The 106,902-nt window shown below is 42.5% G+C and overlaps 2 protein-coding genes, 1 long non-coding RNA gene, 1 other non-coding gene and 2 pseudogenes across 7 annotated transcripts; 4 read left to right on the top strand and 2 right to left on the bottom strand.

Moving 5' to 3' along the window:
• Positions 1–1,563: 1,563 nt before the first annotated feature.
• LOC135517542 (septin-2B) lies at positions 1,564–21,226 on the bottom strand. 3 transcript variants are annotated; one of them, XM_064941943.1, is made up of 13 exons: positions 20,996–21,226; positions 20,060–20,099; positions 19,013–19,127; positions 9,856–9,942; positions 9,529–9,652; positions 9,117–9,251; positions 8,922–9,039; positions 8,555–8,656; positions 7,666–7,811; positions 7,187–7,303; positions 5,954–6,014; positions 5,599–5,696; positions 1,564–2,988 (listed from the first exon to the last, which is right to left on the bottom strand). In XM_064941943.1, the coding sequence occupies exons 2-12, from the start codon at positions 20,081–20,083 to the stop codon at positions 5,610–5,612; spliced, it is 1,116 nt and encodes a 371-aa protein (XP_064798015.1). In that variant the 5' UTR covers positions 20,084–20,099; positions 20,996–21,226; the 3' UTR covers positions 1,564–2,988; positions 5,599–5,609. The 3 variants fall into 3 exon arrangements, with proteins under 3 accessions (XP_064798015.1, XP_064798023.1, XP_064798030.1); XM_064941951.1 differs by having other exon boundaries at positions 7,220–7,303; positions 20,996–21,219; XM_064941958.1 differs by lacking the exons at positions 19,013–19,127; positions 20,060–20,099; positions 20,996–21,226 and adding an exon at positions 10,637–10,705.
• Positions 19,686–30,090, top strand: LOC135517553 (uncharacterized). The gene is made up of 3 exons (XR_010452049.1): positions 19,686–19,813; positions 28,504–28,785; positions 28,922–30,090. It is a non-coding gene; the product is annotated as an uncharacterized LOC135517553 (long non-coding RNA).
• A 1,489-nt stretch (positions 30,091–31,579) lies between these two features.
• Positions 31,580–31,651, top strand: trnap-ugg (transfer RNA proline (anticodon UGG)). Its single transcript has one exon. It is a non-coding gene; the product is annotated as a tRNA-Pro (tRNA).
• An 11,189-nt stretch (positions 31,652–42,840) lies between these two features.
• Positions 42,841–44,540, top strand: LOC135507407 (claudin-18-like; annotated as a pseudogene).
• A 689-nt stretch (positions 44,541–45,229) lies between these two features.
• On the bottom strand, positions 45,230–74,997 carry LOC135517560 (selenoprotein F-like; annotated as a pseudogene).
• Positions 74,998–75,376: 379 nt separating this feature from the next.
• On the top strand, positions 75,377–104,469 carry LOC135517569 (heparan sulfate 2-O-sulfotransferase 1-like). 2 transcript variants are annotated; one of them, XM_064941996.1, is made up of 8 exons: positions 75,377–75,508; positions 75,716–75,867; positions 99,885–100,129; positions 100,672–100,757; positions 101,207–101,345; positions 101,577–101,674; positions 102,313–102,470; positions 102,819–104,469. In XM_064941996.1, the coding sequence occupies exons 2-8, from the start codon at positions 75,744–75,746 to the stop codon at positions 103,040–103,042; spliced, it is 1,074 nt and encodes a 357-aa protein (XP_064798068.1). In that variant the 5' UTR covers positions 75,377–75,508; positions 75,716–75,743; the 3' UTR covers positions 103,043–104,469. The 2 variants fall into 2 exon arrangements, with proteins under 2 accessions (XP_064798068.1, XP_064798058.1); XM_064941986.1 differs by having other exon boundaries at positions 75,377–75,867.
• Positions 104,470–106,902: the final 2,433 nt, after the last annotated feature.

Here is a 106,902-nt window from a genome sequence, read left to right on the forward strand (position 1 = left end):
AAAAACTAGCAGTCAAACAGGAAAATGGTTCCAATCGATTTTCCACCCTTCATGTTCCCCACAGGGGATTTTAAAAACACTTAAAATAAGAGCTGTGTTTCTTGTCGGCTTACCCTGGCATGGTAAACTGCACTGCTCAGAAAAATAAAGGGAACACTAAAATAACACATCCTAGATCTGAATGAATGAAATATTCCTATTAAATACTTTCTTTACATAGTTGAATGTGCTGACAACATTTGAACTCACACTCCGAATTAAAATGGAAAACCACACTACAGGCTGATCCAACTTTGATGTAATGTCCTTAAAACAAGTCAAAATGAGGCTCAGTAGTGTGTGTGTGGCCTCCACGTGCCTGTATGACCTCCCTACAACGCCTGGGCATGCTCCTGATGAGGCGGGCCAGTCCATAGCATCAATGCCTTCCTCTTGCAGGAACTGCTGACACACTCCAGCCACATGAGGTCTAGCATTGTCTTGCATTAGGAGGAACCCAGGGCCAACCGAACCAGCATATGGTCTCACAAGGGGTCTGAGGATCTCATCTCGGTACCTAATGGCAGTCAGGCTACCTCTGGCAGGCACATGTAGGGCTGTGCGGCCCCCCAAAGAAATGCCACCCCACGACTGACCCACCGCCAAACCGATCATGCTGGAGGATGTTGCAGGCAGCAGAACGTTCTCCACGGCGTCTCCAGACTCTGTCACATGTGCTCAGTGTGAACCTGCTTTCATCTGTGAAGAGCACAGGGCGCCAGTGGCGAATTTGCCAATCTTGGTGTTCTCTGGCAAATGCCAAACATCCTGCACGGTGTTGGGCTGTAAGCACAACCCCCACCTGTGGACATCGGGCCCTCATACCACCCTCATGGTGTCTGTTTCTGACCGTTTGAGCAGACACATGCACATTTGTGGCCTGCTGGAGGTCATTTTGCAAGGCTCTGGCAGTGCTCCTCCTGCTCCTCCTTGCACATAGGCAGACGTAGCGGTCCTGCTGCTGGGTTGTTGCCCTCCTACCTGCCTCCTCCACGTCTCCTGATGTACTGGCCTGTCTCCTGGTAGCGCCTCCATGCTCTGGACACTACGCTGACCGACACAGCAAACCTTCTTGCCACAGCTCGCATTGACGTTCCATCCTGGATGATGCACTACCTGAGCCACTTGTGTGGGTTGTAGACCACGTCTCATGCTACCACTAGAGTGAAAGCACCACCAGCATTCAAAAGTGACCAAAACATCAGCCAGGAAGCATAGGAACTGAGAAGTGGTCTGTGGTCACCACCTGCAGAACCACTCCTTTATTAGGGGTGTCTTGCTAATTGCCTATAATTTCCACCTGTTGTCTTTTCCATTTGCACAACAGCATGTGACATTTTTTGTCAATCAGTGTTGCTTCCTAAGTGGACAGTTTGATTTCACAGAAGTGTGATGGACTTGGAGTTACATTGTGTTGTTTAAGTGTTCCCTTAATTTTTTGGAGCAGTGTATATTACGATACATATAGGAACATTGGATCGGGATTTTGTTTTTGTAAAATGACAAATGAAGCAAACTAGAATCTAGCTTAAATATAAACTTTATTACAAGATAGCATACGTCAAAGGTTTTATTTGATAGTCATGGGATAAAACAGCAGAAACAGGAATGTTAATAACTCTGACTTGGCTTTGTAGGATAGTGACACAATCGAACTCGGTCATCACAATGACCAGGCAAGCGGACATAGCAACTAACTGGGCCTGTCCAAAATCCAAACGTCAGTCACTTTTCTGTCTTAACCCATTGACACTCAGCCATAAAGAATAGAAGGATATGGATATCATATTACACCAAGTACAGCACGAACTCCACAACCCTCTGGATGCACTTAATTCAACAATCAATATTACTGGGGGCCATGAGGAAATTTGATGTATAGGCCTGGTCCGAACATCACAGTAATTCAACTTACTTTTAGTTCGCTAGGACTTTTGCCTAAAAAATCAACTCACTTTGCAATATGTTAAAACCTGGGGGCTGTCATAAAGCATCTCCGAGTACGAGTGCTGATTTAGGATTGGGTCCCCCCAGTCTATATAACCATATTCATTATGATCTAAAAGGCTAAACTGATCCTAGATTGCCACTCCTACTCTGAGACACTTTACAGGCCGAGTATTCAGAGGCACATGCAGTAAAAAAACACCAAGGTATGTCTCCTTCATTGGTTCAGGGGTACAGGATGACTGGGAAGGTCACAGTGTCATGTATTTCAGTCATAACCAGTCGTTTCAACACAACGACACTTCAGACTGGGTTAAGAGCTGCATGCGAGAGAGTAGGAGAAAGAACACGGTCAACGAATCCTAGCACTAAGGAAACATCTTTATGCTGCTTTTCAAAGACTATTGTTTAAAGATATTTTAACATTGGCATGACAACCACTAGAGGGAAAAAAATATTACAATTTTAGCTGTATGGCTCCACGAAAGAGAAGAGCGTTGCTAACTTTCACAGTAAGCTGGCCTTTGCCACTCGTAATGCGGAGCCACAGTAAGTAACACGATCGACCATTCCTGAGTGGTTTTAGCGGAGGCCGAGTGTAAAGATTTGGCTATGACAGTACTGAGGAGCAGCAGCAACTTCTGGCTTTCTCAACAGCAAAAAAAAAATGTAATAAAGAACAATGGTTCTATAATGAAAGCATTTCCCTGGTTAAAAGTTATTCTCCATTTGATGACTAACTGGCATGGTCCATTCCAATAGAATGGAACAAATTAATAATGAGCCATTTGGAATATTAGAAAGAAAGTGTAAATATAAAAATGTAATACTGCTTCGATACAAAAACAAAAAATTAAGAATTCAAAATGATCCCAAGTAGGACTGAAATAAACTAAATATAGTAGCAAGCAGAATGAGACAAGGACCAGTTATCTTGCTCTCGCTCCCTTCTCTTCTGCAATCCCTCCATCTCTGGTCAAGCTCAAATAACAGCTTGAAAACCTGCAGGGAAAGACAAAAGTGATACATAAGGACTTGTGCTTCCTAATTGTTCCATTTATATGAATTCAGACTAAAAAGGGACCAATAATTCTGATGGAGTACATCTGATGCCACCTTTTTCCACATTTTGTTTAGGTTACAGCCTTATTCAAAAATGTATTAAAAAGTTTAGGGACAGTTCCTTCGACCTCATGGCTCGGTTTTTGCTCCGACATGCACTGTCAACTGTGGGACCATTGACAGACAGCCGTGGGCCTTTCCAAATCATGTCCAATCAATTGAATTTACCAATTCCAACCAAGTTGTAGAAAGATCTTAAGGATGATCAATGGAAACAGGATGCACCGGAGCTCAATTTAGAGTCTCATAGCAAACGGTTTAAATACGTAAGGTATATTTTTTATTTTTAGTACATTTGCAAACATTTCAAAAAAAAACTTTAAATCCATTTTAGAATAAGGCTGTAACGTAACAAAATGTGGAAAAAGGTGTCAATACTTTCCTTAGGCAATGAACAAAAATACAAAATGCAAACGTAGCGTCGGTCCCAAGTTGCAAGACATTTTCCATATGTACAAAAATCTCAAATTGTGCAAACTTGTTTACATCCTTGTTCGTGAGCATTTCTCCTTTGTCAAGATTATCCAGCCACCTGACAGGTGTGGCATATCAAGAAGATGATTAAACAACATTACATAGGTATATCCAACCGGCCTCACAACCGCAGACCACGTGTATAGTATTGTGTAGGTGGGCGGTTTGCTGAAGAGAGTGTCCCATGGTGGCGGTGGGGTTATGGTATGGGCAGGCATAAGCTACAGAGAACGAACACAATTGCCTTTATCGATGGCAATTTGAATGCATAGGGATACTGTGATGAGATCCTGAGGCCCATTGTCGTGCTGTTCATCCGCCGCCATCACCTCATGTTTCAGCATGACAATGCACGGCCCCATGTCGCAAGGATCTGTACACAATTCCTGGAAGCTGAAAATGTCCCAGTTCTTCCATGGCCTGCATACTCAGACATGTCACCCATTGAGCATGTTTGGGATGCTCTGGATCGACATGTATGACAGCATGTTCCAGTTCCCGACAATATCTAACAGCTTTGCACAGTCATTGAAGAGGAGTGGGTCAACATTCCACAATCAACAGCATGATCAACTCTATGCAAAGGAGATGTGTCGCACTGCATGAGGCAAATTGTGGTCACACCAGATACTGTGGTTCTGATCCACGCAGCTACTTTTATTTTTAAAGTATGTGACCAACAGTTACATATCTGTATTCTCAGTCATGTGAAATCCATAGATTAGAGCCTAATTAAACCGATTTAAATTATTTCCTTCTAACTCAGTAAAATCTGAATGTTTTACATAATGCATTTATATTTTTGTTCAGTATAGTAATCAAAAAAATATATACCACCTAGCAGACACTTTAAAACTTCTTGAGTGTAGGGGGCAGGATTTTCATTTTTTGGCAACAAAAAACGTACCCATTTGAAACTGCCTATTTCTCAGGCCCAGAAACTAGAATATGCATATAATTGGCAGATTAGGATAGAAAACACTCTAAAGTTTCCAAAACTGTCAGAATATTGTCTGTGAGTATAACAGAACTGATATTGCAGGCGAAAACCTGAGGCAAATCCAAGGAGGAAGTGCTGTTTTTCCTGAAAGCTCTATGTTCCATTGGATGCCTTGCCTTCATTTAAAGGGATATCAACCAGATTCATTTTCCTATGGTTTCCTCAAGGTGTCAGTCTTTAGACTGAGTTTCAGGCTTTGTGAAAAAGCGAGAAAGATCACATCGCGTCAGTGGATAGCTGGGCGTTCGCAGAGTTTTACTTGCGCAACAGAGTGGGGCAGCATTGTTTCAGATAGATATTAAAAAAACAACCTGAGGATTGATTATAAAAAACATTTGACATGTTTGTGGACATTACGGATACTATTAAGAATTTGCCTGCGATGTCGTGACCGCTCGAGTGTGGATTTCTGAACACAAACAAATGGAGGTATTTTGGATATACAAAATAATCTTTATGGAACAAAAGGAACATTTATTGTGTAACTAGGAGTCTCATGAGTGCAAACATCAACGGTAAGCAATTTAATTTATTTTTCTGACCAATCTACTGGGCTGCTAGTGTTTGTAATATGTTTTTTTTCTACTGAGAGAGATGTTCTTACATAAACGCTTGTTATGCTTTCGCCGAAAAGCTGTATTGAAATCTGACACGCCAGGTGGATTAACAACAAGCTAAACTGTGTTTTGCTATATTGCACTTGTGATTTCATGAAAATTAAACATTTTTAGTAATTTAATTTGAATTTGGCACACTGCAATTCAGCGGGTGTTGATGAAAATGATCCCGCTAACGTGATGGGTGCGTCAAGAAGTTAATCCAAAGAGACTTACTGTAGAGCGAATTCAAATCATCTTTGTGTGTATTTTGATTACAACAGGTGTTGAACCCACAACCATGGCATTGCACATGCTTGCCAACTGAGCCATACAGGTCCACAATATACCATAGTGTACATTTGAGTTTTCATAACACGGGTTTGCTGTGTTGTGTCAAAATGGACGTGTTGTTCTTACCGTGGTGAGTGTCACACATGCTGGCCGTCTCCCGCTCCATCAGGCTTAATCTGCATCTGGGCCTGCATCTTGGTAATCATCTCCTGCATTCTCCTCAGCTGCACAGAACAAAATAAACATAACATTAATACCAAAACATAGAACACTGAGTACCTGGCTAAATCCCCCCCCCCCCTCCACAAAACAACCACCTGTATCACATGAAATAAACTTATTGCAGTCCAACTAAGAGTGAGGATATAAGAGGTCATGTGGGTGGGCTATTCAAAAGTGATATTTGAATGAAAGTATACAGTATAAGAGTAGTGCGAGTGGTAGGTGGTGAGAGAGGGATATGAATGCTTAGCTATCCCACCTCAGCCTCCTTCTCCTGCAGGATCATGTCCTTGTCCATTTCCTCCGGCTCCGGTCCCTTCCTGTAACACGGACAGAGATTTGTTGAGTTCGGCTCAAGGCACAATCATTGGGGAGACCTGCCATAATTAAACACTGGAAATCTCATACATTTCAAGTTATTACATAGTTTGTGCATTCAGAAGAAAATGCAGTATTCAAAAGCATATCATTGTCATTCATAGAGTCAGCAGAAAGGTGGAGGAGTGAAAACTCATGTGCATAGGGGGTCTCCGGAAGACCGTTTGGTAAATCCCCACGTCTGGTGGTTGTGTGTGGTGCAGTTTCCAGCTTTCTAGTATTTAAGCAGACGTGACGAAAGCAACACTTAGAAAGTAGAAAGAGCCAGAGGTAAATTAGTGATATAGAGAAAGAACAGATTTTGGGGGGGGGGGGGTAGAAAAGTAGAGAACTTGGTGTTAAAGTGAAAGAGGGCAAGCTGCAGAAGCAAGAAGAGAGCAGCAAGGTTGTGAGACAGGGAGGATAGTGGTACCTCCCATTGAAAACAGTACCTCCAACAGTCCACTCAGAGGATTGGACAGACCAGACCATCATTGGGCTGATGGTGAGCCAATAGGAAGGCAGTAAAATCTCTCCCTTCTCCTGGATTGGCTATAGAGGAAGGTCTCAAAGCATCCAAAGGGTCCACACTCCTAGAGTTAAATGATACCCATACTACTACTACACATACAACCTATATACACTGGTTAAAAACCCATAGCCCACTAAAAAATAAAATCATAAAGATAAAAAAAAAATTGGCCAGACTATACATGCCTAACTCAAACCCACTACCAAGGTCAAATTGCTGTAGAATGTACATCCAAAATTATAGTTTAACTTAAAATGTTTTGTTTTTTTCAACCATGTAATATTAATGAACACATGGAGATTTACTTTCAATGCTGACTATCGCCTAATCACTTCTTGATAGACATTAACACAAGATAAGTGGAACTGGCTGACTCTTTGAGAAACTGTATTAGTTACCCAACAATTGTCTTAGCCAGATAAGTCATTCAAATCCAAGAAAGTCAAGCCACACATGAGTCTTGTGTTACAAACGTCTCAACACTATCAACCTGCTCTGTTATATTAAGCCTTTGTGTCTTTGGTTGTATATTATATTACTGCGTATGGGAAGTTTGGGGGGCAGGCAGGGTACAGGAAGGCAAGCAGACAGAACGGTACGTACGCAGGAGACAGAACGTAACCATGAGAGGACAACCTGCCGCCTCGTTTGAGGCGCTCCGAACGGAAATTCTCGTAGTGTAGGTCCTGGGTCACCTCCTGCAGGTCCTGCATGTGGGTGCTGTAGATGGATAGGTGTCAGTCGATCAATCAAGCACTAAACCAACTACTCAACTCAAGCTCATCATAAGCGAAACATCAAGCAGTATGTGAGACGGGACAGCCACTGCTCATGACTGACAACATATTATACAGCTGACACAGCTTTGTAGTATAAGCCAAATCAACCATAAAAACTCAATTTAAAAATAACGTTTTTTTTAAATGTATTTTAATCACCATAAGCCACTATTTCAAGTTGGGATTCTCAAGCCACTATTCAATGCTGCTTCAAGCTGCTATTCAAGTTTAATATATGAAGAAACCAGAGCGAGCCGCTCCGGGGATGACCCAGCACAGGCCCTCGCTCTCCCACCCACTCACATGAGCATGGTGCGTAGCTTGAGGAAGTCGTTGTGCTCGGGGTTCTCCACCTCCACCACACCCCAGGGATACAGGCGACCCCGCACCTTCTTCCCCTTGGCCTCGATCTGCTGGTTGGAGCCAACCACCGCAAATGGAATACTGGCCTGGAGGGAGGAGAGAGAGAGCAGGTGCTGACAGTCAAAACAGATAGCATGTTTGCGACGGTGGCGATTGCATACCATTCTGAGCTTATTTGTAAAGTTGTATGTTTTATTTTAATTTTAAATTTGCTAGTAACTTTCAGGAACAGTAGTAAAAGTCTCAAAGAAACCATGCTCAATTTCAACTCCGGTCATCAAAATGATTGACACCCTAGATAAAAGATGACAGGGGGAGTTAAGCATGTCTTGGGGGTATAATTGTTGACCCTCTAACTTTCTCATTTATAATTATTCACCATTCATTCAAGATTATTTGTAATCATAGTTTATCATTCATTTCTAGTCGGTGCAAAATAACTGAAACATGAAACGAGAAGAACTGCAAAGAGTCACAAGCTTGATATAGTCAAGTGCTTGGAATACTGGACCAAATAAACTTTTGACTACTTTCTTTATAAGAATCTTTAGGGGTGTCTATTGACACCTACCTTTTTGAGAGAAAATATTACTTATTAAAAACAAAACCTCTTTCTCTGAACAATTGTACTAGTATAAAACATAATTGAGATTTTTTTTATGTGCACACAATAAAGATCAGTATTAAAATTATTTATTTGACAGTTATTATTGCTCATCTTTATCAAGGATTCCAATACTTTCAGACCCCACCATATGCTGAAATGACAAGTGGGGTTCAGAATCCTTATGGAGGCAGGACCGAGTCTAGAAAAGGAGGTGGGGATTACTTTGAGAATCCTTGTCTGCTCCTTGAAGTCTTCGTCCTCGTCAGACTCCGCGTCGGGGAGGTGGTATATCTTGATGCCGTGCTCATCAATCTCATCCAGAATCTACAGCCACACAGGAATATGGAGGATATAGACAGAATTTGGGCTATTTACTTTAGCTGCGCTTTAACTATGAAATTGAATATATAGTACTTTATTAATCCACAGAGGGATTATTCAAATACAGTCAGTACATGGGTGCAGTTGTATCATATGAAAGGAAGATCACTACATCTGCATCCCTTGTGCGAGACGACTTAAATACATTTAAAAAACTTTCTCCCATTGTATACTTTTTCGTGTCAGGTTGAGCTATAACGTCTCCTACCCTGCGCTTGAGCCTCTCCCTCTCTCTCAGGGTAAGTGTGTCGGCCTTGGCGATGACAGGGACCACGTTGACTTTGTTGTGGATGGCCTTCATGAACTGTACATCCAGAGGTTTCAGCCTGAGAGAGAGAGAAAGGGAGAGCGCGTCAGAACTGGGGGGGGGGTTAAAAAGTACATGTTGAAAATGTGTGTATACCCGTGGCCTAATGGGGAGATGAAGTAGAAGCAGCAGTGAACACGGTTGTCCACGATGTGCCGTCGGTTCAGACCGCTCTCGTCGTGGAGATAGCGCTCAAACTGGTCGTCGATGTAGGCGATGATGGTGCTGAAACTGGGGAGAAACGAGAAGCAGCTGCTATTAGAAAAGCCAACCCATATAACACCGCATGACATGAGTAGAGCAACGGGGAATGACATTTTAGATAGGGGTGTCGTCTGCAACGTCCAGAAACTCATGTAAAACTAAGCATAAACTTTTAAAAAGTGAACTATCCCTTCAAATTTTAGAAAAATATATTTTTAAAACAATTAAAATGGTTGTTCAACTATATTCCAACAAAAACAACAATTTCCATGTTGGACAAAAGAAGTCGTGGGCAGTGGCATACCAGTCCTGGCTGTTGATGGCGTCGCCGTATCCGGGTGTGTCCACCACGGTGAGGCGGAGCTTCACCCCTCTCTCCTCGATCTCAACCGTAGATGCCTCGATCTGAACCGTGCGCTCAATCTTCTCTGTGGGACAAAATGAAAAAGAGACCAGGAGGAGAGGAAAAGTTTATTTCATTTTTCTACTTTTGAGATATTCTTGAGGCCACTGACTAAATGAGGGGTGATTTGGTGTAATCTGTTTAAAATGACTCCCATTAGGTTATGCAGGAAGAAATTAGGTTTTGATAGTAAGCAGAAAGTTTGGCCTTGGTGTATATAAGCATTACCTGCTGCTCCGGGGATCACTCTCTCTGGGTAGAGATCCGTAAGGAACAGACTGTTGATGAGGGTGGACTTCCCCAGACCAGACTCACCTAAACAGAACGCACAGAATCAATATATTTAAAAATATAAAAAAATCCCATCATAAAAAAGAGAAAATCAAATAGAACAGACTATTGTGCCTGTAAGGCAATATACCCAATATATTAGTTCATAACCAATTACCTTTGAGTCTACAAACCACAAATACTACAAAAATCGACAATTAGATGTGTGCAGGGTGAAGCTTTTTCCACAAAATACCCAATATAGCCTGGGTAATGGGCACACTACATTTGCAGCCAAGCAGCTTCCTACACATTAGGCCTTTCATTGCGTGGGAAAAGCATTAACCTCACAGTAAAACAAGACAAACATTTTCCTTAGTCCAAAATGCAACAAGCTCAAGTGAAGGGCCGCTGCTTCCCCAATCAAAAGCCCCGGATTAACACAGAGGTACGTGCTAAACTAAAGGACAGAGCTACCGCACACAAAAGGTCTATTTAGGAACAAGGTTAAAAACCTATTACACTGACGCTCAATGCATATAGCAGGGGCTACAGACTAGTTGTGATTTATTCAACGATGCCTCTACCAGACAAACTCAATGAATTTTATGCACTGTGACAAAAAACAAAGGGCCCCCGCCGTCCTAGAGGACTTAGTCATGTTGCCCTTGGAGAGCGAGATCACCAAGGTTTAACACTCCCAAAGCTATGGGGCCAGACGATATTCCAGGGCACGTACTCAGAGCATTCGCTGTCCAGCTGGCAGGCATCTTCAAACTCTCCTACCACCCCAACAGATCTACAAACGATAGGATCTCAATTGCACTCCACACTGCGCTCTCCCACCTAGAGAAGAGGAATACCTATGTGAGAATGCTGTTCATCGACTACAGTGCGATCTAGAAGAAAAAGAAAAGCACACCTATTAAGGCGAGGTGCTGGCTAGCGGAGTAGAAAACTTGAAAATAAAAGAGAGCCGCACACTAGGAGCTCAGACGCAATAATTTAATTACCAACATTGACAGCCAAGCTGTCTTCATCAGGGTATAATCACAAACACTGCGGGATGACTCGTTTATATAGTGTCAAAGGACACAGGTGTCTGTAATCATGGCCAGGAGTGGCCTAATATCATTGGTTAATTATCAAATATTAAAATGTCATACAAAGAACAGCATACAAACAAATGGATAAAATACAATCATAGATTAATTTGACTACACAAGCTTACAAACAATTACAATGGCATAGTCACAATAATCACAAGAATGGCTTCAGATCAGTCTACGTTGAGACCGAAGGGCGCAAGGGTCTTTAAATTAAAGATCCAGGCAGCCTCTCGTTTTAAACAATAAATTATCAAGGTCACCCCCTCTCCTAGGGAGGGTGACATGTACAATGCCAATATAATGCAGAGATGAAATCGAGTGGCCTGCCTCCAAGAAGTGGGCCGCAACTGGATAAGTAAAGTTTACACCTAATGGTGCTACGATGCTCTGAGATACGTACTTTTAATTCGCGCTTGGTTTTACCTACATATAACTTGTCCTTGTGGCAAAAATTAAGGTAAATAACTGCCTTAGTGGAGCACGTAATAACGCCTTTGATTGGGATCGATTTCCCTGTTTGTGGGTGTTTGAAGGATCTACATTTATAAGTGCCATTGCATTGAGCACAGCCATTACATTTGTAATTTCCATCCAATAGACGTTGTTCAGGAATATCTTGGGGGTAAATCAGAGTGTACCAACTGGTCTCAGATTTCTGCCCCACGAGAATACGACCAAGGGAAGGTCCGAAAACACATTACCGAGACTATCGGATGTTAGGATGGGCCAATGTTTGAACAATTCCCTTAATTTGTTCAGAGCACTTTGAATAGCGGGTAGTTGGAACACAAGAACGCATCTTTTTGCGAGACTGACCTTGAAAAAGGTCATGTTTTGTTTTGAATTTTCTCAATGGCAATATTAATCTGATCATTCTTGTCGCCCCTCTCCTTGAACTTTCTTTGTGTCTCAGCCATATTTCTGTCGAAATCTGTTGTTTTGCATATTCTTTTGATTCGACAGAATTGGCTGTAAGGCAAACTATTTTTCAAGGGAAGTGGGTGACAACTATCAGCCCTCAACAAACTTACGAGCAGTAGGCTTCCTGTAAAGATCAGTGTATAGAACATTATCTTCACACAAGATCAAGAATGCATAGTAAATCTCAGATGCTCAGAACAGGAGTTAAGAAAAGCATAGAATGCCTGGAGCTGTTTGGCATCACCCCCCCATAGAACAAAAATATCATCAATATACCGTTTCCACATAATGATGTGAGGCAAGAAAACATTTGAGAGGATTGAAAATAGACTTTCTCCATGTAACCCACATACAAATTAGCATAATTAGGAGCCATGGGGGAAGAAAATGTTATATAGCTTCAATACCGCCCTGATGCAGTAACGGCCCCTCTAACAACTTTTTGTTGACTTTGTTATTAGACCACTCACAGAACAGCTCCCCTCCTTTGTAAAGGACACCAGCAGTATGATCTCTATCATTGAATCTCTTGATCCTCTCCCTGAGAATACCTTGTTAGTTACTTTTGATGTTGAGTCGTTATACACAAATATTCCACACGAGGGCGGTATTGAAGCTATAGAACATTTTCTTCTGCAACGTGACCCTAATGAACTACCTTCAGTGCATGCATTGTAACATTGGCTGAAATAGTACTCACGCATAACTATTTCATGTTTCTAAATGATTTCTTTATTCAGACGAAAGGTACTGCTATGGGATCCCCCATGGCTCCTAACTATGCGAATGTGTATGTGGGTTACATGGAGAAAGTCTATTTTCAATCCTGTCAAATGTTCTCTTGTGAAAAATGTGACAAATGTGACAAACACTCAAAGTGCTCTGAAAAAATTAAGGGAATTGTTCAAATATTGGCACATCCTAACATCCGATAGTCTCGGTAATGTGTTTTCAGACCTTCCCTTGGTCGTATTCTCGTGGGGCAGAAATCTCAGAGACCAATTGGTTCACTGATTTACCACCAAGATATTCCTGAATAACGTCTATTGGATGGAAATTACAAATGTAATGGCTGTGCTCAATGCAATGGCACTTATAAATGTAGATCCTTCAAACACCCACAAACAGGGAAATCGATCCCAATCAAAGATGTTATTACGTGCTCCACTAAGGCAGTTATTTACCTTAATTTTTGCCACAAGGACAAGTTATATGTAGGTAAAACCAAGCGCGAATTAAAAGTACGTATCTCAGAGCATCGTAGCACCATTAGGTGTAAACTTTACTTATCCAGTTGTGGCCCACTTCTTGGAGGCAGGCCACTCGATTTCATCTCTGCGTTATATTGGCATTGAACATGTCAACCTCCCTAGGAGAGGGGGTGACCTTGATAATTTATTGTTCAAAAAGAGAGGCTGCCTGGATCTTTAATTTAAAGACCCTTGCTCCCTTCGGTCTCAACGTAGACTTTGATCTGAAGCCATTCTTGTGACTTTGCCATTGTAATTGTTTGTAAGCTTGTGTAGTCAAATTAATCTATGATTGTATTTTATCCATTTGTTTGTATGCTGTTCTTTGTATGACATTTTAATATTTGATTATTAACCAATGATATTAGGCCACTCTTGGCCATGATTAGACACCTGTGTCTTTTGACACTATATAAACATGTCATCCCGCAGTGTTTGTGATTATACCCTGATGAAGACTGCTTGGCTGTCGAAACGTTGGTAATTAAATTATTGCATCTGAGCTCCTAGAGTACGCAGCTCTCTTATTTTCATCGACTACAGTGCAACACTATAGTGCCCTCCAAGCTCGGGACCCTGAGACTGAACACCGCCATCTGCAACTGGATCCTGGACTTCCTGACAGGCTGTCCCCTGGTGGTGCGAGTAGGCTGACCCTCAACACGGGGGCCCCCCCAGGGGTGTTTAACCACAACTGTGGACGCGCACAACTCCAAATCTATCATCAAGTTTGCTGATGACATGATGGTGGTAGGCCTGATCAACAACGCTAAGACAGCCTTCAGGGAGGAGGTGAGAAAACTGGCAATGTGGTGCCAGGGCAACAGGATGATGGACCACAAAAACAGGGGGGTGCACACACACCCCCCCCCCCCATCTACATGCCGCAGTGGAGGGTCAAGAGCCTTTAAGTTCCTGTGTCCATATCACTTAGGACTTAACATGGTCCCCTCACACGAGAGCAGTCGTGAAGGCACGGCAACGCATCTTCTCCCTCAGGAGGCTGAAACGATTTGGCATGGCCGCTCAGATGGCACGGCAACTGCACAGTCTGCAACAGAAAGACCCTATAGAGGGCGGTGCAGACAGCCCAGCGCATCACCGGGGGTGAGCTCCCAGCCATTCAACTGCACAGTCTGCAACAGAAAGACCCTATAGAGGGCGGTGCAGACAGCCCAGCGCATCACCGGGGTGAGCTCCCAGCCATTCAACTGCACAGTCTGCAACAGAAAGACCCTATAGAGGGCGGTGCAGACAGCCCAGCGCATCACCGGGGGTGAGCTCCCAGCCATTCAACTGCACAGTCTGCAACAGAAAGACCCTATAGAGGGCGGTGCAGACAGCCCAGCGCATCACCGGGGGTGAGCTCCCAGCCATTCAACTGCACAGTCTGCAACAGAAAGACCCTATAGAGGGCGGTGCAGACAGCCCAGCGCATCACCGGGGGTGAGCTCCCAGCCATTCAACTGCACAGTCTGCAACAGAAAGACCCTATAGAGGGCGGTGCAGACAGCCCAGCGCATCACCGGGGGTGAGCTCCCAGCCATTCAACTGCACAGTCTGCAACAGAAAGACCCTATAGAGGGCGGTGCAGACAGCCCAGCGCATCCCCGGGGGTGAGCTCCCAGCCATTCAGGACCTACATACCAGGGGATAGAAGCTGTTCAGAAGACTGTTAAAGTGCTAACAACTACTGATCTCCCGCTCCCACAGACTATCAACAGGTCTCAACCCACTCAGACAACCTACACTGCTACGAAAATGATCATTGATTAGATGCATTACTGTCCACAGATTGATTACCTTTAGTATTTATCCTGCTACTGGTCACTATTACTCCCATTTACATGTAGGGCTGGGCGATATATTATTCAAATCAATTCAATATATGTTTTAGCGCAATGTTCCAAACCCATGTATTAGAAGAATCTAGGTTTGAATTCATGAGGGTCTTTTCGGTCTTGTATCATTTGCTCCTTCCGTGCACCTTTACCACTCGCACACAGACACCAAGCCCCTCCCCCTGCAGCTCACAACAACGACGAAAGAGCATCGTCATCTCTGACAAGCCGTTTCAACTTGCTATTGCATTTGAGGTTTGGTCAAATATTTATTTAATTTTTTTTTTTTAAATAACAAATAAATCGTCATATGGACACCTAAACACAGAGACATTTTACTGTAATAGAGAACAACCTTTATAACAATACCCTTTTTATGTCTCAATTACCAAAATATAAAACACTGCAGAGCCTAATGAGATGGGAGTATCAATGAACATGATTGTGGACAATGCTCAGTTTGTCATGCGCAGCATTGCAGTACCGCTAGCAGCATTTTAGCCAGACTAATGTGCTAGCTGTCTAGTGTGTGTTTTATAAATGTGCAATGAGCATAAAGACACATTTATATAAGGAACTCTCATTCTGAGAAATAAGCATCTTCTTATCCAGACAGTGGACTACCTATGCTAGTTGGCCACCTGTGTTTCAATGTTGAAACAAAGTGAACAGGCTCTGGAAGCCACTACATCTAAATGTGAATCGATTCTCAATTGCTGTACGGTTCTAGAAACATAAATCCCTTCACTTTCATATCAAATTAATTTCACAAATGCAAAATACACACTTATAGTTCACGGTTAACACAGTTGTAGCAGACAGTATTTTTCAGTGACAACACAGTATTTCTGGAGTCTTCCGTTTACACAGGTGTTCGGAAACACAGATAGCCAACTAGTCCACTCGCACATGTAGCCCACTGTCTTCCATCTGTTTTACGGAAACAAGCACTGTAATATCGAAATATGACCACGTGGGAACCCTAACCCTATAAAAAGCTGTGTATCAATTTAACATTTTGGTAACTGAAAATGATTTCTCGCAGATATGAAAGATATGATCCTTATGCAAAACCGTATAGCAAGCGTTGTGTTTTAATGTAAAAAAAAAAAACTCTACACAACACGCCTTCGTCCAATGACTAATGGAATGGAACTGAGAGTCACGACGAAAGGCTAGAGACCTGTGTTTATGAGACCTGTGTTTATGAGACCTGTGTTTATATTCTATAGTGCCTGCTACCAGAAGTTGGTCATTAGTGGTTGTGCATGGTTCAGTCAAAACAAAATGTAACTTTCATTAGACAAGCAAAAAAGCAGGTTAAACTATTTTGATGTAATTTCACTATTTTTAGTGGGTCTTAAGGTTGATGGCTTAGATTTTACAAGCCCTTAATTCTGTAGATTATTCCAGCTGTTTGAAATACAGTGTATTGATCTTTAATTGTGTAACAAAGCTTTGGCCTATTTAGTGAAAACATTCAAAAAACAGATCTACGAAATTGCCAATAAGTTTTAAAAAAATGTAAAACGTTTAAAACCAAGCCACGAGGTCAAAGGAATTGTCCCTAGAGCTCTGAGACAGGACTGTGTCGAGGCACAGATCTGGGTAAGGGTACCAAAAAATGTCTGGAGCATTGAAGGTCCCCAAGAACACAGTGGCCTCAATCATTCTTAAAATGGAAGATGTTTGGACCCTTCAAGACTCTGGCCAGGCGGCCAGCTCTAGGCAAACTGAGCAATCAGGGCAGAAAGGCCTTGATCAGGGAGGTGACCAGGAACGCGATGAACTCTAGAGTTTCTCTGTGGAGATGGGAGAACCTTCCAGAAGGACAACCATCTCTGCAGCACTACACCAATCAGGCATTTATGGTAGAATGGCCAGACGGAAGCCAATCCTCATTAAAAAGGAACATGGCAGCCCGCTTGGAGTTTGCCAAAAGGCACCTAAAGACTCTCAGACCATGAAAAACAAGATTCTCTGATCTGATGAAAGAAACCAAGATTGAGCTCTTTGGAGTGAATGCCAAGCGTTACATCTGGAGGAAACCTGGCACCATCCCTACGGTGAAGCATGGTGGAGGCAACATCATGCTGTGGGGATGTTTTTCAGGGACTGGGAGACAAGTCAGGATCAAGGGAAATATGAATGGAGCAAAGTACAGAGAGATCCTTGATGAAAACCTGCTCCAGAGTGCTCAGGACCTCAGACTGGGGCAAAGGTTCACCTTCCAACAGGACAACAACCCTAAGCACACAGCCAAGACAACACAGGAGTGGCTTCAGGACAAGTCTCTGAATCTCCTTGAGTGGCCCAGCCAGAGCCAGGACTTGAACCCGATCAAACATCTCTGGAGAGACCTGAAAATAGCTGTGAAGCAACGCTCCCCATCCAACCTGACAGAGCTTGAGAGGATTGGCAGAGAAGAATTGGAGAAACTCCCCAAATACAGGTGTGCCAAGCTTGTAGCGTCATACACAAGAAGACTCGAGGCTGTAATCGCTGCCAAAAGGTGCTTCAATAAAGTACTGAGTAAAGGGTCTGAACACTTATGTAAATGTGATTTCAATTTATTTTCAATAAATTAGCAAACACTTCTAAACCTGTTTTTGCTTTGTCATTATGGGATATTGTGTGTAGATTGAGAAAAATAATAATTTAAAAACACATTTTTTAATAAGACTGTAAAGTAAAAAAGTGAAGGGGTCTGAATACTTTCCGAATGCACTGTATATACTTGCATTCTCATGTATTTTACCGCCATCGTAGTTCTTGTGTGGTTTTTATTCATAATTTTATTTGTTATTCTGTTCTCTATTCAGCAGAGCCCTGTCCGGTGCTGCCCCTCAGGCACACATTCCACTCCGGTTTATTTTAAGGCAGAGGGATGAGTGTACAATAGGGCCCCCCTCCTCCCCCACACAGACATGGAGGGAGAAGAGAAAGGACAACCATTTCACACAGTTAAATCAGAGGACCCAGAGACGCCCAGCCTCCATCCGTGGACTCACAACAGTGACCTAAACAGGGGCCTCTGACATGATCCTACACATATCCCACTCAGACAAACACTCTGGCACACACATATGCTGGGCATGCATAAACTCACGTTAAAAACTCTAAAAGGAAGTAAGGCGATTTGGAACAGTGCTTAATGACACATTTTTTAGGGGGGGGGGTAATGTTATTTGTGAGGAGAGGCTATGGGAAAAGGAAATGTCTGCATTCGTCAACTAGCTAACTGTCCGGGGACATGGTCAAATAAGTCACATTCCATTCTGTCGACAGCATGAAGTGATAGCTTAAATGCTTAGAACAAACAAGGCCTAATATCAGTTGTTTCTGTTAAAAAGATATATAGAATGTTTGGCAAAGAAAAAAAAGCTATCCTTCCAACTCAAAATGACTCAAGGAAATGCATAGTGGGTTGTCACGAGACCAGTATTGCGATATTCTGAAGTATCGTGGCATAGAAACAAAACGTGAAGGCGATTTAAATTCTTGAGGAAAACAGTCCTGATATTAGAAACAAGCACCATTATTTTGTCACGTGTTTATTTTGCAAGCTATAGCACTCACAATTTCCCATAAAGTAGGTTTTTAATAGGACCATAGAGTTTAGTCTAATTCCGGTTTAAAAAATCTGGTATCATAGTATTGTGATATTGGTATCGTGACAACCCTATTAATGTGCATTGCTTGCTGTTATATTCCTAAGATGGTTATGATCTGACAAAGCTGTGTGAACATTATCATTTTGGCACACATTCCCCCTTGAAGGCCAAAACTCATCTCTACTGAAGTGAGAAAAAAACTGCAACAAGAAAATGGCTGACACTCACCGACAAGCAAAGACGCAAAGTGGTTTTGTGCAAAGCTCAAAACAACTGGTGTAGACGTTCTGTCTAAGGCTCGATACTACATACGAACAATAGAATACTCTCAAAACAAAAACACCAAACACAACTTAAGTTCCAAATATCATGACACTCACCAACTACCATGAGGGTGAACTCAAAGCCCTTTTTGACCGACTTCCGGTGCACCTGGTTGGGCAGGTTGGCAAAGCCCACATACCCCGGGGTCTCTGGGTTGGTGAACTGACCCTGCTGTAATACATGAGACAACAATATGAGCATCTGAGTCATTCAACTCAGGAATACCATAATTTAAATTTTGTCATGGGCTGTGTAAATCACAGCAGCAAAGATTAAAACCAGCAATTAGGCCACTACTCAAAAGAAACAGCTGTCCACGAATGACCTTTGGGTGAGGTGACTGTCTTGTCTCTGCCATCTCTTTGCAAAAACATTACTTCCTGCATTCTAACAGGCCTGTACATAACCAGGGAGAATATGCGGTCTAACTAAACTGTTTCAAAGTTACGCCTAAACCTATCTATTCAGCTTATAAACAGATGTAAGGAAGGAGCATATATTACATTACATCTAGAGCGGCAGATAGCCTAGTGGCCAGTAACCGAAAGGTTGCTGGTTCGAATACCCGAGCAGACAGTGAAAAATATATCGATGGGCCCTTGAGCAAGGCACTTAACCCTAATTTACTCCAGGGGTGCCATACTACTATAGCTGCCCCTGCAAAACAACATTTTACTGCACGTGGTGTATGTGACAAAAAAAATGTTCTCCCTCTATAAAATTGCTAGGCAAAGCGCATACATTGGAGTGTTCTCATTTCAACCCAGGTCAAGGCACAACAGTGAGTCATGAAGAAAGCAGCTGCCTGGAACCATCTGCTAGTGTGACCATGCATTCTGTAATTAAGTCTGTCTCTGGTAAGATGATTATACACAATATTTGCATCCTCTATGCTCAATTGCTGTTGTTTTTTTAAACTCAATGTCTGCAATGGTTTAATTCTAATAAATCCTGATTTTCCCAAAGCAGATTCACATCCGGTTTATATAGGCCTAATCAAAATAAGCTCCCTCTGAAATCATTATTGGACAGCCTGACAGTATTACTTAGATTAAATAAACGGAGAGGAAGCAGCATCCTCTTATGCTGGGTCGGGAACGTACCTTCATTTTTTCAGCCTGAGACATTTTGCACTCTTTCAACCTGCCAGAGAACAGAGAACATTACATGTCAACTGTAACGTACTCCTGTTTTTTTGTTAGCAGAGCACGCAAATACTATATCAATTAGGCCTAGCTATAACTTGAAGAGAATGACGAGTGTACACTAACAAAATGGAGGATAGCCTACCTACATGGACCGTGAGACAGTGGACCGTGAGACAGGAAGTCTGCTTTCTGCTCAATAATGACTTTCCGAAAGAATATCTAACCTCAAATAACTGACAGCCTTACCTCCCAAAGATGTTGTTACGCGCTTTCACTTCACAGATGCATGTACACAAGTTGCTTTTAACTTGAATTCAACTTTCCATTCTGTCCTTTTATTTAGTGAATTAGTGCCTTTTCTATTACAGTATACAACAACAAAAAAGCTTGATCGATAACAAAACTTCCTAGTTAGTTAGCGCATTAACTGCTCTCTGAACCTTTAGTTGTTCAACACCGAGCAGTGGAAGTCTGAAATAAATAAAAAACTAGCGTTAGGTGTTGAAAGCGCTGTCCCAAAGAATTAAATACAACTAAACATTGCAGTTACCTTAAATATGCCTAGTTAATTTAATGCTAATAATATCACAAAACATGATCTTATCAGCACCTTCAAGCTAGCTGGCAAACAAGTATTTCAAACCGGGCCGTATAGACAAACTGTAAATTGATTACTGTATCACAGGGTTTCAAATGGTAGCTAGCCAACACTGACTATTAAACCGGCGAGGTGTCTAAACGCAAGCATTGAAAACTAGCCAACTAATTAGCAAGTAGCTAGCTACTTTGCTAACAAGCTATTTGGGAAGCGGTAGAAAGTTAAAGCAACGTATCTTATTCAACGAGACAGTTTAAAATGTCATGAATATTGCTAATAAATACAATATTTACCGTTTTGATTGTCACTGAAAGAAAACCGTGTGGGTTGGGTGCATATATCCAGTCATTGGTTTGGAGGCCGGACTGGCGAACGACACCTCAAATTTCGGATCTTCTTCAGCACAGGGACCAGAATGCATTGGGCGTTGACTGTCCTCTTATAATGCATTGATTTTTCTTATCAATAAAATTGAACACGTCATTCTACTACCAACGATTGTATTTACCATTTGTAATGCAACCGCTATTCATCACCACCATCGTCATCGCCAACCATTATCATCATAGAGTTTAAAAAATCTAAACTCATCATGAGTGGCTCAACTGTTTGCATACCGACATCCATCCCCACCACATTGCGAGCAAAACATTTTATTGACAGCAGAGATAAACACATTTTTATATTTGAGAGTTAATTTTACCATGCGGTGTAGAGAAGATGTTGCCATTTTAAAGCATGTTTGCAGAAATTATATACATTTTGTCATGGGGTGGAAAGAAGATTTTGCAAATGTATAACTAATTTCACATAATTATACTAATTTTGCCATGCAACCTGGACTCATACACTAGATGTTACATAGTAAAGTAAATCCAGTTCTCATACACTAGACATGACATGTAAATCCAGAACATACAAAAATATGACATGTTCATTTTGATATGGTTTCTTAAGACAGGTTACTGAAGGCAAAACAAAAGGAAGATGGGAGGATGAGTGTGTAACACGGACAACGTTTGCATTTTAGCTAATTAGCAACTTTGCAACTACTTGCTACTTTTCAACTACTTAGCATGTTAGCTAAACCTTCCCCTAACCTCATTTTAGCTAACCTTAACACTTTAACCTAACTCCTAACCTTAATAACCCTAACACCTTGCCTAGCTAACTTTAGCAACAAATTTGAATTGTAACATCATACGGTGTGCAAATTCTTGACTTATTGTTTGCTTTTCTAATTCGCAACCTATTGTACGAAATTGCAATTCATTACATATTGTATGAATTGCAACTTGTAACATATCTTACGGAATGGATGACGGACATCCACAAATTAATACAAACCATACGAAACATAACAAAGCGTAATAAAATGACTATTCTGGTTTTACTTACAGGATAATACAAAATACTCTGAGAACAGGTTGTGCTATGGGACAGAGAGGAAAATAAGCTTTGTTACAGATAATGTCCTGTAATTCTACACATTTGCCATTGGGTGGTGAAAAATGTTTGCAATTTTTAATATGATATCCGAGTGAGACTGACTACAAAATCAATGGGGGCCCTCCAGACGGTCTAACCATGATAACCACATTTATACATTTGACCTTGTGTATTCTACCATTCTAACTCGCAACAGTAAGTTGGAACCACGACTGAGTTCCAGTTTTTTTAAATAAAATTTGTTCTGGAGGTGGGGTGCAAAATGGGTTGCGGACCACCAGTAGCCCATCTGAGGTAGATGGGTCAAATCAAATTTTATTGGTCACATACACGTGTTTAGCAGATGTTATTGCGAGTGTAGCGAAATGCTTGTGTTTCTAGTGTCAACAGTGCAGTAGTATCTAACAAGAAATATCTAACAATTTCACAACAATATACACAAATATAAAGTAAAGGAATGGGATTGAGAATATATATTGAGAATATATATATATATATATATATATATATATTTCACCTTTATTTTATTTAACCAGGTAGGCCAGTTGAGAACAAGTTCTCATTTACAACTGCGACCTAGCCAAGATAAAGCAAAGCAGTGCGACAAAAACAACAACACAGAGGTACACATGAACAAACATACAGTCAATAACAAAATATAAAAAATATATATATATATATTTGGACGAGCAATGTCAGAGCGGCATAGACTGAGATACAGTAGAATAGAATAAAATACAGTACATGCATACATATGAGATGAGTAATGCAAAATATGTAAACATTATTAAAATGACTAGTGTTCCATTATTAAAGTGGCCAGTGATTTCAAGTCTATGTATAAAGTGCAGCAGCCTCTAATGTGCTAGGGATGGCTATTTAATAGTCTGATGGGCTTGAGATAGGAGCTGTTTTTGAGTTTCTCGGTCCCAGCTTTGATGCACCTGTACTGACCTCGCCTTCTAGCAGGGTGAACAGGCAGTGGCTCAGGTGGTTGTTGTCCATGATTATCTTTTGGCCTTCCTGTGGCATCGGGTGCTGTCGGTGTCCTGGAGGGCTGGTAGTTTGCCCCCGGTGATGCGTTGGGCAGACCGCACCACCCTCTGGAGAGCCCTGTGGTTGAAGGCGGTGCAGTTGCCGTACCAGTCGGTGATACAGCCCAACATGATGCTCTCAGTTGTGCATCTGTAAAAGTTTGAGTGTTTTAGGTGCCAAGCTAAATTTCTTCAGCCTCCTGATTTTGAAGAGGACCCTAAAGTTAGAATAAAACCTTACAGTTTTTCTACGATGATATCTAATAGGATTGATTATGGCCCTACTAATAATAATACTAGCCTATTATTTAAAAATACAGTGGAGCAAAAAAGTATTTAGTCCGCTACCAATTGTGCAAGTTCTCCCATTTAAAAAGATGAGAGAGGCCTGTAATTTTCATCATAGGTACACTTCAACTATGACAGACAAAATGAGAAGAAAAAAAATCCTGAAAATCACATTGTAGGATTTTTAAAGAATTTATTTGCAAATTATGGTGGAAAATAAGTATTTGGTCAATAACAAAAGTTTATCTCAATACTTTGTTATATACCCTTTGTTGGCAATGACAGAGGTCAAACGTTTTCCTGTAAGTCTTCACAAGGATTTCACACACTGTTGCTGGTATTTTGGCCCATTCCTCCATACAGATCTCCTCTAGAGCAGTGATGTTTTGGGGCTGTTGCTGGGCAACACGGACTTTCAACTCCCTCCAAAGATTTTCTATGGGGTTGAGATCTGGAGACTGGCTAGGCCACTCCAGGACCTTGAAATGCTTCTTACAAAGCCACTCCTTCGTTGCTCGGGCGGTGTGTTTGGGATCATTGTCATGCTGAAAGACCCAGCCACGTTTCATCTTCAATGCCCTTGCTGATGGAAGGAGGTTTTCACTCAAAATATCACGATACATGGCCCCATTCATTCTTTCCTTTACACGGATCTGTCGTCCTGGTCCCTTTGCAGAAAAACATCCCCAAAGCATGATGTTTCCACCCCCATGCTTCACAGTAGGTATGGTGTTCTTCGGGTGCAACACTGCATTCTTTGTCCCCCAAACACGGCAAGTTGAGATTTTACCAAAAAGTTCTATTTTGGTTTCATCTGACCATATGACATTCTCCCAATCTTCTTCTGGATCATCCAAATGCGCTCTAGCAAACTTCAGACGGGCCTGGACATGTACTGGCTTAAGCAGGGGGACACGTCTGGCACTGCAGGATTTGAGTCCCTGGCGGCGTAGTGTGTTACTGATGGTAGGCTTTGTTACTTTGGTCCCAGCTCTCTGCAGGTCATTCACTAGGTCCCCCCGTGTGGTTCTGGGATTTTTTCTCACCGTTCTTGTGATCATTTTGACCCCACGGGGTGAGATCTTGCGTGGAGCCCCAGATCGAGGGAGATTATCAGTGGTCTTGTATGTCTTCCATTTCCTAATAATTGCTCTCACAGTTGATTTATTCAAACCAAGCTGCTTACCTATTGCAGATTCAGTCTTCCCAGCCTGGTGCAGGTCTACAATTTTGTTTCTGGTGTCCTTTGACAGCTCTTTGGTCTTGGCCATAGTGGAGTTTGGAGTGTGACTGTTTGAAGTTGTGGACAGGTGTCTTTTATACGGATAACAAGTTCAAACAGGTGTCATTAAAAAAGGTAACGTGTGGAGGACAGAGGAGCCTCTTAACGAAGAAGTTACAGGTCTGTGAGAGCCAGAAATCTTGCTTGTTTGTAGGTGACCAAATACTTATTTTCCACCATAATTTGACAATAAATACATTAAAATCCTACAATGTGATTTTCGGGATTTTTTTTCTTCATTTTGTCTGTCATAGTTGAAGTGTACCTATGATGAAATTTACAGGCCTCTCTCATCTTTTTAAGTGGCAGAACTTGCACAATTGGTGGATGACTAAATACTTTTTTGCACCACTGTATGTCTTCTTAGGGGCTCGGAAGGTGCCCCGGACTTCTCCGCCATGACGAAACGGTTCAACATGTTGCAGAGAACATCATTTACCAGAACCTGGAACACAGCAGGGGCGTTGGTGAGGCCAAAAGGCATGACCAGATACTTGTAGTGGCTGCTGGTTGTGTTGAAGGTGTCTTCCACTCGTCCTCCTCTCGTATCCACACCAGTTCGTAGGTGTTCCGTAGATCCAGCTTGGAAAACACAGTGGTCCCCTGGAGCAGCTCGAAGGCCGAGGAAATGAGTGGTAGTGGGTAACGGTTCTTAACAGTAATGTCATTGAGTCCCCGGTAGTCAATGCATGGGCGCAGGGTCTTGTCCTTTTTCTCCACAAAGAAAAACCCTGCGCCGGCGGGAGAAGAGGAGGGACAGATAAATACTGCAACTAGGGAGTCCCCAATGTAGGTCTTCATAGCCTTGGTCTCCTGTCCCGATAGAGAGTACAGACGTCCCCGGGGTGGCGTGGAGCTAGGGAGAAGATCAATCCGCAGTCATAGGGTCGGTGCGGCGGAAGCGAAGTGGCCCGGGCCTTGCTGAACACCTCCCGGAGGTCCTGGTACTCCGCGGGGATGGTGGAGAGGTCCGGGGCACCTTCCGAGTCCCCAGGAAGACATCCTGGGACAGGTTGCACTGACTTCAGACAATGGGCATGGCAGAACAGACTCCAGCCCATGATGGCACCCGTAGACCAGTAGATGAGGGGATTGTATCGCTGGAGCCAGAAGAATCCCAAAACCACGGGAATCTGACCAGCGCTCTAACGTCCATGGGAATAGAGAGGGGCTGAGTGGGGATGTTCAGCTCAGAAGCCAGGGTAGCGTCCAAAAAGCTAAAATCGGCCCCAGAGTCAATGTGGACCCGGAGAGATGTAGACTGGTTTCCCCACAGCAGAATGACATGAAAAGGGGTGAGAGCAAGGGAAGCAGAAAAGTTCTCCATATGGCCCACCAGAATACTCGCCCCTACCGGTGAGCCTGGTCTTTTTAAAGCACAAGAGGACACAAAAATCACCAAGAGTCCCGCAATACAGACAACTCTTTGTGTTGATCCTGTATTGCCGTTCCGCTGGCGACAGCCCAGCTCTGCCTAGTTGCATAGGCTCGGGAAGAGGTGACACGGCCGTCTTCGTCGACTCCAGGGGGAGGTCAGGAAGCCTCGGGGTCTCTCGGCAATGAGACCGCCGTGGACTTCCGGGATGACTCGGAGGCAAGGTGGAATCCCTGGACATACGAGGAAAATAACATTTCCTCTCCCTCCGTCGTTCCTGTAATCGACCATCAATGCGGATGGTCAACGCAGTGGGAGAATCGAGAACCGTAGGTAACTTTCGAGCAGCAATTGGCTCATTAATCCCCCTCCTCTCCCCTGTAACTATTCCCCAGGTTGTTGCTGCAAATGAGAACGTGTTCTCAGTCAACTTACTTGGTAAAATAACGGATAAATAAAAAAAGGAATATATTGAACAGTGCTTCCTGGTTCCAAGCCCTCTCCACTGCCAGCGTGCGGAAATCCACTGCATAGCCTGCCACACTGTGGGAGTCCTGCCGAAGCTGAATTAGGGCAACTTCTCTCCAGGAGAATGGGACATCAAAAAATCCTTCTTCACCTCTCCCACAAACCCTCCAGACTAACGCATATGGCTGGCTGTTGTTCCCATACTGCAGTAGCCTAGGCGAGAGCCCTCCCGGACATCAGCGTGATGAAGTAGGCTATCTTGGAGCGATCCGAGGGGAAGGAGGAGGGCTGAAGCTTGAAGACGAGGGCACACTGGGCTAGAAACCCTTGACATGTGCTTGTCTCTCCATTGAAGTGTTCCGGGGGAGGTAAGCAGGACTTCCGAGAAGTTGAAGTGACAGATGAGACTGCACTGCTAACCGCTGAGTTACTGAGGGGCTGTGAGGTTACCACTGGCTGCCTCCCAGACAACCCGCAGAATTACTCCAGCAAAATGTCCAAAGCCTGGTCATGGTGTTACGCCAACGTTTGGACCCCCTCCATAAGGCCACGAAGCAATTCCTCATGCCTACTGATGGTGGCTTCCTGGGAGGAGATGGCTTGGCGCAGATGGCCAGGGTCTGCTGGGTCAGTCATGGCCAGTTCGTACTATCACGTTTCAAGGGAAGACCCAGATGCAGACCCGATAAATTAACAACAGTTTATTAATCCAAAAGGGGCAGGCAAAAGACAGGTCAAGGGCAGGCAGGGGTCAGTAATCCGGATAGGTGGGGCAAAGGTACAGGACGGCAGGCAGGCTCAGGGCAGGCCGAAAGGGTAAAGCCCTACTTTGTTGTCATGGAGGACTGATTGGGCTCATTGATTCGAGTTGAAAAATATATGCTGCGCTCATGGAATGGCATGCTTTGAGCACTACTGAAAAGTGCTATTTACATGTGAAATATGAATGCCATATGCTGCATTTGCTATAGACCTATCGTTTACCTTTTTGTTAGTGTCACTTTGATATGAAGCTGTTTAAAGGGCAAATTCACAGATGAAACAATAACAAAACGGTTGGGCAACCAACCACCTCTGTTTTGGTAAAAAGATGAGTGATGGGCCTCGACAAATGTAACCACTCTCAGAATACAGTGGGCTAAACTGTGGATCATTTTTCATTGCTTTGGCACCAAATGCATTCAATGACTACATCTTTCAAATTTCATGAATTCTTTTCTCACTCAGACACAACAACCACCAAAACTCTATGTACCTACAGGCCAATTTGCACATGTTTTCATACTCTTTTGAAAACTGTTAAACTTAAGTTCAAAACCTAACAGACCCCAAATCGAATAAGACAGTAATTTGCTACATTTCTACAGTAATACCGTATTGAAATATATTCCAAATCTAAAAAACGAAATACTATCAAAACAATTAGACCAACCACAGCTGATTCCCATTGTAGCTGAACACCTACACAGGTGTTAGTCTTTCAATTTCATTACCATCTATACAAAAGGAGACATTTTACTGTAATGTAAACATGGACCCAGCCAGAGATAGAGAAGTGGCTGACAGAGGAAGAAGAGTGGCTGGGAGAGGGAGAGGAAGAGGAGTACGTATGTGTGGTGGAAGAAGATTGAGAGGAAGATCAAGAGCTGTAGTCTAGGATGAGATTAGGGCTACTATAATTGATCATGTAATAAATCATAGTATATCAATGAGAGAGGCTGGTCTGAGAGTGGAGCGAAATCTGCAACGCTCAACAGTGGCATCTATTGTGAGAAATTTCTGGCAAAACAACAGGTAAGATGTGCATTCTACCAAGGGCATCTGACTGAACTGCACATTACAGAAGTAAATTGAGCAAAGCCTCCAAACCCACTTGTGTGTAATTGTTTTTGTATTTCTGCTTAGGACCCAACGGTTACCTTCCACAGGCGGGAGAGGTAGGATTTTCACTGCTGTGCAGGAAACTGCAATCGTTGATATGGTCATCAGAAACAATGGCATAAAACTCACAGAGATTCGGGACGAGTGTTGGCAGACAACATTACATTTGGAAATATTCAAAATGTAAGCATAACAACTATTTCTAGAGTCCTGAAACAACATCAAGTCAGGATGAAGCAGTTGTACACTGTCCCCTTTGAGAGGAACTCGGAACGAGTCAAGCAACTCAGGAACCAATATGTCCAGGTAAGATGACTATAAAATACAGAACTGGTTTTGAACAAAACCCAACAGGGCAGGGGCACACAATGGCATGTTTTTAGGTATAATGTAAACTAGTGTAATAGCCTAACTCTTATGATGCCTTGTGGATTTATTTTAGAGAGTCATGGAGATTGAAGCCAGGCAAACACTCCACATATTCATCTTTGTGGATGAGGCTGGTTTCAACTTGGCCAAAACACGGCGGCAGAGGTAGGAATGTGATTGGGAAAAGAGCCACAGTGGATGTCCCAGGCCAGAGGGGTGTCACAATCACAATGTGTGCAGCAATATCCTCTGATGGATTTCTGTTACACAAACCGCTAATTGGACCACCGAGCGTCTCATTTCATTCCTGGATGACCTCTATGGAAGGGTTGTGCCAGGTGAGGAAAGGGTTGCAGTGAGGTGAAGTCGACAAACGTTTGTAATTGTATGGGACAATGTGGCATTTCACCAGTCCTGTGCAGTCAGACTGGTTTGCAGTCCATCCCAGGATGGTGTCACTTTTCCTCCCACCTCACTCTTCATTCCTCAATCCCATAGAGGAATTATTTTCCTCGTGGAGGTGGAAGGTTTATGACATAATCAAATGTCCTTCCTGGACGCAATTAATTCTGGATGCCTGGACATATCTGCAGAAGATTTCCAGGGATGGACCAGGCATGCCGAAATATTATTTCTTAGGTGTATTACCCAAGATGACATGTGATGTGGATGAGAACCTGTGGCCAAATGCATGAGAAAGGGTTGACTAGCATTGGTGTATATACAAATTATTGTATATACACTCAATGCCAAAAAAAAAAAAAAACATATCAAAGCATATTGCATCCTGTCTGATTCATTCCTATAACATATACTGCAGTGAATTCTAAGCAGTAGAGAGGTGTCATTCTTGTTTTGTAAAGACATTTTTACAAAAGAAAACATTGTGTAATACTGCCTGTTGTTAGTGTTTTTTAGGTAATTGTTTTATGAGTGACAAAGTGTGCTTGTTGGGTGACAACCTTTGCTAGTGTTATGGAAGAATGAGCTGATTTGAGACATGTATGAAGTGTTTTGGTAGTTTTAGTGCATTTTGGATGTGAAAGTAACTGCTGTGCCAAGCTGAAAGTTGGTTAGGGGAACTATGTGAAGAGTTTTGAAAAAGTGACCTAAGTATTAGGAAATGGGTCCTAGCGATTGTAAAAATAAAAAACTGTAATTGATAGAGCTATGGCTGCAAGGACTGACCATCCATGATATCAACATTATAATTATTATGTTATGAGGCTATACAGTGTTTGTTTACATTTACAATGTTTACAAAAATTGGAGAAAAACAAGCTTATATTGTGGGTTCTCATGGAGTGTGACAGTTGAACTAAGCTCGTGAGGCATTTATAAACTATATTCTTCAAGAATCAATGGATATATATATACCTAATTTATATGTAAAAAATAATTTACAAGTCCAAAAATGGATGTAGCAACTACAGATTGCCACTTTAAGTCTATCAAAAGTGTGCAAGTTTGAACATGTCCATTAGGCCTATGGATTATTTTTTTTATCAGCACGAATTAGATCGAGCAATAAAAACTCCACTTTTATTCCATAGGCTGGGATCCGCACTATGCAGCTGTTCGCATTTTTCAGTCTGTTCACTGGTTTCAAAAACAATTGTTGTTAGACAGCTTAAACTTCTTGAATTCAACCATATTTGGGTTCAAATGTACATTTAGATTTGTGAACAGCCATCCATAACCACAATCCGTAAGCGAAAATAGCTAAATGACAGAGCAGCAGTGTGATTCACATAATTGCGCTCTGGCGATATCAATAATAAATGATACCTGTATCGCCGTCGACTACACTACTACTGTCATACTTACCTTCAAGCGTTTATTAAAATTGGATAATCTTTGGATGCCGACAGCAGTCGCACCATTGGAAGACATAGCTTGCACTGTAGCCTACAAAAACCCATTCCTGCTCTTTTCCCGCGATCCATCAAACACATTTGGTGTGTCATCATAGTGGTCTCTGACTTGTGTTCAGACTTGCTGAGGTGGAACAAACTTAAATGTGCTCCTTTTTTCAATGGTGATTTGAATGTCATTGCGAAAACACAGAAGTGTCACAGATTTTTTTGTGCAAAAACATTCTTTCTGAATTTAAAAGTAATCCTTGATGCAATCATCTAGTTTTTTTTTCAAAAGTATCGGTAATCTGATTACAATGTTTTTGCTGGTAATGTAACGGATTACAGTTTCCGTTTTTGAAATCCGATACAGCATAAACTTCCGGTAGACAGGCGAAGCGCTAGTGTGGTCAACTGAAACGATACCGTTCGTTTACAGTATACTAAAATGAACTAATATTATGTACTCATTAAGTGTGTAGAATACCGTATGTAGTATACCGTATGGGTATTCGAACACGGCTCATGTGTACTTACGTATCTCATCTTCTGTAGCCAGCGTAACAATGTAGCAAGCTTTCTCGCGGTAATGAGGAAATTAATCAACAACATCAGTGCTCGTGAAACTTCGGAGGTAGAATTTGTGTACAAAACATTTTTTACAAGATATTAAGGCACGTTGGGTGAAATTGAGGTACGTAAAGCCAGGGTTTTCTTCATAATTAAAGAAAGGAAAGTCAGTGTTTTCCAAGCTATTAATTTACCGGCAACATCCGGATAAATGTATAGACAACAACGATGAAGATAAATTCATCCCAGAAAAACAGTGTCATGCGCTTGGTAGTAATATATCAACATCGGCAGTTCTCGTCAGTGGCTCGTTGGTCTAGGGGTATGATTCTCGCTTTGGGTGCGAGAGGTCCCGGGTTCAAATCCCGGACGAGCCCGTCTTTTGCCACCGTAGTCCTCACATTTTATTCAACATTTTCGCTATGTTGTAGCAAGGCCGTCTGGACGTCTTGACGTTTGGTATGTAGTGATATATCGAAATCTGCACAAAATTTAAGCGGATCCTTGGTCTAGGGGTATAATCGATATTTTGGGTGCGAGAGGTCCCAGGTTCAAATCTTTTGCCACGGTAGTCCTCACATTTTATTCAACATTTTCGGTATGTTGTAGCAAGGCCAATTATCATAAACTGTTCTTCCCTGTTCGCATCGTCTGTCCATGAATGCATCTTGATCTGGAATGTGTTTTTATAGGTGGCTTAACTAATTATGTTGCCAGCCGTGACTTCTAAGACAGAAAGTAGGCCTAATCACACTTGAAAATGTCTTGTCTCAGAAATAACAGGGATGGATCTAACCTCACGTTTACCTATTTGCAAATGTTGATTTAAGAAAATGTACAGGTTACTTGCTGTATTATAGCCCAATGAATGACTGTATATTGATCTCTTCTGGCCTTCTTCAGTACTGCAATCGTGTGCAGTGAAACAAATGACCTGTTGGCCGAATCTGCCCTACCAAGCAAAAAGGCAGTAACTGCTCATTTGATCGAAAATGAGTTCATGTCATTTTTGCAACCTTAAATACATGCTTCATCATGTGGACAGATATCCTGCCTCTATTTTATTGTGTTTTTGAGAAAATGGGGGTCATGTTAGCAATAACTGCATAAAGTTACTGTGAAACCAAACATTTTTCTCAGTTCCACGCTATGAGCAGTTACTCCCTTTTTGCTTGGTAAAAGCCTGCTGCTGGTCCTTTACACCTTACATCAATCAATCTATCAATCAATCAATCAAACCCCAAACAATGCAAATGTAGAAGCACATGTCATGTTATTGTCAGCACTAACCTCAGTGTGTGCATTGATTTTTCTTGGTATGCTTCTCCAACTTGCACTAAATCTAGATGCTTCTCCAATCGTGCCATTGGGGTTTGTTTTCAGATTGGCTTTCTGTCCTGTCTTTGTGTTTTTTTTATCATGTCTCATGTCTTGGTCATCATTGCTCAGTGTTTACTATGGAATCAGGGGGAAATGCAAGAAATATGCTTCAGAGAAACACAACAACGAGGCACATTCATAAGGAACATTTTGATTAAGAGGAGGATTACCAAGATGTTCCAGTCCCTTATCTTTTGCCTGTGTTGTCTATTGCTGAGCTCTATCCAGCCCACCTCAGAAACGGGCACAATGGCTCTGTCAACAGGGAAATAAACAACGAAATTAACAGTAAACATTACACTCACAGAAGTTACAAAATAATAAAGACATTACAAATGTCATATTATGTATATATACAGTGTTGTAACTATGTACAAATGGTTAAAGTACAAAATGGAAAATAAATAAGCATTTCTATGGGTTGTATTTACAATGGTGTTTGTTCTTCACTGGTTGACCTTTCCTTGTGGCAACACGTCACAAATCTTGCTGCTGTGATGGCACACTGTGTGTGGTATTTCACCCAGTAGATATGGGAGTTTATCAAAATTGGGATTGTTTTCAAATTCTTTGTGGATCTGAGTAATCTGAGGGAAATATGTGTCTCTAATATGGTCATACAGTGGGCAGGAGGTTAGGAAGTGCAGCTCAGTTTCCACCAGTTTCCTTAAGTTTGGGTCAGTCACAATGGTCAGGTATTCTGCCATTGTGTACTCTCTGTTTAGGGCCAAATAGCATTCTAGTTTGCTCTGTTTTTTGGATAATTCTTTCCAATGTGTCAAGTAATTATCTTTTTGTTTTCTCATGATTTGGTTGGGTCTAATTGTGTTGCTGTCCAGGGGCTCTGTGGGGTGTGTTTGTGAACAGAGCCCCAGGACCAGCTTGCTTAGGGGACTCTTCTCCAAGTAAAAATTCTCTGTAGGTGATGGCTTTGTTATGGAAGGTTTGGGAATCGCTTTCTTGTAGGTGGTTGTAGAATTTAACGTCTCTTTTCTGCATTTTGATAATTAGCAGGTATCGACCTAATTCTGCTCTTCATGCATTATTTGGTGTTCTACGTTGTACACAGAGGATATTTTGCAGAATTCTGCATGCAGAGTCTCAATTTAGTGTCTGTCCCATTTTGTGAATTCTTGATGAGACCTCACAACCATAAAGGGCAATGGGTTCTATAACTGATTCAAGTATTTTTAGCCAGATCCTAATTGGTATGTCAAATGTTATGTTCCTTTCGATGGCATAGAATGCCCTTCTTGCCTTGTCTCTCAGATCACTCTGTATGTAAAACGTGTCTCTTTTCCTTATCCCTTGGTAGGTCCCTGTTTCAAGTGCCGTAGTTCATAAATGATGGAGTTGGTGAAAGATGACCTATCACAAAACTGATAGCGTTCATGAGAAAGATCAATATAATCTTCACAACTTACTCTGTTTTTTTTTTTTTAAATATGAGGTGTTCAATTAATTTGTGGTGGATATAAAATCAACTATGGGTTAGTATAACGTTGATATCAGTTGTGCTAGTTTGAAAGTCATGAATCATGGTCAAGAGTTGTGACGCTTTTGTTCGCTCCGATGTCAAGTGCCCCAACCGAGCGCTCACCAAGGAGGATAAGAAATGAACTGGAGTGAATTTGAAGCTAATCCAACTGGAGAGCACTCACACGCACTTAACCACTCTGCCATTTAAAAAGGAAAGCATCGCCCCGCTTAGCCGACACCTTTCATTTTCAAGCAGCACTAAATTTACTGCAAGACATTTTAAATCTATCCCGCATTATTAATTGTGCCCTGGATCTATAAGAGCTCTTTGTCACTTCCCACGAGTCGGGTTGTGACAAAAAACTCACACTCATTCTTATGTTTAATAAATGTATCGTATAGTGTGCGTGCGTGTGTAGCAGGCTTACAATGATGTCAAAAATCAACATTTGAGAGTGCGCTGACCCTGTTGCGCAGCTGGAGGTTGAATGTTAAAAAAATAGTTTTTTTTTTTGATAGTCACCACTATCCAGGGAACAGTAGGTTATTATCTGCCTTGCTCAAGGGCAGAACGACAGAGTATAACTTCGTCCGCTCTAGGCCACGAACCAGCAACCTTTCAGTTACTGACGCTAGGCTCGAACCACTAGGCTACCTGCCGCCCCGAAACAACAAGTCGTATATACTCCTTAAGTATTAAACAGTATGTTAGTATGGGTATTTGAACACTGCTCAGGTGTCATCTTATATAGCCAGCGTTACAAGCTGGCTAATGAGGAAATGAAGCAATAACTTCTGTGCTCGTGAAACTTTCCGCGGTCGAATTTGTGCACCAAACATTGTTTTGACAAGATATTAAGGCAAGTTGGGTTGGGTGAAATTTAGATATGTAAAGCCAGGGTTTTCTCCATAATAAAAAAGGAACGTCTGTATTTTCCAAGTCATTTCGTTGTCGCCAACATCCGGATAAATGTTTTGACAAAATCGATGGCTACAAATTCATTCCATACAAAAAGTTTCAAGTTTTGGACGTCTTGACGTTTGGTATGTAGTGATATATCGAAATCTGCATAAAATCTAAGCGGATCCTTGGTCTAGGGGTATGATCGACATTTTGGGTGCGAGAGGTCCCAGGTTCAAATCTTTTGCCACCGTCGTCCTCATATTTTTTTCAACATTTTCGCTATGTTTGTAGCAAGGACAATTATCATAAACATTTATTCCCTCTAACATTTACATCGTCTGTCCATGAATTCATCTTGATCTGGAATGTATTTTTAGAGGTTGCTTTACTGATTATGTTGCCAGCCCTGACCTCTAAGACTGAAAGTAGGCCTGATGACACTTGAAAATAAATGTCTAGTCTCAGAAATAACACATGGATGGATCTAACCTCACGTTAACCTTTTTGCAAATGTTGATAAAAAAAATGTACAGCTTACTTGCTGTATTATAGCCCAATGAATGACTGTTGTTATAATTGATCTCTTCTGGCCTTCTTCAGTACTGCAATCGTGTGCAGTGAAACAAATGACCTGTAGGCCTAATCTGCCCTACCAAGCAGAAATAAGCTTATGGTCCTGGGCAGATTGCTGGGACAGGATGGCCCCCACTCCAACATCAGAAGCATCAACCTCAACCACAAATTGACGAGATGGGCCCGCATGGATGAGGATGGGTGCTGTTGTGAACCGATGCTTCAGGTCCACAAAGGCTTTGTCGGCAGCTGAAGACCATGTGAACGGTACTTTGGCAGAGGCGAGTGCCGAGAGGGGGGCCGCCAGGGTGTTGTAACCCTGAATTAAATGGTGGTAGAAGTTTTCAAAACTTAGGAAACATTGCAACTGCACCCTGGACGTAGGTTGAGGCCAATCCACCACTGCTTTCACCTTTCCAGGGTCCATCTGAACATTGCCCTCAGCAATGACATATCCCAGAAAGGTGATAGAAGAGCGGTGGATCTTACACTTCTTGGCTTTCACAAACAATTGGTTCTCCAGGAGGCGCTGAAGGACCTGCCTGATATGAAGAACGTGTTCTTGGGCAGACCGAGAGAAAAAAAACAGGATGTCGTCAAGGTAGATGAACACATAACGGTTTAGCATGTCCCGGAGAACACCGTTTAACCAAAGCCTGGAAGACAGCTGGGGCGTTGGTGAGCCCAAACGGCATGACCTGGTACTCATAATGTCCGCTGGCTGTGTTGAAGGCTGTCTTCCACTCATCCCCTTTGCGTATCCGAACCAGGTGGTAGGCATTCCAAATGTCCAGCTTGGAAACAAATGGTGGCCCCACGGAGAGGTTCAAAAGTCGAGGAGAAGAGTGGTAGGGGGGGGTAACAATTTTTAACAGTAATGTCATTCAGTCCCCGGTAGTCAATGCACAGATGCAGGGTCTTGTCCTTCTTCTCCACAAAGAAAAACCCTGCGCCAGCAGGAGATGCAGACGGACAGACAGCCCCAGTAGCCAGAGACTCCTCTATGTACTCCTCCATGGCCTAGAGAATATAGCTGACCCCGAGGTGGTGTGGTGCCTGGGAGAAGATCAATGGCACAATCATAAGGACGGTGAGGGGGAAGTAGCACGTGCCTTACTGAAAACTCCAAGGAGGTCATGGTATTCAGTGGGAATGGTAGAAACATCCCAAGCCTTGCTAACGTCCTGTGGAAGACATCTTGCGGAAAGCTGTGCTGCTTGAAGACAGTGGGAATGGCAAAATGGGCTCCAACCCAGGATGGAGCTCGTGGTCCAGTCAATAACAAGGTTGTGTTTTTGGAGCCAGGAAAATACCAAAAGAACAGGAACATGGGGAGATGCAATGAGGAGGAACTGTATGGTCTCACTGTGGTTACCTGAAACCCGTATATGAACGGGCACAGTCCTATGGATGACTCCACCTATTGAGCGGCCGTCCAGTGTCCTAGCATCCATGTGAACCGAGGGAGGTAGAGTGGGAATCTCAAGCCCAGAAGCAATAGTAGCATCCATAAAACTTTCATCAGCCCCAGAGTCAATGAGCACGAGGAGAGACTTAGATTGGTCAACCCACAGCAAAAGCACAAAAAAAGGTTTGCGGGTGATGGGAATTAGGGAACTCCCAGTCTGGCTCACCAGAGTACTTGTACCCACCAGAGACCAGGGATTCCTTACAGGGCAGGTAGCTATATAATGTCCTTCCTCTCCACAGCACAGACAACAGTTAGAACTCAGCCTACGTGAGCATTCCCCAACCGATAACCGAGCTCTTCCCAATTGCATAGGCTCAGGAGTATCCAACTCACCCGTCGTTGATGATCGACGAGAGAACTCGGGTGGCTTCGGATCCTCTCTGAAAAACTGCCTTCGGGAACTTCCGGATTCCTTTGAAGGTGAGTGAGCCATAGCAGATGAACGAGTGTGCCCAAGGACAGACCTCCTCTCACAACAATTCTAATGGTTAGGGCGATGAGGGAGTCGAGGTCCACTGGAAATTCCCGAGCAGCTAGCTGATCTTTTTTACCACCTCAGATAATCCACAAAGAAAGGTATCGAAAAGAAACTCCAGATTCCAGGCACTCTCGGCGGCCAACGTGTTAAAATTAGCCACGTAGTCTGCCACACTACAGGAGTTTTGACGTAATTCAAGAAGTTTACTGACCGCCTCTCTCCCGGAAACAGGAGACTCAAATACCTTCCTCACCTTTGCCATGAAATCCTCCAGATGACAACAAATGGCGGATTGTTGCTCCTAAATTGCCGTAGCCCAGGACAGCGCCCTTCCCGGGCATTAGAGTGATAATATACCCTATCTTAGATCGGTCTGAAGGAAACGAAGATGGCTGAAGCTCAAAAATAAGAGAGCACTGAAAAGGAAAACCCTGGCAGGTACCAGGATCCCCAGAATATCGCTCCAGAGGAGGTAAGTGGGGTTCTCTGGGAGCCCGGGGTAGTCTGTACAAACTCACCACAAATAGGGAAAAGGTTACTGGTTGGTTTCTCAGAAGTGACAGGCTGCCTCTGAGCTAACTCCCTGATTTGCTCCATTATAGCCTTAAACCCTTGGTTGTGGCATTCCGTCAAGGAACGGAGCCCTTCCAGAAAGTCCTGTAACAGCTCCTCATGTCTCCCAATGCAGGGAGACAGCGTGGCGGAGCTGGTCCAGGTCTGCTGGGTCTGTCATGGCCAGTTTGTACTATAAAGGCACAAGGCAAGACCCAGATGCAAACACAGGAGGCAGATGGTTGGAGTCTTTGAAGTTTAATAAATCCAAAAATGGCAAAAGAATGGTCGTGTACAGGCAAAATAATGGTTGTGTACAGGCAAAAGGTCAAAACCAGTTCAGACTCCAGGAGGTACCGAAGGGCAGACAGGCTCGAGGTCAGGGCGGGCAGAATGGTCAGGCAGGCGGGAATGGAGTCCAGAAAACAGGCAAGAGTCAAAACCGGGAGGACTAGCAAAAAGAGAATAGAAAATGAGCACAGAAAAACACACTGGTTGACTTAAAAACATACAAGACTAACTGGCACAGAGAGACAGGAAACACAGGGATAAATACACTGGGGAAAATAAGCTACACCTGGAGGGTGTGGAGACAATCACAAGGACTGGTGAAACAGATCAGGGTGTGACAGGTGTATCATATAATGCATCCATATGGCAAACAGACACATTCATAACTATGATACAGTATGTCACATTTGGTATGGTTACATAAGACAGGTGGTTACTTAATGCAAAAAGTAGGGTGGTATGTTGGGTGGGCATATAACGCGAATGTCTAGCAACCTAAAGGTTACAAGTTCAAATCTCTTCATGGACAACTTTTGCATTTTAGCTAATTAGCACCTTTTCAACTACTTACTACTTTTTAGCTACTTTGCAACTACGTAGCATGTTAGATAACCCTTCCCCTAAACTTAAGCTAAGCTTTAACCTAATTCCTAAACTTAACCCTAACCTTAAGCCTAACCCTTAGCATAGCTAACCTTAGCCACCTAGTTAGAATTCTGAACATATTATATGTTTTGGAAATTCATAATATATTGTACATTTTCCAATTTTATAAAATTTTGTACATTTCGCAAATTCGTAACATATCATACGAAATGGGTGATGGGCATCCACAAATTACTACGTACCATACAAAATGTCTCGGGTATACGTTCAGAATAATACGAAATGCTCTGTGACTAGATTGCATCTCGGCCCTCACAGCTAACTTCCATTTGGAGAGCGTAAGCTGGGGAAATCACTCAGTTAGTTTCCTCTTGATTGCTAGCAATAGCATACATTCTTTGTTTAACAGTGTTATCTGACAAAGGTATTGATGTGAGTTTCCGTGCCTCAGCTTCCCCATACAATGTTTTCACCATATCAATTGCGGACGGTAATATCAAAGTCTCTGCAATAGTGTGTGTGGTTTCTTTCATAGCGTAACAGGCCTAGCCATTCACCGTGGGAATGATTCAAGTGCAATGGTCAAGTGCGGCCTTTTCCCATGATCTAAGGGCACTCTCTGATTGAATTTTATCTTTTAGATTTGAATCATTTTCATTTAGATTTTTAAGGTTAACCGCCTTACAAGGATGATGTGATACAAAGACAATATACATTTTCATATCAGGTGACCCCAAATGGAGTCGCGAGCCCAAGTTTGGGAACCTCTGGGCTATACAATGCTCTCACGAGAGTCCCCATTCTGTCATGCGCCTGTGTACTGTTTTTAAGGATACCCCCAACAACTTTGCAATACATGGGACGGGCAAGGACAAGCAAAGGAGTCGGAATACGTAGTCTCCTCAAATTCAACAACAGTGTGTTCTTCTGCAGCTTGATTGAAATTGGTGACCAAACGATGTAACTCACTAAGGGCACTTCCAGGGGAATCTCAATTTGGCTTGATGGAACTTAACACTTCATACCCTTGGGATCATATGAACTCCAAGAAGTCAAGGTCGAGCTCACTCTAGCAAATTCGTCATGTGATATTTTTGCCTCAACACAATTTGGAGCAGCAATTATTTAAAAAAAATAAGACTTTTTTAGATATGTTTTCTTAGAGTTAGGGGGAATGTTTGGAGTCGTGCAAACGGACTCCCCTGATTCATGGCTGGGACCAAATTCATCTCTGAGCATCGGTACTAAATAAGCTAGACAGGCAGTGGCGACAGCCCCCCAAGGTGCAGCCAACTTTGAACTTTCAATTTCGTTATCTGGGCCTATAGCGTAGGAACAAAAGGTGTTTCCAGAACAAAGTTTTTCAATTTGGTGGTGTAAATTTAGGATGGGACTGTGCTCCTCCATATTTCTGTATAGTCTTATGATTATCACCCACTGTGTTATTTGTTTAGCTAACCATAACTAGCCAGACAATAAATGTTTGAATCTGGGTCTTTGATAATGTGAACCAGAGTGCGGTGCCGAGGCTGCGCTTAGCAGTTGATTCACCGTTGTGCAATTATAGGGGTTACAAATAGCAATACAATATCACCTATATCAACAGCTCTTTGGTCGCCCAATGGTGCAGGCGTTTAGGTGAATTGCTAACACAGCAGCATGAGTCCAAATGAGCCCCCTGGCCAACTGAAAGATGTCCTGCCAGTAACAGGGATGCGCTGAGAATTGCTTTTAATTTCTACAATTCAAACCAATATTATGAAAGGTCCATACCAGTCCCATGCAAAATATGAAACGTGCAAAATTATTGTACATTAGTCTCGTGCAGTTCATACTCCTCTGCACGTTCACGCCAAGACGAAATTGCAGCCTGCGGCAATCCTACTAGCTAGTAAAAAAAAAGCTATTCATGGGTTGCACGATTCGTTACAATAATGCATTGCCAGATGGTGCTGATGGACATTTAATCAAATTGCATTACAGTGTCTTGGAAATACAATACATTTCTAAAGGACGCAAATTATTAGTAGGAAAACCTTTTTGTCATCATTTTGTGTTGTCAGATTGACCATAGATTCAGATTAGCGTTAGCTAGCTATCTTAGATTGAGGGGAGGACACCGGATTTTGGCTAGCCAACTTTAGCATTGCTAGCTACTTGCACGGGGATGCAACCTATGAATACCTTACACTAACGTTAATATTGCTTCTATTCACAATCGGTTGTGTTGCTTCACACATGCATAGTCATATTCCGACGAGTCCGTACGCTTCACCATCTGGCAGTCTGACGGACGAATCTGGGTTTGGCGGTTGCCAGGAGAACGCTACCTGCCCCAATGCATAGTGCCAACTGTAAAGTTTGGTGGAAGAGGAATAATGGTCTGGGGCTGTTTTCATGGTTCCGGCGAGGCCTCTTAGTTCCAGTGAAGGGAAATCTTAACGCCACAGCATACAATGTTATTCTAGACGATTCTGTTGTGGGAACGCCCTCTCCTGTTTAACCATGACAATGCCCCTGTGCACAAATCGAGGTCCATACAGAAATGGTTTGTCGAGATCGGCGTGGAAGAAATTGACTGGCCTGCACAGAGCCCTGACCTCAACCCTATCGAACACCTTTGAGATTAATTGGAACGCTGACTGCGAGCCAGGCCTAATTGCCCAACATCAGTGCCCAACCTCACTAACGCTCGTGTCCACCTGTGGTAAATTCAATTGATTGGACATGATTTGGAAAGGTACACACCTGTCTATATAAGGTCCCACAGTTGACAGTGCATGTTGGAGCAAAAAACAAGTCATGAGGTCGAAGGAACTGTCCCTAGACCTCCGAGACAGGATTTTGTCGAGGCACAGATCTGAGTAAGGGTACCAAAAGATTTCTGCAGCATTGATGGTCCCCATAAACACAGTGGCCTCCATCATTATTTAATGGAAGAAGTTTGGAACCACCAAGATTCTTCCTAAAGCTGGCCACCCGGCCAAACTGAGGAATCAGGGGAGCCTTGGTCAGGGAGGTGACCACGAACCCGATGGTCACTCTGACAGAACTCCAGATTTCCTCTGTGGAGATGGGAGAATCTTCCAGAAGGATAACCATCTCTGCAGCACTCCACCAATCAGGCCTTTATGGTAGAGTGGCCAGACGGAAGCCACTCCTCTGTAAAAGGCACATGACAGCCTGCTTGGAGTTTCCCAAAAGGCACCTAAAGACTCTCAGGCCATGAGAAACAAGATGCTCTGGTCTGATGATACCAAGACTGAACTCTTTGGCCTGAACTCCAACACTATCATTAAGTTTGCCGATGACACAACAGTGGTAGGCCTGATCACCGACAACGACGAGACAGCCTATAGGGAAGAGGTTAGAGACCTGGCCATGTGGTGCCAGGACAACAACTTCTCCCTTAACACGATCAAGACAAAGGAGATGATTGTGGACTACAGGAAAAAGAGGACCAAGCACGCCCCCATTCTCATCGACGGGGCTGTAGTGGAGGAGCGGGTTGAGAGCTTGAAGTTCCTTGTTGCCCACATCAGCAACAAATGAACATGGTTCAAGCACACCAAGATAGTAGTGAAGAGGGCACAACAAAACCTATTCGCCCTCAGGAGACTGAAAAGATTTGGCATGGGTCCTCAGATCCTCAAAAGGTTCTACAGCCTCACCATCGAGCGCATCCTGATTGGTTGCATCACTGCCTGGTATGGCAGCTGCTCGGCCTCCGACCGCAAGGCACTACAGAGGGTAGTGCGCATGGCCCAGTACATCACTGGGGCCAAGCTTCCTGTCATCCAGGATATCTAGACCTCTATAGCAGGCGGAGAGTATGGCCACAGCACTCCAGACTGATGGATTTGTCCTGGCCTGATAGGCGCTACCGCCATCATCGCTGCCACGGGGATGAACAACTGGAGCGTCAAGGACCGCCAGGGGCATGTGGTGACTTCGGTCTACACTTACAAGGGACTGTGGCAGAATTGTGAGACGGGCACCTCAGGCTTCACCGAGTGCCAGCCCCTCTACAGAATCCCGTTTACACAGGCAGCCCAATTCTCATGTTTCCCCACAAATTGGTCTTTTGACCAATGAGAAGATCAGCTCTTTTGCCAGTAATTGGGCAATAGATCCAAATTGGGCTCCGTGTGTAGACAGCATTTAAAGCCTTTTCCAACTGATTTACATTGTGAGGCTGGGGGAATTCACTCACCATCAATGTGTAGTAGAACCCCCCTGGGTGATGCATGCCAACATGTCTACATTTAGGTTGGTGTGGTGGCTTTACCGAGACAGTCTTTCAGGGTTCTAATTACACATTGACTTGTAAGAGGGCCTCTGGTCCAATTGGGGTGGCCATGATTCAGTGTATGGAGAGCAATTCAGTTCCTCAAAGTTGAGTCATTCTGCTTTTTAGTTTGTCCTCTCCCGCGCTTTGCCCTGGCCTGCTCCTATCAGTATGAAATTGTGTGTCATGGTTCTTTGCCAGGCTCATGTTCAGTCAACACCACTATCACAGGCAAAACACATAACAGAGAATCAGATTCAAATCCCAACAGAATACATTTCAGCGTGTTATTCATATTGGAACCTTGATCCCCAGCAATTTGACTGGTAAACTCCTACATTTATGTGGCTCACATTCAGTAATATACATTGTTGACCATATTCACTGACTAAATTATGTTTCTGTTCTGAAGAAGATATCGCAGCTTGTTATTGATGTTGATCTGGTGTGATTTGTGTGGTCTTCCAGGTACATTTCAGGCAGTGAGGGCACTGACGGTAGTGGGTATAGTCCTGGGTGTTATTGGGGCGATGATAGCCCTGTTCTCGCTCAAGTGCTATAAAATTGGAAGCATGCAGGATTCCTCCAAAGCCAAGAGGACCCTTACTGCAGGGGTCACATTTATCATTGTAGGTAGGGGGACAAGAAAGGTTTATTTATCAATGCATGTTGCTTTGAGAACAGCAATTCAATGAGTTATTTCTATCTCTCTCTCTGAATTTCTTTGGCGATTATGTTTAACCACCCAAGTCCTCACTACATCAATTGTTTAAATAAATGTACAATTCCAATTTTAGCAGCGTGCCTTTGTTAAACACTCCTATTGCCACTGATCGGATTAATTCTCCTCTCTTCCCCTCTCAGGTATTTGTGCCATTGCTGGAGCGTCTATCTATGCCAACCCGATAGTGGCCAGTTTCATGATGACCGCCTACAACCCCAACTACGGAGGAGGGATTGGACAGGGGATGGGAGGAGGGAATATGATGCAGAGGTAAGAGTGGATGTCGTGTATCTGTATTTCCATATTTGGTCAGGGTTTTGGTATAGACAGGTGAGTCAGGGTATCGCTATAGACAGGCAGGTTAATTCCAGACTGTGCTTCTTCTCTGTGCCACGTTTGGCCCCGCCCTATTTGTTGCCTGGACTGGTGCAGCTTTCTGTTATTGGGTGGTATTCCGAAGTGTGTGGCCTTCAGGGGACTGCAACCAGACAAGTCAACATTAGCTCTAAATCTTTCCTAATTTTCTAGGTTTTCAGTATGTAAAAATATACATTTTGTGAAGACTTTTTTCCCACAGTAAAACAGGAGTCACTTACAAAGCCCCCCCCAAGCCCGCAAAAGGCCAGTCAATAATCACCACCATGAAGAGGTTGGGAAGAGAGACAACCAGAAATGTATGATTCTTGTTATTCTGCATTAAGGATAGGGGTAGGTCTTTAAATGTTGCTCGAATATAGTGCTAGATTCAATGGAGTTTTCATACATTTTACTGCATGTTATTTAAAAATGTGTTCTGTTGTGGTTGAAAGTGGGCTCCATTTTTATACTGGCAATAACCATTCGTTTCAAGCTTGGTTTATTGATGAAGCTTTCATTTGTACAATGTAATGAACCAAATAAATCTTTAAACCCCTTCTATGTATCAAAAGCATATTTTCTGCATTTCAAAATGGCCTACAATAACATTTGAGTTAAACTGAGTAGTAGATTGTGATCTTACTGTACCTGGAAATGATCAACATGTGATAATATTTTCTTCCACTAGATGGCATGAATGTTACACCTTTTGGCAAATCAAAGCTACCCTCCATGTCAGACATATGCCTTTCTTTCCTTTTCGTGAGTGTCAGACTACCAGAAATATGCAACGCAGCACAATTAATTAAATGCAGCGTGTGCTTGAACAGATGACACAACCCATAAAAAAAATAACATGGAGACATTTTATTAATGGCAGTGTTTTTCCTCCCCAATTCTAAATCACACACTGGGGAATCCAGTCTCTCTCCACTGCAAGATGCCCAGAGTGACACACAGGGACATCGGGTCTCACATCCCAAAATGTGGTTTACTGTGAGGCCTTCACTAATGTGTTCCTCCCCGAAACATCTGCATAAAACGAACGACTTGGACCCCACCCACCCAAAGATCCCACAAGTAATATTTTTTTTTAAACCACAGAGAAAACTGACAGATGGGAGAACAAAAAAGGTAACAAGCAGTGAACATCTTTAGTCTTTCTTTGGCTACTTCATTCCAATAATTTTGATGTTAATGCCAGGTATTTTGCAGGTAAGTTCAGGTACTTTACAAATCTATAAAACAGCCATTTAACATCCTGGCACAATGTCAGTTCACAAAGTCTACGGACGAAGTTCATGATTTTCAGGTACTACAAAAAAAAAGTACAATAGTGCAGTACCTTTAAACAATAAAATCCAAAAACAGTGCACAAAAAAAATGGTGATGAGTACTACAAATCGGTATTATATACTTCCAACTTCTCGCTCAGGAATTCTTCCACACTATCCGTGTTCCACTTGAGGATGCTGAGTTCTTCAGCAATGTTCCCGTTATCGTCCAGCAGCTTTAGTATCGGGTCTGCGCCTCTCACATACTGAAAAACCCCCACAAAAACACAGGACGATCAGGACTACAGCCAAACAAAGTAGCCATTGTAATGCCTATAAGATAACTCCCTATACGGTGTAATATTGAAACATCATGGTGTGGCATAGGGTTCATTCCATAATGACAGGAGATTATGTTCAAGACAATGTGGTTATTTTCATTCCGAAGTTGTATAAAAAAAAGCCGCCGGAGAAACAACCACTTCTTTATTGTATTTAACTCAACTAATGAATTGTACGCAACAGGCAAGAGTATCTACAATTCTTGTTGTACCTTAATTTGAAGACCCTTGAACATCTTCGGCTTGTCAGACCTGACAAAAGCTGTGGACACAAAAGGTCAACAATATCAAAGGTCTCATGAATGAATCAATTGATGGACAGTTGTATTTTTTTATTTTTTTTTGCACAAAGCTTGTAAACAGAAACCGTTGGGAATACATTATTCGGGTAATCAAGTTAAAAGGGACCACAGTTGTGAACGCGAGCATACAGCTGTCCGAGGCACAAACGGTGCCGTAAGGCAGAGAGCTCCGAGGCTCTACCCCACACAAAGGCAGGCTTCACAGCAAACGGACACCAATAAGAGTTACAAGATGGGTGGTCCCGCGACAACATGTTGAAACAACTCACCTTGGACTTGAGGGAACCTCCCCAATTTTCATCCACACACTTCCAGGATGGCCCCAGGGTAGAGCTGTGGAGGGGAAAGCACTGTGTTAAGTCCTGTAGTGTGCGGCTCAGGATGTCCATGTTGTTCTACTGGAGGAAGACTAAGACCTGGGAGCTCAGCTCACATCAATAAAAAAAAGAAGAAACTTGACTAATATATCAGCTCATCACTAAAACCAGCATAATGACCCCAGACGTCAAGGGCCACAAGCTAGTTCTCCTCCTTGCCTTTTTAAACATACTTGATTACGCCGTGGTAACTAGCAATCAGTGGTCAGTCAACGATATTAATTCATTCACTAATTGCCAGGGAGAAACGAAGAACAAAGAAAAAAACAGCAGGACTACGGCCCTCGAGAATTGGAGCACCTTTGTCCTAAACCAATGCTGAGATTTATCTTCGCAATCCTTTGGCCAATAAACAATCCAACTACCTTCCTGACTTTTCATTTTTATATACACTGATGCCCACCCACAGTGAAGCTCCTGGCGGTGAGTCGGGACAATGTGATTCTGGGCAGTCTGATTCATAAACGTGGTAGACAGGCTCTTCATCAGGGTCATTAAACTGTGAGCGTCTGCATATGGAAGGGTTCTGACGGATGGCAGCTTTGTGGCCCGCTGGTAATCAAAGCTCCACACCAAAACACAATAACTTAGCGGAAATTGAAGTGTCACAGCAGTATTTCACAGGCACGCTGTTACTGGGAACACAAATTAAATTACACCAGCAAGCTTCCTTTTCCTTAAGCCAGGACAGCAAAATGTATTCTCACAACACACTGCATGGGAGGAAGTCACCGTTTTGTTGATTATGGGTGCATATCGACAAAGGCTTGGACACAGACAGGGCTCTAAATGAACATTTTCCATTGGTAGAACTGGTGCTCACAACTTTAAAAAGTTAGGAGCACAAGACAATGTTTAGGAGCACCAGAAAATAGGATTTCTAAATACATTTTTAGCTACGTTTGAAATCACATGTGCCCTGTAAACTAATATTTAACCCTGTAAAGACATTGGTTTGTTACAAAAAGCAAAAATGATTAAAAAAAAAACATTTGTCATTAGGTTTCTACATACTACCTATTGAGATGCATTACATTGAACATTTTACACTTTAAGAGCGTCAAGTTTATAAGTGACGACATACAAGAGATCAGTCCTTCAAGACAAGTCGGAATTCAGACAAACATTTCAGAATTGGAAACTTGTTGTAGAAAGACGAGGGCCGAGATTCCCACTTGGAAACTATTAGTAAATCATTCCATTTCATTGCTCAAATTTGACACTAAAGACTGATTATTCTATTTAAAAAGCACGGCATTGAGTTACAGGCGTACTATGCTTTGATTGTAAGGGGTGAAAACAAAATGATCTACATCAGATTTTTTTTATAGCATTTTCACCATAAAACACAAACATCCCTAACATACAGCTATTAAAAAAGGTGCAATATGCAGAAATCCCTCTGCCATTTCCTGGCAGCGAAATTTTGAATAATTTCAAATAGCAATGTATAGTGTAGATACATTGTACCACCTAAACTACTGTTAAATATATTTTCAGTAACCAAGAATTGTATTTTCAGCTGTTTGAAGCTTGTGAACAAAACCGTAAGTAAAAACTAAACTGAAGAACAGGAAGCACAGATCTACCGCTTCTTAGACTTGCTTTCAATGAGAATGACAGATCTGTAACACATTTCTATGTGAATTGGGTCGGGTCGCCCAAGAAGTTACATATTGCAGCTTTAAAATGTCCCCCATTGTTTAAGTAGGCCTAGTCCCTATCAATGTTTTTAAAGGTGTGTGCACGCGTTTACACGTCATCAGTACTTAAAGCTTCAGGCATTCTAAATGTGACTATAGGGAAAATAAACAAATAAAAATAAACATAACTTGTCCAACAATGTTATGAACACACTAACCATATGTAATGTTCAAATAACTTTACAAACATAGGCCTACACACTACCTCCCACACCCTTGCTCTCTCTTATACAAGCTTACGGCGCCGACAGAGATGGCCGCTTCGCTTTGCGTTCCTAGGAAACTATGCAGTTTGTTTTTTTACATGTTATTTCTTACATTAGTACCCCAGGTCGTCTTAGGTTTCATTACATACAGTCGAGAAGAAATACTGAATATAAGAGCAGCGTCAAATCATCAGTACGACCAAGAATATGACTTTCGCGAAGCGGATCCTGTGTTCTGCCTTTCAACCAGGACAACGGAATGGATCCCAGCCGGCGACCCAAAAAAACGACTTCGTAAAAGAGGGAAACGAGGCGGTCTTCTGGTCAGACTCCGGAGACGGGCACATCGTGCACCACTCCCAAGCATTCTTCTCGCCAATGTCCAGTCTCTTGACAACAAGGTTGATGAAATCCGAGCAAGGGTAGCATTCCAGAGGGACATCAGACTAACGTTCTTTGCTTCACGGAAACATGGCTCACTGGAGAGACGCTATCGGAGTCGGTGCAGCCAGCTGGTTTCTCCACGCATCGCGCCGTCAGAAACAAACATCTTTCTGGTAAGAAGAGGGGCGGGGGCGTATGCCTTATAGCTAATGAGACGTGGTGTGATCACAAAACATACAGGAACTCAAATCCTTCTATTCACCTGATTTAGAGTTCCTCACAATCAAATGTCGACCGCATTATCTACCAAGAGAATTCTCTTCGATTATAATCACAGCCGTATATTCCCCCCCAAGCATTTGACTCTTTGCAAACTGGAATCGATACATCCTGAGGCTGCATTCATTGTAGCTGGGGATTTTAACAAGGCTAATCTGAAAACAAGACTCCCTAAATTGTATCAGCATATCGATTGCGCAACCAGGGCTGGTAAAACCTTGGATCATTGCTATTCTAACTTCCGCGACGCATATAAGGCCCTGCCCCGCACTCCTTTTGGAAAAGCTGACCACGACTACATTTTGTTGATCCCTGCCTACAGACAGAAACTAAAACAAGAAGCTCCCACGCTGAGGTCTGTCCAACGCTGGTCCGACCAATCTGATTCCACACTCCAAGACTGCTTCCATCATGTGGACTGGGATATGTTTCGTATTGCGTCAGACAACAACATTGACGAAAACGCTGATTCGGTGTGCGAGTTCATTAGAACGTTCGTTGAAGATGTCGTTCCCATAGCAACGATTAAAACATTCCCAAACCAGAAACCGTGGATTGATGGCAGCATTCGCGTGAAACTGAAAGCACGAACCAGTGCTTTTAAATCAGGGCAAGGTGACCTGAAACATGACCGAATACAAACAGTGCAGCTATTCCCTCCGCAAGGCTATCAAACAAGCTAAGCGTCAGTATAGAGACAAAGTAGAATCTCAATTCAACGGCTCAGACACAAGAGGTATGTGGCAGGGTCTACAGTCAATCACGGATTACAAAAAGAAAACCAGCCCCGTCACGGACCAGGATGTCTCCCAGGCAGACTAAATAACGTTTTTGCCCGCTTTGAGGACAATAAAGTGCCACTGACACGGCCTGCAACGAAAACATGCGGACTCTCCTTCACTGCAGCAGAGGTGAGTAAAACATTTAAACGTGTTAACCCCGCAAGGCTGCAGGCCCAGACGGCATCCCCAGCCGCGCCCTCAGAGCATGCGCAGACCAGCTGGCTGGTGTGTTTACGGACATATTCAATCAATCCCTATCCCAGTCTGCTGTTCCCACATGCTTCAAGAGGGCCACCATTGTTCCTGTTCCCAAGAAAGCTAAGGTAACTGAGCTAAACGACTACCGCCCCGTAGCACTCACTTCCGTCATCATGAAGTGCTTTGAGAGAATAGTCAAGGACCATATCACCTCCACCCTACCTGACACCCTAGACCCACTCCAATTTGCTTACCGCCCAAATAGGTCCACAGACAACGCAATCTCAACCACACTGCCCTAACCCATCTGGACAAGAGGAATACCTATGTGAGAATGCTGTTCATCGACTACAGCTCGGCATTTAACACCATAGTATCCTCCAAGCTCGTCATCAAGCTCGAGACCCTGGGTCTCGACCCCGCCCTGTGCAACTGGGTACTGGACTTCCTGACGGGCCGCCCCCAGGTGGTGAGGGTAGGCAACAACATCTCCACCCCGCTGATCCTCAACACTGGGGCCCCACAAGGGTGCGTTTTGAGCCCTCTCCTGTACTCCCTGTTCACCCACGACTGCGTGGCCATGCACGCCTCCAACTCAATCATCAAGTTTGCGGACGACACAACAGTGGTAGGCTTGATTACCAACAACGACGAGACGGCCTACAGGGAGGAGGTGAGGGCCCTCGGAGTGTGGTGTCAGGAAAATAACCGCACACTCAACGTCAACAAAACTAAGGAGATGATTGTGGACTTCAGGAAACAGCAGAGGGAACACCCCCCTATCCACATTGATGGAACAGTAGTGGAGAGGGTAGTAGGTTTTAAGTTCCTCGGCATACACATCACAGACAAACTGAATTGGTCCACCCACACAGACAGCATCGTGAAGAAGGCGCAGCAGCGCCTCTTCAACCTCAGGAGGCTGAAGAAATTCGGCTTGTCACCAAAAGCACACAAACTTCTACAGATGCACAATCGAGAGCATCCTGGCAGGCTGTATCACCGCCTGGTACGGCAACTGCTCCACCCACAACCGTAAGGCTCTCCAGAGGGTAGTGAGGTCTGCACAACGCATCACCGGGGGCAAACTACCTGCCCTCCAAGACACCTACACCACCCGATGTTACAGGAAGGCCATAAAGATCATCAAGGACAACAACCACCCGAGCCACTGCCTGTTCACCCCGCTATCATCCAGAAGGCGAGGTCAGTACAGGTGCATCAAAGCTGGGACCGAGAGACTGAAAAACAGCTTCTATCTCAAGGCCATCAGTCTGTTAAACAGCCATCACTAACATTGAGTGGCTGCTGCCAACACACTGACTCAACTCCAGCAAGTTTAATAATGGGAATTGATGGGAAATGTAAAATATATCACTAGCCACTTTAAACAATGCTACCTAATATGTTTACATTCCCTACATTATTCATCTCATATGTATACGTATATACTGTACTCTATATCATCTACTGCATCTTTATGTAATACATGTATCACCAGCCACTTTAACTATGCCACATTGTTTACATACTCATCTCACATGTATATACTGTACTCGATACCATCTACTGTATCTTGCCTATGCTGCTCTGTACCATCACTCATTCATATATCTTTATGTACATATTCATTATCCCCTTACACTTGTGTGTATAAGACAGTAGTTTTGGAATTGTTAGTTAGATTACTTGTTGGTTATTACTGCATTGTCGGAACTAGAAGCACAAGCATTTCGCTACACTCGCATTAACAATCTGCTAACCATGTGTATGTGACAAATACAATTTGATTTACTCACACACAGCCTACCTTTGAGTAGCCTATTCCTTTTCAGTTCCTGTCCCATCCAAAATTTGTACCTAGTTAACTACCACTGACTAGGCTGGGTAACATGACTAGCTAAAAATGTAATTTGTTATCAAACTAAAAAATAGCAGCTTAGCTGCCCGTGCCCCTTAAAGTTGATGTGGTTGTTACTGACAAGAAGAACATGGCTGAGCTCTTTAATCACCACTTCATTAAGGTCAGGATTCCTATGTGACTCAGCCATGCCTCCTTGCCCGCCCAACATTTCCTCATCTCCCACCCCTTCTAAAGCAACTATCCCTGATGCTCCTCCCTTTTCTTCCCATTCCCCGATACAACGTTTCCCCCTGCAGGCGGTCACTGAGTCCAAGGTGGTGCTAAAGGAGCTCCTTAAACTTGACCTCAAAAAAACATTTGGGTCAGATGGTTTTTCTGCCCATATCGTCAACAAGCTTCTCTGACCTTTTTAACCGGTCTTTCCTCTCTGGGGAGGTTCCCATTGCTTGGAAGGCAGCCACGGTTCGTCCTTTATTTAAAAGGGGGAGATCAAGCTGATCCTAACTGTTATAGGCCTATTTCTATTTTGTCCTGTTTATTGACAAGTTTTTCCAACACTTTTGATAATTAACTGACTGGCTTTCTTGATGTCTACAGTATTAACTCTGGTAAGTGCAACTAATTTCCTACCTTAGTGTGACTTTTGGCATTGGGTGGAGGCAAGTGGTTTTTCATAGTCAGGGCTGTAGCAGCTTGTTGTAGGTCTCCTGCAGGCCACAACAAGGTGGTCATCAGTCATAGTAGATCTGGACTTTGACTTTATCTTCATATGAGAAAATGCAGACTCACAGAGGTAGGTTGAGAGCACATCTTCTGATGTTGGGATACTTCTCCTCCAGCAGTAGCTCCCAGAACTCTTCCTTCATCTCAGTGGTTTCCCTGGAGTTCAGCTGAATGTCATTTTGAAGGGGGAGAATTTCAGTTTCTGCTATAGCTGTGTCCAACTGAACATGTGATCCCATGAGGCAATGACTTCCACACTTATGTCTGTGCCAAACGGCAAGCACATTTAAGGGGCAATAAACTCAAGTGATGCAAAGTCAGTGAAACGACTGTCAAACTCAGATGAGATGCTCTGGGACTTCCAGTTAACGTGCACTGTCAAGCTGTATCCTTGCCCTGACGCTCAAGTTCTGAATGCATGTGTTGAAAGTGCAGGTCCTTATGTTGCAGCTTTCTTGTGAGCAGTTGTAGTTTGCATTTAAAAGTGTTTCACAGAGCTGGTCATGTTGATGACACGTTTGCCTTTTCCTTGCAGCTCTACATTCAATTCATTAAAGCAAGTTAGGTCAGTGAGAAAAGCTCAATCCAGAAGCCACCGTGTGTCCTCCAGCTGTGCATATTCTGCATTGGAGAACTTGAGAAACTCATCGATTTCAGGCAACAACTCACTGAATCCCCCTAAAAATGTACCTCGGCTCAGCCACCGCACACATCCATGTGCAGCAGCAGGCCTGTGTGCTCCGCTTCAGTCTCTTCTAAGTGAGCGCGGAATTAGCCTCCGCTGGAGGCTTTTTGCTCGAATAAAACACAATCTTCATCACTACATCCATCACCTCGTTCATTTTAACATCTTCCCGCACAAAGCTTGCTGATGGAAAACTAAGAAAGTCCGGGAATGAATCATCTCGTTTGCACAATGCAACGAACCAACCTACCATAGCGGGTGCCCCATCGGTAGTAATGGAGACAAGCTGACAAAAGGGCAGTTGGAATTTGTTAACAAACTCCAGAAAAGCTTGAAAAATATCTTTGCCCCTTGTATGTCCTTTCAGTGGCAAAATGGCGAGTAGTTCCTCCTTTGTACTCATGTTGTCAAATAACATTCTGATAAAAATGCATAACTGTGCCACATCTACCATATCCGTGGACTCATCAAACTGGAGGGAATAACACTCGCAGTTGTCAATATCCTTCTTCAGTTGATCATTGAGGTGCTTCGCTATTTCCTCATCTTCTCGTCACCGTATTTCTTGACAGCCATCATTGCAGTCTTATTATTAAAATCCCCAAACAGTGAGTCTGCAGCCTCAATAACTGCTTCCTTGATCATCTCCCCATTTTTGAACAACTTTTTATGCTAAGCAAGAATCCGACAAGATGCTATGGTTGCCTCCTTCCCTTTGGTCACAGGCCTTGTGAAAACTGACTTCTGCGCTGCCAGTTGATTATTTTGTTCTTGTACCTTTCTTATTCGTAATTCAGTCTTTGCTGGAAAATCACTTTCCTGGGCTTTTGTGTGTGGTTTTAAAATGTCGTTCTGTTACCTTTCTTTGGGATAGCGATGTGTGTGGTTTTAAAATGACGTTCTGTTACCTTTCTTTGGGATAGCGATGTGTGTGGTTTTAAAATGACGTTCTGTTACCTTTCTTTGGGATAGCGATGTGTGTGGTTTTAAAATGACGTTCTGTTACCTTTCTTTGGGATAGCGATGTGTGTGGTTTTAAAATGACGTTCTGTTACCTTTCTTTGGGATAGCGATGTGTGTGGTTTTAAAATGACGTTCTGTTACCTTTCTTTGGGATAGCGATGCTATTATGGCAGATGAGGCACAGACATTTTGAGTTTGACATGACGAAAACAATTATCCTCCTCCCATTCCTTGTGGAAATAAGTTGTTTTCTTTTGTATCCTTCCCTTCACTCATTATTGCTGCTTTTGACCACACAACTTAAGAACACATCTGGATACAAAGTTAGCTAGCTACCTGCCTGGCACCGTGACCTCGACTTGGAGTTGTGTGTCAAGTGCCCCCTCCCTCGGCATACGTCAATAAGTGGGCAGAGAATGGTCATATTTTATGTAAATCACCTGACTTTTCAGACATTGCTGTGAATGGAGGACTGTTGAACATTAAAACAGAAAGACTATAGGCATTGATGTGTGGCTGAATTTGAGTAAATGTGTAATCATCTCGTGATCGACTTGTTGGGCACCCCTGCGGTAGACCATTCAATTCTTGTGGGCCGGCTAAGGAGTATTGGTGTCTCTCTGAGGAGACTTTGGTCTGATTTGCTAACTACCTCTCTCAAAGAGTGCAGCGTATAAAGACAGAACATCTGCTGTCTCAGCCACTGCCTGTCACCAAGGGAGTACCACAAGGCTTGATCCTAGGCCCCACACCTCTCAATTTACATCAACAACATAGCTCAGGCAGTAGGAGGCTCTCTCATCCATTTATATGCAGATACAGTCTTCTACTCAGCTGGCCCCTCCCCAGATTTTGGGTTAAATGCTCTACAACAGAACTTTCTTAGTGTCCAAAAAATGTCTCTCTGCCCTTAACCTTGTTCTGAACACCTCCAAAACAAAAGGTAATGTGGTCTGGTAAGAAGAATGTCCCTCTCCACAGTTGTGACCTCTACCTCTGAGGGTTTAGAGCTTGAGGTAGTCACCTCCTACAAGTACTTGGCAGTAAGGCTAGATAGTACACTGTCATCTCAGCACATATCAAAGCTGCAGTCTAAATATAAATCTTGACTTGGTTTCCTCTATCGTAATCATGCTTTTTCACCCCAGCTGCCAAACTAACCCTGATTCAGATGACCATCCTACCCATGCCAAATTACGGAGACGTAATTTATAGATCGGCAGGTAAGGGTGCTCTCGAGCGGCTAGATGTTCTTTACCATTCAGCCGTCAAATTTGCCACCAACACTCCTTATAAAGACACATCACTGCACTTTATACTCCTCTGTAAACTCGCAACGGTTATACAGAGATGACAAGACCCACTGTTTGAAGCTTATTTATAAAACCCTCTTAGGCCTCACTGCCCCTTATCTGAGATACGTACTGCAGCTCTCATCCTCCACACGCTCTGCCAGGCACATTCTGTTAAAGGTCCCCAAAGCACACACATCCCTGGGTGGCTCGTCTTTTCAGTTCGCTGCAGCTAGCAACTGGAATGAGCTGCAACATACATACAAACTGGACAGTTCTCAATCTCTTCATTCAAAGACTCAATCATGGACACTCTTACTGACAATTGTCACTGCTTTGCGTGATGTGTTGTTGTCTATCTTCTTGCCCTTTGTGCTGTTGTCTGTGCCCAATAATGTTTGTACCATGTTTTGTGCTGCTACCATGTTGTGTTGCTACCATGTCATCATGTAGTGTTGCTACCATACTGTGTTGTCATGTGTTCCTGCCATGCTATGCTTTGTCATCTTAGGTTTCTATGTAGTGTTGTGTTGGCTCTTATCGTGATGTGCGTTTTGTCCTATATTTTGTATTCTTTTTTTTTATCCCAGCACCCGTCCCCACAGAGGCCTTTTGGTAGGCCATAATTGTAAATAAGAATTTGTTCTTAACTCCACTAGGGTAGGGGGCAGCATTCGGGAATTTTGGATGAAAAGCATGCCCAAATTAAACTGTCTGCTACTCAGTCCCAGAATATAGGATATGCATATAATTAGTAGATTTGGATAGAAAACACTAAAGTTTCCAAAACTGTTAAAATAATGTCTGTGAGTATAACAGAAATGATATGGCAGGCGAAAACCTGAGGAAAATCCATCCAGGAAGTGGGATATTTTTGATGTGGGTACTTTTCTATTGAATGCCTATACAGTATAGGCATTCAATAGAAAAAAAATATATAGGACCCAGTTCACGATCTCTGTGCCTTCCTCTACATGCGGCCAGTCTCTAGGCATTGTTTCAGGCTTTTACTCTGAAAAATGAGGGCGATACAGCACTTTCAATCAGTGACCAGTGGAAATTTCCATTCATCAGCCATGCGCCCTGGTCGTGAACACGCCTTTCCTGTTTCTCCTTTCCTATTGATGAAGCTTTTGTCCGGTTGAAATATTGATTATTTATGACTAAAACAACCGGAGGATTGATTTTAAACATCGTTTGGCATGTTTCTACTAACTTTTATTGTACTTTAAAAAAACTTTTCATCCTGGAATTAGTGCACGCGCCTTCTGCATTCGGATTACGGACAAAGCGTGCGCACAAAAAAGGAGGTTTTTGCTCATAAAGAGGGACATTATCGAACATTTGTCGTCTAACATGGAGACCTGGGAGTGCCACCAGATGAAGATCATCAAAGGTATGCGATTAATTTTAATGCTATTTCTGACTTTTGTGACACTCCTTGGCTGGAAAATGTCTGTATGCGTTTCTGTGGCTACCTAACATAATCGCAAAGTGTGCTTTCGCCGTAAAGCGTTTTTGAAATCTGACACAGCGGTTGCATTAAGGAGAAGTTTATCTAGATTTCCATGAAAACACTTGTATAGTTTATCAATGTTTATGATGAGTATTTCTGTCATTTTATGTGGCTCTCTGCACTTTCACAGGATGTTTGTTTGAGACGATGTATTTCTGACCACAACGCGCCAATGTAAACTCAGATTTTTGGATATAAATATGAACTTTACCGAAGAAAACATACATGTATTGTGTAACATGAAGTCCTATGGGTGTCATCTGGTGAAGATCATCAAAGGTTAGTGATTAATTTTATCTACATTTCTGCTTTTTGTGAATCCTCTCTTTGGCTGGAAAAAAATGTCTGCGTTATTCTGTGAATAGGCACTCACCGAACAATCGTTTGGTTTGCTTTCGTCGTAAAGCCTTCTTGAAATCGGACACTGTGGCTGGATTTACAACAAGTGTATCTTTAAAATGGTGTAAAATACATGTATGTTTAAGGAATTTTAAATTATGGAATTTCTGTTTTGAAATTTGGCGCCCTGCAGTTTCACTGGCTGTTGACGAGGTGGGACGCTACCGTCCCACAGAGAAGTTAACTGACTTGTCTAGTTTAAGAAAAAAATAAAAAGTTACAAAAATGGTCCACGACATGCGCACGAATCCACGGCAGAAAGAAAAAACAGTTCCGTAATATTGGGCATAACCTTTAAATTATTTTATCTAGAGATACACGGTCTTGAGCGATGTAAAGGCGCGAGGATTGAATGTAGCTGTGTTCCGTTCTGTGCTTACAAGGGTCCGTGAGGAAATAGTTTCTGGTGCTTCCCTCAACACAATTTTCAGTTGGCTTTCATTCAACTGACTCACTTACTAGGCAGGTTAGTGTGAGAGCGCGTGATGCAACGACTAGAGGGAGCGGCTCCCTCTGTGGGCCAAAACAAGCACAACACACCTTGACTATAAATACTGTAAATTACAAACTGCCCCAATATTTGGTCTCTCCCTCCACAGGAAACCCAAACATGAGCAAAAACAGTACTATTAATACAGAAATTACTACCCCTTTTTCACAGCAACCATTGCCCTTTTCCTTTGATGTTACAGACAAACTAGGACCAACAATAGTAGCCTGCCTCTGACTTCATCAGAAATGTGCCCATACTATTATATAAATGAATCAATACAATACCAACCCTTTTGACCTGGGGGGGGGGGGTATTTATTTAATGCATTATACTGCCATTGTGCTTTGGTAACGCACAATTAATAAAAGATGGTACCATATTATAATTATTGGTACCATTTTCCATAATTGTGCATTACCATGGCATAATGTATAATGCAGGTTAAAACCATGGAATTTCCATGATCCACAACTACCATGGTATAAATTAAGCAATAACATTATTATTATTGTGCATGGCAGTACCACCATACTTCAAGGCTAAAACCATGGTACATTTTCATGAGTCGGTACTTATACCATGGTATAGTCTATAGTAGTAGTACCATATTGAAATAACCATGCCCATCCCTAATGTCATGCCCATTTTTTGGGGCATTTTCTAAAACGCTTTGAGTAAAAACTCATTAGAATGGGCCAAAACCCAAAAGGCCATTGCTGGCTTGCTCCACGAATGGAACTGGAGCGACAGTAATATTAGCCGGCAGAGAGGCAGCAGGGCCGTAGGTGCAACTGAAGGATAATTTCTGGGCAAACAGAGAGATTTGATTGACAAAATGTCCTCTATGCTCGTCGAGGCTCATTAAAACAATACAAAGTCAGTTCGCAAATATTAATAATGCAGCAGAATGTAGTAGTGCCATCTCCCAGGTCTCCTAAGGATTAAGAAGAGGGGCAGAAATGTAATGTTTTTAGCTCAACATGGAAAATGGCAACCACAGCCTTACAGTACATGTTGTCCTTTGTGGCACAATTGACAAGAGGGTGGCGCTCTTGAAGGTTCCCATACAGGGTATAAACGTATGCACTTACTGTAAGTCACTTTAGGAAAAGTGTTTGCCAAGTGGCATATAATTATACATCACAGGACTGAGGTAATAATCAAGAAGTGAGGTGTGCTGCTGCTCACACTGCTCTCTGTAGGCTTGCTCTCCTAAGTAGTGTTGCTAGGATACCACAGCACGTGGGCTTAGTTTAATCAAGCAGAAATGACAGTTGTTTTGTACTCCACCACCTGAATCAGCTTTTAGTCCATTTGAGTAGTCGAAGGCTTGTTAAGAATAGAGTGGCACTGTTGGTTGTGTGGTGCTCCTGCTTTAACTGCAACATTTTACCAAGTTTCAAACACTGGGGCACGTAAGCTGCAGTGGCGGTCGTTGCCGTTTAAGATGAGGGAGTAGGGCTCTTCAAAAGTGACCATATTACTGCCACACTGGCGGTCACGAGTCATGATTGCAGTCAAATTCAACATGTCCATTTAGTCACGGTAATTAGGCTTCTGCAAGCTCTGATGCGGATGGTCATTAGTAGCCTACCAAACCTGCTACTCATCACTATTGTCTCTCTTATCACTGACAAAGCAAATGTCATGTAAAAGAGAGCCCACGAGGTCATGTCACACAACAATTCTATAGGCTATGCAATTGCATGAGAAAACAGAGTTAAAATGGCCTCTATTCAAAAGAGGATCCCATCAGCTTTCTATAAGCTATGCCTGCTATATTTATTTCTGAACTATCCTAATATTAAGCACATTGCTTATCTTTACAACATGAGTATAGCCTACCTGGCTGACACGAAAATGAACCACACACACCCACAGTACCAGTCAGTCAAAAGTTTGCCCACACCTACTCATTCAAGGTTTCTTTATTTTTACTATTTTAAACATTGTCGAAAAACAGTGAATACATCAAAACTATGAAATAATACATATAAAATCATGTAGTAACCAAAAAAAAGTGTTAACCAAAACTAAATATATTTTATATTTGAGATTCTTCAACCTTTGCCTTGATGACAGCTTTGCACACTCTTCGCATTCTTTCAACCTACTTCACCTGGAATGCTTTTCCAACAGTCTTGAAGGAGTTCCCACATATGCCTAGCACTTGTTGGCTGCTTTTCCTTCACTCTGCGGTACAACTCATGCCAAACCATCTCAATTGGGTGGAGGTCAGGTGATTGTGGAGGCCAGGTCATCTGATTCAGCACTCCATACTTTGGTCAAATAGCCCTTACACAGCAAAGAGGTGTGTTGGGTCATTGTCCCTTTGAAAAACAAATGATAGCCATACTAAGCTCAAACCAGATGGGAGTATCGATGCAGAATGCTGTGGTAGCCATGCTGGTTAAGTGAGTCTTGAATTCTGAATAAATCACTGACAATGGCAACAGCAAAGCACCCCCACACCATCACACCTCCTCCGTGCTTCATGGTGGGAACCACACATGCGGAGATCATCCGTTCACCTACTCTGCATCTCACAAAGACATGGATGTTGGAACAAAAAATGTCAAATTTGGACTCATCAGCCCATAAGAACCAATTTCCACCAGTCTAATGCCCATTGCTCGTGTTTCTTGGCCAAAGCAAGTCTCTTCCTCTTATTGGTGTCTTTTAGTAGGGGTTTCTTTGAAGCAATTAGACCATGAAGGCCTGATTCACGCAGTCTCCACTAAACACTTGATGTTGAGATGTGTCTGTTAATTGAACATTTAATTGGTCTGCAATTTCTGGAGGCTGGTAACTCTAATGAACTTACCCTCTGCAGCAGAGTTACCTCTGGGTCTTCCTTTCCTGTGGCGGTCCTCATGAGAGCCAGTTTCATCATAGCGCCTGATGGTTTTTGCCACTGCACTTGAAGAAACTTTCAATGTTCTGGTCTTTCAAATCTTCATGTCTTAAAGTAATGATGGACTGTCGTTTCTCTTTGCTTATTTGAGCTGATCTTGCCATAATATGGACTTGGTCTTTTACCAAATAGGGCTCTCTTCTGTATACCACCCCTACCTTGTCACAACACAACCGTGTTGACGGTTCCCATTGATGATGATAGTCGGCGAATATGGTGATTTGAGACTCGTAGTATGATGGGATAGTTTGAAGCGTAGGGGATGGTTTCGTCAGCATGACAAGCACTCTGACTTTGTCGGGGCGTTGCTACTTACTTATGTACAGTTTATAGGAGATAGGAATGTAATTTTAGGAGGTATAATTGAATCTATAATTTTCATATCATATGCACAACATATTGGATGGAAACTTGACAGATAAAGGGGATATACTTTCCAAGATAAAGTATTTTGTTCATACAGTTAATGACATCACAAAATGAAAACCAATATTACATTTGTTTTCCATACAACAGTTTTCCAATGATTGTTCCATTATTCACAGTTTACCATGTTAGAGTTTCGGCGGGAAAAGTCTTCAAGAACATTCCATGGGTTAAATACTGAAGCGGGAAAGAAAGTCTTCTTCTACTTAAATTTACAACAGGGCGTGAGGTGTCAAAACTCCCAACAGCTCCATCCTCCCCTCTTCTGTGGGTGAGAAGGTCCGGTTATTGTCAACCATTGCCAAGCTGATCTGACCCATTGTGATCCTCACAGGACAGTCATGACAACATAGGTCGAGAGAATTTTGAGTAATCAAAGTGACAGTGACACATTTAATACGCCTTGCACTCTTGCCCGCATCTAGTTGATCTAGGGTGTAATCATTCGTCCAACAGTTGCAAATGAGAGTTTCTATTCGAAAAATGTTTATCCCTGTTTCGTTTGCTTTCGTTCATGCAAAGTTTGTGAACAAAAATCAGCAGAATGAATTCACCCGATCACACGCAAACCACAGTTCACTTTCATAGCAGCCACATAAAAACACCAAGATCACTTTGCTCGTTGTATATAATGCCTTCTCACAACTATCTACGCATCCTCCTCTTCACCTTTTTTCTGTCACTTGTGGACTTCAGTGCACAGCACATCAGCTTTCTGTGACCAGACAAAAAACAACTTTCCAAGCAAAACCTTTATATCATAACCGCTAACTGCTACACACAGCCTACATCGTTGTCATGTCATAGTCAACATACTAGAAGACGTTAGTAAACTCGCTACAGCATGTCAAACCGGCGGGCAATGGTGGCAATATATTTATAAAACCAAAAGCTTTCCTTGACTAGCATCCCTCTGTCTGATTCTGGTTTTTGAGTAGGCAAAACTAGCTAGCTGCATTCACTAGCAAAAAATACACAACATAACACAACATAAAACATAACATAAAACATAACATACATACATAGCTCAAAAAAAAATAAAGGGAACACTAAAGTAACACATCCTAGATCTGAATGATTGAAATATTCTTATTAACATAGTTGAATGTGCTGACAACAAAATCACACAGACATTACCAATGGAAATCAAATTTATCAACCCATGGAGGTCTGGATTTGGAGTCACACTCAAAATTAAAGTGGAAAACCACACTACAGGCTGATCCAACTTTGATGTAATGTCCTTAAAACAAGTCTAAATGAGTCTTAGTAGTGTGTGTGGCCTCCATGTGCCTGTATGACCTCCCTACAACAGCTGGGCATGCTCCTGATGAGGTGGCGGATGGTCTCCTAAGGGATCTCCTCCCAGACCTGGACTAAAGCATCCTCCAACTCCTGGACAGTCTGTGGTGCAACATGGCGTTGGTGGATGGAGCGAGACATCATGTTCCAGATGTGCTCAATTAGATTCAGGTCTGGGGAATGGGCGGGCCAGTCCATAGCATCAATGCCTTCCTATTGCAGGAACTGCTGACACTCTCCAGCCACATGAGGTCTAGCATTGTCTTGCATTAGGAGGAACCCAGGGCCAACCGCACCAGCATATGGTCTCACAATGGGTCTGAGGAACTCATCTCGGTACCTAATGGCAGTCAGGCTACCTCTGGCGAGCACATGGAGGGCTGTGCGGCCCCCCAAAGAAATGCCACCCCACACCATGACTGACCTACTGCCAAACCGGTCATGCTGGAGGATGTTGCAGGCAGCAGAACGTTCTCCACCGTGTCTCCAGACTCTGTCACGTGCTCAGTGTGAACCTGCTTTTCATCTGTGAAGAGCACAGGGCGCCAGTGGAGAATTTGCCAATCTTGGTGTTTTCTGGCAAATGCCAAACGTCCTGCACGGTGTTGGGCTGTAAGCACAACCCCCACCTGTGGACGTTGGGCCCTCATACCACCCTCATGGTGTCTGTTTCTGACCGTTTGAGCAGACGCATGCACATTTGTGGCCTGCTGGATGTCATTTTGCAGGGCTCTGGCAGTGCTCCTCCTTGCACAAATGTTGAGGTAGCAGTCCTGCTGCTGGGTTGTTGCCCTCCTACGGCCTCCTCCACATCTCCTGATGTACTGGCCTGTCTCCTGGTAGTGCCTCCATGCTCTGGACACTATGCTGACAGACACAGCAAACCTTCCTGCCACAGCTCGCAGTGATGTCCCATCCTGGATGAGCTGCACTACCTGAGCCACTTGTGTGGGTTGTAGACTCCGTCTCATGCTACCACTAGAGTGAAAGAACCACCAGCATTCAAAAGTGACCAAAACATCAGCCAGGAAGCATAGGAACTGAGAAGTGGTCTGTGGTCCCCACCTGTAGAACCACTCCTTTATTGGGGGTGTCTTGCTAATTGCCTATAATTTCCACCTGTTTCCTATTCCATTTGCACAACATGTGAAATTTATTGTCAATCAGTGTTGCTTCCTAAGTGGACAGTTTGATTTCACAGAAGTGTGATGGACTTGGAGTTACATTATGTTGTTTAAGTGTTCCCTTTATTTTTTTGAGCAGTGTATATTTTTTAATCTCTAAATTAATTTGTTCAAAACTTTCCAACTATAGTCTCTCTTGCTTTCTGAGTCAACTACTCACTACATTTTATGCAGTGCTAACTAGCTGTAGCTTATGCTTTCAACACTAGATTAATTCTCTGATCCTTTGATTGGGTGGACAACATGTCAGTTCATGCTGCAAGAGCTCTGAGGTTGGAGGATGTCCTCCGGAAGTTGTCATAATTACTGTGCAAGTCTATGGAAGGGGGTGAGAACCATGATCCTCCTAGGTTTTGTATTAGAGTCAATATATATACCCGAAGGAGAACAGAAGCTAGCTGTCATCCGGCTACACCACGGTGATACCCTACAGAGTGCCGCGGAGGCTCCTGTAGACTAGAGGTCAACCGATAATGGTTTTTCAATGACGATATCGATTATTGGAGGACCATAAAAAAGCCGATATCGAATCGGACAAAAAAAATGTTTTTGTAACAATGACAATTACAACAACTGAATGAACACTTATTATAACTTTAATATAATAAATCAATAAAATAAAATTTAGCCTCAAATAAATAATGAAACATGTTCAATTTGGTTTAAATAATGCAAAAACAAAGTGTTGGAGAAGAAAGTAAAAGTGCAATATGGTCTATGTAAGAAAGCTAACGTTTAAGTTCCTTGCTCAGAACATGAGAACTGGTGGTTCCTTTTAACATGAATCTTCAATATTCCCAGGTAAGAAGTTTTAGGTTGTAGTTATTATAGGACTATTTCCCTCTATACCATTTGTATTTCATATACCTTTGACTATTGGATGTTCTTATAGGCACTTTAGTATTGCCAGTGTAACAGTATAGCTTCCGCTCCTACCTGGGCTCGAACAAGGAACACAACGACAACAGCCACCCTCGAAGCAGCGTTACACATGCAGAGCAAGGGGAACAACTACTCCAAGTCTCAGAGCAAGTGACATTTGATACGCTATTAGCACGCACCCCGCTAACTAATCTCAGGAGTTTATAGGCTTGAAGTCATAAACAGCAGAGCTGCTGACAGAACACATGAAAGTGCTGTTTGAATGAATGCTTACGAGCCTGCTGGTGTCTACCGTCGCTCAGTCAGACTGCTCTATCAAATCATAGACTTAATTATAACACACAGAAATACAAGCCTTTGGACCATATTAATGACCTATCTGGAAACTATCATCTCATAAATATAAATAATCCTGTTATATTGCACAACCATCAAAATTATGTCATAATTATGTAAAATTCTGGCAAATTAGTTAGCAACGAGCCAGGCGGCCCAAACCCTGACTCTGTTGCAAGAGAAGTGACAAAGAAATTCATGATAGCAGGCAATATTAACTAAATATGCAGGTTTAAAAATGTATATTTGTGTATTGATTTTAAGAAAGACATTGATGTTTATGGTTAGGTACCTTTTTCACGAATGCACACCGCATCGATTATATGCAACGCAGGACACGCTAAATAAACTAGTAATATCATCAACCATGTGTAGTTAACTTCTTGGATATAGGGGGCGCTATTTTAATTTTTGGATGAGAAATGTTCCCGTTTTAAACAAGATATTTTGTCACAAAAAGATGCTCGCCTATGCATATAATTGACAGCTTTGGAAAGAAAACACTGACATTTCCAAAACTGCAAAGATATTGTCTGTGAGTGCCACAGAACTGATGTTACCGGCAAAACCCAGATAAAAAGCCAATCAGGAAGTGCCGCATTTTTTGAAACAGCCTCATGCCAATGACTCCTTATATGGTTGTGAAGGAGCTAGGAGTCAGCTTACGTTTTCCAAGTTTTCCCCAAGGTGTCTGCAGCATTGTGACGTCTTTTTAGGCATTTCCATTGGAGAATGGCTGTAAGAGACCATATAGAGCGAGTGGACGCATGGTGTCTCCTGGAGAAAATGTTGCGTAAAATACTGAGGTAGCCATTTTTCCAATAGTTTCTTATGAGAAACCAACTGCTTCCACGGATATATTATTGAATACATATGTTAAAAACACTTTGAGGATGGATCCTAAACAATGTTTGCCGTGTTTGTCGATATTATGGAGCAAATTTGGAAAAAAAAGTTATTTTTGGAAAAAAGGAACATTTGCTATCTAACTGGGAGTGAAAGCATCTGAAGTTCTTCAAAGGTAAATGATTTAATTTGGTTGCTTTTCTTATTTTTTGTGAAAATGTTGCCTGCTGCCAGCACAGTCTAGCATAGCATAATGCCATGCTAAACTTACACAAATGCTTGTCTAGCGTTGGCTGTAACGCATATTTTGAAAATCTGAGATGACAGTGTCGTTAACAAAAGGCTAAGCTTGTGTTTCAATATATTTATTTCATTTCATTTGCGATTTTCATGAATAGGAAACGTTGCGTTATGGTAATGCACTTGAGGCTATGATTACGCTCCCGGATACGGTTAACTAGTGATTATGATTTATTGATTGTTTTTTTATGAGATAAGTTTAATGCTAGCCAGCAACTTACCTTGGCTTCTTACTGCATTCGCATAATAGGCAGGCTCCTCGTGGAGTGCAAAGAGAGGCAGGTGGTTAGAGCGCTGGACTAGTTAACCGTAAGGTTGCAAGATTGAATCCCCGAGCTGACAAGGTAAAAATCTGTCGTTCTTCCCCTGAACAAGGCAGTTAACCCACCGTTCCTAGGCCATCATTGAAAATAAGATCTTAACTGACTTGCCCAGTTAAATAAACGGTGTGTAAAATATTTATATAATATAATATATATATATATATATATTTTTTTTTTTTTTTAATCGGCTAAACCTGTGTCCAAAAATACCGATTTCCGATTATTATGGAAACTTGAAATCGGCCCTAATTAAAATCAGCCATTCCGATTAAATCGGTCGAACTCTAGTAGACCATTGCAAAAACAGTGTGTTTTAATCAAGTATTTGGGGTAGTGAATATATTTGATGTAGTTTTATCTAAAAAGGATGACTAATGTTTTCACAATTGTTATGAAATTCCTCTGAGAAACCTCCACTGGTCAGCTGATAATGGTGAAAAGACCCAAAGATTATCTTCCCAGCAATCATAGACTACAGCGAACTAATAATAAAAGGGGCTGAGCAATATGGACAAAAATCCATATAACTGAATCTCTGGTGGTACTATACTTTCCGAATGCACTGTAGGTCACAAATTAAAAGATAAAACCCACACACAGTAGCAATGTATGAATCTAACAGTACATTTGCTATCCAACTAAGAGCTGAGAAATTAAAAGTAAACCTTCAGAAAGCTGAGAGCATCCTCTTTCCAGCTGTGACAAGAGGATAGCTGCGTTTCCCCAGCAATTGGATTTTAAAATGTTACTCAATCATAACACTTAAGGAGCATTTGTCTCTCTGAGAAATGAGTGTGACTCTCTCGACACAGCAGCAGGCTCCGGCGAAACAGGTACATGGGCAGGCAGACACTTTCATTACAGGAATCATAATGATAAAGTAGTTTACTGTTTAAATCATGGTTTTAGCCTCCGGGAAAAAAAATAGGCCGTTTTTAGTGAGGTGAATGTACAGCCCACACAAATGCAACCAATTAATTGGTTGTCAAAAGGTCGCAAAACGGGACTAAAGGGTTGTAGTCTGGAGCCCTGCCTTGTTGGCTTTTCACTATACGCATACTCTAACTTTTGTTTCACTTCAATGAAAACGGGCTCCATCTTTGCAATCAACACTAGCCTAGGCAAAGGCTCCTCTCTCGCTTTCGCGCTCTCCTCAGCAGCAGAGCAGCCCCAGACAATTTATTTTATTGGCCAAAGGCCAACAGTTACCTGCTAACGGAAACTCTATGCCCCAATGGCTTTCCATAGCACCCCTACACACATCGTGGGGCGCTCTGTCCATTGTGCTGACGGCGCAAAATCTGTATTCTCTTCGCTAACCCGTCACTCAATCATTTTAACTTTTTTTCTATAGGGACATAAAACTGAGGGGGCACAAGTTTCAACTGAGGGAGCTATGCCCCCTTTTGCCCCATCGTGGAGCCAGGTATGTGCTGATATACAGTGAATTCAGAAAGTATTCACACCTTGACTATTTCAAAATGTTACTGCCCGAATTTTAAATTAATTAAAATGTGGTTTTTTTTGGTCACTGGCCTACACATATACACAATACCCCATCATGTCAAAGTAGAATTACATTTTTCAACATTTTTACAATTAATAAAGAAAATCTGAAATGTCTTGAGTCATTAAGTATTTAACCCCTTTTGTTATGGAAAGCCTAAATAAGTTCAGGAGTAAATATTTGCTTAACAAGTCACATAATAAGTTGCATGGACTCACTATGTTCAATAGTGTTTACAATGGTTGAATGACTACCTCATCTCTGTACCCCACACATACAGATAGTTGTAAGGTCCCTCAGTTGAGCAGTACATATCAAAGACAGATTCAACCACAAACATCAGGGAGGTTTCCAATATATTGCAAAGAAAAGCAGACATTTAATATCCCTTTGAGCATGGTGAAGTTCTCACACTTTATATTGTGTACCTATACACCCAGTCACTACAAAGATATAGGGGTCCTTCCTAACCCAATTGCCGGAGAGGAAGGAAACCACTCAGGGATTTCACCATGACGCAAATGGGGACTTCAAAACAGTTACAGAGTTTAATGGTTGTGATAAGAGAAAACTGAGAATGGAGCAGCAACATTGTAGTTACTACACAATACTAACCTAATTGACAGAGTGAAAAGGAAGCCTGTACAGAAGACAAATATTCCAAAACATGCATCCTGATTACAACAAAAAGCTAAAGTAACACTGCAAACATTTAAAAAAATAATCCTGAATACAAAGTGTTATGTTTGGTGCAAATCTAATACATTACTGAGTACCACTCTATATATTTTCAAGCATAGTGGTGGCTGCATCATGTTATGGGTATGCAATCGTTAAGGACTGGGGATTTTTTCAGGATAGAAATAAATAAAATGGAATGAAGCTAAGCACAGGAAAAACCCTGGTTCAGTCGGCTTTCCACCAGACACTGGGAGGTGATTTCAATGCTATTCATTGACCACAGCTCAGCGTTCAACACCATAGTGCCCTCAAAGCTCATCAATAAGATAAGGACCCTGGGACTAAACACCTCCCTCTGCAACTGGATTCTAGACTTCCTGACGGGCCGCCACCAGGTGGTAAGGGTAGGTAACAACACATCTGCCACGCTGATCCTCAACACAGGGGCCCCTCAGGGGTGCGTGCACAGCCCCCTCCTGTACTCCCTGTTCACTCATGACTGCACGGCCAGGCACAACTCTAAAACCATAATTACATTTGCCGATAACAGTGGTAGGCCTGATCACTGACAACAACAAGACAGTCTATAGGGAGGAAGTCAGAGACCTGGCCGTGTGGTGCCAGGACAATAACCTCTCCCTCAACATGATCCGGACAAAGGAGATGATTGTAGACTACAGGAAAAAGAGAACCGAGCACACCCCCATTCTCATCGACGGGGCTGCAGTGGAGCATGTTGAGATGTTCAAGTTCCTTGGTGTCCACATCAACAACAAACTAGAATGGTCCAAGCACACCATGACAGTCGTGAAGTGGGCAGGACAAAACCTATTCCCCCTCAGGAGACTGAAAAGATTTGGCATGGGTCCACAGATGCCCAAAAGTTATACAGCTGCACCAACGAGAGCATCCTGACTGGTTGCGTCACTGCCTGGTATAGGAACTGCGTGGCCTCCGACCAAAAGGCACAACAGAGGGTAGTGCGTACAGCCCAGTACATCACTGGGGCCAAGCTTCCTGCCATCCAAGACCTCAATAACAGGTGGTGTCAGAGGAAGGCCCTAAAAATTCTCAAAGACTCCAGCCACCCTAGTCATAGACTGTTCTCTCTGCTACCGCACGGCAAGAGGTACCGGAGTGCTAAGTCTAGGTCCAAAAGGTTTCTTAACAGCTTCTGCGCCCAAGCCTTAAGACTCCTGAACATCTAATCAAATGCATTACCCCCCCATTATTTTCCACCACTGCTACTCTCTGTTATCTATGCACACTCACTTTAATAACTCTTCCTCTTCATGTACATATTACCTCAATTAACTAGTCTAACATGTGCCCCCGTACATTGACTCTGTACTGGTACCCCCTGTGTAGTCTTGCTATTGTTATTTTACTGCTGCTCTTTAACTACTTGTAACTTTTATTTGTTATTCTTATTCGTATTTTGTAAACTGCATTGTTGATTAGGGGCTTGTAAGTAAGCATTTCACTGTAAGATCATCTGTAATACATCTGTTGTATTCGGTGCATGTGACTAACACAATTTGATTTTGACCTTTCAGCAGGTCAATAACCTAAAACACAAGGGCAAATCTACACTGGAGTTGCTTACCAAGAAGACAGTGAATGTTCCTGAGTGTCCGAGTTAACGTTTTGACTTAAACCTGCTTGAAAATCTATAGCAAGACTTGAAAATGGTTGTCTAGCAATGATCCACAACCAATTCGACAGAGCTTGAATTTTTTTTTTTTACGAATAAATGGGCAAATGCTGCACAATCCAGGTGTGGAAAGCTCTTAGAGCCTTAACCAGACTTAGTCACAGCTGCCAAAGGTGATTCTAACATGTATGGACTCAGGGGGTTGAATACAAGATAAATAACTATCTTCTTTTTTTTCTACAAATGCTCCAATTGTTCTTCAACTTTGACAGAGTATTTCGTGTATATCATTGACCAAAAAAAACAACTAAATCCATCTTAATCCCACTTTGTAACAACTAAATGCTAAAAATAAAATAATCAAGGACTGACCGGGTGAAACTCAGGCTATTGATGAGCTTCCAGCACATTATTTTCACCTGAAAATGATTTTCCAATAAGTGCAGATGGACAGAAACAACAACAATTGATATACCCATAGATAGTCTAAATGCAGCCTAATGTCTTACCTTCCTGGACTCCATATGGACTTCCTGCTGGCAGCACTGTTTGCAGACAGGCTGGATGGAGATCAGGCTGAACTCGCCCAGCAGGTCACAGGAGCTGCACAGGAGGTTGCTGGAAAAGCCCAGCTCCCTGCATGACTCTGAGGACAAGTTGGCTCCATATGCCGACAGCTAAGCAGGAGACAATGGGAAACATTGGATTGGTTGTCACATCACTTATTCTTAAATACATCTCCATTTAGCCACAACAGTGTCACAAGATATTGTATGGGCTGGCATACCAATCAGTAATGTGGAGGAATCTCACCTAGTTAAATAAATAAAAAATAAATATAAGTCAGTAAAGAACAAATTATTATTTACAATGGACAGGTCTACCAAAAGGCCTCCTACGGTGATGGGGGCTGGGATAAAAACAAATAAAGGACAAAACACACATCACGACAAGCGAGACAACATAAAGAGAGACCAAAAACAACATAGCCTGGCAGCAACACAAAACAGGGTACAAACGTTGTTGGGCACAGACAACAGCTCAAAGGGTAAGAAGGTAGAGACAACAATACATCACACAAAGCAGCCACAGCTGTCAGTAAGAGTGTCCATGATTGAGTCTTTGAATGAAGAGATTGAGATAACTGTCCAGTTTGAGTGTTTGTTGCAGCTCGTTCCAGTCGCTAGCTGCAGTGAATTGAAAAGAGGAGCAACCCAGGGATGTCTGTGCTTTGGGGACCTTTAACAGCATGTGACTGGCAGAACAGGTGTTGTATGTGGAGGATGAGGGCTGCAGTAGATATCTCAGATAGGGGGGCGTGAGGCCTAAGAGTGTTTAGAAATAAGCAACAACTAGTGGGTCTTGCAACAAGTATACAGAGATGACCATTTTACAGAGGAGTATAGAGTGCAGTGATGTGCCCTATAAGGGGCATTGGTGGCAAATCTGATGGCCGAATGGTAAATCAAATCAAATTTTATTGATCACATACACATGGTTAGCAGATGTTAATGCGAGAGTAGCGAAATGCTTGTGCTTCTAGTGCAGTAATATCTAACAAGTAATCAAACAATTTCACAGCATCTACTCGAGAGCACCCTTACCTGCCGATCTATAAATTAAGTCTCCGTAATCTAGCATGGTCATCTGAATCAGGGTTAGTTTGGCAGCTGAGTTGAAAGAGGAGCAATTACGACAGAGGAAACCAAGTCTAGATTTAACTTAAGCCTGCAGCTTTGATATGTGCTGAGCGAAGGACAGTGTACCGTCTAGTCATACTCCCAAGTACTTGTAGGAGTTGATTACCTCGAGCTCAGAACCCTCAGAGGTAATAATCACACCTGCAGGGAGAGAGGTATTCTTCTTACCAGACCACATGACCTTTGTTTTGGAGGTGTTCAGAACAAGGTTAAGGGCAGAAAAAGCATGTTGGACACTAAGAAAGCTTTGTTGTAGAGAGTTTATCCCAAAATCTAGGGACGGGCCAGCTGAGTAGAAGACTGCATCATCTGCATATAAATGGATGAGAGGGCATCCTACTGCCTGAGATATGTTGTTGATGTAAATTGAGAAGAGTGTGGGGTCTAGGATTGAGCCTTGGGGTACTCCCTTGGTGACAGGCAGTGGCTGAGACAGCAGATGTTCTGACTGTATACACTGCACTCTTTGAAAGAGGTAGTTAGCAAACCAGACCAAAGTCCCCTCAGAGAGACACCAATACTCCTTAGCCTGCCCACAAGAATGGAACGGTCTACTTTATCAAAAGCTTTGGCCAAGTCAATAAAAATAGCAGCACATCATTTCTTAGATTCAAAGGGCAATGGTGACATCATTGAGGACCTAGAAGGTTGCACTAACACATCCATAATCTGAGCGGAAACCAGAATGCATAACAGAGAGAATACTATAGACATCAAGAAAGCCAGTCAGTTGACTATTTTTAAGTTTTTCCAACACTTTTGATAAGCAGGGCAAAATAGAAATAGGCCGATAACAGTTTGGATCAGCTTGATCTCCCCCCTTTAAATAAATGACAAACTGTGGCTGCCTTCCAAGCAATGGGAACCTCCCCAGAGAGGAGAGACAAGTTAAAAAGGTCTGAGATAGGCTTGGCGATGATAGAGGCAGCAACATTAACTTCTCTTGGGTAGGTGGCAGTATTTTAAATTTTGGATGAATGAGGTGCACAATGTAAACTGCCTGTTACTCAGGCCCAGAAGCTAGGATATGCATGGTAGTATTAGATAGAAGACTCTCTAAGGTTTCCAAAACTGTTAAAATAATGTTTTGAGCGCGTGACCCGATTGCGTGCCGTTTGTTGTTTTTCCTTTCTATTGAAGACGCTATTGTCTGGTTGAAATATTATCGATTACTTAGACAATAGACAACCCGAGGATTAATTCCTTTACTTGGTTTTAAAATGTTTCTATGCTTTTGTAAGCGGGGCACTGTCCTCAGATAATCGCATGGTATGTTTTCGCTGTTAAGCCTTTTTGAAATCATTAAACTTATGTATAACACTTGTATTTTTATGACTGTTTAATTGGACTATTTCTGTATTTTGAATTTGGCACTCTGCAATTTCACCGGATGTTGGCCAGGTGGGACCCTACCGTCCCACTAGCCCATAAGAGGTTTTAAAGAAGAAAGTGTCTAAACCATATGACCCAGATGTTGTTTTGGGGTCAAGTTTCAGGAGCTCCTTCAGCACCTTGGACTCAGTGAACACCTGCAGGCAGAAACTCTGTAGGGGGCAGGGGAAATAGAGGGAGGAGCACCGTGGCTAGTCACATTAGAAGGGGTGGGAGATGAGGAAATGTTGGACGGGCAAGAAGGCATGGCTGAGTCAAATAGGAATCCTGACTTCATGAAGTGGTGATTAAAGAGCTCAGCCATGTGCTTCGTGTCAGTAATAACCACATCAACTTTAAGGGACATGGGCAGCTGTGAGGAGGGTTTATTCTCCAGGTCTTTAACAGTTATCCAGAACTTCTTGGGGTTAGACCCACAGAGAGAACTGCTCCTTAAAGTAACTAACTTTGGCCTTTCGGACTGCCTGAGTGCACTTATTTCTCATTCGCCTAAACGAGAGCCAGTCAGCTTGAGTATGTGTGCGCTGAGCCTTTCACCAAATGCAATTCTTGAGGTGGAGTAACTCTGCAAGATCACGGTCGAACCAGGTGCTGAACCTGTTTTTAATTCTCATTTTCTTTATGGGGGCGTGTTTGTTAACAATACCACTGAAAATGTCAAAAAAGATCCAAGTGTCTTCGACAGAGGGGATCAAGCTGATTCTATACCATTTTACAGAGACCAGTTCATGAAGGAAGGCTTGCTCAAGTTTTTTAGCAAGCTTCTACGACAAATCAGGACAGTTCCTTTCATTGCGCATCCATTACTAACAAAGTAGTGTTGTGGAAATTCCGGTCATAAACATTAATTTATATACACATCATTGGGTCGTGTGCATATAACCCGTTTAAATTATCGCGTTCATCTTCACAGAAGTACAACAATGAGGTTAGCTAGGTAGGTTTGCATAATCTCAGCTGCTGACTGTCTCGCCGTGGTTGGCTCTTCCCTTTGTCACCTCAGTCTTTCATCTATCACAACTCGCGTTAAATCGGGTTTGCGTTAAAGTGCAGTATGTAAGGGTTAACGTTTGAGATGTCTTGTCATTTGTAGCTAACGTTAGCTGGTGAACGAATCAACTTTAGTAAACCGGTGCGATTTTGATAAGCCACGTCATTCGTTTCAAGATAACTACACTGTCGCGGCAAAGGAGTTGGGTATAAATCGTGTAACAAAAGAAAGTCTGCCATCCGATAAACGCTGTGCTATGTATACGTGTGGATATTCTTATGTTTGTTGATAAACCTACCGTTTGTATGAGAGAAAGAAGCCACAGGAGATACACCTCCCCAGACATTTTGGAGATTGCTTTGTTAGGGAAGGAAATGAGGACCCATTAAATGTAGGAAGTAGTACTGCCAACTGCCTGATGTCCTGTAAATTGCAATATACACGCTTTTTGGGTTCTCTTTACATTCAGCACACTGTGATTTTATATTCGCAATAATAATATCTGATTTTTTATCATTATCTGTCTAAAAGTTGTGATTTGTAATTTGTCTTCCTCTTTTCATATGGCTAACAGAAAGGCACCTTTGACTTTTCTTCTTTGATCAGACACAGTTACACTCCATTCGCACGTGGACACCGCCCCCTGTAGCCAAATTCAAGAACTGTTTAAAATGTGTCCAATCCCGTTACAACAGAATTGACTGTTGACCAATGAAAAGCCTATCCAATTTAGTGGACTGTTGGTTCCACCAATAGGGATTTTGTCACTAATATAATCATCCGACGAAGATAGACGTGCGGAGTGAACTGAACGGGACACAGATTCTAGAGAGAGAGAATCGCAGACACCGAGGAACACAAGGCCGTTTATGTTGACACCCTTGTGAGGGGGGGCATCTCAACGTCAAGACGGTATTGAGGTTTCATGCAGTTCTCTTTTATGAGCGTACATTATCCTATGAAACAAATAATTTGGATCGGAGTGTGTTCCCTATTGAACAACCAGGGATGTAAACACTGGACAAGAACAATTCAAATGCACAGGGCCATACACAGACACAAATTCGCGCTGTGATTGACAACGTTCCACTTCCTTTTATGTTGTATTTTTTAAACAAGGAATGACCTGTTCTCACTGGATTGTTTGATGGGGCTTCTAAGGATCATGATGCCGCCAAAGTTTCAGCTTCTGGCGCTTTTGGCATTCGCAGTGGCCATGTTCTTCTTGGAGAACCAAATCCAGAAGCTGGAGGAGTCTCGGGTGAAGCTAGGTAAGACTGCGTTCTAACTATCCACGTTAATCATGCTGCACGCAGCCGGTAATACAACAAGGAAAATGAGTCTGACATCCAATAGGGGTTGAATCATTGCGAAGCGTTTGTCAGCATGGGTGTCAATTTAGGGTTATCTTGTAACAATTCTGCCTGTGAGGTGACAAACTGGCATTTTGAGGGCAAACCCATGTGTGCGTGTGTGATATCTATCTATTTACATATCCAATTTACAGTCGGATTGTGTTTTTGACAGAAGATACCGACCATACACTTACGCTGTTTACACTAAAGTGCACTGATGTCCGGACGCAGTCATGGTTACATTTAGTCCAATATTGGGCTGAATGTATCCAAAGGAGCCTAAGGTTACTCAGTCCAAGGACCTTACATATTCTGCTTAGTGTGAATTGGCTCTGGGAGCCAAAACGGCCGAATACTCCATTTGAAATGTGAACTGATTCTCAATTGCTGTACGGTCCTGGAAACATATAGCCCTCTACTTTAATATCACATCAAAATCATTAAACAAATGTCAAATACACACAACAGTTGCAGCTGACAGTATTTTTTTCAGTGACGATGCATTTGTGATGTCTGTCTTGTTAACACACAGGTAATTAGCACAGGTAGTCCATTCGGTCTTCCATCTGTTTGTCACGTAAACAAGCGCTGTAACATGGAAATATGGTCGTTTGGCAACCCTAACCCTTTAAAGGTGTGTATCTATTAAACTTTTTGATTTGAAAATGATTTCTAGCTGATATGAAAGATACGGTCCTTATACTTCCAAAACCATACCACAAGTGATGCGTGTTTGTTCATACCATGCCTCGCAGCTCTTAAACTACAGAAGACTCCTTCGTCCAATGACTCTTATATATAATGGAAATTAGTCACGATCAAGGGCTAGGTTACATTAAGACATCGTGAAGCCTTGCGATACGTACCTCAATGATGGTGTGTGTGTATATACAGTTGAAGCCGGAAGTTTACATACACCTTCAACAAAACATTTAAACTCAGTTTTTCACAACTCCTGACATTTAATCCAAGTAAAAACTCATTTTTTTGTAGGTCAGTTAGGATCACAACTTTTATTTTAACAATGTGACATGTCGGAATAATTGTTTTATTTCAGTTTTTATTTCTTTCATCACATTCCCAGTGGGTCAGAAGATTACATGCACTCAAATAGTATTTGGTAGCATTGGCTTTCAATTGTTTAACTTGGGTCAAACGTTTTTGGGTAGCCTTCCACAAGCTTGCCACAATAAATTGGGTGAATTGTGTCCCATCGCTCCTGACAGAGCTGGTGTAACTGAGTCAGGTTGGTAGGCCTGTTTTTTCAGTTCTGCCCACACATTTTCTATATGATTGAGGTAAGGGCTTTGTGATGGCCACTCCAATACCTTGACTTTGTTGTCCTTAAGCCATTTTGCCACAACTTTGGAAGTATGCTTGGGGTCATTGTCCATTCGGAAGACCCATTTGCGACCAAGCTTTAACTTCCTGACTGATGTCTTGAGATGTTTCAATATATCCACATAATTTTCCTCATGATGCCATCTCTTTTGTGAAGTGCACCAGCAAAGCACCCCTACAACATGATGCTGCCACTACCGTGCTTCACGGTTGGGATGATGTTCTTCGGTTTGTAAGCCTCCACATTTTTCCTCCAAACATAACAATGGTCATTATGGCCAAACCGTTCTGTTTTTATTTCATCAGACCAGAGGACATTTCTCCAAAAAGTATGCTCTTTGTCCCCATGTGCAGTTGCAAACCGTAGTCTGGCTTTTTTATGGAGGTTTTGGAGCAATGGCTTCCTTGCTGAGCGGCCTTTCGGGTTATGTCGATACTTTTGTATCTGTTTCCTCCAGCATCTTCACAAGGTACTTTGTTGTTCTGGGATTGATTTGCACTTTTCACACCAAAGTACATTAACCGCAAGGAGACAGAATGCGTCTCCTTCCTGAGCGGTATGACGGCTGAGTGGTCCCATGGTGTTTATACTTGCGTAGTATTGTTTGTACATATGAACGTAGTACCTTCAGGCGTTTGGAAATTGCTCCCAAGGATGAACCAGACTTGTGGAGGTCCACAATGTTTTTGTTTTTTTTGTTTGTTTTTCTGAGGTCTTGGCTGATTTCTCTTGATTTTCCCATGATGTCAAGCAAAGAGGCACTGAGTTTGAAGGTAGGCTTTGAAAGAAATCTACAGGTACACCTCCAGTTGACTCAAATGATGTCAATTAGCTTATCGGAAGCTTCTAAAGCCATGACATCATTTTCTGGAATTTCCCAAGTTGTTTTAAAGGCACTGTCAACTTGGTGTATGCAAACTTCTGACCCACTGGAATTGTGATAGTGAAATCTGTCTGTAAACAATTGTTGGAAAAATGACTTGTAATGCACAAAGTAGAAGTCCTTACCGACTTGCCAAAACTATATTTGGTAACAAGAAATTTGCGGAGTGGTTGAAAAACGAGTTTAAAATGACTCCAACACATACAGTTAGGAACATCCGACTTCAACTGTCTATATCCTAGCTTCACTTTGGCGGGCAAAAATTAAATGTCAAAAGTCAAAAGAACAGACAACGGCTCTTCTGTTTCCCCACACTCGCCACTCTTTCTTACTTCAAATCACATTACACTGGGAATCTTTCAGTTCAACTCGTCAAGTTTTATATTTACTGCTACCCCAGTTATCACTCCTTTCATCTGCACAGTTATCACTCCTTTCACTTGTCTTGCCCCCATTTTGTTTTACTCTGAGCGCCTTCTCCCTTTGACCAGCAGAAACATTGACAATTATCACGACCCATTCTGGTTACCTTCACCGATTCCACAGTACCCAACTTATTTTTAAATCAATTTTAAATCCAAGACCCCCACCGAGAAACCACAAATGGCTCAGGCAAGTGTCCACTTTTTCCATAAACTGTCAGACTACTACTAAACTACTGTCAGACTCCTCTTTATCCTGACCCTCGGTGCAAGACACGGTCTCCGAGAGCTTCACCACACCTACCACCTCCGATACTTTCTCATTCACTTCCATTTCTCCTCCTGTCTTCAGCTCCCTCTGCTTACACCTTCTTCCCTTCTTTAACAAACCATCTCCCTTTTTTCCACCATTTCTTACCTGACTCGAGCTCACCCTCTTTTTTCCACCATTTCTTACCTGACTCGAGCTTACCTCCTCACCCTCTCTTTTTTCCACCATTTCTTACCTGACTCGAGCTCACCCTCTTTTTTCCACCATTTCTTACCTGACTCGAGCTCACCCTCTCTTTTTTCCACCATTTCTTACCTGACTCGAGCTCACCCTCTCTTTTTTCCACCATTTCTTACCTGACTCGAGCTCACCCTCTCTTTTATCCACCATTTCTTACCTGACTCGAGCTCACCTCCTCACCCTCTCTTTTTTCCACCATTTCTTACCTGACTCGAGCTCACCCTCTCTTTTTTCCACCATTTCTTACCTGACTCGAGCTCACCCTCTTTTTTCCACCATTTCTTACCTGACTCGAGCTCACCTCCTCACCCTCTCTTTTTTCCAAGTACTCGTCTCCTCATCATAATACTGCGCTATTCCTCACCACCATCTTGTTTCCGCAATCTCCAGGGACTCCATTTCTGTTCCCCCGAGTCCGAGCCTCTCGTCTCTCATTGATTAACGACAGGCACTTCATTGATCAAACCCTACTGTTGACCAATCGCCGACGAGGGGGCTTCGGCTACCGACTTCGGCTTGCCTCGAGGGGGAAATTGTGTGTGTCCCCCCCCAAACAGCCTAAACCCAAACGGTCTATGTCCAAAACCAAACAAACGTCACAATGTAGTCATAATATACAGTGCTTTCGGAAAGAATTCAGACCCCTTGACTTTTTCCACATTTTGTTACGTTACAGCCTTATTCTATAATGGATTAACTAAATAAAAATCCTCATCAATCTACAGACAATACCCCATAATGACAAAGTGAAAACAGGTTTTTAGAAATGACATATTTACATAAGTATTCAGACCCTTTGCTATGAGACTTGAAATTGAGCTCGGGTGCATCCTGTTTCCATTGATCATCCTTGAGATGTTTCTACAACTTGATTGGAGTCAACCTGTGGTAAATTCAATTGATTGGTTAGGATTTGGCAAGGCACGCGTTTGTCTATATAAGGTCCCACAGTTGACAGTGCATGTCAGAGCTAAAACAAAGCATGACGTCGACGCAATTGTCAGTAGAGCTCCGAGACAGGATTGTGTTGAGGCACAGATCTGGGGAAGGATACCAAAGAATTTCTGCTACGTTGAAGGTCTCCATCATTCTTAAATGGGAGAAGTTTGGAACCATCAACTCTTCCTAGAGCTGGCCGCCAGGCCAAACTGAGCAATTGGAGAAGGACCTTGGTCAGGGAGGTGACAAAGAACCCAATGGCCACTCTGACAGAGAACACCTACTCATTCAAGGGTTCTTTATTTTTACTATTTTCTACATGTAGAATAATAAGGAAGACATCAAAACTATGACATAACACATGGAATCATGTAGTAACCAAAAGTGTTAAACAAATCAAATTATATTTGAGATTCTTCAAATGGCGACCCTTTTGTCTTGACAGCTTTGCACACGTCAGTGACAAGGCGAGTCTGGGATGCTGTCCTTCTAGGCAGAGTTGCAAAGAAAAAGCCATATCTCAGACTGGCCAATAAAAATAAGGGATTAAGATGGGCAAAAGAACACTGAACAGAGGAACTCTGCCTAGTAGGCCAGCGTTACGGCGCACTCCAATAATTTGTTGACTTGGCAATACGTCTGATTTGTTCCGTCCATAGACCAAACGTCTCTGTACACTGGAGCACTGCACTCTGTGTTGCATAGTCAAATGGTTTGAGGCAGGGCGACATGATGGACACCCCTGGCTGTCTAACCAGGTTCTGATGCATTTCTTCTGTCTACATTGAGAAGGCAAGTTTTGTATATTTACATGGCCCATTTTTTTTATTGCACACTCATATGACCCAATCACAACTTATTTTCTGATCTGCTTTTTGCTCCCTGTGTCATTCAAATCTTGTTACTTTACTCGGAGGTTGAATCACTTTTCCTATTATTTAGATTGTCTTCCAGGCATATTGTTAGTGGCTTGGTAGCTCTGCCTTTAACGATCTGTGTATCCTGTAGCTAGCGTCATCGGTGTTATCTGGTAACATATTCTTAGCGTCCTCTTATGCCAGGTAAGGTTGGCACAGATTTTGTAGAAACGTAAAGTGTATTAGCACGTGGGGCGGGGGGGCTGACTGGATGCTTTCCCCAATGGCCGTAACTCTAGAGGGGAGTCATGCTATGCTTGCTGAGAGCCTCATAAATAGAAACGCTGTTTATAAACCTGTCACCTCATGTCCCATGTCACTAACTAGGCTCTGTATCGAAGTTTAACTCCTACACCCGTCTCCACTATGGTCCCCATATGTTCCCTGAGGCGCAATGAGCTAAGTTAGTCACCAAGTAATGTTATAGCCAGTGAGTGTGGTTGGTTGGTCAGAGCTTGATTGAATTGTTTTTATCACATTGTAACTGAAGTGAGGTTGCATAAAACAAACTGTTACTCTAACACCAACTCGTTCATTGGCGTCAACAGTCAATTACAAACAGGTATCAAGAGTCTGAAAATATAGCCTTTTTGTATAAGTCTAGGCCAGAGCTGTGTATGCAAATATATGGCTCTGGTCGAGGCCTGGTTGGATCATTTAATTTAGCCTCGTTAGTAGGTTAATTGAGGAGTGGCGAACTTGACTCCTCTCTCCAAGTTCAACTCTGTGCTTGCTCGCTCTCTTTATCGCCATTATCCAGCGCACTCCGACTCCTTTTGACACCATGGAGCCGTTTTTAGCCTCCCGGGGTTATAAAAAGGCCTGAGTCATGTTAATTGGCTGGCAGTCACTACAGAGTGGCTACTGTACATCTAAGTGTCTCACCCTCACCAGTCTGAAACATGCCACTTGAGTGCCTAATGGATTGGATCCGATTTGTGGAAATGCAGGTGTCAGGAATGGATTTGTTGTAGGCAGAGTGCTAATGGCCCTAGTCTCGAGCAGTTAGGGCCCTGATTGGTGTATTTATGGACATTGGCTTCGACATTAAAGAAGAATGTCTTCCCGTGAAGTTCTGCGCTACATTTTGTGCACAGTTGTGACCCGATGACTGACAGGCTAATCACGGTGCTGTGAACTGTTTTGCAACCCGGAGTGTAGTTGAGACCGCTCTCCTCGCGCGTATGTTGTTCCCTTGTCGGTTTCCAAGGGGTTTGACGTGGGGCCTGTGTGGTTAAGCATGAGGGGGGGGAGCAGGTGTTGTTTATTCAAGGCGGGTGATTGTCCCTTTTTATAACACTGCTCAACATCCCTATGAGAGACCCAGCTGAAACAACAGCTTCTGTAGACCGGCACTGTCATAACGGCTAATCGTATTACTTTTCAGCAGATACCTTCCTTTGCAAGTCAATAACCATAAATGGCCTTTTTACTTTTTCTATCTGGAGTCTGGGATGCTACCGCAGTGCAAGATTATAATCCCCTGTGGCCAAACAGCCTTTGGCTAGGTCTCTCCCAATTTCAGACTTCTATCTCCCGCTTCAGAGCTTATAGTTGTATCAAAAGGGGGGGGGGGATTACATTTTCATCTCAACACAAAAAATAGTTAAACCCCTGGTAGCACTCATCGTAAGCCTTAACAAAAGGAGGGGAGAGACACATGTCTGCAGCGTTTTACAACCAATTTTATCAGAGAATAGCAGGATAAGGTAGTCTGGCAGAACTGTTCCACTGCTTTCCTCCTGCCTTGCATTTCATTTCCACCTTCTATACAGCAACTGAATCCCAGTCCGCTCTAGGGCGAACTGAGTTTCTCTACTGCTCTGGCAGACTTTCTCCTCAGAATTGCAGTGTACTGTGAGTGCTGCCAGTCTGGTACATTGTCACGAAACTGCCTAGGGACAGCCTCTTACCACAGAAGTGGTGTGTCATAGAAAGGCCAGTTGGAACACTCAAGATGTTCCTGAATGATCTCTGTCAAGTCATTAGCTGCTGCTGCTGTTCATGTAGCCTGGTTAAACCAGACTAAATGGGACGCTTGTCATTGTTTCACTTCACAATAGTGTGCAGTGTTCAGTCTGGTTTAACCAAAACCACCATGCTTGACGATTGGTATGAGGTTCTTACTGTGGAATGCAGTGTTTTTTTGTTTTTTTGCCAGACATAATGGGAACCATGTCGTCCAAAAAGTTTCTTTGACTCATCTGTCTATAGAACATTCTTCCAGGAGTCTATACGATAATCCAGGTGCCCCTAGGCACTTTTCGGCAGACTTGAATCCATTTTTTTGGATGACATGAAAAACCGAACACTGAATTCCACAGTAAGAATGACAGTCAAACATTGTGGTGGTAATAAGGATGTGCATTTAACATTTTGACTGTTTGAGTACTCGCATTCATTTTTTTTTTTTGCCCATACCCAAAAGGGAGAAACATTTTTATCATTTAGAACATGAGGCCTGTGCTGGGAAAAATTGTGTGCGTTTATCCAGACCGAACTTGTATATCTCACGCAACTTGCAACAATTTCAAAGATTTTACTGAGTTACAGTTAATATAAGGAAATCAGTCAATTTTTAAATACATGCATTAGGCCCTAATCTATGGATTTCACATGACTGGGAATACAGATATGCATCTGTTGGTCACAGATACCTTTTAAAAAAAAAGTTGGGGCATGGATCAGAGAAACGCTGCTTCATGCAGCACAAAACATCTCTTTCGCATAGAGTTGATCAGGCAATTGATAGTGATCTATGGAATGTTGTTCCACTCTTCAATGGTTGCGGGAACTGGAGCATTCTGTCTTACATGATCCAGAGCATCCCAAACATGCTCAATGGGTGACATGTCTGAGTATGCAGGCCATAGAAGAACTGGACAGCTTCCAGGAATTGTGTACAGATCCTTGTGACATGGGGCCATACATTAACATGCTTAAACATGAGGTGACGGTGGCGGTTGAATGACACAACTCCACCACGGGGCACTCTGTTGACAACGTTGACATCAGCATGTATGGCGTTGTGCGGGTTTGCTATCTGCCCGGTACAGTTGAAACCGGGATTCATCCGTGAAGAGCACACTTCTCCACTGTGCCAGTGGTGATCTAAGGTGAGCTTTTTCCCACTGAAGTCGGTTACGACGCTGAACTGTAGTCCGGTCAAGACCGTTTGTGCAGAAATTCTTCAGTTGTGCAAACCCACAGTTTCCTCAGCTGTCTGGATGGCTAGTCTTTGACCATCCCGCAGGATGTGGAGCTCCTGGGCTGGTGTGGTCTGTGGTTGTGAGGCCGGTTGGATGTACTGTCAAATTCTCTAAAATGACGTTGGAGACACTTTCTCTGCAATAAACAAACATTACATTCTCTGGCAACCGCTCTGGTGAACATTCCTGCAGTCAGCATCCCAATTGCACGCTCCCTCAACTTGAGACATCTGTGGCATTGTTGTTTCAACTGCACATCTTAGAGTGGCACTGTGGTCCCCAGCACAAGGTGCACCTGTGTAATGACCATGCTGTTTAATCAACTCCTTGATATGCCACACCTGAAGGTGGATGGATTTTCTTGGCAAAGGAGAAATGCTCACTAACAGGGATGTAAAAATAATTGTGCACAACTTTGCGAGAAATGAACTGTGCATATGAAGAAAAAGTCTGTGCTCTTTCAGCTCTGTGTTTATTTTGAACAAGCAAGAGATCGCAACAATGCCAAATTTATAACTATTACAGATAACAAATCATAATTGCTAAATTGCCCCATGTACAGTATATTCAGTGAATTAAAAAAAGCAAGTGCCATTTTAAGATTAATTTATTGAAACCTTATGATGGAACATGATCTTCAAAAAGGCAGTAACCTCACCCGTTGCGCTTTCTTGTGGAAGCCTATGTCTGTGCAATGGCATAGTTTTGTTAATTTAGCAGACGAGCCCTTCACAGTCAAGACACACCTATTTTATAGAAAACATAACAGAATATTTTTTACAAATGAAAAAAGTTGCCAGTGCGACGTGATGCACAACTCGTACCTGGAACAGTTATTCTCAAGGATAATTTTGAGACGTGGCTCAGTTTGGCAAGTGTGGCAAGACCATGTTTTTCAGGGTTACAAACCAAAAACGTTTTATTTTCGTTTTTATTTTTTAAATGGATGAACAATCCCACATTGAACACTGCATGTTGATGAATTACAGCCACGACATCTGGTGGGTAGGCATATGCTTCTGATGAAAATACACTTAGTTTAAAAAAATAATAATCTTGCATATGTTCCGTGTGGAACCGGTCTGCACTAGCAGTTTGCAAAGTAGCTTAAGAGGAAAAATAGACTTGTGTGGAGGGAGTGGTAGGAATGCAATTGAGTGAACGAGACACTGAGGGGAAAGGGAATTTTGGGAGAAGAACGGTTTGGCGCTCAGCTTGGTTGTGCCCGGCAAATGTACAAATGGGAGAATAGAGTCAAAGCAAATGAACATCGTCTTCAAGACAATTTCACTTGCCCGTTCAGAGCCACAAAGCACAGTCCACCAAATAGTTTTACAGTTTTATAAAAAATAAATCATAAACGGCAGTAGAAACGATAGCAACGCTGTCTCCCTGGTTCAGTAAATCTGAGGGATGGGGCTGGAGAGGACCCTCTCAAATTCATAGACCGAGCTATGGATGCAAGGACTGACCATCCATGACATCAAAATAAGTTTTAGCCATGTTTTGAGGCTATAAAGTGTTTGTTTACAAACATGGAGTGAAACCAAGCTTATATTTTGGGCTCTGTTTGTGTACGACAGTTGAACTAAGCTTGAGTTATTTGAAAGTTATGTACCCATAGATTATTGAAGAACATACATTTTTTGGCTTAGAAATTAAAGTTATGTAGCAACTGATTGCTAATTTTTTAAATATAAAAAGGAAGTTTTGATGTCGGTTTTGAGTACTCTCACTCATGACCATCTAGGTGGTAGTGTGACGGTTTGGGGATGCTTTCCTGCCTTAGGATCTGGATGACTTGCCATCATTGCAATAAGCACTGAAACTGGAAACACTTATCTCCCTCACTAGCTTTAAGCACCAACTGTCAGAGCAGCTCACAGATTACTGCACCTGTACATAGCCCACCTATATTTTAGCCCAAACAACTACCTCTTTCCCTACTGTATTTTATTTATTTATTTTGCTCCTTTGCACCCCATTATTTTTATTTCTACTTTGCACATTCTTCCATTGCAAATCTACCATTCCAGTGTTTTACTTGCTATATTGTATTTACTTTGCCACCATGGCCTTTTTTTGCCTTTACCTCCCTTATTTCACGTCATTTGCTCACATCGTATATAGACTTGTTTATACTGTATTATTGACTGTATGTTTGTTTTGCTCCATGTGTAACTCTGTGTCGTTGTATGTGTCGAACTGCTTTGCTTTATCTTGGCCTGGTCGCAATTGTAAATGAGAACTTGTTCTCAACTTGCCTACCTGGTTAAATAAAGGTGAAATAAATAAAATTGACGGATCCCTGAATTCTGCTCTGTATGCAGATCATTCTAATAAGAATGTCGGGTCATCCATTTGTGAGCTGAAGTCCAGCCGAGTATTGCAGCAAGACAATGATCCAAAACACACAAGCAAGTTTACGTCAGAATGGCTGAAAAGCAACAATAAAAAATAAACAATTAAAATTGGAATGGCCTAGTCAAAGTCCAGACCTAAACTCAGATGTTGTGGCAGGACTTGAAACAAGCAGTTAATTGCTTGAAAATCCACAAGTGTTGTTGAGTTAAAGAATTTCTTTATGGCACAGTGGGCCAATGGAATTGTCTGTCGATCTCCGAGACAGGATTGTGTCTGCACAGATCTGAGGAAGGGTGCGAAGAACAGTTTCCTCCATTCTTAAATGGAAGAAGTATGGAACCACCAAGACTCTTCCTGGAGCTGGCTGCCCAGTCAAACTGAGCAATTGGACGTGAAGGGCCTTGGTCAGGGAGGTGACCAAGAGCTCCTCTGTGGAGATGGGAGAACCTTTTAAGAAGGACAACCATCTCTGCAGCACTCCACCAATCAGGCCTTTATGGAAGAGTGGCCAGACGGAAACCATTCCTCTGTAAAAAGGACAGCCCGCTTGAAGTTTGCCAAAAGGCACCTAAAGACTCTGACCATGAGAAACAAGATTCTCTGGTCTGAAACCAAGATTGAACTTTTTGGCCTGAATACCAAGCGTCACATCTGGAGGAAACCTGGCACAGTCCCTACGGTGAAGCATGGTGGCAGCATTGTGCTGGGGGGGGGTTCTTTCAGCTGCAGGGACTGGGAGGCTAGTCAGGATTGAAGGAAAGATGAACAGAGCAAAGTACAGAGATCCTTGATGAAATCCTGCTGTAGAGCACTCAGGACCTCAGACTGGGGAGAAGGTTCACCTTCCAATAGGACAACCCACCCTAAGCGCACAGCCAAGACAACACAGGAGTGGCTTCGGGACAAGTCTGAATGTCTGAGTGGCCCAGCCAGACCCCGGACTTAAACCCGATCGAACATCTCTGGAGAGACCTGAAAATGGCAATGCAATGACGCTCCCCATTAAACCTGACAGAGCTTCAGAGGATCTTCAGAGAAGAATGAGAGGAACTCTCCAAATACAGGTGTGCCAAACTGATATCATCATACCCAAAAAGACTCCAGGCTGTAAACGATGCCAAAGGTGCTCTAAAGTACTGAGTAAAGATTCTGAGTACCTATGTAAATGTCACATTTTAGTTCTATAAATTATCAAGTTTTTAAAAACCTGTTTTTTGCTTTGTCATTATGGGGTATTGTGTGTAGCTTGCACACGTAAAAAATGTGTATATATATATATTTCCGAATCAGGCTTTAGCATAACAAAATGTGGAAAAAGTCAAGGGGTCTGAATACTTTCCGAAGGCCTACACATACAGTGCATAAGGTTGACTAAGTGTCAGGATATATGATAGAACCCTGCTTTGCATCTATGCGCACTACTCTCGAGCTCTTAATGGTTGCTAGGCAGCGTAGGTTTAAAAATACATCCTAGGATAGTAACTATCTTCAACTTGGCTACTACATGCACTGTGTTCTTAACCACAACTGGATGGATCCATAAAGAATGACTGTGACTAAATATCACCGAATGACAAATTATGATAAAGTAGGCTAATGCAATTGAAGGCATCATTGTTGCTTGCTGAAACTTGTTATAATACATTTGACGTAATAGCTTCCCCGCGCGTGTGGTCAACTTTCAGCACCTTTTTTGCGCTGCTTTGAGGCAAGCGTGTAGAAAAATCGATTTATAACCAAATGGAGACGGGTTAGGCTACAATTAGGCTGTGGAAGTGTTCGACGAGGCGAGTGCTGCGCATGATCGTCTCGTTGGCTCATTTGTTAGCACTGATCATAACTTGCTGGCAAAAATGTTCTGATAGTAGGCTTTGCCTGGGCCTACAACACGTTTGGTGAGTGAAGAGAAATGATCCACTACTCCTGACACGCTTGGGTGACTTGTCTTACTCAATCAGTGTGATTTTTGATTCACTGAATCTCCAGCTGTATATCTGGTTAATTCTCTATCTGGGCAAGTAAGTGGCGTTTGTGTACATTTGCTCATCTAAATCAAGTGCGGGTCTTCGTTTTGCTCGGGCGTGTATAGCAGGGGTGTCAAATTCATTCCATGGAGGCCTAGTGTCTGCAGGTATTTTTCATTTCAGTTAAGCCCTAGACAACAAGGTGTGGGGAGTTCCTTACTAATTATTGACCTTAATTCATCAAGTACAAGGGAAGAGCAAAGACCTGCAGGCACTCGACCCTCCTTGGAATGTGTTTGACACGTGTAGTGTATCAAACTCTCAAAAGCCTGCAGGGGTTGTGTAGTATGAACACGGGACATGCATGCTTTTGAAAATAGACATGGCTATTTTCAATCGGTATCATGAAGATGCTGTCAATGTAAGACCCCACGCCGTCTCTCTAACAAAGCGGCGTGAGGGCAAGACTAACTTTTTTAAATTTATTATTATTATTATTATTTATTTTAAAAAATCTCACATTTTATATGACGGCGGTTCCACACGTTGCCTGAAACGCAAGTTGTGTGGGAAAATGTTTATTTTGTATTTTCTGTTATTTCATATGGCCTACTAGAAAATTATACTGTATGTGTGTTGACTGATCAGGATAGGCTAAATGTGTCTTCTGTTTTTATGAACAAAACAACTATTGAGTTCATGTGTATGGCACAGCCATGTACCCTACCCTATAAGCTGCACAGACCAAAAATGCATCTCAATATGCCATTCGATTCTTTCAAAAAAAAATACATTTTTATTAGTCTTATAATGTTTCTTAGGACCTGCCTAAAACAAATGTAATAACGGATTTCATTGTGATGTATATACAATGGATTTATTCAAATAGACTGATGTACTGCCACTCCTAAACTTGCCGCCATGGGCAGGGGAGATCTAAAAGGCTTATCCCGGTAAGGTGGTTAAATGGCTTGGGGATAGAAGCTGTTCAGGAGCCTGGTACCGCTTGCCGTGCGGATTAGAGAGAACAGACTATGGCTTTTCCGGGCCTTCCTTTCAAACCGTCCAATGTAGAGGGCCTGGATTGCAGGGAGCTTGGCCCCAGTGATGTACTGGGCTGTGCGCACCACCCTCGGTAGCGCCATGCGATTTGAGTGCAGTACTGTTGCCATACCAAGCAGCCAATCAAGATGCTCTCAATGGTGCAACTTTTTAAGGAATCGTGGACCTATGCCAAAACTTTTCAACTTCCTGAGGGGGACGAGGTGCTGTCGCGCCTTCACGACTGAGTGTACCTTTTTTTTTTTTTTTTTTTTTTTAAAGTCCTCTAGTGATTTGGAAACAGAGGAACCTATAGCTCACAACCCGCTCCACTGCAGCCCCATGGACGGGGGCGTACTTGCCCCCCGTTTCCTGTAGTCCACAATTGGCTCCTTCGGCTGACTTTGAGGGAGAGATTGTTGTCCCGGCACTGACCTCCCCTGTAGGCTGTCTCATCAACTACAGGAAGTGTTTGGTTACAGACGTTGGAGCTGAAGGTGGCACAACCAGTTGAGTGTAAGGGACAATTTACTTTTCGCACAGGCATTGGGTGTTGCATGACCTCTTAATGTTGATAAATAATTAGGTTAATGTTCACTCTGGTTCCATTTATCTAATAATAGGTTTTGGTTTAAGATCTGATAACAGTCAGTGTTAAAAAAAAAAAACATTTTATTTATATATATATATATTATAAATGGAGAATCAGAAAGGGTGCAAATATTTTTCCATGGCACTGTACAGCTGCATTGTTATAGAAGGAAAAAAACAACATTTATGAGGTTTTTTTAAACCTATTTGGACAGCGGACGCTAGTGTGGTTTCCCACATGATCAGTTTTCCTTACCATCTCTTAAGCGGTGGTGGCCATGGAAAAAATCTCTGCTGTTATTGAGAAGATATTCCACTGCTTAGTCAATGACGAGTCCTGCCAAGAGATCCAGTCAAATCAATTGTCCACTCCACAGAGCAGCCATCAAGGCATTGAATTATTAGTCTCTATGGCCTGCCGTCTGTGTAAATTGCTCTATATTCTTGTGTAACTGCCAGTTTTTTTGGGGGGGGGGTTTGATGTGATGGAAGCCTTTTTTTTTTTAACTGACAAGGTAAGCTCATACTGTCAACTATGATTTGTACCCTTAGAAGTGTCTGTTAAGCTTGCAGTGATACAGTAGCCTGGTACCATACTTCATGTACTGCATGCTATGGTACTTCCTGTTTTTTTGAGGATCGCTTAAATTAAAACTAGCACTTAAGAACTGATTAAATCCTTATCCGCTACGCTAACCATCTGAGGGACTAGTGTTGGTCCACAGCCTAACCAGTGGTTAAGAATCACAATGAACTTGTTTATCATTCTCAATTATTATTTCTTCTTCTTTATACTAGGCACTGGCAAGCTATGGTCCCTCTTGAGACAAGTGCTGGCAGCAAGAGGTCTTTTTTTTTGTTCTTCCTTGGTGGGCTGCTTACTGTATGTAGACTAGAGCTGACTAAATTAGCAGAACCATGTCAGGGATGTGATCTGCAGCATCCCACGGACCGGAGGTTGAGAAACACTGAACTAGATTGATGACTTAGGCCTAACACAAAGAACAGACTGCTAGTGATGCTCATCTTAAGGTCTCAATCTTCTCTAACAGATTTTAAGGCCAGCTAGGTTGAACGATCTCCATTGTGAATACCCGTAATGATACTGTAAGTTGGCCGGGGAATTGCCAGGGACCTCACAATACGATATTGTCACGATACAGTTGACGTCGGAAGTTTACATACTTAGGTTGGCGTCATTAAAACACCTTTTTTTTTTTTTTTTTTTTACCACTCCACAAATGTCTTGTTAACAAACTATAGTTTTAGCAAGTATGTTAGGACATTACTTTGTGCTTGACACAAGTACATTTTTACAACATTTCTTTACAGATAAATTATTTAAATTAAGCTTCTGATAAGCTAATTGACATAATTTGAGTCAATTGGAGGTGTACCTGTGGATGCATTTCAAGGCCTACCTTCAAACTCAGTGTCTCTTTGCTTGACATCATGGGAAAATCAAAAGAAATCAGTCAAGACTTCAAAATAATTGTCAACCTCCATGTCTGGTTCATCCTTGGGAGCAATTTCCAAACGCCTGAAGGTGCCACGTTCATCTTTACAAACAATAGTACCCAAGTATAAACACCATGGGACCACGCAGCTGTCATACCATTCAGGAAGGAGACCTCTTCTGTCTCCTAGAGATGCACTTTTTCACTAAAATACATTCAACTCAATCCCAGAACAGAGAAGGTCCTTGTAAAGATGCTGGAGGAAACGGGTACAAAAGTATCTATATCCACAGTAAAACAAGTCCTATATCGTCATACCCTGAAAGGCAGCTCAGCAAAGAAGAAGCCACTGCTCCAAAACCGCCATTAAACAAGCCAGACTATGGTTTGCAACTGCACATCATACTTTTTGGAGAAATGTCCTCTGGTCTGATGAAACAAAAATAGAACTTTGGCCATAATACCACCGTTAGGTTTGAAGGAAAAAGGGGAGGCTTGCAAGCCGTAGAACACCATCCCAACTGTGAAGCGTGGTAGTGGCAGTATCATGTTGTGGGGGTGCTCACAAAATAGATGGCATCATGAGGAGGGAAAATGATGTGGATATATTGAAGCAACATCTCAAGACATCAGTCAGGAAGTTAAAGCTTGGTCGCAAATGGGTCTTCCAAATGGACCATGACCCCAAGCTACTTCCAAAGTTGTGGCAAAATGGCTTAAGGACAACAGCGTCAAGGTATTGGGGTGGATATCACAAAGCCCTGACCTCAATCCTATAGGAAATTTGTGGGCAGAACTGAAAAAGCATGTGCGAGCAAGAAGGCCTGAACCTGCAAGCTCTGTCAGGAGGAATGAGTGAAAATTCACCCAACTTATTGTAGGAAGCTTGTGGAAGGCTACCCAAAACATTTCACCCAAGTGAAACAATTTTAAAGGCAATACACTGTTTGGTAGCATGTAAACTTCTGACCCACTGGGAATGTGATGAAAGAAATAAAAGCTTAAATAATTCTCTTTTTTTCCTGACATTTCACATTCTTAAAATGTTGCTGATCCTAACTGACCTAAGACGGGTAATTTTTACTATGATTAAATGTATTTGGCCAAGGTGTATGTGAACTTCTGACTTCAACTGTACGTAGGTGCGGTACAATATGTATTGCAAATCTATTTTTTATTTTTTTAACATGAAGGCATGTTGATATTGCGATTCGATGTTCTATACATGTATTGCTCACTGCATGTCTGCAGCAGAGGGACGAGAGCCATGAGAAAATGAGCTTTGAACATTCACGGAAATAAAAGTGCTGACAACAGCTTGTCTTACCATTTTTAAAAAGATGAAAAAGACTGGAATTTTGCGATACCGCCAAAAATAATATTGCGACATGCAACCGTAACCATTTTTTTTGTTTTGTTTTACCCCGTCATAAGGCTAGAATCATATCATCACAAGACCTTTTTTTCCCCAAACAACAACTGCCTGAAAAGGGGTTGCCTTCTGCCCTTCTCTAACTGAAAAGGGCATGGTTTTGTCTGCCATTGTTTTGTCTCGCTTTACTGACAGTAGAGGCTTGTGTGAACTCCCATGAGGAAAATAGGCCGCTTAACAAGATACCTTTCCACCAAGAAATAGACTACTTCCACATACCAGATTTGTATTGGCATGTGGAAATGGGGCATCTGAGCGCTTGGTTACGTGGTTGCCACCTCAACTCTGACACCAGAGAAATATCTGCACTTGCTTGGGCTCGGCTGTACAAGCCAGCCGATTTTTGTAGTTTCTCGTTTACTGCCTTGACTCTCTCAGATGTCTAGACCTCCACTGCCAGGCTCGACGTGAATGAGAGCTTTCATGGGCCATCAAAGCTGCAGTTGTCTCCAAGCCAGGAAAATCCCCCCCAGCTACGGTAATCTGGCCTAAAAAGAGCACTTACAATTTAATTGCTTTAACTCATTCACTTACTGTCATTTCTTCACAAACGCTGCAAGATTCTGATGTTTATATTGGTCTGTGTTTTGTCATGCATTTGTTTGAAACGGGAGTTCTCTACAGTCATTGAAGCATTTAGTTGATCAGGCGCCTGTAAATTTCTAGTTGTTTTGTAAAGTTAGCACACGGGTCCCTCATACAATATATCTTGACATTTCATGAATAATGTCTATGCAGGTCTTTAATAGAAACTGAGCGTATCTCTCATCTTGCGCCTCCTCAACGAATCACACACTTTTATTCACTCCTGGCTGTATATGTAGTACGGGTAAACAAATAATGCATGTGCGGCGTGAGCGAGAATTTGTGTCACACTCCTAATTATCCACCAGGAAACACAGGGTAAAGGGGGGGGGGGGGATTTTTTTTACAGCTGCAACCTAGATCGCCTCCTTGTCATACTCTATTGATTTTGCAATCCAGCGCTATTGAAGCAGAACAATACAAGGCATCTACCTCTCAGGCTGGCGATAGCCAATCTCAATTACCCCTTTGCCTAGACTTTGGCTCGGGGGGCTAACAAGGATGAATAGCCGCGGAGTATGATGGATGTATGAGCTGCCAGGAGAAACACTAATCGCCCCTGTTTTTTTAATATATGACAAACTGTCATATTTGCGGATTTCCCGCCGAGTATGACTGATTTGAACATTTGAATTAAGCGTGAAATTGTAGTAAATAGCCTATTGCGATCTCGGCCGGTGTTTTAGAATGTGTTCAGAATAATAGGTATCGGTTTAGTGTTTTTGAGACTGTGTTGCCGCCATAGGTCATTAATTAGCTGGAATTATATGGAGACGAGGGGGAACCAACGGAAATGGGAACTGAATGGAAGCGCACTGTGTGGCCAGAGTGATTATTCTTTTAAGAGCGGGCCTTTTTGTCCAGTAATTAAATTATCTCAGAGTCGACCATTAGCTAAAGTGTCTGGCGCCCTCTGCTCCGATACAGTGGGTTTCTACCCGAAGCTTGTTCAACACTGTGGACTACAACAAGGCTGTAACTCATGCTTTGTTGTTGGTACTGAACACCATACCCTTTTGGTTTGAGGCCTGTTTTTTAAGTTCAGCTCATTATGCTTTAGTGCTAGGGAGAGCTGATCTTGATTCAGTTGTTAGAGGGTGAGTCGTCTCCAATATTAGGACATGTCATGGGAATAGGCTCAGGCCTGTGGTAGGTAACTAGATTTAGATTTAGCCCACTGACCATTTTTATTCAGAGCGGCGGGTGAGCCAAACATAATTTGAAAAATGTGCACACTGCAAATTGATCACAACTAATCCCAAAAATAAATAGTTTATTTTCAATCATTTCATGCTTTTGATTACATTGTGACACGATCACATACAGTGCCGTCAGAGTGTTTGCACCCCTTGGCTTTTGCCACATTTTTGTTGTGTTACAGCGTGATTAAAATGAGGTTGCCACTGGCCTACACACAATACCCATAATGTCAAAGTGTAATTATGTTTTTACAATTTTTCTTCAATTATACTGAACAAGAAAGTAAACGCAACATGTGAAGTGTTGGTTTCAAGAGCTGAAATAGAAGATCCCAGAAATGTACCACACGCACAAATCTTATTTCTCTTATTTTGTGCACAAATTTGTTTTATATCCCTGTTATTCTCCTTTGCCAAGATAATCCATCCCCCTGACTGGTGTGGCATATCAAGAAGCTGATTAAACAGCATGAGCGTTACACAGGTGCAACTTGTGCTGGGCACAATAAAAAGCCACTACAAGAATGTGTGGTTTTGTCACAACACAATGCCACAGATGTTTTGAGGGAGCGTGCAGTTGGCATGCTGACTGCAAGAATGCCCACCAGAGTTGTTGCCAGAGAATTTAATGTTAGTTTATTGTAGAGAAATTGTCTCCAATGTCGTTTTTAGAGAATTTGGCAGTACGTCCAACCAGCCTCACAACCGCAGACCACGTGTAACCATGCCAGCCCAGGACCTCCACATACGGCTTCTTCACCTGCGGGATCATGAGACCAGCCACCCGGAATGACAGCTGATGAAACTGAAGAGTGTTTGTCTGTAATAAAGCCCTTTTGTTTGGAAAAACTCATTCTGATTGGCTGGGCCTGGCTCCCCAATGGGTGGGCTTATGACCAGTCATGTAAATCCATAGATTAGGGCCTAATGACTTTATTTCAATTGACTGATTTCCTTTTTATATGAACTGTAACTGTCAGTAAAATCATTGAAATGGTTGCTTTTTGTACAGTATAATTAGAAATGAACACCGTAGTATCTTCAGTCAAATATCCAACCCCTTTGTTATGGTAAGCCTAAATAAGTTTGGGAGTAAAAATGTGTCATAAGTTGCATGGACTCACTCAATATGCAATAATAATGATTTTTAACAAAAAATGTAATAACAACCTCTGTACCCCACACATACATATCCCTCAGTTGAGCAGTACATTTCAAACAGATTCAACCACAAAGAACAGGGAGTTTTTCCAATGCCTCACAAAGAAGGGCACCTATTGGTAAAAAGTGTGACATTGACTATCCCTTTTAGCATGGTGGAGTTAATAATGACACTTTGGATGGTGTATCAATACACCCAGTCACTACAAAGATAGGAAGGATGACTAACTTCACTGCCAGAGAGGAAGGATACCACTCCGGGATTTCACCACGAGGCCAATGGTGACTTTACATCCTCAGTTTTCTGTAACGGTTGGATCAACCACATTGTAGTTACTCCATAAAACGAACACAGTTGTTGAGAAAGCAAAAAGAAGGCAGCCTGTACAGAATTTAAAAAAATACCCAAACATGCATCCTGTTTGCAATGAGGTACTAGAGTAAAACCGTAAGAAATGAGCTTCATGACCTGAATACAAAGCATCATGTTTGGAGCAAATCCAACACATCACTGAGTACTACTCTTGTATTTTCAAGCGTGGTGGTGGCTGCGTCATGTTATGGGTATGCTTGTCATCGACAAGAACTTGGGAGTTTTTCAGGATACAAAAATAAACAGAATGGAGCTAAGCACAGGCAAAATCCTAGAGAGAAACCGGGTTCAGTCTGCTTTCCAATAGCCACTGGGAGATGAATTCAGCAGGACAATAACCTAAAACACAAGGCCAAATATGCACTGGAGTTGCTTACAAGACAAGACAACATTGATTGTTCCTCAGTCGCCTAGTTACATTTTTGACTTAAATCGTCTTGAAAATATATGGTAAGGCTTGAAAATGGCTGTCTAGCAAGGATCAACAACCAACTTCACAGCACTTAAATTGACACATTATAATGTGCAAATATTGTACAATCCAGGTGTGCAAAGCTCTTCGAGACTTACCCAGAAAGACAGCTGTAATTGCTACCAAAGGTGATTCTAACATGAATTGACTGGTGGGAATACTTATATATTTCTGCATTTTCAATCAATTTGCAAAAATGTCTAAACCATGTTTTCACGTTGTCATTATGGGGTATTGTGTATAGGTGGGTGAGGAAATCAAATACATTTTGAATCTAGGCTGTAACACACTGTGGAATAAATCAAGGGGTATGAATACTTTCTGAAGGCACTGTCATTTTATTTTTCGGGGGGGATTGAATTCCTGATAATTCCTGTGCGTTTAACCCCCCCCCCCCCCCCCCCCAAAAAAAAAAAATTATTAAATAAATTGACAACTTTGGAGGTCCCAAAAATGTCACACTGGATGGTTTTGGCCCGCGGGCTGCTTTTTGTTGACCCCTGTTCTAGGCCAAGAGATCTGGGTTCAAATCCGCATACATAGCATCTCCGAGTGAGAGTGCTGATCTAGGATCAGCTACCCAACTGTCCATATAATCACACATTTTGATCCACAAGGCTAAACTGATCTTAGATCAGCACTCCTATTGTGGATACGGGCCCTGATTTATGAAATTGTAACGGTCCGATAACAGTTCTTTTATGGCTATGTGCTTTAGGTGGGGGGTGTGTGTGTCACTTAGCTATTTTGGGTGTTACTCATGACCATATTTATCGATGGTCATGATGACAGACGACCATAGACAGCCACCTGTCACAGCCCAGTATCGTGGCTAGCACCAGTTGTTAGCGCGGTTGGTTAGCGCTAGCTTTGATCAGTGGGATATAAGCAGATGCCTGGGAAGGGGGTGTGTGTATGTGGGAATGGCAGGGGGGGAAGCAGAGTGATCACAGATTACATCTTAATTTCCCCTCTACCAGGTGCCAGCGTGTCTACATGGATAGGCATGACCTGGGCTCGACTTGGCTCTGGGTTCCCACGAGTATTAGGTGCTGGAGTGTTTTTGTGTTCCAGCACTGATCTGAGCCATTGTCACCACCAGTCTATCTGAGACTGATTTGACACAGAAGCCTATTTTGGTTTTAGTCACACAATTGTTTTTATAGTAGGTGCTGAAGTCTCTTTTTAAAGGGATAGTTTACCTAAATAGAAATTGTGCTATGGACCCGTAGAGTTAAAAAAAAATATTTAAAAAATGTATATATATTTTGCTACTGGTCATTTCCTTGTGAAATGACCCATGGGCACCAATGTGACGTTTTATAGGAGCATATACAATTGGGTGTTGAATTAAATCGAAGCGTCTACATTTTTGAGGAATTAAGGCGCATATACATGTCCTACAAATTAGGAAATAAGGAAAGGCTTTGATTTATTTTCAAAGAAAACATCTACCAGAAAGTCTTAAACTGTATTAGAAATACATCAATACACAATGTTGAAGTTAAGACCACTGCCCACGTCTTTTAGATATTTTCTCATTTCATTCCCTCATTAGGGAGGATAATGAAAGGTAGACCCCATCTATTAGTTAGTGTTTTAACTTATATTCATTTTGAATTAAGTGATTAACACTTGAAATTCTGTTACCAAATTGGTAACAGAATTTCAGAAAAATCTGTAACGGAATTTCTGCAATTAAATATGATACAATGGGAAATCGTAGTCACAAACCACAGTTGGGTCACCTGCTACGGTCTTCCCTTCCACTGACATACTGTTATGCTCAGCTCATGGCTGTTTTCTTTCTGTTGTCTGGTGGTCTCCTCACCCACTGAGCACAAGACTTCTGTGGACGTTGACATTGTATCATTCTACCCTGGCCTTGATTTCAACGTCCACAGACATCTGGACCGGTCTTCATTTGGCCTAAACGTAGACGTCAATGATTGGTTCAGATGTTGCACACGTTTGGACAGCACAGTAGAGTAAAGAAAGGTAGAGTATAGTTCAATAGAGTAAAGTACACAGAGCACACTAGAGTTGAGTACACTATACTGCCCTACCAAGCAAAAAGGCAGTAACTGCTCATAGCATGGAACTGAGAAAAATGGCTTTTCATATACCTTGGTTTCACAGTAACTTTATGCAGTTACTGCTAACATGACCCCCATTTTCTCAAAAACACAAAAAAATAGAGGCAGGATATCTGTCCACATGATTAAGCATGTATTTAAGGTTGCAAAAAGGACTTGTTCATTTTCGACCAAATGAGCAGTTACTGCCTTTTTTGCTTGGCCGGCAGTATAATGTACTGAATTATACTCTGCTTGACTGTACTGTACAGTTTTGTGCTATATTGTACTCTACCGAGTTCTACTTTGATGTTCAAACTTGTGAAACATAGACATACGTCTATGATTGGGTAGCAAGGAGCCTAGCAGTTAGAGCGTTGGGCCAGTAACTGAAAGGTTGCTGGTTTGAATCCCAGAGCCGACAAGGCTCTGTTGATGTGCCCTTGAGCAAGGCACTTAACCCTAATTGCTCCTGTAAGTCGCTCTAGATAAGAGCATCTGCTAAATGAATAAAAAATATTTGTTTAGATTTGATCTGATGCGGACCAACCGAATTTGGCCTTGTTTGTTGATGGAGCTCATTTTAAAATAGCAAGTGTGTGTAATAATACCCAAATATGCAAAGGAGGATTTTTGCATATTTCTACTTTTTTTTGTGTGTAGCAAATTTAGGACACATCACCCTGAAGAGAATGACATTCATATCCAGAATTATGCATTTCTGTGTAGTACAGATCAGGGCCCGAAGATGAAATTCAATTAAAACAATTATTCTACCGCGTGTAAATTCACTTCACTTACTGTGGTTCAATAACCAAAATTATATATTTATTTTTTTAAACTCAAGGTGTCACGTCATACCCAACACACCATTCTTTCTGCAGACATCTGTGAATCTTTCATTTTGAGCAGATATTTTTTTGGCATACATTTTTAAGTGAAAAAATAGTCTATAATATGGTGGACTAACCCTTTAACTCCTCTTCTTCTGGGCAGAGCGGGCCATCGCCAGGCACGAGGTGCACGAGATCGAGGAGAGGCACACGCAGGAAGGCCTGCGGGAGCGGGAGGCCCCCTCGGCGGCCGACAGTGAGGACGTGGTGGTAATCTACAACCGCGTGCCCAAGACGGCCAGCACCTCCTTCACCAACATCGCCTACGACCTGTGTGGCAAGAACCGTTACCACGTGCTGCACATCAACACCACCAAGAACAACCCGGTCATGTCCATGCAGGACCAGGTGAGAGGGTGAGGCCAGAAGGGTCAAGGGTTTAACATCCCTCTATATGTAGCTGATTGGAGGAAAATATTACATACAGTGGATGCTGATGGAGGGAGAGCTCAGAGGATGAGCTCTTTGTAATGGCTGGAATGAATATAAAGGCTCCACACACATGGTTTCTTCCATGATCCATTCCAACCGTTGCAATGAGGCCATACGCTGAATTTTTTTATTTTTTTAAAGTGACACCAGCTGCCACTCGTCGCCCACTGTTTACATGCTGCCAGAATTGGAATGTAGCAATGTTTTGACCTCTGTGGAAGGGTGAGAGAGGTATAGAGTGACTCTATACCTCTCTCTCTCTTCCAGAGGTCAAAACATTGCTACATTATAATTCTGGCAGCATGTAAACAGTGGGCGACGAGTGGCAGCTGGTGTCACTTTAAAAATCGGCAAGAGTGAATGCGAGGGGAGAGTGGAAGCGAGGGAGGGAGAGATTGAGGAGGGGATAGGCACATAGGCACATGTCATGTATTAATTGCCCTTGTCCACCTGCTCAGGTGCGGTTTGTGAAGAACGTGACAGAGTGGGGGGAGATGAAGCCGGCGTTCTACCACGGCCACGTCTCCTTCCTGGACTTTACAAAGTGAGAACCCCTCACTACAGCACACATCCTACCAGATAGACTTTTGCTGCAGTCTCCCCCTTGTGGCCTTATAGAATACCACATCACTATTGCGCAACATTCAGACTGTCACAGATAAGAGTTGCGGTCTATCGAAGGGATGCGGCTTTAAATCATATGAAAAGGGCTGTCGTAATGGCCAGTTGAAGGCAACACTGTCCTATTGAACAGGGCCTAGATTTTGCAACTTGTGACGTGTTCATAGGTCATCTTAGACATGCAATTTCTAGCATCTCTATGCTCGACGGAAGTCCTTATACATGACAACACCATCTCCTATTGAACAGGCCTGCGATATTAAGACATTGTCTGTTCATAGGTCATCTTAGACAATATATGTGTAATATTCGGATCGGGTTGGACGTCACAATACAATTGTATTCTTACACTCGCTCTCTGTTTTGACGCAGGTTTGGAGTAAAGAAGAAGCCCGTCTACATCAATGTGATCCGCGACCCCATCGAGCGCCTGGTGTCCTACTACTACTTCCTGCGTTTTGGGGATGACTACCGGCCCGGCCTGCGGCGCCGGAAACAGGGGGATAAGAAGGTCAGTCCCACAGTGCATCTTTGCGTGCGCGGGAGAACAGTGAAATAACAACGATAACAAAGGTACTGGGGTGGACAGGAAGGACTGTTTCCACCTAATGCGGATTCCGTCTTTACGGTTCCACTTAGAATTATTTTATTTATTAGCAGTAATATATATACAATGTATTTGAACCGTAAAACACGCTTCCATAGGTAATGCCACATTACATTTTTCGTTGATGTGATTCAGACCTTTGATGAGTGCGTGTCGGCGGGTGGCTCCGACTGCGCCCCGGAAAAGCTGTGGCTGCAGATCCCCTTTTTCTGTGGTCACTACTCCGAATGCTGGTATGTACCCCTCCTTACGTAACATCCATACCCTGCATTCTTAACCCATAACACACTTCTTAATGGGCTGGGATATGGACAGTTGAACCTCCTTAACATCCATTTAAACATCCATTTAACATCCTTTAACATCCATTTAAACCTCCATTATACCTGCCAGGGTGGCCTAGTGGTTAGAGCGTTGGACTATTAACCGGAAGGTTGTGAGTTCAAACCCCCGAGCTGACAAGGTACAAATCTATCGTTCTGCCCCTGAACAGGCAGTTAACCCACTGTTCCTAGGCTGTCATTGAAAATAAGAATTTGTTCTTAACTGACTTGCCTAAATAGTTAAATAAAGGTTAGATAAATAAATACATGCTTTTCCTCTCTTGTGATCTATCATTTACTCCCCTCTCTTTCTGCCCCATGTCGAGAATGCGAGACTAGCCCATTTGCTTGATTGTAAATGCAGTTTATTGATGTTTTTGTATTTGTTTTCCCATAATTGTGCTGTGTACTGCAATTCAGCTCGGAGCTGCCAATGTATCCAACGTGAAATCATCCTATACGTACATCTGAACATCTCAGGTACAGCCGGTGTTAAGGGCCGTCTAAATATATTTTATAGACAGTCAATCGGTCTTTTCCCCCCATAGGAACGTGGGCAGCCACTGGGCCTTGGAGCAGGCCAAGTATAACCTGGTCAATGAGTACCTGCTGGTGGGGGTGACTGAGGAGCTGGAGGACTTTGTTATGATGCTGGAGGCGGCGCTGCCACGCTTCTTCAGGGGCGCCACTGAGCTCTACAAAACGGGTACGCTACCAATGCCTACTTCCTACTGAGAGGACGTTTTAGAATAGGACTTTATTCAGGACTATTTATCACAAAGGTGAGATTGATTTAAGTATTTTTTTCCAGCTTATTTTAGTGTCAGCCATGTAGAATGACGACTTACTTGCTTTTGAATGTGTTCTACAGTAGATGTACAGTTTGTCACAGGAGAGGTGATTTTAAGTGTGTAAACACAACCACATTTTCACTTGTTGCTGCTCTGTGCGAGACCAATTCTCACTTTTTTTTCACAGCTCTAACAGCTCATTATATTGGACAATTTCTACATACCATCTTTAACTAAAAAACTATATGTCCCTTACCCAACAGGGAAGAAATCCCACCTGAGGAAGACAAGTGAAAAGAAGCCGCCCACCAAGGAATCCAGCGCCAAGCTGCAGCAGTCCGCCATCTGGAAGATGGAAAACGAGTTCTACGAGTTTGCCCTGGAGCAGTTCCAGTTTGTCCGGGCTCACGCCGTCCGGGAGAAGGACGGGGAACTCTACCTGCTGGCCCAGAACTTCTTCTACGAGAAGATCTACCCCAAAAACTAACTAGCGCACATGAAAGATGGACCATTCCTCTAGGCTTCATGCCGTAGTCACACACACTGGGGAGAGGACAGAGGAGAGGAGGAAAACCGAAGATCATCAGTGGATCTGTGGAACTGTCTGTGTTAGACGTTGTTAGCAGTTTCTGAATGTCGCCCGCTTCACTGACTCCTCCGCCTCCATAGTAGCCGACAGAACCAGGAAGCTGCCTCTTCCTGGTGCGAGATTGCCAATAGGGCATGTTCCCACCAGCATCTAAGTTCCAGGACTACCTTTCTCCTTCCAGGTGAAAGTTCACAGGAGTGATTTGCTTGACAGACACATGGCAGGAGATGAGTCTACTTGGCAGCTGGCCATGTCCTTTTACTTCTGGTCACATGATTTGTATTTTCCGTCCAGAGGGCAGGTTTTTATTGGCTTGTTCTGTTTGTTTGCATTTTATTTGTATTTTCATTCTACTTTACTGTCATCGTCTATGGGAACGTTGTCGTCCCACTTTTTTTGTGTTCAAATAATGTAACCGTCTAAAATTAAAAGTCGACTACAATGTTATCTTGGAGTTTATCTATATGAATTGAAGACGTTTTTACAAAATCTAAATTCTGTGGCCTCCATAGACTTGGGTGACTGATACACCCTGTTCACGACTGTGGTACTACTATTCAGTGTTTTATACTGTACTTATTTACTTGTTTTCAGACTCTTTGACCCAGTTGGATTATTGCTAGGTGGAATGTGAAGTGTTTACACATGATGTAATTAAACTATGGAAGAAGACAATTCAGCTGCTGTACATATTACTAATTTCAATATATCTAGCTCAAACGGTTATTTTATTTTAAGAGGACTTCAGATTTGGTTAATGAGCGAGCCATTTGTACATTTTTCTCTCAGCTTTTGTTATTTTCTCTAGATTGGCAAGAGACCATTTCATTTGAGTGCTTTTATTGTCAATATATCATATGTTTGCTATCATTGGGCCACTATTGAACCCAAAGTGCCCCCAAATCCATTGTTTTACTGCTGTAAACTCATTGACTTGGTGCATTTCTCCAAACCAAGGGTGACGTTGACCATTTTTTTATATATGATGGATTTTTTTTATTTTATCCCAGATTATTATCATTTCTTTATATTCCCCTTAGGATCATAAATTGCAATCCATTTTAATGTATTTTTCTATGGTTATCATGTAAGACTAACTTTACCTAACCCATGCGGGCACTGCTAACTGCTGGTGCTGCTAATGCCAGTTCCTGTTCTATCTATTGATGGCCTACTAACACAGACACTGATCAGATCATCTCTGTAACTCAGCCCAGCCACAGTGACTGCAGTGCCGGAGCACTAGAACAGCCCTTAATTAATCAAGCCCGAGCCCAGACTTCGAGACAGCAGAAATACAAAAAATAAAAGTTTGTTTTTTCCCACAGGAGATTCAACCTCTCTTTTATAATCCACTGAGGTAAATTGTGATGTTGGGATGGTAGGCAGGCAGTGAACTAAACATGGCTTGTGTTCTCATGTTATTTAAAGGGGCACTTCACCATGTGACATCATCAGGAGTCATTCTCTGTCATCTTTTTGTAGAAACATCCTGATTTCACAGACACTGGTGTGGTGAATAAGAACTCTGGATAAAAGCATCTGCTAAATGGCATACAGTTGAAGTGTGAAGTTTACAGGCACTTAGGTTGGAGTCATTAAAACTAGTTTACAGGCACTTAGGTTGGAGTCATTAAAACTAGTTTACATACACTTAGGTTGGAGTCATTAAAACTAGTTTACATACACTTAGGTTGGAGTCATTAAAACTAGTTTACATACACTTAGGTTGGAGTCATTAACTTGTTTTTCAACCACTCCACAAATGTCTTGTTAACAAACTATAGTTTTGGCAAGTCAGTTCGGTCATCTACTTTGTGCATATATATATATTATATATCCCATTTAGCAGACGCTTTTGTCCAAAGCGACTTACAAGTCGGCTGGGGCCACTACTTTTACATATGGGTGGTCCTAGCGGGAAACGAACCCACGACGCTTGGCGTTGCAAGCGCCATGCTCTACCGACTGAGCCACACAGGACACAAGAAACTTTCCAACAATTGTTTACAGATTATTTCACTTATAATTCACTGTATCACAATTCCCGTGGGTCAGAAGTTTACATACACTAACTTGACTGTGCCTTTAAACAGCTTGGAAAATTTCTGAAAATGGTCATGGCTTTAGAAGCTTCTGGCTAATTGACATCATCTGAGTCAATTGGAGGTGTACCTGTGGATGTATTTCAAGGCCCACCTTCAAACTCAGTGCCTCTTTGCTTGACATCATTTGAAAATCAAAAGAAATCAGCCAAGATGTTAAAAAAGAAATTGAGACCTCCACAAGTCTGGTTCATCCTTGGGAGAAATTTCCAAACGCCTGAAGGTACATATAAAAGCCAGATTATGGTTTGCAACAGCACATGGGGACAAAGATCATACTTTTTTGGAGAAATGTCCTCTGGTCTGATGAAACAGAAATAGAACTGTTTGCCCATAATGACCATCATTATGTTTGGAAGAAAAAGGGGGAGGCTTGCAAGCTGTAGAACACCATCCCAACCATGAAGCACAGGGGTGGCAGCATCATATTGTGGGGGTGCTTTGCTGCAGGAGGGACTGGTGCACTTCACAAAATAGATGGCATCATGAGGCAGGAAAATGATGTGGATATATTGAAGCAACATCTTAAGACATCAGTCAGGAAGTTAAAGCTTGGTTGCAAATGGTTCTTCCAAATGGACAATGACCCCAAGCATGACCCCAAAGTTGTGGCAAAATGGCTTAAGGACAACAAAGTCAAGGTATTGGAGTGGCCATCACAAAGCCCTGACCTCAATCCTATAGAAAATGTGTGGGCAGAACTGAAAAAGCATGTGTGAGCAAGGAGTCCAACCAACCTGACTCAGTTACACCAGCTCTGTCAGGAGGAATGGGACAAAATTCACCCAACTTATTGTGGCATGCTTGTGGAAGGCTACCCAAAACGTTTGACCCAAGTTAAACAATTTAACGGCAATGCTACGAAATACTAATTGAGTGTATGTAAACTTCTGACCCACTGGGAATTTGATGAAAGAAATAAAAGCTGAAATAAATAATTCTCTACTATTATTCTGACATTTCACAGTCTTAAAATAAAATGGTGATCCTAACTGACCTAAGACAGGGAATTTTGAAAAGTCAAGTCAGGAATTTTGTAAAACTGAGTTTAAATGTATTTGGCTAAGGTGTATGTAATCTTCCGACTTCAACTGTATATACTGTATAATGAATGTGAGGTTCAAGTGGTGAAGTGCCCCTTTAAGGTCTATGTTATACAGAGGCTACTCCTCTAGTTTTGGTCACTCAGCCTATTTTCCCTTCCTCCCTAACCAACCCAAATCACTGCAAAGACAGGCTCTCTCTCTCTCTCTCTCTCTCTCTCTCTCTCTCTCTCTCTCTCTCTCTCTGTGTAGTATCTGTTGGAATGTTAACCTCACCATGATTTTGTTATCATTTTGTCATTCCCATGTTTTTGTTGTCGTCTAAAAAAGAAAATGAATTGCCCATTACTGCATGCTTTTTATGTAATTATTTGTTAGTACATTGATCGACACTGAAAATGTTGGCTGCTGTTCTCTCTGTACTATAGAGGGAGCTCATTGGCTAATTTGTGTCTTCACCCGCCTGGAGTGGAGACATCTATGGGTGACATTATCCAGTCCATGGTGATGTGTGTGTGTGTCATGGAAACAGCCAATTAAAAGACATGGATCAGGCTAGGTGATACCTCTTCCTGAAAAAGCAGATTGAGACCAAATGACATAAGGGGTT

This window comes from Oncorhynchus masou, chromosome 3 (genome assembly GCF_036934945.1).
Source record: "Oncorhynchus masou masou isolate Uvic2021 chromosome 3, UVic_Omas_1.1, whole genome shotgun sequence".
Lineage (NCBI taxonomy): Eukaryota > Metazoa > Chordata > Actinopteri > Salmoniformes > Salmonidae > Oncorhynchus > Oncorhynchus masou.

What these genes read in the sequence shown, in the direction of transcription:
- LOC135517542 (XM_064941943.1), bottom strand. Translation starts at nt 20,083, where the DNA reads ATGTCTCAGGCTGAAAAAATGAAG. An exon ending in CTCAGGCTGAAAAAATGAAG is followed by an intron (nt 19,128 to 20,059) that starts GTACGTTCCCGA and finishes CATGTATTACAG; the next exon opens with CAGGGTCAGTTCACCAACCC. An exon ending in GCCATCAACAGCCAGGACTG is followed by an intron (nt 9,252 to 9,528) that starts GTATGCCACTGC and finishes GTTTCTCCCCAG; the next exon opens with TTTCAGCACCATCATCGCCT.
- LOC135517569 (XM_064941986.1), top strand. Translation starts at nt 75,744, where the DNA reads ATGGGGCTTCTAAGGATCATGATGCCGCCAAAGTTTCAGCTTCTGGCG. An exon ending in TCCTTCCTGGACTTTACAAA is followed by an intron (nt 100,758 to 101,206) that starts GTGAGAACCCCT and finishes GTTTTGACGCAG; the next exon opens with GTTTGGAGTAAAGAAGAAGC. An exon ending in GGTCACTACTCCGAATGCTG is followed by an intron (nt 101,675 to 102,312) that starts GTATGTACCCCT and finishes TTCCCCCCATAG; the next exon opens with GAACGTGGGCAGCCACTGGG.